At 51.2% G+C, this 142,536-nt stretch overlaps 1 protein-coding gene and 1 non-coding gene across 4 annotated transcripts; one reads left to right on the forward strand and one right to left on the reverse strand.

The window, feature by feature from the left end:
• Nucleotides 1-2,369: 2,369 nt before the first annotated feature.
• Nucleotides 2,370-92,008, forward strand: ACTN1 (actinin alpha 1). 3 transcript variants are annotated; one of them, XM_029065593.1, is made up of 22 exons: nt 2,370-2,477; nt 56,814-56,928; nt 58,881-59,000; nt 63,378-63,464; nt 64,687-64,774; nt 64,988-65,066; nt 66,334-66,415; nt 68,615-68,700; nt 78,773-78,865; nt 79,218-79,448; nt 79,554-79,701; nt 80,452-80,602; nt 81,042-81,150; nt 81,729-81,869; nt 82,537-82,719; nt 82,808-82,942; nt 84,087-84,266; nt 86,196-86,342; nt 87,815-87,895; nt 88,449-88,514; nt 89,328-89,486; nt 90,992-92,008. In XM_029065593.1, exons 1-22 carry the CDS (start codon nt 2,370-2,372, stop codon nt 91,148-91,150), a joined length of 2,748 nt encoding a protein of 915 aa, XP_028921426.1. In that variant the 3' UTR covers nt 91,151-92,008. The 3 variants fall into 3 exon arrangements, with proteins under 3 accessions (XP_028921426.1, XP_028921436.1, XP_028921446.1); XM_029065603.1 differs by lacking the exon at nt 88,449-88,514 and having other exon boundaries at nt 90,992-91,150; XM_029065613.1 differs by lacking the exon at nt 87,815-87,895 and having other exon boundaries at nt 90,992-91,150.
• LOC114817296 lies at nt 85,550-85,687 on the reverse strand. The gene has a single exon (XR_003765156.1). It is a non-coding gene; the product is annotated as a small nucleolar RNA SNORA7 (small nucleolar RNA).
• Nucleotides 92,009-142,536: the final 50,528 nt, after the last annotated feature.

Raw genomic sequence — 142,536 nt, forward strand, 5'->3', positions numbered from 1 at the left:
CTTAATCAGAGTGTCTCCTGGAGGAGGTAGGATTTGAGAAGGATTTTGAAGATGGGGAGGGCTGTGTGTGTGATCGGTGGAGTTGAAGAGGGAGGGTGAGAGGGAGGCCTGGGCAGGACGAAGGGCACGTGCAAGGGGTTGGAGGCGGGAGACCCTGGAAGGAGGTGCAGGGAGTAAGTTATCTTGAGAGGAATGAAGAGTGGGAGCTGAGATATAATGGGAGAAGAAAGAGGATAAATCAGAGGGAAAGAACAGGTGGAGTGCCTAAAAGCGGATGGTCAGGAGTTTCTGCTTGAAGTAGATGGTAATGTGTAGCCTGGCCTAATGGGTTAGGGGCCTGGGAGTCAGAAGGTCCTGGGTTCTAATCTCAGCTCTGCCCCTTCTCTTCTGTGTGACCTAAGGCAAGTCCCTTTACTTCTCTGTGTCTCAGGTCCCTCATCTGCAAAACGGGGATTAGGACTGTGAGCCCCATGTGGGACAGGGATTGTGTCCAACCCGATTTGCTTGTATACCCTCCTCCCCGCAGAACTTAGTTCAGTGCCTGGCACATAGTGTATGCTTAACAAATACCACAGTTATTATTATTATTGTTAATGGGTAGCCATGGGAAGTTTTCCAAGCATGGAGAGAGCCTGAATAGAGAAACTCCAAATTTTGAGGGCTCCTGGAGGAGTGGATAGAGCATGGGGCTGGGAAACAGTTGGTCATAGGTTCTAATCCCGGCTCTGCCACTTGTCTGCTGTGTGACCTCGGGCAAGTCACTTCCCTTCCCTGGGCCTCAGTTCCCTCATCTGTAAAATAGGGACGGAGACCATGAACCCCACAAGGGAGGGACTGTGTCCAACCCGATTTTCTCCAATTCATTCATTCATTCATTCGATCGTATTGATTAAGCGCTGACTGTGTACAGAGCACTGTACTAAGGGCTTGGGAAAGTACAATACAGCAATCCACCCCAGCTCTTAGAACAGTGCCTGACACATAGCAAGTGCCCCAGCTCTTAGGACAGCGACTGGCACATAGTATGTGCTTAACAAGTATCATCATTACTGACAAATACCATAATAATCATGATGATGATGATGATGATGATGATTATACCCTCGTGGCTGGTGGTCCACCCTCGACGGCCCTGGGCGAGCAGGCTTCTGGTCACTTTTCCGAGGACATTCGGTGGACGGGCGAAGGTCCCCGGAGGAGGATTTAGAGGCAGCGTGGCATAATGGCTAGAGCCCGGGCGTGGGAATCAGAAGGTCATGGGTTCTCGTCCCGGCCCTGCCACTTTGCCGTTTGACCTTGGGCAAGTCACTTCTCTTCTCTGGGCCTCAGTTCCCTCATCTGTCAAACGGGGATTGAGACTGTGAGCCCCACGTGGGACAGGGACGGTGTCCAACCAGCTCAGCTCGTTATCCACCCCGGCGCTTAGAACAGTGCCCGGCATACAGCACGGGCGTAACGAATGCCACAATTATTATTTATTATTAGTGGTAGTAGTCTCGGGAGGGGGAGTCACTTGGCGGGTGGTGGGAAAGGAGGGAGGGAGGAGGAGGAGGAAAGGGGGAGGGGGGCAGAAGCGGTGGGGATGTGTGTTGTGGTGGGGGGGGGCTTCCTCACCCTACTGTAGACACCGCCGCCCTCGGCCTGGCCAATGGGGAAGGTGGGGTGGGGGGGGGGCTGGGGGGCGTGTGCCTCTTTCCTTCCTATTCCTCCCCTCCTCCCTTTTCCCGTCTTCTCTCTCCCCTCCCCTTCCTCTCTCCCTCCCTCCTCCCCACTGCCTTCTCCCCTCCTCGTCTTCCTCCCCTCCTCCCCTTCTCTCTTCCTCCTTTCCCTCCCCTCCTTCTCCCCCTCCCCTCTCTTCCTCCTCCCTCTCCCTTCCTTTACCCCCTCCCCTCCTCCTGCCCCTCTCCTCCTCCTCCCCCATCTTCCTCCTCTCCCTCCCCTCCTGCTCCTCACCTCTCCTTCTCCCCCTCCCTTCCTCCTCCTCCTCCTCCCCTCCCAACTCCTCTCCCTCTCCCCTCCTCCTCCCCCAATTCTTCTCCCTCCTCCTCCCCCTCTCTTCCTCCTCCTCCTCCCTCCCCTGCTCCCCCCCCCCCTTCCTCCTCCCCCTGCCCTGCCCCTGCTCCTCCTCCTCCTCCTCCTCCTCCTCCCGGGTCCCTGCCCTGCCCCTCCTCCCGCTCCTCCTCCCGCTCCCTTTCCCGCTCCGGCTGCAGCAGGGCGGGTCATCCGGCCCCAGTCCGGTCCCAGTCGGGCCCCAGTCCGGTCCAGCCGCTGCGCGGGAAGCAGCAGCAGCAGCAGCAGCAGGAGGAGGAGGAGGAAGAGAAGGAGGAGGAGGAGGGAAAGCCCCCGGCCCTCGCCGGCCCTCGCCGGCCATGGATCATTGCTATGACGCCCAGCAGAGCAACGACTACATGCAGCCCGAGGAGGATTGGGATCGGGATCTCCTGCTCGATCCCGCCTGGGAGAAGCAGCAGAGGAAGGTTCGTGAGGTCCTCGCCCGGGCCTGGGCCCGCCCTCGTCCGGCCCGGGCCTCCTGGCCTGGTCTGGCCCTGTTCCGGGCCTGCCCTGGCCCTCATCCGGTCCTGGTCCGGTCCTGGTCCGGTCCGATCCTGGCGGTCCTGTCCGGTCCTGGTCCTGGTCCGGTCCTGGCCTGGGCCTGGCCCGATCCTGGTCCGGTCCTGTCCTCTCCGGTCCTGGTCTGGTCCGGTCCGGTCGCAGTCCGGTCCTGGCCTGGCCCTGGCCTGGTCCTAGTCCGCTCCTGGCCTGTTCCGGACCGGTCCTGGTCCGGTCCTAGCGGTCCTGTCCTGTCCGGTCCTGCCTGGTTCTGGTCTGGTCGTGGTCCGGCCCGGTCCGGTCGGTCCTGTCCGGTCCTGTTATGGTCCGGTCCTGGCCTGGTCCTAGTCCGGTCCTAGCCTATTCCGGACCTGTCTTGGTCCGGGCCTGGCCTGGTCCGGTCCTGCCTGGTTCTGGTCTGGTCCCGGTCTGATCCTAGTCCGGTCCTAGTCTATTCCGGACCAGTCCTGGTCCGGTCCTGGTCTGGCCTGGTTCGGTCCTGGCCCGGTCCGGTGTGGGGGACAGGGGGCCTTCCTGGCCCGCTTCCCGAGGTCTGGCCAGTGGCCCCCGGCGACCCGTGGCCGATTCCGAGGCCGGCTTCCCATTTGGGCTGGGGGTCGGGCAACCTCGGTCCCCCCAGTCTCGAGACCAGGGAGGTGGGTGGGGGGAGCCGGGAGAGGGGCGTCCCTGGGGATCCCCAACCGGGGGGAGGTCAGCTTCCATCCTCCCCCGCGCCCCCCCAGCTCCTACCTCCTCCCCCAGGACCCCGGAGTCCAGAGCTCCCGGCTCCATCCTGGAGCCGAGGAGCTGGACACATGTCCGGGGGGGAGGGGAGCGGTGGGCATCCTTTGATAGCCACAGGACCTTGTCCCCCCACCCCGGGGGCTGGGAAACCACCCGTCGGGGGAATTGTGGGGGGCTGGCTGCAGGATCTCTGAGCCCTGGCTTCTCTGGAGTGTCCCCCGTGGGGGGGGGGGGGCGGTGAGAAAGCTAATCGAGGAAAGAGCCCCCCTCCCCTCCCAAAAGAAAACCGTCACCATCTATTGATGTCTGTCCCCCCGCCAGCCCCAGACTGTGAGCTCGTTGTTGGGCAGGGATTGTCACTCTTTATTGCTGTATTGTACTTTCCCAAGCGCTTAATACAGTGCCCTGCACACAGGAAGCTCTGAAGAAATACGACTTAATGAATTGAATCTATAGAGGCCGAAGGCCTACGGGAAAGGGAGAGGGGTCTAAGTCTGTCCGGGATCCCCCCAAGCCCTGTTTAATGAGCGAAGCTAGGCAAATCCAACACTGCCATCTCCTCCTTTTCCTCCCCTCCTCCTCCTCTTCTTCCTCCCCCTTTCCACTCCTCCACTTTCCATTCCCCCCACCAAATCCAGGGGTAACCAGGAGGGGTGGTGGAGAGAGGCCGAACACTCTCTCCTTCCTCTGTCCCTCTCCCTCTCCATCTCTCCCTCTCTCTCTCTTTCCCTCTATCTCTCCCTCTCTCTGTCTCTCCCTATCTCTCTTTTTTCTCTCCCTCTCTCTCCCTTTCCCTCTCCCTTTCCCTCTCTCTTCCTCTCTCCTTCCCTCTCCCTCTCTTCCTCTCTCCCTCTTTTTCCCTCTCTCCCCCTCTCTCTCCCTCTCCTTCTCTCTCCCTTTCCCTCTCTCCCTCTCTTTCCCTCTCTCCCCCTCTCTCTCCCTCTTCCCTCTGGATAGTGCGGTTTAGGGTTGGGCTTGTAAGAGCACTCATGTCCAAAAATGGTAACGTTCATTCCCTTTTAAACCTAAGGCTAGGGGGGTGGGTGGGTTTAGGGAGCTGTCCGAAGGATTTTTTTTTTTTTCCCCTTCAGTCAAAGGCATCCTGTATTAGATCACTCTGGAATCTTGGGCCCTGAAACATTTCCCTTTTAGTCACTTCATCAGACAAAGGTAATTTAAAACACACACTCATAAAGGCATGGCTGAGCACTTCCCAAAAATGTAGCCACCTCAGCTCGGGCAGTGGTGGGTGGAGGGAGTAGGCAGGGAATGGGCCTTACTCCTGCCTCATCACCCATCTCCCACCTCCCGCTTGCAAGCTCACTAAGGGCAGGGAAAGTGTCTAACACCTCTATTGTACTGTAATAATAATAACATAATAATCATGATGGTATTTGCTAAGCGCTTACTATGTGCTAAGCACTGTTCTAAGCGCTGGGGTAGATACTGGGTAATCAGGTATTCCCACGTGGAGCTCACGGCCTTAATCCCTATTAATCCATTAATCCCTGAATCATGAGGTAACTGAGGCCCAGAGAAGTCAAGTGACTTGCCCAAGGTCACACAGCAGACAAGTGGCAGAGCCGGGATTAGAACCCATGTCCTCTGACTCCCAAACCCCGGCTCTTTCCACTAAGCCACGCTTACTGTACTCTCCCAAACGCTTAGTACAGTGCTCTGCACCCGGTGCTCAATAAGTCATTGATTGATTACAGTGCCAGGCATACGGTGCTCAATAAATAACATCGATTGATCGATTACAGTGTTGTGCACATAGTAAGCACTCAATACATAGCAATGATTGATTACTGTGCTGTGCACGCAGTAAGTGCTCAATAAATAAGAGTGATCGATTACAGTATTGCAGACACCAGTGCTCAGTAAATTCTATTGATCGATTACAGCGCTCTGCACAAAGTAAGCACTCAAGAAATACCGGTGATTGATGGCGAGTTGAGGATTGGGTTGGGTGTCTTCTTCAAGTAGGCATCTGTGATTGTGGTGACTTTCCTTGAGCTACTTGGGAGCTTCCACTTGCGGCTACATCATCTAGTGGATAGAACACGGGCCTGGGAGTCAGAAGGAACTGGGTTCTAATTCCGCCTCCACCACTCGTCTGCTGGGGGAGCTTGGAAAAGTCGCTTCTCTGTGCCCCAGTTACGTCATCTGTAAAATGGGGACTAAGACTGTGAGCCCCAGGTGAGACAGGGACTGCTTCCAACCTGATTTGCTTGGACCCACCCCAGAGCTTTGTACGGTTCCTGGCACGTAGTAAGTGCTTAACAAATACCACAGTTATTATCGTTATTATTATTGTTATTATCTGGGGGCTGGCAGGAATGATCAGAAGCCGGTGGGAAGAAAAAGGGTGGAGGGAGATTTGGGGGGATAGGACTCGGAGGGGGGTGATGGTGTGGAGCAGGGATAGCTGAGGTTTGGGTAGGAGGATCTCCCCAACCTGCCTAGAAGATGTCCGTAGGAACCAGGCTCCACCTGGCCCGGAGCGTTGTTGTCAAGTGGGTGGGTAGACCGTCCCATTTTTTAGAGGCAAGCAGCATGGTCTAGTGGTTAGAGCCCGGGCCTGGGAGTCAGAGGACCCGGGTTCTCATCCCGACTCTGCCACTTGTCTGCCGGGAGAACTCAGACAAATCATTTCACTCCTCTGGGTTTCGGTTTCTTCATCTGTAAAATGGAGATTCGCTACCTAACTCGTAGGGAGGGAATGTGTCTACCAACTCTGCTCTACTGGACTCTCCCAAGTGCTTAGTACGGTGTTCTGCACACGGTAAGCTCTCAGTAAATACGACTGACCCAGTGAGCGATCAGTAAATATGATCGATGATTTTGATCTTCCTTTTACTTAGACTGGGAGTCCCATGAGAGACGGGGATCGGGTCTGACTCGATTAACTTGTATCTTGTATCTTGTATCCGGCACTTAGAACAGTGCTTGGCACATAGTGCTGAACAAATAATGTAATTTATCAAAGGGAAAGACAGCTCCAGTGGGGAGTTTCCTGACTCTCACACGGTCCAGAACAGTGTTCAGAATTCATGGGAGGTTGCGTAGGGTGGGAGAGGACTGGTTTAAATGCTACGGAGTGTTCGGGCCTCCATCCTTGTCCGTCCTTGCCGGCGGGAGGCGAATCGGGGTGGCCGATCACAGGAGAGCCAGGGTCACCTAGGAGCAAAACAAGGAAAGCAAAACTCCTTCTTCTAGATTGGGCCTGGGAGTCAGATGGACCTGGGTTCTACTCCCGACTCCTGCACTTGTCTGCTGTGTGATCTCGGGCCAGTCACTTCACTTCTCTGGGCCTCAGTGACCTCATCTGCAAAATGGGGATGAAGACTGTGGTGTGCCCCAGGAGGGGACATGGATTGGGTCCAAACTAATAGCGTGTCCATCCTATTGTACTCTCCTAAGTGCTTCGTACAATGCTCTGCGCACAGTAAATGCTCAATACATATGGTTGACTGACTGAACGACTGACCGTCGGATTAGCTTGTATCTACCCCAGCATTTAGTATAGTCCCTGGTATATAGTAAGCACTTAACAAATGCCATAAAAGCCAAGCAAACAAATAAAAAGTAGCCTATGGACATGTGGTTGGTTGCTGGACTTTCCTTTCAGTCAATCAATCAGTGATAGAGAAGCAGCGTGGCTCAGTGGAAAGAGCCCGGGCTTGGGAGTCAGAAGTCATGGGTTCGAATACCGGTTCTGCCATTTGTCAGCTGTGTGACTGTGGGCAAGTCACTTAACTTCTCTGTGCCTCAGTTACCTCATCTGTAAAATGGGGAGTAACTGTGAGCTTCATGTGGGACAACCTGATTACCCTGTATCTCCCCCAGAGCTTAGAACAGTGCTCTGCTCATAGTAAGCACTTAACAAATACCAACATTATTATATTTCATGAGCTCTCCCTGAGGGAAGAGCACAGTACTAAACCCTTGGGATGATCCCTGTACGTGAGGACCTTACAGTCTGGTGGAGGTGGGCTGGAGAGAGAGGGGGTCTGTTCCCACTAAACTCAAGCTTGATAGGCCACGATTTATAGCTGCGAGCCTTTCCCATTGCTGCAGAGAGCTGCAAATCACTCCATCAGTGATACTTACATATAATAAATTACTTATTCATATTAATGTCTGTTTCCCCCTGTAGACTGTAGGCCGTTATGTGCAGGGAACATGTCTGCTAATTCTGTGGTATTGTCCCCTTCCAAGCACTTAGCATAGTGCTCTGCGCATACTAAACACTCAGTCAGTTCCACTGATTGACCGATTAATTGGTTGAGAGCTTACTGTTTTCAGAGCACCCCGAGGAACCCGTTTATCAGATATCTTTCCCTCCCCTAGGTCAGCGTATTGCCATTTTATATGTGAATAATAATAATTCTGGTATTTGTGAAGCTCATACTATGGGCACCAGGCACTGTACTAAGCGCTGGGATAGATACAAATAAATTGGGTGTGACACAAACCTGTCCCACATGGGGCTCACAGTCTCAATCCCCATTTTGCAGAAGAGGTGACCAAGGCCCAGAGAAGTGAAGTGACTTGCCCAGAGTCACACAGCAGACAGGTGGCAGAGCTGGGATTGGAACTCGTGACCTTCCGACTCCCTTCTGACTTTGGTGAAGGCTTAGAGGGAGGTGAAGCTGCTTGGGTTATTCAGCAGGCCCGTGGCAGACAGTGGTTTCTGGAAGAGAATTCCGCATCGATTTTGCTCTCGCAGCTTCCAAGGTGCCCTAGCGCATAAAAGGAGAGAACCACCTGTTGCTTGGAGCAGAGATCCATAGGGCCTTGATGCAGGACAATGGAGGATTCTATTTATTCTTGATATTCCTTATTTCTTGATTCTATTTATTGCTCTTGATTCTATTTATTGCTCTTGATTCTATTTATTGCTATTGTTCTTGTCTGTCCATCTCCCCCGATTAGACTGTAAGCCCATCAAAGGGCAGGGTCTGTCTCTATCTGTTACCGCTTTGTACATTCCAGGCGCTTAGTACAGTGCTCTGCACGTAGTAAGCGCTCAATAAATGCTATTGAATGAATGAAAGATGCCAGCTGACCCTAGGGGGTGTTACCAGAAGCAGCATGGCCTAGTGGATACAGCACGGGCCTGGGAGTCAGAAGGTCCTGAGTTCTAATCCCGGCTCTGCCGCATGTCTGCTACGTGACCTGGGACAAATCACTTCTCTGAGCCTCAGTTTCCTCCTCTATAAAATGGGAATGAAGACTGTGAGCCCCATGTGGGACAGGGACTGCGTCCAACCTGATTAGCTTATAGCTACCAGAGTTTAGAACAGTCCTTGGCACAAAGTAAGCGCTTAACAAGTACCCAACTAATCCTAATTATTATTACCAGGATGCTCTGTAGTCAAAACTAGGGCCCTTCTAGACTATAAGCCCAGTGTGGGCAGGGATTGTCTTGTACTTTTTTTAAAAATGGTATTTATTAAGTGCTTACTATGTGTGAGGCACTACACTTCCAAGAGCTTAGTACAGTGCTCTGCACACATTAAGCACTCAATAAATACGATTGAAAGATTGAATGAATAGGAAGTCGGGACTGGGTGATCAGGTCGGAACAGGTCTAGATAATAATAATAATTATAGTATTTGTTAAGTGCTTACTATGTGCCAGGCACTGTACTAAGCGCTGGGGTGGACAAGCAAATCGGGTTGGACCCAATCCCTGTTCCCCGCGGGGCTCACAGTCTCAATCCTCATTTTACAGAGGAGGGAACCGAGGCTCAGAGAAGTGAAGTGACATGCCCAAGATCATCCATAGACAGGTAGGGGGTCGGGATTAGAACCCAGGTCCTTCTGAGGCCCTCGATAATGAGGAGAGGTCTCGTCTCCGATCCTCTCTTCCCTCTCCCGGCCCCTACCTCCTTAGGCGTGACAAGAAGCCCTTAGACAGAAAGAAGAGCTGAAGTCACGGTCCCTGCTCAGCCGTTAAAAGCCACCGCACCATTTGCCTGGTGTGAAATGTATTGGACGATGGAAGTGGGGGTGGCGCCACTCTGATCGGCGGCCCAGTGGAAAGAGCACGGGCCTGGGAGGCAGGGGATCTGGGTTCTGGGTTCTCATCCTGGCTCTGCCAGTTGCCTGCTGAGTGACCCAGCCAAGTCATTTCACTTCTCTGGGCCTCAGTCGCCTCCTCTGTAAAATGGGGATTCAAAACGTGGGACAGGGACTGTGTCCGTCCTGATTAACTTGCATCTACCCCAGCCCTTAGAACAGTACTTGGCACCAAGTGGATAGAGCCCGGGCCTGGGAGTTAGAAGATCCTGGTTTCTAATCCTGGCTCCACCACTTCTCTCCTGTATGGCCTTGGGCAAGTCACATCACATCTCTGTGCCTCTGTTACCTCATCTGTAAAATGGGGATTAAGATTGTGAGCCCTGTGGGACAGGGACTGTGTCCAACCAGGGTTGCTAGTATTCATTCAGTCGTGTTTAACTGAGCGCTTACTGTGTGCAAGCACTGAACTAAGCACTGGGAAAGTACAATTCAGCCACAGAGAGAGACAATCCCTGCCTGCAACAGACTCACATTGTAGAAGACGGGCTCACAGTCTAGGAGATGGGCTCAACTCTTAGTACAGTGCCTTGCACGTAGTAAGTGCTTAACAAATAGCATAATTATTATAATTATTAGCAAGTGCTTAACAAACACCGTAAGAAAACCTCACCTTCTCAAAAATCCCTTTGAGGGAAGCAGGGCAGAGCCCAAGGCCGTGTTGGGGCTAGAGATTGGCATCCCAGCATGTCTTGCCGGGGGGGACCGCTCCTCATTGGGGTTCATCAGCTCCGATATCGGTCTTCCCCAGTGTCCCACCACCCTCCAAGGGACAGACCCCTCAAGCAAGGGTGGATTGGGATGGGATGTTCTTCTCTCCGTATCTTCTAGTGAGTCCCCCTGCATTTTGTTTAAATTGTCTCTTCTGAATCGGCAGGGTAAGGAAGTTTCATTATGGGTTTCTGCTCATTCTCCTGTACTCTTCCAAGCATTTAGAATAGTGCTCTACAGATAGTAATCAATGATTGATTGTTTGATAAGTGATGTGGGGAGCAGGGTCTAGGCAGGTCTTGACCCTAGTGAGTTTTTTTTGGGTGGTATTTAAGTGCTTACGATGTGTCAAGCACTGTTCTAAGCACTGGGCTTGATACAAGTTAATAATCATAATCGTGGTATTTGTTAAGCACTTACTACCCGCCAAGCACTGTACTAAGCAATGGGGTGGATACAAGCAAATCATGTTAGACACAGTCCCTGTTCCATGTGGGGCTCACAGTCTCAGTCCCCATTTTACAGTTGACATAACTGAGGCACAGAGAAGTGAAGTGACTTGCTCAAGATCCCAGAGCAGACAAGTGGAGGAGTCGGAATTAGAACTCATGACCTTGTGACTCCCAGACCCTTGCTCTGTCCACTACACTGTGCTGCTTCTCCAGTAGGCCTAGTTCAAGGGCCTCCCTCTCTAGAATTTGATCCCATTGTGGACAGGGAATATATCTGTTCAATGTTATATTGTACTCTCCCAAGCGCTTAGTACAGTGCTGTGCACACAGTAAGCACTCAGTAAATACGATTGACTGGCAGACTGATAGACTGATTGACTAACTTGCTCCCAGCCGAGGGCGAAAGACGCCAGAGGGTTGGGAGCAGAGCGGTTGGAAAGTAGAGAAGCGGCATGGTCTAGTGGATAGGATACAGGCCTGTGAGCCAGAGAGACCTGGGATCTAATCCAGGCTCTGTCACTTGTCTGCTGTGAGACCTTGGGCAAGTCGATTCACTTCTCTGTGCCTTAGTTCCCTCATCAGTAAAATGGGGATTAAGACTGTGAGCCCCACATGGGACGACCTGATTACCTTGTATCTACCCCGGTGCTTAAAACAGTGCTTGACACGCAGTAAGCATTTAGCAAATGCCAACATTATTATTATTATTATTATTATTAATAATAAAAAACTCTGTGCCTTAGTTCCCTTATCTGTAAAATAGGGATGAAGACTGTAAGCCCAGCGCTTAGTACAGTGCCTGGAACATGGTAAATGCTTATTGGACACTACGATGATTATTTTACTATTATTATTATGGTTGAGTGGCCTTCGTTTGGAATCTTTGCTGCTCTAGTGGGAGTGATGAGCTATTTGGTGCCCAGACAGTGGTGGGATTGGGGCTGCGGGGGGGAGGGGGTTGGAGCCCCAGCCCAGAGTGGGAAGAGGGATGAAAGCCTGGGAAAAACCCGATTTTCCGGTTCGTGTGAATGACCATAAGAGGCTTTTTGGCTCCCGGGACGCCCAGTGACAGGCTTGAAAGAGGCTTAGCAACGCTCATTCAGTCCTAATAGGCCGCTTAATCTGCAAAAAGAGAGTGGAAGGGCCTAATTTTGCTAAATCTGGCTTTTTTGCCGGAAGAGTTTGGGAGTGGCCTCCTCTCTCTCGCCTAGGGAGGAGACCAATCAGTTGTATTTTTCGAGTGCTTACTGTGTGCTGAGTGCTGTACTAAGTGCTTGGGAGAGTCCATTAGAACAGAGTTGGGCAGACACGTCCCCTGCCCACTACGAGCTCCCAGTCCAGAGGGGGGAGACGGTGGAGTCTTGCCTGGCAAGATGGACTTGGCAGCCCATGGCTCTGGTCCCGGGCCCCCACGAGGACGCCCCGATGCCCTGGGTCCGGCTGCTTCTCAAGAGCCATTCGCCCCACGAGGCCTGGGTGATCTCGGAGTACGGGAGGAGGTGGAAGCCGGAGATCTTCCGGAGAGCCCATCTAGTCGGTGAAGTGAAAACTCTGAGCACGGGTGAAGCCACGTGTGACCAGGGGGATGAGTAACCTATGCAGGAGCAGAAGCCTTCTGTCACATACTGCTCTTTTCTCTCCTCCTCCTCCTCTCTGCCTGCAGAGACTGGGTGGTCTGCTGGCTGCTGAAGCCCTATCGATCAGTGATATTTCCTGAACGCTTACTGTGTGCAGAGTACTGTATTTAGAGCTTAGGAGAGGACAGTATTAGAGAGCTAGTAGACACATTCCCTTGCCCACAAGGAGCCTACAGTTTAGAGGAAGAGAATAATAATAATGGTTAATAATAATTATGGTATTTGTTAAGCTCTTACAATGTGCCAAGCACTGTACTAAATGCGGGATGAATACGAACAAATCAGGATGGACACAGTCCCTCTCCCATGGGGACTCACAGTCTCAATCAAGAGCACCCATCGCTCTTCATGGTCTCCGGACCCCTCTTTAGGGCTCACCTCTCTGGTCAGCCTGGGCCCTGTGCAGGTCATTATTGTTAATATTCTAATGATAATAATAACATGGTGTTCGTTAAGTGCTTTTTATTTATGCAGTCATATTTAATGAGTGCTTACTGTGTGCAGAACACTGTACTAAGCGCTTGGGAGAGTACAACACAACAAAAAACAGTGACATTCCCTGCCTCCGGTGAGCTTGCCGACTAGAACTGGGGAGACAGACATCAATACAAATAAATAAAATGACAGAGATGTACCTAAGTGCTGTGAGGCTAAAAGAGGGGAAGAACAAAGAGAGCAAGTCAGAGCGACGCAGAAGGGAGTGGGAGAAGAGGGAAGGGGAGGCTTAGTCAGGGAAGGCCTCTTGGAGGAGATGTGCCTTCAATAAGGTTTTGAATGGAGGGGGAGTCATTGTCTGGGGGATTTGAGGAGGGAGGGCGTTCCAGCCCAGAGGCAGGATGTGGGCGAGGGACAGGTGAGATGGAGGCAAGGTGAGAAGGTTAGCACTAGAGCAGCCAAGTGTGCAGGCTGGCTTGTAGAAGGAGAGAAGCGAGGTGAGGATGGAGGGGGCAAGGCTTTGTATGAAATACTGGAGTCTATACAAACTCATCGGATTGGACACAGTCCATGTCCTGCACTAAATGCTGGAGTAGATACAAACTAATCCAGTTGGACCACAGTCCCTGTCCCCCATGGCGTTCACAGTGTTAATCCCCATTTTACAGATGAGGGAACAGAGGCCCAGAGAAGTGAAGTGACTTGCCCAAGTTTGCTCGGCAGACACGTAGTTAGAGCTGGGATTAGAACCCAGGTCCTTCTGACTCCCAGACGGGTGCTCTATCCACTAGGCAATGCCGCTTAAGCGCTTACTATGTGCCAGGCTCTGTACTAAGCACTGGTAGATATAAGATAATTGGGTTGGACACAGTCCCTGTCCCACATAGGGCTCCCCATCTTAATCCCCATTTTCCAGATGAGGAAACTGAGGCACAGAGAAGTGAAGTGACTTGCCCAAGTTCACAAAGAAGACAGACGGCAGAGACTGGATTAGAACGCGGGTCCTTCTGACTCCCAGGCCCGTGCTCTAGCCACTAGGCTTTGCTGCTTCAGCGTCAGCGGCCATGTTGGGACACCTCCCCTCTTCCAGTTGCTTTATACTTCTGATGATGTTGATAAGTATCACTACAGTGTTTGTTCAGGGCTTGCTTTGTATCAAGCACTGTGCTGATCACTGGGATAGGTAATCAGGTCAGATACAGCCCCTGTCCCACACGTTGAATCCCCATTTTAGAGATGAGGAAACCGAGGCGCAGAGACGGGAAGCAGCCGGCTCAAGGTCACCCGGCAGGCTTGTCCTCGAGCTCCCTTACTCCTCTCCCCGGCTCAAACTCCCGGTCAGTCCCCCTGGTCTCCTCCCCGCTGTGAACTTGGGAGCCAAGGTTATTTCTATCTTTAAAGTTACCAGTCCCAAAGGACGTGAGGCTGCAGGAAATATCCTGGAGAGGTTCTCGAGAGGCTTGGGGAACCCGGACTTCACCGTCCGGGAGGGACCTGGGGTCTCAAATCTAGGCCTTCCCTCCCTCTCCTCATGGCCAGCACCACCTTGTCCCCGTCACTGCCATGCCAATGCTGCCAGGAGCCTGGGAGAGAGCAGGTAGTGGGATTTTCTAAGCCCGGTCTCGCCTCTTCCTTATTTCTTTGTTAGGTTTCCATGGGAACCGGGGTAGGTGGGAAACTCTGGATGGTTTGGTTCTAAACAGATGCTTTTTTTTTTTTTTAACCTCGTAGCTGGGCGATTTAGGGGGACAAGAGGAAAAGGGGGGATGGAACGGCCAGAGAGAGGTGGTTTGTGAAACCAACCAGGGTGAGAATCAATCGATCAATCAATGGTATTTGTTGAGGACTTACCTTGTGTGGAGCGGCACTGTACTATTCATTCATTCAGTCGTATTTATTGAGCACTTACTGTGTGCAGAGCACTGTACTCAGCGCTTGGGTGAAGACAATGCAACAATAAACTGACACATTCGCTGCCCTCAATGAGCTTACAATCTAGAGGGGGAGACAGACATTAACAGAAATAAACAGATTACAGATCCCACATGGTCTCTCAGTCTTACATAGGAGGGGGAACCGGGATCGGATCCCTAATTTACAGAGAAGGAAACTGAGGCACAGAGAGTTAAGTGACTTGCCCAAGGTCCCACGGCAGACAAGTGGTGGAGCTGGGATGAGAACCCAGGTCCTCTGACTCCCAAGCCCGGGCTCTGTCCACTGGGCCACCCTGTTTCTTCTCTCCTCTGTGTTTCGGGAGCCAGACATCAATATAAATAAATAAAATGACAGATATTGACATAAGTGCCATGGGGCTGGGAGGGGGGAAGATCAAAGGGGAGGGAGCATCTTGAAAGGTGTGGAGATCTGTGTGTCCAAGTCACCTGCAAAGCAGTCCTGGACAACTGGAAGAATGTGGCGGCACGGTCAAGGCATCCTGTTTCTGGGTGGCTTTGATTTTTCAGCCGTGCCCACATCTCTGAGGGGAATTTCACTCTCCCCCTGCATGGCATCGTGTTCTAGTAGGCGGAAATGACTCTTTTGTGTAGTCCAACTGTGTCCAATCCGATTAGCTTGTATCGGCCCCAGCACTTAGCACAGTGCCTGGTGCAATTATAGGTGTTTAACACATGCCATGTCTTTTATTTTTTTAAAAGCCCAGGCACCAATCTATCCCCGCTCTCTGCAGCGGGCCCTGGGTGGGTAGTCAGAGTTGGGGGAGGACGGACGTGGGGGCTGGCTTTGAGTACGGATGGCACCCAGGTCTCCGTGAAAAATGCCGGCATTTCCTCAGTCCGCCGATCCCCGATGAATGTTGGTCTTCTTCCGACCCGGTGGTAAAAGCCACCTGGGCATGGAATCTAGAGGACATTCCTCAAGACAACATCAGAGGCAGAGCAGTCATGAGCGTCAGGCCTCTGTGTTGTGAGGTTGGGCCCCGGGATGGTGCTCGCTGAGCTCTGAGTAGCCCGGATTCCACCCCCAGGTCAGTGCTCGCTGAGCTCAGAGCAGCCAGGATTCGACCCCCTGGGATAGTGCTCTCTGAGCAGCCAGGATTCGACCCTCTGGGATAGTGCTCTCTAAGAAGCTCGGATTCCACCCCCTGAAACAGTGCTCGCTGAGCAATGAGCAGCCAGGATTCTCCCCCCATCCCCTGAGAACTCGAGTGGCTTGGTCGAGCCCAGAGCTGGTCGCACAGGGCTTGGAGTCAGGGATCCAGCTTTGTAGACACCTGCTTTCCAGCCTCCTTACCTGCCGCCTCCCTGCCTCCCTGTCTGGCTTATCCCTACTCTCTCTAAACCACGAGAAGCAGCTTGGCTTAGTGGCTAGAGCACGGGCCTGGGAGTCAAAATGCCATGGGTTCTAATTCTGGCTCTGCCGTATGTCTGCTGTGTCACCCTGGGCGAGACACATCTGTAAAATGGGGACGAAGACTGTGAGCCCTCCTTGGGACAGGGACTGTGTCCAACTTGATTTGCTTGTATCCATTCCAACGCTTAGCATAGTGCCTGGAACATAGTAAGCGCTTAACAAATACCATAATTATAATTATTATGAAAAATGGCATGGCACAGTGGATAGACCCCGGGCCTGAGAGTCAGAAGGTAATGGGTTTTAATCCTGGCTCCACTGCATGTCTGCTGTGTGACTTTGGGCAAGTCGCTTCACTTCTCTGTGCCGCAGTTATCTCATCTGTAAAATGGGGATTAAGACTGAGCCCCAGGTGGGACAACCTGATTTGCTTGTATCCACCCTAGCACTTAGGACAGTGCCTGGCACACAGTAAGCACTTAACAAATACCACAATTAATGGCATTATTACCTGTGCCTTCCCAATTGTATAGTGAGTGTGTATTCATTCATTCAGTCATATTTATTGAGCGCTTACTGTGTGCACAGCACGATACTAAGTGCTTGGAACGTACAATTCGGCAACAGAGACAATCCCTGCCCAACAACGGGCGTGTATGTGTGTGCTATTTGAGTCTGCCGCCTCTCCCTTTAGATTATCAGCATCCAAGTGGTCCAGAATGGTGCTCTGCACTTGGTGGACACCCAGCTCAGAGCTCTACATACAGAATTCTACGGGCACCCAGCAGATACTGACGCTACCGTCTGGGGCAGCGATAGTAATCATGGTACTTATTCTGCACTTTCTGTGTACTAAGTGTGACACTGGAGAAGATACACAAGGTAATCAGATCGGACATGGTAGGCTCCTACTACAACCCAGCCCACACATGTCGCTCCTCTAATGGTAACTTTCTCACTGTACCTCGATCTTGTCTATCTCTCTGTCGACCTCTCGCCCACGTCCTGCCTCCGGCCTAGAATGCCATCCCTCCTCAGATCCGACAGACAGTAACTCTCCCCCACCTCTTCAAGGCCTTATTGAAGGGACATCTCCTCCAAGAGGGCTTCCCTGATTAAGCCCTCCTTTCCTCTTCTCCCAGTCCCTTCTGCGTCACCCAGACTTGCTGTCTTTATTCATCCCCCCCACATCCAGCTCCACAGCATTTATGTGCATATCTGTCATTTATTTATGTCTATTAATGCCTGTCTCCCCCTCTAGACTGTAAGCTAGTCGTGGGCAGGGATCATGTTTGTTATACTGTTAAATTGTACTCTCCCGAGAACTTAATACAGGGCTCGGCACAGAGTAAGCGCTCAAGAAATATTTTTGATTGAATGGATGAATGTCTGTTAAACTGTTTTACTGTACTCTCCCAAGCGCTTAGTACAGTGCTCTGCATACAGAAAGTGGTCAATAAGCATGTTTGACCAATGACAGATTGACATGGTCCCTGTCCCTAATGGAGCTTACAGTGGAGAACAAGTACTGAATCCCCATTTTACAGGTGAGGTAATTGAGGCACGGAGAAGTGAAGTGACTGATCCAAAGTCCCAAAGCAGGCAAGTGGCAGAGCCGGGATTAGCACCACTCCCAGACCCGGACTCTTGCCATATAGTCTCTTGCCGGTTAATAACAGCAGAAGAGTCCCACTCCACTCCACTCCACTTCCTCCCGCCTACCTTGCCCCCTGGGCTTGTGGAGGGCCAAGATTTCTTGGCTGGGGCAAGTGGCCGGTCCGGTTAGGCCTAGGAGGATCCTTGACTTGCATATCTGAAGGCTGATAGGGATCAAAAATGCCCCTGGCTGTTGCCATCTTGGTCAATAACAATAGCCCTTCAGTACCCTGATCGGCTGCATTTTGAGGGGGGCTTCCTACCCTGTCCCCTCCCCCCTAATGTCCTTCTTTAGGGGGCTGGGGCGAGTTGGGAAGAGGAGACAGGGCAGCCTCCACCTTTCCTCCGAGAAAAGCCCGATATACTCTCCGACTGAGGCAGATATTTATTCACCTAGCCCTCTTCCCTGGCTCTTTTTCCTCCTCTCTGTAAATCAATTGTATGTCTGCCTCCCCCATGGGATTGTAAGATCTGGTGTTCAATGCCTCCATTGTGCTTTTCCAAGCCCTTCAGACAGTGCTCTGCACGCCTCGCCTTGTAGAGGCTTATAAAACAACACCGTGTGATTCATTCATTCAGTCGTATTTATTGAGCGCTTACTGTGTGCAGAGCACTGTACTAAGCGCTTGGAAAATACAATTCAGCAGCAACAGATAGAGACAATTCCTACCCAACCATGGGCTCACAGTCTAGAAGCGGGGAGACAGACCACAAAACAAAACAAGTAGGCATCACTACCATCAAAACAGATCAATAGAACCATAGGTAAATGCACATCATTAATAAAATAGAGCAATAAATACAATACATAAAATAATAAAGTAAATATAAATAGAACGCTGCACATTTTGGGTTTTGAAGGCTGTTTGAATGTTTTCCCACAACATGTCTTCATCTGGGTAGAACACAGTGCGGTGTGGGAAGCAGTTAGGCCAATGGAAAAAGCATGGGCCTGGAAGTCAGAGGACCTGGGCTCTCCCACTTGTCTGCTGTGTGACCTTGGGGAGTCTCGAAGGTGTTCCCGAGTTTGGGGAATGAGGTTTCCTGCCCCTCTCCCCTTCCTCCTTAGCCCCCATGGCTGGAGCAACCAGTTTCTTTTTCTATGGTATTTGTTAAGTGTGTATTATGTGCCAAACATGGCATTATAATCGCGGGGATAGATACAAGCCAGTTGGGTTAGAAGCAGTCCATGTCCCACATGGGGCTCACGGTCCTAATCCCCATTTTAGAGATGAAGGAACTGAGACCCAGGGAAGTGAAGCGATCTGCCCAAGGTCACATAGCGGATGAGTGCTGGAGCCGGGATTAGAACCCAGTTCCTTCTGACTCCCAGGATTGTGCTCCGTACGCTAGGCCACACTGCTTCTGTTGACACCTCCTTTAGGTTGCCAGTGGAGGAAGTTGTTCTTTGGTTGGATGGGGCTGGGGAGAAAGGTTTGGCAGCAGGAGAGAAGGGCAGCTTTTGACTAATGGGAGGATTTGCCATGCGTATCTGGCGACTACCCAATGTGTCTCGCCACCCCTCTGTCTCATTACCTGGTTTGGGCTGTAGAGAGAACTCAGGACACTGTCCAACTTTTGTCAGCCAGTCAGTTGTATTTATTGAGCAATTACTGTGTGCCAAGCACTGTTCTAAGCACCGGGAGAGGACAATATAACAGAGCTGGTAGACACATTCCCTGCCCACAATGAGCTGACAGTCTAATATAGAGGCCTGCAGGCTGGGTTTATCATTCAGGGCCTGTGCTCCGGATTCTGAGCCCTCTCGCGGGTTTGGAGAGGATCCTAGGCCCTTGAGGATAGCATGGAAGAGAACAGAGGTGGGAGGCGGGATGGAGAAGCAGGGAGTGGATCTTTGAAGCGGTTTAGCCTGAAAACTCCTCTCCATGTTTGTCCCCCATCCAGAAGATATGTCCTCCCTCCTCAATTCCACCAGACAGTGACTCCCCCCTTCAAAGCCTTATTGAAGGCATATCTCCTCCAAGAGGCCTTCCCAGACTAAACCCTACTTTTTCTCATCTCCCACTCCCTTCTGCACTGCCCTGATTTGCTCTGTTTGCTCTTCTCCCCTCTCCCTGCTCCATAGCACTTATGTATATATCTGTCATTTTATTTATTGATTGATGTCTATTTGTATTGATGTCTCTCTCCCCCCTCTAGAGTGGGAGCTCTTTGTGGGTAGGGATTGTCAATCTTTATTGTTGTGTTTTACTTTCCCAAGTGCTTAGTTCAGTGCTCTGCACACAGTAAGCGCTTAATGAATACGATTGAATGAATGAAAGAATAAAAGTTAGGAGGAGGAGGGAGGAGGTTTGGGCCTGGGGCTGGGAGGAGAGAGGGGAGAGAGGGGAAGGAGTGAGAGGATCTTCTTCCCGGAAGTCACCGCCAGTGGCGGAAAGGGGAGAGCCAGCTTTTCCTGGACCGGGAGAATCAGGGAATCTCCAGGTTGGGGTTTCTGGGGTGTATCCGTCCGGGCCTCCCGCCTCCCTGGTAGACAGCAAAGCTGCATTCTTTTCCCTCCGCATCTGTTTCCCCTCTCCACATTCCTCCCTTGCTAGGGGGGTGGCCCTCCACCTCACCAAACCCGCTCATCAGCAGGGTGGGCTGTTGCAAGGACTTGTGAAAGTTTTCCTCCCACCCAGAGGGTGCCGGTTGTGTTTTGTGTGTGTGTGTGTCTAGGATTAAAAGGAATCCCATGTTATGATCCCGCCCTGTTCTCTCACTATTCTACCCAAGGAAGCAGCGGCCTGGCCTTGGCCACCCACCCCAGCCTCCCTCCCACACCCCCCAGCCTCGTCAGCTGGCCTACTCGCTCCACACACTGTATCACATTCAGCGTGCGGGTCCCTCCGGGAAGCCAGACTTCCCGCTCAGCTCCGCCTGCCTTTCCCAGGCTTCCCGCCTTCGGCTTTCCTTTTTGGAGTCGGTCGGTCGTATTTATCCAGCGCTTGCTGTGTGCAGAGCACTGTACTAAGCACTTGGGAGAGCACACCATACAATAATGCTGATACATTTTCCCTGTCCACAAGCTTACATAAAGCTTCCCTCCCTGCTCGTCTACCCAAGGCACCTAGGCTGATCTGAGCTAGGGGCCCCGACTCACCCTTGGCCCCCCAGGACTCAGAAATTAGGATAATAATAATGATAATTGTTGAATTTGCTAAGTGCTTACTATGTGCCAGGCAGTGTTCTAAGCACTGAAGTAGATACAAGATAATGGGGTTGGACACAGTTTGGAGGGCAGTCTCTTATTTTGATTGCATTCTCCCAAGCCCTCATACAGTGTTTAGCTCACAGTAGGACCCGATTATGACATGCTGAAGTGAGGAGGAGGTAGAGGAGGAAGAGGAAGAGTCAGTCAGATGTATTTATTGAGTGCTTATTGTGTGCAGAGCATTCTTGGGAGAGTACAACATAATATCATAGACACATTCCCTTCCCACAGGGAGCTTACAGTCTAGAAAAAGAAGAGAAGGAGGTGGAGGATGAGGAGAATGGAGGAAGTGGAGGAGGAGAAGGTGAAAGAGGAGGTGGAGGAGGAGAAAGAGGAGGTGGAGAAAGAGGACATGGAGACGGAGAAGGAGGAGGAGGAGGAGAGGGAGGAAGTGAAAGAGCTGGAGGAGGAGGTGGAGGAAGAGAAGGAGGTGGGAGGGAGGAGGAGGAAAAGGTCCCTTCTAGCCCTCACTGGAATTATGTGGTAATTATAATTTCACTAGAGCCATAATTCCTCAAAGGGCACTTAGTGGCAGTACTAATTCCCACACCAGTAAAGACCGGCAGGCTTCTGGAAGTGGTGACAGGAAGTTTTACGGCAAGGCAGTCAGATGTAAGTGCAGATTCCTTCTAAAATTCCCCGACCACACGGACTCAGTGATCACAGTGGTATTTGTTAAGCGCTTACTTAAGTACTTAAGTACTGTGCAAAATGCCGGGAGCAAGTACAAGATAATCAGGTCAGACACAATTCCTGTCCCAGAGTGGGACTGGCTAAAAGTCTGAGAAAGAAGAACAGGCATGGAATCCCCCTTTCTCAGATGAAGAAACTGAGGCCCAGAGAAGTGAAGTGACTTGCCCGGGGCCACACAGCAGGCAAGTGGCAGAGCGGAATTAGAACCCAGGTCCGCTGACTCCCAGGCCTGTGCTCTTTCTACTAGGCCACACTGCTCCTCATGAGGTATAGGAAGGGGGAGGGGGCACAGGTCCTTGCCCCATCCCTCAACCCACTGCTGCTCCTTCGACCTGCTGTTTTTCCCCACTCACCCCGAGCATGGGGTGCAGGCAGTCGAGATCCAAGAGGAGCGAAGAGGAGGAGACGGAGAAGGCAGCGAAGTCTAATGGTTAGAACTCGGGTCTGGGAGTCAAAAGGACCTGGGTTTATTCATTCATCCATTCAGTCATATTTATTGAACACTTACTGTGTGCAGAACACTGTACTATGTACTTGGGAAAGTACAATACAGCTACAGACATAATCTCGGCTCTGCCACCTGTCTGCTGTGTGACCTTGGGCAAATCACTTCACTTCTCTGTGCCTGTTAACTAATCTGCAAAGTAGGGATTAAGGCTCTGAGCCCTGAATGGGACAGGGATTGTGCTAACCTCATTAGTTTATATCTATCCCAGTGCTTAATGCAGTTCCTGGAACGTAATAAGTGCTTAACAAATACCATAAGCAGTATGGCCTAATGTATAGAGCACGGGCCTGGGTATTAGAAGGACCTGCGTTCTAATCCCAGCTCGGACATTTGTTTGCTGGGGGACTTCTGGCAAGTCATTTCACTTCTCCATGCCTCACTTACCTCATCTGTAAAATGGGGATTAAATGCTATGAGCCTATATGGGACAGGGACTGTGTCCAACCTAATTAACTTGTATCTACCCCGGTGCTTAGTACAGTGCCTGGCACATAGTGAGCATTCATCAAATACCATTCAAAAAAAAAGAAAAAGGAGGAAGAGGAGGAGTCTTTAGAGCAGGGTCATAGGAGATGCTAAACCAAGCCCCAGGCTTCAGTAAGGTCATAGAGGCTGTAATCCCACCCACTTGCTCTGACTCAAATCCCTAATGCCCCAAGCGCCCCCAGGCTGACTCCCATTTGGGCGGAAAGTCCCTGGCTCCCCAGAGCCCACCAGCCGTCATTCATTCATTCATTCAATCGTATTTATTAAGTGCTTACTGTGTGCAGAACACGGTACTAAGCTCTTGGGAGAGTACAATAAAACAACAACAGACACATTCCCAGCCCACAACGAGCCTTTAGCATAGAGGGGGTGACAGACATCAATAGAAATAAATTACAAATATTGTCTTAAGTGCGGTGGGGTTGGAAGAGGGGAAAGAACTGGGCCTCAGTTCCCTCATCGGAAAATGGGGACTAAGACTGTGACTCCCACTTGGGACAATCTGAGTACCTTGTATTATTAATGTTGGTATTTGTTAAGCGCTTACTATGTGCAGAGCACTGTTCTAAGCGCTGGGGTAGACACAGGGCAATCAGGTTGTCCCACATGGGGCTCACAGTCTTAATCCCCATTTTACAGATGAGGTAACTGAGGCCCAGAGAAGTTAAGTGACTTGCCCACAGTCTCACAGCTGCCAAGTGGCAGAGCCGGGATTCGAACTCATGACCTCTGACTCCAAAGCCCGTGCGCTTTCCACTGAGCCACACTGCTTCCTACCTCAGTGCTTAGAACAGTGCTTAGTACATACCTCTTAACACAGGTACCATCGTCGTTATTATTACCTTGCACAGAGTGAGTGTTCAGTAAATACCATTGATTGGTTGAAGGGAAATTGAGTTTACATTAAAAGAGGATTTGGGAAGTAGGGCGAGTAGGAAGCAGAAAGAGTTTGGGTTCAATCAGTTTGTTTTAATACTAGTCTTCCCCTTGTAGACTCTAGTTCATTCATTTATTCATTCAATCATATTTATTAAGTGCTTACTGTGTGCAGAGCACTATACTAAGCTCTTGGGAAAGGACAGTACAACAATAAACAGTAACATTCGCTGCCCACAACGAGCTCACGGTCTGGGGGGAAGGAGACAGACATTAATACCAATAAATAAAATTACTGAGTTCCTTGTAGACTCCCCCTGTAACTCCTTGTACCTAATAAAGCTCTTATATTTTTCTTTCCCAAGTGCTTAATATGGTGCTCTGTCCTTTCCCTGATCTTAAAAGAGAATAATTTAAGGATCCCACTGGATTGTAACTACTTTGATTTTTACTCTTATTCTCTGCTCTCTAACACTCAGTACAATGCTCCGCCCTCAACAGGAATCCCAAACAGTGCTCTGTCCACATCTTATCTTCATAGCATCTCCAGAATCTATCCTCTCCTCTCCATCCCACCGCTAGCCCAGGCATTTGTCATAGCCCGTCTTAACTACTGCATCAACCTCCTCGCTGGCCTCCCATCCTTCAGCCTCTCCCATCATCTCTAGTCATTTTTCTAAAAAAAAAAAAGTACAGTCCATTTCTCCCCACTTCTCAAGAACCCGCAGTGGTTTCCCACCCACCTCTTCATCAGACAAAAACTCCTCATTGATCAGCTATCCACCTCCTACCTCTCCTCTCTGGTTTCCTAGTATAACACTAATCAGCACATCGTACCTCGATCTCTCTCTCGCCACAGACCCTTTGCTCACCTCCTCCTCCTTGCCTGTGACTCCTTCCGCCTCTACCTCTGACAGACCCCCACTCTCCTCATTTTCAAAGACCTAATAAAGATAAAACTCCTCCAGGAAGCCTTCCATAATGAATCTCTCATTTCCCCAACTTAATCTCATTCCCTTCTGCTTCACAAATGCACTTAGGTCCACACCCCATGAGTACTTTACTCCCCTTTCTCTGTCCACCCCCAGCACTTTATGTATGTATTTTTATACTCTGTTGCTTCCCATACTTCTGTGCCTCAGTTTCCTCATCTGTAAAATGGGGATTAAGACTGAGAGCCCCATGTGGGACATGGACTGTGTCCAACCTGATTAGCTTCTGTCTATCCCAGGGCTTAGTACAGTGCCCGACATGCAGTAAGTGCTTAACAAATACCATAAAAAAGGAATAATATCTACTAATTCTAATAAACTCTCCTAAACTCTGCCCATAATATTCTATATGTAGATGGCTTTCAGTTGATCCAACTGATTAATCGTAGGCTCCCAGTAAATACTATTGATCTGAAATAAGCCTCTTTTTTTCCCCTTTTCCTTGCTGTAAGCCTTGAAACTAGTGGGAGGAGAGCAGAAGTGTCCTTGCAGAGAGATGGAGGTGGGGAGACCTGCGTCATCAGCGTGGATTTTGTTGTACTAGGCCTGGGATCTACCCTAGATGCCAAAACTCATGCTCAGCTGGGAGGCATGCTGGGAGCCAGGCTCTGGATTTCTGGCCCTGTCACTGGTTTCTGTGTGATTTTTGGACAGGTGGCTTTACCTCTCTGAGCTTCAGTTTCTCCCGCTGTCTCATAAGCCCCTTTGAGGCAGGGAATGAGTCTTCCTGTGCTTAGAACAGTGCTTGGCACATAGTAAGCGCTTAACCAATACCATCATTATTATTGTACATCTGCTGTGCTTTCCCAAGCACTTGAATATGCTCAGTAGATATCGTTATCACTACTACCAGGGAAGAATGATTCAAAGTGACTGTTGAGAGGCAGTGTGGCTTAGTGGAAAGACCATGGAACTGGGAGTCAGGGGACCTGGGTTCTAATCTCAGCTCTGACACTTGCCTCTTGGGTCACCTAGGGCAAGTCGCTTATCATCTCTGTGTCTGTTTCCTCATCTTTAAATGGGGATTCGATGCCCGTTCTCCCTTCCCATTAGATTTTGAGCTCCATGTGGGACAGGAACTGTGCCTGACCAGATTATCCTGTCTCTTAACCCGCCACCTAGTACAGTGCTTGGCTTGTGTTAAGCACGTAACAAATATTATTATTAATATTATTATTATATGCCCCAAAGAAGCTCTTCATGTTCTTTAGGGAGGGAATGTATCTGTTTATTGCACATTGTCTTCTTCCAAGTGCTCAGTACATTGCTTTGCACAGAGTAAGTGCTCAATAAATATGATTGAATGAATGAATTATCTTGAGCCCCTGGGGTTGCCAGATAATCCCTCAAATGACAATTTAGGACCAAAACAGGAGTCTCCTCAGACTTCTGCTTCCCTGGAGCCAGACAGCGTAGTGGGGATGAATGAACAGGAAACCCAGGGCTCCCTGAATCTTTAAAGTTAGGCGCCCTTAGGAGGTGGCAGAGAGCCGCTCTCAAGGGTCTGGAGAACAGGACGTCAGAGGTAATGCGTTCACTCCCACTGGGCCTGGTGTGGGTGTGTACTGAGGTTGGATCTGCCTCAGTTTCCCCTCCCAGTCTTCCCAGGGCACTGTCTCCCCGCCTGGTCATTGCTAGAGTCAGCAGAGATTGGAATGCCTCTGTTGCCGTAGGGAATCGGTCCGGGCCAGGGCCACCTGAGGTGTGATGGCCAGTGGCTCTCCCAAGCACTTAGTACATTGCCCTGCACACAGTAAGCACTCAATAAATACGACAGAATAAAAGAATGGCTCTGGTGACCCTTGGCCTGAGCCTCTGAGTCACTTCCCTTGACTTTATCCATGTCCACTTCAGTTTTTCCTGTTTTGGTTTTGGAGCGCTGCGGCTGCTTCCTGGTCACTCTCGTGAACCTCAGTGGAGAGTGGGGGTGGGGGAATGGTCCGCCCTGTTCTGAAGTGGCTAGTGAGGGAGAGGTCAGCGGGGAGATAGACGAGATGGAGATACAGGGAGAAGGTTAGCACTAGAGGACCAAAGTGTGCGGTCCGGGTTGTAGTAGGAGAGTAGCGAGGTGAGATAGGAGGAGGCGAGGTGATTGACTGCTTTAAAGCCGATGATAGGGAGTTTCTTTTTGATGCGGAGTTGGATGGGCAACCACTGGAGGTTCTTGAGGAGTGGGGAAACATGGCTTGAACTCTTCTGGAGAAAAATGATCCTGGCAGCAGAGTGAAGTATGGACTGGAGTGGAGAGAAACAAGAGGCAGGGAGGTCAGCAAGTAGGCTGATACAGTAATCAATGTGGGATAGGAAAAGTGCTTAGATTGGTTGCAGTAAGCACTTAGAGGACAATACAACAGAGCTGGTAGACTTGTTTCCTGCCTACAAGGAGCTCACAGTTCAGAGGGGAAGACAGACCTTAAAATAATTATGGCTGTATGGAAGAGTGTATCAATCAATCCATCAATCACTGGTATTTATCGAGCACTTCCATAGAGCCTTAATCAATCAATGGTATTTATTCAGTGGTTACTATGGTCAGAGCACTGTAGTAAGTGCTTGGGAGAGCACAATATAATAGAATTAGCAGGCACTTTCACTGCCCTTATTTACAGTCTAGAGGGGGAGACTGACATTAGTAGGAATAAATAGAGAATTTAGAATATAGAATCGAAAGATAAGTACTATAAGGGCTGCGGGTTTAGGGGTGGGGCGAAGATCAAATGTCCAAAGGGCATGGATCCAAATGCAGAGATGACACAGAAGAGAGAGCGAGCTAGGGAATCTTGGGTCTTCTTGCTCGTGCTCTGTCCTGGAACAGGGGAGCTGTGAGATGACTTTATGTCTTCGTCTCCTGGCAGGGGTTTCTCTGGGCCGGAGGTTTTGCTGGTGACCAGACTGACCCACCCCGAGAATCAGAGGACGGAAGTGTTAGGAAACGGCCCGTTGACGATGAGTGAGCCGCGGTTTCGGTGGCCGCCCCTCCAGCTGTGGGCTTGGATTCCAGATTTCTCTCCCTCCACCTCCCTCGGGCCAGAAGACCCTGGCCGGTAGCTGCCCAGCGCAGCTGGTCTCACAGGGGAGGTTCAGAGTGACTTGGGGTCACCGGGGGAAGGTCGGATGGCCGTTCCCTTGGAAACTCTGAGCATCGAAGGCGGTGTGAGTCGGCGTCAGGTGTCCTGTCACTTCCTATGTCGGCTCGACCTCAGGATGACAGTTAGTGCGGTTGGCATCTGTGGCGTGCGGACTGGAGTCCAAGTTATCGAGGTGACAGACAGCAGGGGGGTGGGGCTGGAACTTTCCAACTCAGGCTTTCCGGTCCCTGAACCAGCCTCCTTGCCCTCTCCCATTCCAGCCCTCGACTTATTCTCTGTGTGGAGCTCTCGGGCTCTCCTCGCCAGGGCGCTCACTCCGCAGGGTGACCTGGTGAGGTAAGGGGCAGATGTTGGCCTGTTTTGCAGATAGGAACACTGAGGCACAGAGATGTGAAACAGCTGATCCCCAACTACACGGGTTCCACTGCCAATTTCCTGCTTCTCCCATAGCCTGGACCCACTCTGTTATTTGGTGACTTTCACAGGGACATAAACTCTTTAATCCCTTTGGCATTCAACCTGGACTTGCAAGAGTTAATGCGTGGCGTAGTGGATAGAGCAAGGGCCTGGGAGTCAGAAGGTCATGGATCCTAATCCCAGCACCCTCACTTGTCTGCTCTGTGTCCTTGGGCAAGGCACTTCACTTCTCTGTGCCTCAGTTACCTCATCTGTAAAATGGGGATTAAGACCCTGAGCCCTATAAGGGACAGGGACTCTGTCTAACCCAATTTGCTTCTATCTACCCCAGTGCTTAGTACAGTGCCTGGCACATAGTGCTTAACCAATGCCATAATTATTATTATTACTCTTTCTACTCCTCCTTCTCCTTCCCCCTCTTTTTCTTCCTCTTCCTCCTCCTCCTCCTCCTTCTCCTTCCCCTCTTTCTCCTTTTCCTTCTCTTCCCCTTCTTTCTCCTTCTCCTTCTCTTCCTTCTCTTCTTCCTCCTCCTTCTTGGGAATATTCCAAGGAGGAAAAAGACAGAATCCCTGCCCCCCAGGAGTTTGGAGCCTATTCCCAACTGTCCGGGCAGGAGTAGGGCTTTGGGCTGTGAGGAGAAAGGGCATGTCCTCTTTCCTCCCTTCACTTCCCCTTCTATCCCTTCATCCTCTTCCTCTCCATTTGATCTTCTTGGTTTTTCCTCCATCCTGTCTCCCTTCAGGCCCATGGCGGGGACTGTGCAGAAGGAACACCCACATCTGCCCTCCCTGCCCAAAAGCTGATAGGAAATGTGAAGTGAAAGCCCTCTGGGGCTGCATCTAGACATCTGCTATGTGTATTGACACAGGAGCCCTTGTCTATTTATTGAGTGCTTACTGTGTACAGGGCACTTGGGAGACTATAATAGAGTCAGTAGCCACCACCCCTGCTCTCAAGGATCTCGCAGTCTACTATTTGCAGGGCACTGTACTAGCTGCTGGGGAGAGTTCAGTAGAATTAGTAAACATGATCCCCGCCTTCAAGGATCTTGCAAATTGGTGGGGCGGCAAGGGAAGAGCAATAAATTATATTACAGGTAGGAGGAAGTAATGGAGTATAAAGATGTATACATAATAAAGATAATAATAAAGATATAAAGATGTCAATATGTACAGTCTTTCCCTCTAGACTGTGAGCTCGTTGGTGGGTAGGGAATGAATCTGTTTATTGTAATATTTTACTCTCCCAAGTGTTTGTTGCAGTGCTCTGTACATATTGAGCGCTCAATAAATACAAATGAATGAATAAGCGCTACAAGGGGTTGTGAGTACTTAAGTGTAGGTGATGAGTAAGTGCTGAATTGTCAACTGGGGATAGAAGGTGGCAAGATTAAAAGTCAAATGGGGAGGGCCTCTTGGAAGAAGTGTGAGTTCAGAGTGCTGTGGTCTGTCAGATGTGAAGCACGGGAGGGAGCTTCAGGAAGGAAGAAGGGCTTGAGCAAGAGGGTACCACCAAGAGAGATGCGAACAAGGACCGGGGAGTAAAATAGCTTGAGAAGAATGCAGATTATGAGCTGGGGTGGAGTGGGAGAAGAGAGTGGATAAGATGGAGAGAGAGAGAGAGAGAGAGAGAGAGAGAGAGCTATTTAAATGGTTTAGAGCCTACAATCAGGAGTGTTTCTTCTTGATGGGGACAGAAATGGGCAATCGTTGGAGGTTTTTGAGGTGAGAGCAGGCATGGGCAGAGCAGTATTTTAGAAAAATGATCCGGTCAGCCGAGTGAAGTTGAGATTGGAGGCAGAGATGCAAGCGAGGAGGCTGATGCAGTAGTGTAGCCAGAGTGTGACAAGTTCCAGGATCATTGGTGGCAGTTAGTATGGAAAGGAAAGGGGTGGCTTCTGAAGATATTGAGGAGGAAGAATTAATAGGATTTGGGGACAGACTGAAGTTGGAGGTTGAAAGAGAGGAAGAAATCAGGATGATGCTAAGGTCGCCAGCATGATGGAGAGGATGGTGGAGTTTTCTACTGTGTTGAGAGAGCAAGGTCTGGGGAGAGGATTTGGGAAGGAAAAAGAGTTTCGTTTTGGACTTGTTGAGCTTGAAATGCTGGTGAGACATCCAGAGGCAGACAGGAGGAAATACAGAGAAAGAGAGAGACGAGGCTAGCGGAGAGATGATATTTGAAGCCGTGGGAGATGATGAGTTCCCCGAGGGAGTGGATGTAGACTGAGAAGAGAAGGGGACCCAGTACCGAGCCTTGAGGGACACCATGATTAGGGGACAGGAGGCCAAGGCTGAAGAGGAGCAGCCAGAGAATGAGAACTAGACTGTAAGCTCGTTGTGAGCAGGATCGTGTCCATTTGTTGTTATACTGTACTCTTCCAAGTGCTTAGTACAGTGCCTTACACATAGTAAGCACTCAATAAATGTACTTTGTCAGAAAAGCCAAGGTTGGCTGGTGTCTTCTGAGTAATAATGTGGTCCTCAGGGTCAAAGATGAAGGAGAGGTAGGGAAGGAAGAAGCAGCGTGGCTTAGTGGAAAGAGCACAGGCTTGAGAGTGAGAAGTCATGGGTCCTAATCCTGGCTCTGCTACTTGTCAGTTCTGTGACTTTGGGCAAGTCACTTAACTTCTGTGCCTCTTTTACCTCATCTGTAAAATGGGGGTCCCATGTGGGACAACCTGATAACCTTGTATCTATCCCAGTGCTTAGAACAATGCTCGGCACGTAGTAAGCGCTGAACAAATACCATCATTATTAAGGGCGACGGCAGAATCCATAGATACAGCAAGAAGACAGCGGGCTAAAGGACCCATTAGGAGAATCCAGACAGGGATTCATTCATTCATTCAATTGTAATTATTGAGCACTTACTGTGTGCAGAGTACTGTACTAAGCTCTTTGAAGGGTACGATACAACAATAAACAGACACATACCCTGCCCACAATGAAGGTATGGGAGGAGGCAGATGGGGTGATGGGTGGGTGAAGTAGTGGAGAAGGTGTTTTTTAAATTGGGGAGAGTGAACATGTTTGAATGCTGAGAGAAAGGTGCCATCAGAGTGTGTGGTTTGAAGATGGCATTCAGGAAAGGAAGAAGAGCAGACACCAGAGTTTTTAGAAGGTGAAAAGGGGTGGCGATAGAGGTGCAGGGGGAGAGGGAAGAATTTGGAAACAGAGTGGGAGGGGAGACATCTGGGAAGAAAGGGAGAATGTAGAGGTGGGAAAGGTCTGGAGAAGAGAGGGGGAACTTTTGAGGAGACTCCTGCTTACTCACTTTGATTTTATTGACTAATTTAAGCACCTACTGGGAAGCAGTGAGGCAGGATGGCCTAGAGGAAAGAACCCAGGCCTGGGAGCCAGAGGATTCTACTCCTGGTTTCCCCACATGTCTGCTGGGTGACCTTGGGCAATTCAGTCAATCATATTTATTGAGCACTTACCATGTACAGAGCACTGTACTAAGCACTTAGGAGAGTACAATACAACAATATAACAGACACACCGACTTAACTTCTCTGTGCCTCAGTTCCCTGACCTGCAAAATGGGGATTTAGTACCCTTTCTCCCTTCAACTAAGACTTTGAGCCTCAAGCGGGACCTATCTTGTTTCTACCCCAGAGCTTAGCACAGTGCTTGCCTTTTAGTAAAAGCTTAACAAATGTACAGTTTTCATCTACTCTGTGGAGGCCATGGATTTGGCACTGTTGGAGTGCTGTCATTAACTTCACCCTCACAGTTTACTGGGCAGAGAGAGTAGTGTGGCTAGCTCCTTTCCAACTGATCTGGTTGCCATGGGCAGTGGGCAAGGGCTGTGGTGTTTGCAGAGTGAACGGAGCCGGGGTTTCCATGGCACAAATGAGGGTCTCTGTGGAGTGAATGGGGTCTTTGTGGCTCGTGTGTGGGCTTGAGTCCTTATGGTGCAAATTGGGGTCTCCTCTGCCTGAGTGAGAACTGGCATGGGCTGTTTGGTAGCACAAGCAGGGACTGGGTGGGGGCTAATGTTCTCTGGAAATATTGGGGCTGGGGTCTCCTCTCCCCAAAGGAGAGCTGACACAGCCTGGGGTCTTAGTGGCATGAGAAGGAGCTGGGAGTGACCTCAGGGCCATCCCAGAACAAATTGAGGCTGGGGTGGGGGGGTCTCTGCTGCCTGAATGAGAGCTTGCATGAATTGGGGTCTCAGCTGCGTGAGTGAGGACTGGGCTGCAATTTGACCCTTCCCTCCCCTCCTTCACCAAAGCAGGTGAAAGTAGGGATGGGGTGCCCTAGACTTAGGGGTTTTTTTTAGGGGTATTTGTTAAGCGCTTACTATGTAGCAACTCTGGAGTAGCTTCGAGATAGTCAGATTGGACACAGTCCCAAGGTCAAAAAGGGTCCCAAGGTAGCGGAGCCGGGATTAGAACCCAGATCCTCTGACTCCCCGGCCCTTGCTCTTTCCACTAGGTGACACTGCTTCCATGCTGGTGGGTGTATACGGTGCCTTCCTGCCTTCCTGGAGATACATGCCAAAGTAGTGAAGTTCGGGTGATCTCTCAGAGAAGCAGTGTGGCCTAGTGGAAAGAACACAGGCCTGGGGATCAGAGGACCTGGGTTCTATTTCTGGCCCCGCTACGTGCCTGCTATGTGACCTTGGGACAAGTCACTTAACTTATCTGTGCTTCAGTTCCCTCATCTCTAAAATGGGAATTCAGTACCTCTTCTCCCTCCCACTTAAGCTGTGAACCCCATGTGGGACCTGCTTAACTTGTATCTTCCCCAGCCCTTATTGGCACGCAGTAAGTGCTTAACAAATGCCACAGGTATTATTATTATCGCTCCAATCCCTGTCCTCAAGGAGTCTACAGTCAAACGGAGGAGGGTCCGGTAGACCCGAATGGAAGAATGCATCAAATAAGCAGGTCATTTTTCAATTTAAAAGAAAGGTTTGAGCATTTTACAAAGACTAGAGGTTAAATTACGGAACAACGGGATGGTGGAAAGAGAATACAGCATCGAACAGATGCAACATTGCAGGAGTCCAGTGAACCCCGGTACAGGGTCCCACAGAGCAGAAAATGTAACCCAGTTACAAAACAATTATTCCATGCTGTAGATTTAATCCCAAGATAGAGTTTAACGGTCTTGGAATTCCAGAAGACTTTCCAGAGACCCCTTTCCAGATGCTCTCCCAATTTCTCTGTCTGGATGGATCAAGGCATTCCATTCCCATGTGCTTCCTGCACCTTCTCCGCCCTCCGCCTCCAGCTCCCACCCCATCCCTTCACCTCTGTGTGCTACGTCACTTTGCCGTCTGGCCCTCCGTCTTACCCTCTGTCCAGTACTGGCCCCAAAGGCAATTCCACATCCGGTTCCAGATGTGGAATCTGGAATCTCTTTTGCCCCCTTTGGGCGTCTGCCTGAATTCCGGCTAGTTCTTGGAAACAGGTAGTGGTTGTGGAGCCTGCGAAATTGGACGTTACCTTTAATAATCACGGTAGGATCAGCCGGCGATTCAGAGAAAACCTTTCCCGGACTGTTTCATTAGACGAACCCAAATTGGACGGTGCAGACTGTTCTTTGAGAAGCAGCTGGTGGTCTAGTGGAAAGAGCAGAGGCCTGGAAATCAGGAGACCCGGGTCTAAATCCCAGCTTGGCCATTTGCCTCCTGGTGACCTTGGGCAAATACTTTAGTTTTCTGGACTTCAGTTCCCTCTTTGGTAAAATGGGGATACAATACTTGTTTTTCCTTCTCTCTTTAGACTATGAGCCAGAGACTGTGTCTGAACTGAATTTTTTTTATTGTATTTGTTAAGCGTTTACTATGGGCCAGGCACTGTGGATAGAGCACAGGCCTAGGAGTCAGAGGGTTATGGGTTCTAATCCCGGGTCTGCAACTTTTCGGGTGGGTGACCTAGTTAGTGTAAATCATTTTATTTCTCTGTGCCTCAGTACCTCTTCTGTAAATTGAGGATTGAAACTGTGAGCCCCATGTGGGACAGAGACTGTGTCCAACCCCCTTTGCTTGTATCCACCCCAGTGCTTAGAACGGTGCCTCGCACATAGTAAGTGTTTAACAAATACCATCATTATTAAGCGCTGTAGTAGATACAAATTAGTCAAATCGGACACAGCTCGTGTCCCACGGAGGGCTCACAGTTTTAATCTCCATTTTACAGATAAGGAAACTGAGGCACAGAGAAGTGAAATGAAAGTGAAAAAAGTGAAAACCCAAGGTCAATCAGCAGCCAAGTGGCGGAGCTGAGATTAGAACCCAGGTCCTTCTGACTGCCGGGCTCAAACTAGTGCTCCTAGCTTTACTTGCTGCTTACTGTGTGCCGAGCACTGTACTAAGCACGTAGGAGAGTACTTCACAACAAAGTTGGTAGACACATTCCCTGCCCACGATGAGTTCACAGTCAAGTGGGCAGCAGTGTGCCCGAGTGGAAAGAGCCCAGGCCTGGGAGTCAGAAGATCTTGGCTACGCTCTCTCTCGGTCGGCCACTTGCCTGCTGTATGACCTCGGGCGAGTCACTTCATTGTTGGTCCCTGAGTTTCCTCATCTGTAAAATGGGGATTCAATACCAGTTCTCCCACCCTATGTGTCTCACACAGGTGTGCCTGACCTATCATTCATTCATTCAATCGTATTTATTGAGCGCTTACTGTGTGCAGAGCACTGTACTAAGTGCTTGGAAAGTACAATTAAGCAACAGAGACAATCCCTGCCCACAGTGGGCTCACGGTCTAGAACGGGGGAGACGGGCATCAAAACAAGTAAACAGGCATCATGTGGAATATAGCACTGCGCACATAGTAACCCTTTAACAAATGCCACAATTCTTCTGATTAGAAGTCTTATCTCTAGAGCTTTTTCTTTTTTCTTTAGCGATAGCCTTGGCCCATCGGTCCCAGGCAGCCCCCAGAGCCGCAGGACTCCAGATGGCTCCGTCCCTCGGGAAGAGCAGTGGATTTTTATATCTCCTCCTGGGGGTGGGTGGGCCACCCACTCTCTTTTTCAGAGTCTCCTGCCACTTATGCCCGTGAAATCCCAGGCAGGGTATCCCGAGTGGTGGGTTCCTGCCCTCCTCCCTCCCCGCCCCGACACCCGTTTCTCGGGGCCGGCTTGGGATAGCCTGGACAGCACACTGGGATAAATGCTGAGTCCCCATAAATCCAGGAGGAGAATTCCCCAAGCTGGGAGGGATCGAGTGTTTGCCTCCTCTTCTCCCAGCCTTCCCCCTCCAGGTGAACAGACAGCTGGTCCGGGATTGGCCGTGGGAGGAGATGAGAATACAAGATGGCTTTTGTTCCTGTCTCAGCTCTCCTCAGGGCCCCCGTGACGCCTCCTGATTGGAAGAAGGTGTCCGGGCTGGGGCGGAGGAGATGTGCTGAGGGAAGGCTGGTGGTGACATCAATCAGTCAATCAAGACTGATTGACGAGAAGCAGCCTGGCATAGTGAGAAGCAATGTGGCCTAGTGGAGAGAGCATGGGCCTGGAGTCAGAAGGACCTGGGTTCTGATCCCAGCCCTTTCATTCATTCATTCAGTCATATTTATTGAGCACTTTCTGTGTGCAAAGCACTGTACTAAGTGCTTGGGAAAGGACAGTATAACAATAGACACATTCCCTGCCTACAACAAGCTTACAGTCTAGAGGGGGAGACAGATATCAATACAAATAATTGTGACAGATACGTCATTTGCTTTGTGATCTCGGGCAAGTCATTTCACTTCTCTGTGCCTCAGTTTCCTCAACCGGAAAGTGGGGATACCCATTCTCCCTCCTACTTAGATTGTGAGCCCCTTGTGGGACTGGGACTGTGTTTGACCTAATTAACTTGTGCCTACCTCAATGCTTAGAACGGGCACATAGTAAGCGCTTACGAAATACCATAAAAAAATCAAGCTATGGTATTAAATTGAGGGCAGGACACTTGGGAGAGTACAGTACAGTTGAGGTAGATAGACAAGTCCTCTTTTTCCTTTTCTTCAACTCCCTTCTGCATCGCCCTGCTTTGCTCACCTTATTCATCCCCCTTTCCAAGCCCCACAGCATTTATGTACAGCTCTGTAATTTATTTATTTCTATTGATGTCTGTCTCCCCCTTTGGATTGGAAGCTCATTGTGTGCAGGGAATGTGTTAAATTGTTATACCGTATTCTCTCCTAAGTGCTTAGTCCAATGCTCTGCACGCTGTAAGAGCTCAATAAGTACAACCGACTGACCTCAAGGTGCTTACAGTCCAGCGAGGAAGACCGACCCTAAAATAAATTACAAGAAGGGGAAGCAACTGAGCCATCTCCTGAGAGGATTTCATTGGAAATAGAAAGCATAGGGAAATGAGAAAGGATTCATGGAAAGTGGCAGAGGTTGGTCCCCTTTGACAGGCTGAAAACTGGAAGAGATTATTCCTCCCACCCTCGGTCGATGGATGGTATTTATTGGAGTGCTTACAGCGGGCAGAGCACTGAACTAAGCACTTGGGAGAGTAAAATACAACATGCGTATCCTGTCCATGGAGAGCTTATAGTCTACATGGGGAGACTTAGAGACTCATTCCTCCCTACCTTCCAGCTCCATATCTGTCCTTATTTATTAATATCTGTCTCCCCCGCTAGACTGTAAGCTTGTTGTAGGCAGGGAATGTGTCTATTGTTATATTGTACTCTCCCAAATGCTTAGTAAAGTGCTGTGCACACAGTAAGTGCTCAAAAATACGACTCACTGAATGAACGAATGAATGAGTGAAAGGACATGGAGCTAAGTGAGGAAAGGAGATGGAGGCCTGGAGCAGATTTTATTTATTCATTTTTGAATGGTAGCGCTGACTATGTGTCAAGCATTGTTCTAAGCACTGGGGTAGGTACAAGTTAATTAGGTCAGACACAGGTTATGTGGAGGTAGATGAAATGACTTATGATTCAAATATCTCCCAGCTATTTCCACTTAATCAATCAATCAATCTTAATGAACAGAACTTTGCTGTCCACATTCCAGTCAGCCCCTCCTCTCAGGCTCCTGTTCTTAAGCAACATGCTGTAGTGGATAGAGCACAGGCCTGGGAGTTAGAAAGTCATGGGCGTTCTAATCCCGGTTCCACCCCTTGTCTGCTGTGTGGCCTTGGGCCAGTCACTTCACTTCTCTAGGCCTCAGTTACCTCATCTGTGAAATGAGGATTAAGATCGTGAGCCCTCTGCGGCACAGGGACTGTGTCCAACCTGATTTGCACGTATCCACCCAGAGCTTATTACAGTGCCTCGCATGTAGTAAGCACTTAACAAATACTGTAATTATTATTAGAAGTAATATTATTATTCTAAGCCTGAGTCAGCCTCTCCAGCAAACTAGAGGGCCCGGTGGATTCTTTCTCTGCCCCGGCATCCTCTCTCTTCCATTCCAGTCGAATCGATGTTCGTAACTGTCCAGTACTTTAACGTGCTGGGAAGAGGCTCTTAAGTGCATTAGAGGAGGGTTTTATTCTCTGTTGAATTTGGATGCAAGAATTCTACTGCCCACCTCTTCATCTGCTTCTCCATGTGAATTCCTCAAACAGCTAAATGAATAAGGTCGTGATTTGGGGTGCGGGCACACAGCTATCTGCAAAGCTGCTGTATGCATTAGCATGTGGAGACCTGCCCCCAGCCCAAATCCACTTCAGCTTCCTTCTCTTAGTAGCTGTTTTTGGAAATTCTGAAAGGCTGCCTGCATCTGTCATGAACTTCCCGGCAGTAGCCAGGTTTAAATAATGCCAAATCTTGGCATTTCAAATTCATTCTTGTGGATCTGGTTCTTTTTTTGGGGAATTAGACTGCATTCCCTTGGCTGGTCCCAGAATAATAATAATAATATTTGCAAAGCACCTACTATGCACCAGGCAGTGTACTAAGCACTGGAGTAGATACAAGGTAATTGGATGGAGAGGAACCCATTTTCCCTGGAGCGGGTTAAGACCGTCGAAGTAAATGGTCAAACGATCTAAAGGATGGTCAAATGATCGTTTCTGCTGCTGAATCTCTGAGCAGCAGCAGCTACAAATTCTTTGTAATAATAATAAAATAATAATAAATATTAACAAGTAATAATGGTATTTTTAAAGTGCTTACTATGTGCCAAGTACTGTTCTTAGTGCTGGGGTAGATAGAAGGTAATCATTTAGGACACAGTCCCAGTCCCACATGGGGCTCACAATCTTAATTCCCATTTTACAGATGAGATAACTGAGGCACAGAAAAGTGAAATGATTTGTCCAATGTCACACAGTATCCACGTCCTCTGACTCTTAAGCCCCTGCTCTTGCGACTAGTCAATGCTGCTTCCTAATAATGATGATGATAATATAATGGTATTTAACAATTACCGTATTTATTAAGCACTTACAATGTGTCAAGCACTGTTCTAAGTGCTGGTGTACGTACGAGATAAGCAGGTCAAACAGAGTGCTAAGTCTAGGAAGAAGGGAGGACAGGTGCTAAGGGCTTAGTACAGTGCTAAGCGCTAAGTATAGTGCTTTGCACAGAGTAAGTGCTCAATAAATACAATTGAATGTACCAAATTCCTATTGTACAGAGGAAGAAACTGAAGCCCAGAGAAGTTAAGTGACTGGCCCAAGGTCACACAGCAGAGCTCGTGGAAGCTGCCAAAAGTCCCCACATTCAGACAGCCCATGGGGCCTACTTGGTTTTGGCCTCTACCTCCCCTGTCAGTAGACTAACCCTCTAATTTCCACAGGCCAAGCCCAAACTCACCTGTGTCCTCCAGTGACCTGTCCACGTTTTGCTCCAGCCTGTCTCCTTTCATTGGTACAGTCCTCTAGACCTTAAGTTGGTTGAGGGCAGGTATCCTGTCTACCAAAACTTGTCGTCTCCCAAATGCCTAGTAAAGTGCTGGTTACACAGTAGCGGTATTTCCACAGTAGCAGCGTGGATTAAGACTATGAGCCCCGTGTAGGACATGGACTGTGTCTAACCTGATTTGCTTGTATCCACCCCAGCGCTTAGGACGATGCCTGGCATATAGTAAGCACTTTACAAATGCCATAAAAACAACACAACAGAAAACAATTCAGGAGGAAGGTCAAGGCACTGAAGTTTCTCACCTCTTCGTCCCCTGCCTCACCTCTCCCTTCATTCATTCATTCAATCGATCGTATTTATTGAGCGCTTACTGCGTGCAGAGCACTACTAAACTCTTGGGAGAGGACAATAGAACAATAAACAGACAACGAGAGGTCAACTCCTGGATGCAGAAGTTGCCCCCTTTTTTAGCCTTGGGTGGCGAGTCTGTCTTTCCCCGTTCCAACCTCCATTCCGGCCCCCGGCCTGCTGGAGGAGAGAGTGCATGGCTGACCCTTGACTCACTGGAGTCAAGTGGCCAGGAGAGTGGAGACGTGTGATAAGAGAGGATGATGGTGCCTGGCACCTTCAACAGTGGGTTGCCTCAAAGCGGGGGTGGGCGGAGGGACCTTCTTTGCACTGGTGTGTGTGTTGTGTGTGTGTGTGTTTAAACTTTAGTATTTTGGGAGGAGCTGAGGGCCAACCTGAGGTGTGTCAAGGGAAAACCATGATGCTTACCCAGGTGGGGAGAGGCCAGAGGGAGTACAGTCCTGTGGTAGACATGTCTTGGGCAAGTCCCTTCACTTCTCTGGGCCTCAGTTCCCCCATCTGTAAAATGGGGATGAAGACTGTGAGCCCCAAGGGAGACAGGGACCCAATTTGCTTGGATCCACCCCACAGTTAATACAGTGCTTGGCGCATAGTACTTGCTTAACAAATACCACTGTTATTGTTATGTCTGATGGGTCCCTTCCGAGAGGGTGGACACGGGGGACCCAGTTTGGAACTTGTGACGCGGGGTAGCTCTGAGTGGAGTGTGGTCAGTCCTCAGGGGCGGGAGACCGACGGACTCAGCTACTCAAGGACTCTCAGCCCGACAGTGGTCATCCCAATTTCAGTCTCCTTTCTGGTCCAACAATCCACTCACTTCTGGGGCAAATACCAAAGGGTGAGAAGGAGCATTGACCCCTCCATCCCAGGAGGAGCCTGTCGGGTGTTCACCGCCCCCTCCCAGCCCCACAGCACTTATCTCCATATCCATCTTGTCTTGTTATATCCTGTCGAGTCGTCTCTGACCCATAGCGATACCATGGACACATTTCTTCCAGAACGCCCCATCTCCATCTGCAATCATTCTGGTAGTGGATCCAGAGAGTTTTCTTGGTAAAAATCTGGAAGTGGGTTGCCATCGCCTCCTTCTGCACAGTAAACTTGAGTTTCCACCCTCGACTCTCTTCCATGCTGCTACTGCCCAGCATGGGTGAGTTCTGACTCGAAGCACATTGCCTTCCCCTACGAGCCACTGCCCAAGCTAGGAATGGAAAGGACAGGCCTCTATCTGACTCTCCCTACCGTAGCCGAGACTGGTAGAGCTCTGGAAACTCTCCAGGTGTGACCGTGAGAGGGGCCATATCTTTAATTTTATTTATTTTTATTCATGTCCCTCCCTCTAGACTGTAAGCTCATTGTAGGCAGGAAATGCGTCTGTTTATTTTTCTGTTGTACTCTCCCAAGCGCTTAGTACAGTGCTCTACACACAGTAAGTGCTCGAAAAATCCGATCGAATGAATGAGTATTCCCTGGAGGTTGATGGGTGGGGTAGACTCTGAGGTGGGCCTGTGGGCTTCCAATGAAAGACTTCCAAGGGGAGAGGGCGAGAGAGGGCACTTTAAGATCCGGGAACCTAAAGAGTTTGGGCTGCAAGGTTGCTCCTGTTTTAAATTTAGAGCAGACAGACAAAGGGGTGGGGAGGGATTCCCTTCAGCATCTGGTTTGTGTTAGAGTTTTTCCCTTCAGAAAAGGACTGTGTTTACAGTTTAGATCCTCAGGCCTTACCGAGGGAGAGAGGAATAATGTCATTCCCTCTTATGGGTGGTAAGGCCCAGGCGGTGAGCTTCAAAACCTCTTTGATGTCCCTCCACTCATTGTGAAGAAAAAAAAAGTCCCTGCCTTGTTTGAGGAAGAACATATAATAATAATAATAATAATAATGGTATTTGTTAAGCGCTGATTGTGTGCCAAGCACTGTTCTAAGCTCTGGGGTAGATACGAGGTAATTAGGTTGTCCCACGTGGGGTTCACAGTCTTCATCCTCATTTTCCAGATGAGGTAACTGAGGCACAGAGAAGTTAAGTGACTTACCCAAAGTCTCACAGCTGACAAGTGGTAGAGTCGGGATTAGAACCCTCAACCTCTGACTCCCAAGCCCGGGCTCTTTCCACTAAACCCAGCTGCTTCTAAGCTCTCTGAGCTTGTAAGCTCCCCAAGGTCAGGGATTGGGTCTTCTCAGTCTGCCGTCCTTACCCAGGAGTTTAGTACAGTGCTCTGGATGCAGGAAGCTTTTGATAAACCCCACGGCTTGGCGGACCCTCACTTTGGGGCCTAGGCTCAACCGATCACGAGCGGGCCTATACCCGGCCCTGTTTTCTGAACCCTCCAGAGCCCCGCGGGCTTGACTGCTGCCAGGGGGTTCCGGGCTAGGAGGGCATCACCGACAAGGGACAGCCTGCTGAAGGGTTGGCACTGAAAGGACTCGGGGGCAATCTGGGGCCCAGCCGGGCAAGGACGCAGGTGAACAGGGGCTCACTCTGAGCCGGAGTGGAGATAACAAGGGGCTACCACAACCTGAGAGAGGGGCAGCCTCCTGTGTCCCAAGGGGACACATATCAATCAGTGGGATTGATCGAGTGCTTACTGTTCCAAGTGCTTGGGAGAGTCCTCTGTAACAGAATTAGAGGACGTGATACCTGTCCAGAGTGAGCTTACGGTCTAGAGGATGAACAAATTCAGAGCTCTAAATTTCCTCCCATTCCAGACCAGACCACCTCTCTCTCTACCTTCAAAATATTATTAAGGTCACCCGGTCTGTTTATTGTTATATTGTATGCTCCCAAGCACTTAGTACATGGCTTTGAACACAGTGAGCACTCAATAAATGCGATTGAATAAATGAATGCATGAATGAATGAATGAATCCCCTCCAAGAGACCTTCCCTGATTAAGTTCTCTTTTCCCCAGCTCACTCTCCCTTCTGCCTCATCTATGCACTTGGATCTGTGACCTTTGGATATTTGATATTCACTCCAGCGCCAACCCCTCAGTACTTATGTACATATCTTTAAATTATATAATATAAATGACCTATTTATTTATATTAATGTTTCTCTCCCCCTCCAGACTAAGCTCATTATGGGCAGGGAATGTACCTGCTAATTCTGTTGTATTATACTCTCCCAAGTGCTTAATACAATGCTCTGCACATAGTAAGTGCTCAATAAATAGCATTGATTGATTGATTGAGGGTAAAGGTGGAGTCATCCATCCTCTAGATCCCTGGACATGGCAAGATGGGACCTAGTTGTCTCCTTCCCACAGTCCCACTTCTGCCCCGCGGCGGCCTCTGTCTACTGAGCTGTGGTGGCGACTCTTCGGAGACACAGCTGAGGGAGCGGTGGTGAGGGAGGGGTTTGCCCTGCTTTTGGGGGCCTGGCTTCGCTTCTCTTGGGCCTCTCTCGGGCCTCTCAGCCTCCTGAGCAGGTGAGAGGCTCTGATCCCTGCTAGAAGAATTCCCTGAGTCACATCTATGGCCTGTGGCCTTGTCCCCAGTCAGACACCCCTCCAAGTTTCTCTTCCATCTTTCTTCCTCTTTCCCACATGGTCTCCCTGTCAGCCTGACCCTCTCCCAGGTGGTTGGTTCTGCCTCCTCAGCTGGATGGATTCAGTAGCTATGGGTGGTGGAGCTGGGCTGGGTCCGACCCAGTAGCTGCGTTCATTCATTCATTCAGTTGTATTTATTGTGTGCAAAGCACTGTACTAAGCGTTTGGGAGAGTACATGAAGGGAAACCAGGTCTAGCTGGACCCTCTAGCTGCGTGAGGGGCAGACAGGCCGGTCCCAGGGGCTGCCAAAGAGGTCAGGCGGGGTCGAGCCGGTGACATTCGCCAGAACGGCTAACCTCTCTCTCTAGGGGCCTGCGGCCTTTCCGTGAATGGCCTATTTTGGCACGGTCTTCCCCCTTCCTCTCCCCTTCCCGCTCGAGCAGACTCCCGGCCTGCAGCCCCCGGGCTCTGAGGTGGGACTGGCCAGCGTTTCCTGTCGAGCAGAGAAGCTGATGGATCGTTTCCCTTTCCCCCCAGTTTCTCAGTTCTTTCTGCTTCACATCCATCCCGCCCTCTTCGGTCCCTAAAGTTTTACTGTGCAAGGACTGAGGGAGGGTGTTTGGAATGGCTGGATCTCCTTGAAGAGTCCCCGGCTTCCTTAGCCAGTCTTTGGCAAAAGCCTCTTTTCTCCTTAGTTTGCCCAATGCAGCATTTTGAAATGGTATTTGTTAAGTGCTTAGGACGAAGCTCTGTGGTAAGTACAAGCTAAGCCGATTGGAAACAGTCCATGTCCCATGTGGGCCTAAGTCTTAATCCCCATTTTTCAGATCGATCAATCAGTCAGTGGTATTTGTTGAGTGCTTACTATGTGCAGAGCCTAAGCACTTGGGAGAATACAATCCAGCAGAATTAGACATGTTCCCTGCCCCTAATCAGTTTACAGTCTAGAGATGATCAGAGGCTGCAAGAATAGTCAATCAGAGCTGTGGAAATGCAGTTTGGTATTTAATAAGAACAATAATTGTAATATTTACTGAGTGCTTACTTCATGCCAAGCACTCTGGTAGATACAGGAAAATCAGATCAGGCCACAGTCCCTTGTCCCAAACGGGGCTCACCGCCTAATCAATCAATAGTATTTATTGAGTGCTTACTATGTACAAAGCACTATACTACGCACTTGGGAGAGTACAGTACAATAGAGTGGGCAGAAACGTTCCCTGCCCATAATTAGTTTATAGTCTAGAGGGGGAGACAGGCATTATTATGAATAATTATTTATAATATATCATTTCAAGATGTGACTTTTTGCCCGTGTTCTGCCTCTGGCCTGGAACTCTCCCTCCTCATATCCAACAGACAATTCCTCTCCTTTTCTTCAAAGCCTGATTGAAGGCACATCTCCTCCAAGAGGGCTTCCCTGACTAGCCTCCTTTCCTCTTCTCCCGCTCCCTTCTTCATTGCCCTGACTTGCTCCCTTTATTGGACTCCCCACCCAGCCCCACAGCACCTACGTACATATCTAATTTATTTTAATGTCTGTCTCCCCTTCCAGGGTATAAGCTCACTTTAGACAGGGAATGTGTACTCTCCCCAGCATTTAGTACAGTGCTCTGCCCTCAATAAGCGCTCAGTAAGTATTCTTGACTGACTGACGGCCCGGAGCTCTGCAGTCCAGGCTCAGCTCCCCAGGCGGCTTGGTTTCTGGGAAAGCCATGATGTTTGCCAGCCTTTCTCCCTTGCCAGATCCTACCTCCCCCTCCTCCCAACCCGGGGCAGGGAGTTCTGTTTTGCTGTCTGGCCCGACTTCCCCTTCAGAAGGAAACTGCTTCTGCCCTAGGGACTTTCTAGCCTGGGAACACTGGCCCCAGGCCTCTTGCAGGATGGCTCTTTCCCTCCCAGAAATGGAAAGTGGGATGATGATGATGACTATGGTGTTTTTAAGCATACTTACTTTGGGCCAAGCACTGTTCTAAGCCCTGAGGTAGGTACAAGTTAATCAGATCGGATCCACTCCCTGTCTCACATGGGGCTCCCAGTCTTAAGTAGGAAGAAGAACAGGTATTGAATCTCCATTTTACAGTTGAGGGAACTGAGGCACAGAGAAGTGAAGTGACTTGTCCAAGGGCACACAGCAGACAAGGGGCAGAGCCGGGATTAGAATTGGTGTTGTAGTAGGGTCCCACTGGGCAAGGGAGGGGTGTGGGGAGAGGGTGGGAAGGGGTCTCAGTGTATCCAGGGGCCAAGGAGGGGGCAGCACGCAGCCAGATCCAAGCAGACAGGTCAGTCCTGGTACTAGAGTAAGAAGGTAATTAGAATTAGTTCTAGAGGTGGAGAGAATGCTTCACCTGAGGAAGAGTGGGATTATGCTAATCAATCAATTCAGTGGGATATATTGAGCGCTTACTGTGTGTAGAGACTGTACTAAGAGCTTGGGAGGGTACAATATAACAGAGCTGGTAGAGACGTTCCTGGCCCACCCAGAGCTTACAGACTACAAGGGGAGACAGACGTGAAAATAAATCATGGATCTGTACATAAGTGCTGTGGGGCTGAGAGTGAGGTGAATATCAAATGCTTGAAGGGAACAGATCCTAGCGAAAGGGTGTTGCAGAAGAGAGAAGGATTAGGGGAAATGAGGGTTTAATCGGGGAAGGCCTCCTGGAGGAAATTCATTCAATCGTATTTCTTGAGCGCTTCTTGTGTGCAGAGCTCTTGGGAGAGTGCAACATAGCAATTAACAGAAATGTTCCCTGTCCACGACAAGAGATGTAATAATAATGTTGGTATTTGTTAAGCGCTTACTATGTGCCGAGCACTGTTCTAAGCGCTGGGGTAGACATAGGGGAATCAGGTTGTCCCACGTGGGGCTCACAATCTTAATCCCCATTTTACAGATGAGGGAACTGAGGCACGGAGAAGTTAAGTGACTTGCCCACAGTCACACAGCCGACAAGTGGCAGAGCTGGGATTCGAACTCATGAGCCCTGACTCCAAAGCCCGTGCTCTTTCCACTGAGCCACGCTGCTTCACGTGTGTGTGTGACCGCTGTTAGTAGAAAGACCCTAGGGTTGGGAGTCAGGAATCCTGGTTCTAGGCCCAGCATGCTGTGTGACCTTAGTTAAATCACCCGACCTCTCTGGTCCTCGGTTCCTCACCTGTAAAATGGGGGTGATTCCTGCTGTCTCGCCGCCTCAGAAAAAGACTGTGAAGATAAAATGAGTTAGGGGTTAGAGAAGCAGCATGGCATAATGGATAGAGCATGGGCCTGGGAGTCAGAAGGTCACGGTTTCTAATCCTGGTTCCGTCACTTGTCTGCTGTGTGGCCTTGGGCAAGACATTTCACTTCTCTGGGCCTCATTTACTCCACCCCAGTGCTTAGCACAGTGCCTGGCAGATAGTAAGCGCTTACCAAATACCATCACTATCATTATTATGAGGTAACTATTGTGAAAGCTCTGTGGAAAAACCACAGTTGCTATGCAAATTCCAGGGTTTGTTAGGAGGAAGAGTTTGGGGAAGTTTTAGGGTGTAGAGGGTGGGTTCTAGAAAGCAGGGCAGTGGAGCATTACTTTGAGGCATCCACACTCAAGTTTTAGCCTTGCCTCAGAAGTAGTATCCTACTATCTATGAAGCGTCTATGCTGTGCAGAGCAATGTACTAACGATGGGGAAAAACACACGGGAGACGATTAGATCCGGCCCCTGGGGGCTCACAGTCTGAGATTGAGGAGGCTGACGTCAGATGAGTGAAAAATAATAGAAGGCCCCAAAAAGCGTAAATGACGGAACTTAGGCTGGCTCCACAGGTTCAGTTGGCAGGGGATTCGTGGTGTTAACACCTCACGTTTTTGCCCTCCCCAAGGAACTCCAGTGGTTGCCCATCCACCTCCGCATCAAACAAAACCTCCTCACCATTGTCTTTAAAGCAGTCCATCACCTTGCCCTCTCCTACCTCACCTTGCTACTCTCCTCCTACAACCCAGCCCGCACACTTTGCCCCTCTAATGCCACCCTTCTCACTGTTCCTCAATCTAGTCTATCTTGCCATCAGCCCCTGGCCCACTACCTGCCTCTGGCCTGGATTGCCCTCCCTCCTCAAGTCCAACAGACAATTACTCTCTCCCTCTTCAAAGCCTTATTGAAGGCACACCTCTCCAAGAGGCCTTCCCTAGGCCCTCCTTTCTTCTTTTCCCTTCTGCGTCACCCTGACTTGCTTCTTTTATTCACCTCCCGTCCCAGCCCCACAGCACTTATGTCCATATCTGTCATTTATTTCTATTAATGTCTGTCTCCCCCTCTAGACTGTAAGTTCGTGTGGGCAGGGAGTGTGTCTAGCGATACTCTCCCGAACGCTTAGTACAGTGCTCTGCAAACAGTAAGAGCTTAATTAATATGACTGACTGATAGTGAACGAACGGTCATCCAGAGTCAAATCTCCCAGCGTTCTTGGATCGGTGGAGGCCTCTGGTGCCGACCCACAGCCATTTTGGGGTGCGAGGACCCTGGATGGGATGGAGCGGGTGGTGGCAGGAGTCCCCCTTGATCTTGGCCGGGGTGGGAAGCCTGGGGTGGCATCCTCACCCCTCTTTTTAGCAGCCTCTGCGCTAAGCCTCCTGAAGCCCAAACCCCCTAAACCAGTTGTTTCTTTTAGTCTGGGCCTCGGTTTACCCAGGTGCAGGTGGAGTGCTGATTCTCTTCCCAAACCTCAGGGGCCGGGAATAAATGGGAGCGCCAGGTCCCCGTCACAGATATGACTGAGTAAACAGGAGAGGGGAGGGGAAGAGGCCCATCTTGGCCGGGAGAGGGGAGAGAACAATGTGGGCATTCTGCGGCCTGGAGTCAGCAAGGGCTGGGTCCAAGGCTGGAAGCCTGCAGCAGGGGAAGGGAAATCCCAAACCAGCTGTGAAAAAATCCCTCAGGCCACAGGCTGCCAGGGGGTTGTCATTGGGTGAGGGATCCGGGTAGGCAGAGTCTTCCCCCGGGGTCACTTAATAATAATTTATTTACATTAATGCCTGTCTCCCCCCACAGTCTGTAAACTCGTGGGCTGGGAATATGTCTATTTATTGTTATACTGTACTCTCCCAAGCACTTAGCAGAGTACTCTGCACACCGTAGCACTCAATAAATACCATTGAATGAATAATTATAATAATTGTGGTATTTGTTAAGCACTTAAGAGCTTAGTACAGTGCTCTGCGCACAGTAAGCGCACAAGAAATACGATTAATGCAATTAATAATACTATATGCCAAGCACTGTACTAAGTACTGGGGTAGATACAAGATAATCAGGTCCCACGTGGGACTCACAGTCTAATTAGGAGGGAGAACAGGGATTGAATCTCTATATAACAGTTGAGGAAATTGAGACAGTGAGAAGTGAAGTGATCTGCCCAAAGTTAAGCAGCAGTAAGTGAAGGAGATGGGATAGTAATAATAATGATGGCATTTGTTAACTGCTTACTATGTGCCAAGCACTGTTCTAAGCACTAGGGTAGATACACGTGGGGCTCGCAGTCTTAATCCCCATTTGCAGATGAGGTCACTGACGCACAACGAAGTTAAGTGACTTGCCCAAAGTCACACAGCTGATAAGTGGTGGAACCCGGATTAGAACCCATGACTTCTGACTCCCAGACCCAGGCTCTTTCCTCTAGGCCACACCGCTCTCCTGCCGCTCCTTGCCAGGACTGAACAGTGGCTGCTCAGATGGGGAAGCAGCTTGGGACTGCGGATGGACCACGGCCCTGGGAGTCAGAAGGTCACGGTTCTAATCCCGCCTCTGCCACTCGTCTGCTGTGTGGCCTTGGGCAAGTCATTTATTATCTCCGTGCCTCGGTTACCTCATCTCTAAAATGAGGGCGTTCCACACCAGAGGCAGGACGTGGGCGAGTGGTTGGGACAGTTAGGCCTCAGTGCTCTGGTTTTCCCCATGGAGGGGAGGGGGTAGAATGAATATAATGTGGGAGTTCTTTGGCTCTGATGGGGAGGAGGAGTAAGTTTATTGTGCGCAGGGAATGCATCTGTTAGACTATTATATTGTACTCTCCCAAGCACATTGTACAGTTCTCTGCTCATTAAGTACAGTAAGTGCTCATTAAATACAATTGATTGATTGATTGACAGAAAGTTCCCTGCCCACAAGGAGCTTCCAATCTAGAGAAGAGCCTCCACTTTAGAATCCTCCTCCTCTTGCTCTTTTTTTTTCTTAATGGTATTTGTTAAGTGCTTACTATGTATCGAGCTCTGTTCTAAGCACTGGGATAGATACAAGTTAATCAGGTGGGACACAGTCTCTGACCCATGTGCGGCTCACAGCCAAGTAGGAGGGAGAACAGGTATCGAATCCCCATTTTACTGTTGAGGAAACTGAGGTACAGAGAAGTAAAGTGACTTGTCCGAGGTCATGTAGCAGGCAAGTGGAGGAGCTGGGATTAGAACCCAGGTCTCTGACTCTCAGGTCACTAGGCCATGCTCCTCCTCTTCCTCCATTCCGTCCTCCTCCTCCTCTCCCCTCTGCCCCCTCCAGCTCAGCTGGGATGGGGTCCAGATCAGACTGAGGGTGAGTGTGTATCGAAGCGTATACTCTCCCAAGCGCTTAGTACAGTGCCCGGCACACAGTAAGTGTTCAATAAATACCACTGAATGAATGAATGAATGAGGATTCCTGGAGCTGATCTGTTGTCAGTGGGCCTTGCCTGCCAAAACCTTTCCCTCAGCTCAGCCCTCCCGCCCCTTCTTGCCAGCCGCCTTCCTTTGGGACTGTATGGAATGTGCTGCAGGGGTGGAGGCAGGAAAACCTGGAGCAGGAAATTCCCTGCCTCCCCCATCCCACCTCCCATCCTTCCCCACAGTCCCCAAATTCCAAGCTGGTGTAACAGGGCCAGGAGGGTGAGCAGTGTCCATCCTTGGAGGTCAGTTCTGATGGCTTTGAGCAACGGCCGCCCGTGGGAGTCTTTGGCTAGGTGGCTGCTCTGGGTGGAGCACTTTGCCAGGTGTCTGCTGAGTGTGGAGCACTGTGCCAGGTCTGTATTGTGTGCAGAGCATTGTGCCAGGTGTCTGCTGTGGGTGGAACACTTTGCCAGGTGTCTGCTGAGTTTGGAGCACTGTGCCAGGTCCTTATTGTGGTACTTCTTAAGCGCTTTCTATGTGCCAGGCACTTTAATAATAATTATGATATTTGTTAAGCGTTCACTATGTGCTGAACACTGTTCTAAGCCCTGGGGTAAATAGAAGGTAATCAGGTCATCCCACGTGGGGCTCACAGTCTTAACCCCCATTTTACAGATGAAGTAACTGAGACCCAGAGAAGTGAAGCGACTTGCCCAAGATCACACAGCAGACAAGTGGCAGAGCCGGAATTAGAACCCATAACCTTCTGACATCCAGGCCCTTGTTTTAACCTTGTTCGCCATGTTGCTGCTGGGGTGGATACAAGCAAACCGGGTTGGACACAGTCCCTGGCCCCCATGGGGCTCACAGTCCCAATCCCCATTTTACAGATGAGGTAACTGGGGCCCAGAGAATTGAATAGACTTGCCCAAAGTCACGCGGCAGACGAGTGGCAGAGCAGGGATTAGAACCTGTGACCGTCTGACTCCCATGTCCGCTAGGCCATGCCGCTTCTTGTATTCATACCAGTGTGCCAGTACCTTCTTGTGTGCGGAGCACCTTGCCAGTTGTCTGGTGGGTGTGGAGCACCGTGCCAGGTGTGTGCTGTTTTTGGAGCACTGTGCCCATTTACCCGAGACACGGAGAAATTAAGTGACCGGCCCAGGGTTGCACACCAGAGAAGTGGCAGGGACAAATTGCATCAGACTGTGAGATCCGAGACTGGTCGGATTGGATTGGATTTACCCCAGCGCTTAGCACATAGTGAACCCTTAACAAACGCCGTGGTGACTACCATGAGAAGTATTCAAATTCTTCTTAAACCTACTGATATTTTCAGTGAACCCAACTTCCTGTGGTAATGAACCAGGTACCAGCCTCTGCGTCAGAAAGCGTGTGCTTGGGTTTGGGCTGAGGCCGCCTTCTTCAAGAATTAGTGGGTGCCGCTCGCTTAGCCCACGACTGAGGGAAGGGGTGAAAGATCCGTTCATTAATTCAGTCATATTTATTGAGCGCTAACTGTGTGCAAAGCACCTTTCCAAGCGCTTGGGAGAGTTCAGGGTAATAACAAACAGACCCATTCCTGCCTGCAATGAGCTCACAGTCTTGAGGGCGAGACAAATCCACGTCCTCCCTGTCCACAGCCTTTGGGATTTTTGAAGTCTTGGTCCCCGCTGAACCTGCATCTTTCTAGACTGACTTTTGGATTCCAGTCACGCTTTTCCTGGGTGGGGTCTGTGTGTGGAAGGAGAAAATTTGCATGCTGGGCGTGGGGTTGTGGTTTATCATCTTTATTTTAGAGAGACAACTCCCAGGCAGGTAAGCACCGGAACAGAGAGAGGTGGAGGCATTTCGAAGCTTTTCCCCGAAAACCATTCTGGTATAACAGTTTCCTTTTAAAAACAGACCGCACTAAGTTTCCCAGAAAGCTGTGTGTTTACTAAACTCCCTGCCACGATAGAGCTCAGGCCTCTGCTTCCACTGGTGGGACTGAAGTCCATGAAAAGATGGTCACCCGGACGTCTAAGATTTAGCGAGGAAGGAGGATGGTCCGTCCTAAGAAAATCTGCCTCTCCAGGTGAATTGAGGATCAGGCTCGCAGAGAGTTCCTCGTCCGCGGGCCTGAGTCAGTAGCCGGGTGAAACAACATACGGCTTTTCTTTCATTTCTTAGCTTTCTAAGACAGAATGTGGAGCCTTGGGTAGATCCTTTCTTTCCAGATCTGAGGAATTTATCAGGTATTTTCTTATCGTCAGGGCAAGCCTAAACCTACCTTACAGGGGCTGAAGAAAAGGCCATTTGAGCATAGAAAGAATGGGATGCACTAATCTTCTCCACAGTCAGTCGCCAGAGTCATCTGGCTTTGTTTCTTTACCCTGAGCGTCGCATTGTTAAGCGTTTACTATGTGCCAAGCACTGTTCTAAGCACTGGGGTAGATACGAGGTAATCAGGTTGTCCCACAGTGGGCTCACAGTCTTAATCCCCATTTTACAGATGAGCAACGCATAGTGGATGGAGCACGGGCCTGGGAGTCAGAGGGTCATGGGTTCTAAACCCAGCTCTCCCACTTGTCTGCTGTGTGGCCTTAGGTAAATCACTTAATTGCTCTGTGCCTCGATTACCTCATCTGTAAAATGGGGATTAAGACCGTGAGGCCCATGCAAGACAGGGACTGTGTCCAACCTGATTTGCTGGAATCCACCCCAGCGCTTAGTATAGGTAGTGTCTGGCACATAGTAAGCGCTTAACATGGTGGAATGGATAGAGCACAGGCCTGGGAGTCAGAAGGTTATGTGTTCTAATCCCAGCTCTGCCACTTGTCTGTGTGACCATGGGCACGTCACCTCCCGTCTCTGTGCCTCAGTTATCTCATCTGTAAAATGGGGATTGAGACAGGGAGGCTTATGTCGGACAGGGCTGTGTCCAACCCGATTTCCTTGTATCCAACCCAGCGCTTATCATTGTTGTATCACCCCAACAAATATCGTTATTATTATTAATAATAAGAACAAACACCACAGTTATTATTATTATTTATCAAGTGGAATCCACTCCAGAGTCTGGGAGGCTTCTAATCCCAGTTTTGCCACTTGCCCGTGGTGTGACCATGGGCAAGTCACTTCACTTTTCTAAATGGTAGCAGTAATATCTGGGGAAACATTGATTAGTAGCTATAGCCATGGGGTTGGGAGGGGTAGGGGGAGGAGGGGGGAACACCTATATAAACACCTCCGCACTCCCCCACCCTTCCAGGGGAGATCAGCAGCTGTTACTGGCCTGGACTTTGGCTGCTTGTACTTTCTTGGAAGGGAATAAACATTGGAAAGAAGGGAAGACCTAGGCTAGGGCCGGGGTGGGGCTTTCCTGAAGAGACCCCTCTCCTCCACCCCCCAAGCAATCCTTGGAGTTGGGGATGGACACTGTTGATATTGGTAGCCCCCGAGGTCCTCGCTCACTGTGCATAGGGAATATATGTCTGTTTATATTGTTATAATGTTCTCTCCCAAGGGCTTAGTACAGTGCTCTACACACAGTAAGCACTCAATAAATGCAATTGAATGAATCACATCTGGGGGAGAGTAAGGCCTGCCGCTGCCTGTCGAGGGGTCCAGGAAAGATGGGCCTGTGCTTCCGAGACGCAGCTCCTAATAATTATAACAATGGTATTTGTTAAGTGCTTACTACGTATCAAGCACCGTATTAAGCGCTGGGGTAGATCAGGTTGAACACAGTCCCTGTCTCACAAGGGGCTCAAAGTCTTTATCCCCATTTTACAGACGAGGTAACTGAGGCCCAGAGAAGTGAAGTGACTTGCCCTAGGTCACACAGCAGACAAGTGGAGGAGCTGGGATTAGAATCCAGGTCCTCCGACTCCCAGGCCCGTGATCTTTCCATTAGACCACACTGCCTCCCCAATGATACTGAGCTCCCAGTTTCCGGTGCCTCTGGCCCTCTGCTTCTGGAGCCCATCTTTCTCGCTGAGCAGGTCACGCCAGGGACCGGGTCGGGGAGCCTTCCTGTGCCAAGAAGTAGCGGGGACCGGGGACCGGGACTGCCAGTGCCAGCCCGTCAGGGCCACTGTGGGCCCAGGGGAGGATTTTGTAACCTCTGGACTGGCCAGATAAAGCGGGACTTTTGAGGTCAGAGTGGCGGCGGGCAGCTGGTGAGGGAGCCACCAGCCTGATTTTATTTTTGGTACTGGCAGGATGGGGGTTTTGTCATCAGAGAGCTGATGACATGGGCAGAGGATGTGCAGGCAGCAGTGGCAGGAAGCGGCAGAACCGCCAGGCGTGAGGCTGGGGTATCGCCCACCGATGGGGTCTCCGTCGGAGGGGTCGTGGCGGGACGGCTGCCTTCCATCCCCGGCCCCCGGCCCACCCGGGCTGCCCGTGAGGCAAGGAGGCTGGGAGCTTTTGTGGGGAACCCACACAGCGACCGTGGTCTTTGCCAGCCAAGACTGATACCTGTGGTATTTAAGTTCTTACTATGTGCCAGAAGATACCAGGTCCCTGTTCCATACAGGGCTCAGTCTTAATCCCCATTTTACACATGAGGTAACTGAGGCACAGAGAAGTGAAGTAACTTGGTCAAGGTTAGCCAGGAGACAACAATAATAATAATAATGGTATTTGTTAAGTGCTTAGTAAGTGTCAAGCACTGTTCTAAGCACTGGGGTTGATATAAGCTAACCAGGTTAGACACAGTCCCTGTTCCACATGGGGTTCACAGCCTGAATCTCCATTTTACAGATGAGGTAACTGAGACATAGAGAAGTGAAGTAACTTGGCCAAGGTTAGCCAGCAGACAATAATGAAGAATAATAATGGTATTGGTTAAGCACTTAGTATTTGTAAAGCACCGTTCTAAGCACTGGGGTAGATACAAGCTAATCAGTCCCTGTACCACGTGGGGCTCCCGATCTGAATTTCCATTTTACAGATGAGTTAACTGAGGCACAGAGAAGTGAAGTAACTTGCCCAGTGTCACACAGGAGATGTGGCAGAGCCGGGATTAGAACCCAGGTCCTTTTGACTCCCAGGCCGATGCCAAGGGGCCATACGAGAGGCCACGGGCATGGGTCCTGCCCGCAGACAACCAGGAAGAGGAGCCGTGGGTTGGTGTTCATGGCTGGAGGAAACCTGGTGTTTCTCGGCTGCTCCAGGAAATGAGGCAGGTTGCTGCAGTGGTATTTTCTCTTTCATCAGCGCCTTCCTTTCTTGTCCTCTATCCTGCTCCCGCCCCTACCTCTCCCGACAGGCCCCCACCAGGCTCTCCAGCTGTTTGGCGGGCACCCCCGAAGCTGGGTCAGCACTTATTGACAGGTGACATCTGGCAAAGCAGCCTCAGGCCCGGCGACCGGGCCAGTAGTAACCTGCAAGCCAGTTAGTCATCGCGTAATAAATCTCATCACGGACTAGGAGCCCAGCACTGTGCTAAACTCTGAGGGAGATATGAGATCATCAGATTAGACAAGAGATCAGCAGGTCAGACAAGGAGCATGGCCTAGTGGATAAAGCCCAGGACCAGGAGTCAGAGGGACCTTGGTTCTAATCTTGACTCTGCCACTTGTCTGCTGGGTGACTTGGGGCAAGTCACTTCACTTCTCTGTTGTCTCAGCTATCTTATCTGTAAAATGGGGATTAAGACTGTGAGCTTCCATATAGGACAGGGATTGTGTTCAACCTTATTACCTTGTATCTGCCCCAGTGTTTAGAATAGTGCTTGGTGCATAGTAAGTATGAAACAAATACCATTAAAAAAAGGCCCCACCTTTTGTACTCTCCCAAGCGCTTAGTACAGTGCTCTAACAGGGAGTGGCGCCCTGTTGGTAGTCTGATTTAAACTTGGAGACCACCCAGGCTCCCCGTCCCCATTTCCTCCTACCCCGCAACCAGCTCTGGGGCCTCTTCTCCCCTTCCTGACTTCCTCCGGGACACTTCCTCCAGGCCCCGGCACTTAGTACAGTACCTGGCACATAGTAAGCGCTTAGCAAACACCGTTAACAAAAACAACGAGCTCATCACATCAGACAACATCCCCACCTGCCACAGGTTCTCAGATTAAGTAGGAGGGAGAACAACGTTCTCATCCCCCTTTTACAGAGGAGGAAAGGGAGGCCCAGAGAGGTGGAGTGACCTGCCCAAAGTCACCCAAGAGCCGAGCTGGGATTAGAACCCAGATCTCCTGACTCCCGGTTCTGTACTCAAAGTCCAGGAGACCCAGGAATCCTGGAGCACCGCAGCCTGGCCCTAGGACTGGCTAGTCAGTCAGTCAATGGCATTTATTGAGCACTTGCTGGGTACAGAGCACTGTATTAAGCACTTGGGACAGTATGATACAACAATAAAAAAAATATGGACACTTCACGAATTTGCATGTCATCCTTGTGCACTCCTATTGGGAGTGATGACTTGCTGGTGATCTGATTTAAGTTTAGGGAGCAGACCAGAACCCGCCCCCTGTTTCTGGTCCTCCGCCCCCAATCAGCTCTGCAGTCTCCCCTCCCCTTCCTGTATGACCTTGGGCAAGCCACTTAACTTGTCTGTGCCTCAGTTACCTCACCTGTAAAATGGGGATGAAGACTGTGAGCCCCACGTGGGACAACCTGATTACCTTGTTTCTACGCCAGTGTTAGAAAGGGCTTGGCACATATCAAGTGATTAGCAAACACCATAATTATTATTATTATTATTGTTATTATTATTCCTGTCTTCCTTCAGGCCACTTTGGGGTATGGTTGGTCCCTTCCCCTAGGTGGAGGGATGGGGAAGCTGCTGCTATCTGTGGGATGCGTGGGTAGAGAGATCCAGGTTGGTCCCCCAGGGCTAGGGCTGGGGCAGGGGGCTGGAGCTGCTGAGGGGTTGGGAGGACAGGCAAACCAGCCCCGATTCCCCCAGTGGAGGTTCAGCATCCTCTCAACTGCCTGCCTCCTTTTTTTTTTTAAATGGTATTTGTTAAGCGCTTAGTATATGCCAGGCATTGTACTAAGCACTGGGGTAGATACACATTAATCAGGTGGGGCATTGTCCTTGTTGCACATAGGACTCACAGCCTTAATCCCCATTTTACAGATGAGGTCCCCAAGGCACAGAGGCTTGTCTGAGGTCACACACGGCAGATACGTGGAGGAGCCGGGATTAGAACCCTGGTTCTAAAGACTCCCAGGCCCATGCTCTAACCACTAGGCAATGCTACTTCTTTCTCTCCAGCCCAACCTGGTGATCTGGGCTGCCCCCACCCTCGTGCCCTCAGAGAATCTCTCCTTACCTGCGGCTTTACTGGGCATCATTCCCAGTGAGGAATGCAGGCAGAGGATGGGCCAAGCAGGCATTTCTTTTCTCTTAGCCCTATCTACCCCTCCATCCTCCCCTTGAGCAGAATCATTATGTAGGTCAAACCTCATCCTGTGAACCTGAAGCCTGTTGAGGTCACTGAACTGAAATTTCGGTGTATTGAGTGGTGTCCAGGTAGCGTGAGCGTGCAGATACTCACATATCAGTGATTCTCAGTTAGTTGTGTAATTTGGGGTAGAGGAGCCAGATGGAAAAATCTTGGGCCATCCACCCATCCGGGACACACGGTAAAATGGCAAGGTGCCAGCCTTGGGAGCCTCCAGATTGAAAGTGGGTCCAGTGGCCCTTGACTCAAGGGTGCTGAAGACGGCCAGATTCCCTGACCCCACACTGACCACGGCCCCTCTCTTCCTTCCCCAGACGTTTACAGCCTGGTGCAACTCTCACCTACGCAAGGCCGGCACGCAGATCGAGAACATCGAGGAAGATTTCCGGGATGGGTTGAAGCTGATGCTGCTGCTGGAAGTCATTTCAGGTGGGTTGAGCCGACCGGGTCGGGGAAAACAACCTCGACATCTCCCCCGGCAGGGGTGTTTGGGGGTCCCACAGCCAAGGGGGCGGCGGAGGAGAGTGGTTGGAGCTTGTTGATGCTTGAAAGGCAATGCTGGGACTCCTGTATCCACTCTTGTCTCTCCCACTCAGTAGGGAGGACCTCCCTCGGTGTCCACCGGTGTCCGATCAAACAGAACCCAACTTGGGCTCTGGAGGGGCCGAGCCTGCCCTTTCCCTTCTCTGACTCTGCCTCCTGGAGCTGAGGTCTGGGAGATTTCTGGAGCTGGGGGGTGGGAGGCCCAGCCGGCCTGTGGTCACCCCAGCCTCAGTGTCCCCCCCGCCCCCTTGGCTGAACAGAAGTCACATCTAAGAGGAGAGCTGCCATTGGCCAATAGCCTGAATGCAGAAGGGGCCTTCTGGGGAGTGATAGCTGCTGATGCTGGCGAGGGGGAGGGTCTGGTTGGGCCCCCAGCATGTCCTAATGGATAGAGCATGGGCCTGGGAGTCAGAAGGACCTGGATTCTAACCCCAGCTCTGCCACGCGTCAGCTGTGTGACCTCGGACAGGTCACTTCACTTCTCTGTGCCTCGGTTACCTCATCTGTAAAATGGACTTTGAGACGGTGAGCCCTATGTGGGACAGGGACTGTGTCCAAACCCGTTTACTTGTATCCACCTCAGCACTTAGTGCCTGGCACATAGTAAGCACTTAACAAGTACCATAAGGGAATGGATTGGATTGCCGGAGGCAGAAAGTCAAATGGAGAGTATCTGTGGCCACAGCATGGCCAAGGACTGGGGGTCAAAGGAGCCCATGGAGACCCTCATGGTCCCCACAGACAGGAGAGAAAGAGCCCGCCCAGACTGGGTTTGTCTGTTCTCCCTGGTCCTCAAGGGGACCAAGGCAGGTCAGGTTTGGAAGGGGAGGAGAACTGGGATGAGGCTGAAGGGGGTCCACTGTCTGGGAGGGGCACGTTGACGGCAGGCAGCCAGAGCTAAGATCGGGTGGAAGGGATTCAATTCGATTCGATTCAATTCAATTCACTTACTGTGTGCAAATCACTGCACAAAGCATGTGGGAGAGTATAATATAACAAAAAATAGACACATTCCTGCCCACAACAAGCTCACGGTCTAGAGGGGGAGACAGGCATTAATGTAAATGAATTAATTACAGATACGTACATATGTGCTGTGGGGATGGGAGTGAGGATGGATGAAGGAGCAAGTAAGAACGGCACAGAAGGGAGTGGGAGAAGAGAATGGGGGGCTTAGTCAGGGAAGGCTTCTTGGAAGAGATAGGCCTTCAATATGGTTTTGAAGTGGGGGAGAGCAATTATCTGTCTGATATGAGGAGGGAGGGTGATATGAGCAGGAAGGATGGAAGTCATCTCATTTTTGAGCTCCTTTGCCCCTTCATGCAAAGTCTGGGGTCCCAAACCAAACAACCCTCATCCGTAATGGTCAGACCGGAGCTGGCCAGGGGAGGGGCGGGGGCAGGCAGGGTGTGCTCCTCTCTGGACTGAGGGAACCAGTTTCTTTTTAGAAGAGTCAGTGTTTTGTCCTCTGCAGAACCTCAGAGTGCCTGGCCCCCATCCAGTCCCACAGTCCCCTGGCTGCCAGTGGGGTCCAGGCTGGAGCCTCTTGCACCGTCTCTTGAGGCCGACGGCCTCCAGGTGGTCCCGGGCCCTGAGTCCTGGGGCTAGGGCAGGGACCACCATGGGCGGCTTTGACCGGCCACCCTAGGAGAGGTCATGTGGCGCCGGAGCAGTCGGCAGGAGCCCCGGTGGCCTGGAGACAGACCGGTCATTTGACTCTTGTTTTGGCTCCATCAAATTTCTAGTACAGTGCACTGCCCCAAGTTGGCGCTCAGTAATCGGTACGATGCCTGCGATGGCAACTTCTGCCCTGATTTCTCTTTCTCTCTGCCCTCTAGGTGAACGCCTAGCCAAGCCAGAGAGAGGCAAGATGCGAGTGCACAAGATCTCCAATGTGAACAAGGCCTTGGACTTCATCGCCAGCAAAGGGGTCAAGCTGGTGTCCATTGGAGCCGAAGGTAAGGACCATTGGTCCCCTTAGACAACCAGCTAGGGTGAGCCTCTCTAGGCTTTCATTATTATTATTATTAAATTTGTTTAGCTCTTACTGTGTGCCAGCCACTGTATTAAGTGTTGGGGTGGATACAAGCAAATCGGGTTGGACACAGTCCCTGTTCCACATGGGACTCAAATCCCCATTTTACAGATGAGGTCACTGAGGCCCAGAGAAGTGAAGTGACTTGCCCAAGGTCACACAGATAAGTGGCAGAGATTGAGAAAGTGGAAATGGGGAGCAGGGTAGGAACGGATTCTCATTAGTGATCGAGACCCCGAAGCTGATTCTAGCATCTCAAGCACTTAGTCCAGTGCTCTGTACACAGTAAGTGCTCAGTAAGCACCATTAATGATCTCAGGGGGTTGAGGTCGTTGACTCTGCTTCCCCACCATCCTGTGAAGGAGATGGCACCATCTTCATTTCACAGATTAGAGAGAGGGAGGAGGAGGAAGGACGTGTCCAGCGTCGCCGAGACAACCCGGGCGGGGAGGACCAGGATGGAACGGAACACTCTGACCCTGGGTCGGTCATTCCCGCCCTGCTCATCCAGCATGACTTCCTGCCTCCAAAAAGATGGGGCCTGCGTAGGAGGTTAGAGTAGGGGATGGGCTTTCTCCCACTCGGGTCAGGCGAAGGGGTTCAAATAAAGGAGGAGATATCGGTGACAGTGGGAAGAAGATGGAATTGAGAGTTGGATTTGAAGGGTGTATATTATTGGGGATTGAGTTGAAAACATAAAACGGGAGGAAGAAAACACACTATCGAGTTGCCCCAAATAGCCTGTCCAAATGAGGCAGAGGAGGCCAAGAGAAACATCGATGAAGGCTACATTCCTGATATCCCTAGGCCTCCGCTTGGTCAGTCAGGCAATTGTATTTATTGAGTGCTTACCATGTGCAGAGCACTGTACTAAGCGCTTGGGAGATTCCGATACAACAAGAAACAGACACATTCTCTACCCACAACGGCTTACAGTCTAGAACAGCTGGGCCTACGCTCTCATAGTAGGGTATACATATGCAGTTGGGTAGGGTTTTAATAAGCAATCTGACTACTCCTAAACTCATGCGGGGGAGAAGTGGAAGAAGGGTTAGGGACTATGGTAGAGGTGGCCTGGGGGATGGGAGGAGACCAAGAGCTCAGAGAGATTGGCTGCTTTTGGGCCAGGAACTTGGAGAGATTGACTGGCTTCTGGGCTAGGAACTTGGAGAGGTTAGCAGCGTTTGGGTCAATCAATAAATCCATCAGTGGTATTTAGGGAGTGCTTACTATGTGCAGAAAGAACACTGTACTAAGGACTTGGGAGAGTACCTTCACTACTCTCCTATATCAACCCAGCACGCACACTTAGCTCCTTTAATGCCAACCTACTTACCATACTCCAATCTCATCTATCTATCCACCGATCTCTTGCCCACATCCGCCCTCTGACCTGGAACACCCGCCCTCTTCCACCAATAATTGGTAATTATTCGACCAGTAATTACTTTCCCCACCTTCAAAGCCTTATTGAAAGCCACATCTCCAAGAGGCCTTCCCTGACTGAGCCCTAATTTCCTCTTCATCCATGCCCTTCCGTGTGGCCCTGATTTGCATCCTTTTTCACTCCTCCCTCAACCCCACGGCACTTAGGTACATATTTGTAATTTATTTATATTAACGTCTTTCTCCCCCTCTAGACTGGAAACTTATTGTAGGCAGGGAATGTGTCCACCAACTCTGTTATATTGTACACTCCCAAGAGCTTAGTACAATGCTCTAAACACAGGAAGCGCTCAATAAATACAATTGGATTGACTATCCCTGCCCCGCCCCCCCATTTAGACTGTGAGCCCATCGTTGGGCAGGGATTGTCTCTATCTGTTGCCTAATTGTACATTCCAAGTGCTTAGTACAGTGCTCTGCACACAGTAGCGCTCAATAAATATGATTGAATAAATGAAAGTGAACAACTTGGGGAGGTTGTCTGGCTACTTGGGCTTAGGAAATCATGCTATGAGTGAAGGATTGTGGAAAGGTTGCCCTATCTCCCTGGCAGGGGCAGCAAAGCTCCCAGGAACAAGGAGAACCCCAGGAGCCCCTGCTGCCCACCACTTCCTGGAGAAGAAGATGTTTCCGGGGCTGAGGCCCAGTTGACCTTTCATCCCAAACAAAGGGATTGGAATTCCTTGGTCTTTAGGCACCTTATGGGCTAGGCTAGATCAAAGGTGTGGGCATCCTAGAGCCATTTTAGGGAGCAGCCCTCAGAGCCAGACCAAGAGAACTCAGGAAAAGACCGGATAACAGGGTTGGAGGTGGTGGAATTTCCTTGACGTTTAGAAGCAATGTGGCTTAGTGGATACAGCGCGGACCTGGGAGTCAGAAAGACCTGGGTTCTAATATCGGCTCGGCCACTTGCCTGCTGTGTGACCTTGGGCAAGTCATTTCATTTCTCTGGGCCTCTGTCACCTCATCTGCAAAATGGAGGCTAAGACTGAGTCTTTTGTGGGACAGGGACTGTGTCCAACTTGATTAGCTTGTATCTACCAGAGCACTTACAGCAGTGCTTGACACATAGTAAGCGCTTAAAAATACCATTATTATTATTATTGTTATTATCCCTGCTCCGGGGCTCAGAGTCAGGGAGAGCAATGTTGGGGTAGGGTGGTGCGATGCAGGGGGAGAGAGCAGTGCGGGCAATGGGCGGGAAAACCTGGTGAATACTCTAGCCTTTCTCTCACCTGCGCTGACACCCTAGAAAAGGCTCAGCTAGGGCTTCTTTGCACCACGTCGGTGGCCACCTGAGGGAGGGGCTCAGGATGGTTGGGCATCCAGCTGGCAAGCCCACAGCTGGCATCTTGGCTGGTTTGGGCCACTCGCTGACCTGCTCTCTTCTTCTCTGGTCCTCTCCCTTTCGAGTCCCTGACCTAACCGAGTTGGAAACAGTGCTCCCTCCTGTCAGAATCTCCTTAAGGCACTGGGTTGACCAGGCCCGGCGGTCAGCCCGAGCCGGCCACCACCAAACACAGCTGGCCTCCCGGCTCCAGCAGGGAGTGGAGGCAAGATCTCAGCGTGACTTAATGGCCAGAACACGGGTTTGGGAGTCAGAGGATATGGCTTCTAATCCCAGCTCCACCACTTGTCCGCTCTCTGACCTTGGGCAAGTCACCTAACTTCTCTGGCCCTTAGTTCCCTCATCTGCAAAATGGAGATTAAGGCTGTGAGCCCCTTGTGGGACAGGGATTGTGGTCCAACCCGATTAGTGTGTATCTATCCCAGGACATAGCACGGTGCCAGGCACACAGTAAGTACTTTACATATACCATAAAAAACAAAAAAAAGCCAAAAAGGGTGGCAGGCCCAATCAGGCCCACCCCCGCAGCACGCAGTCCGGCCTGCTCTCCGAGGGGCCACACATCTCCAGGAAAAGGGTTTATTGCTTGCTCTGTCTCCCACCCAACTTTTCTCTGGATAGAGTTGAGATTGGCTTTCTCCCCGTCCTTCCGGCCCTTCCTTTCCTCCATCCTGTTCCCGGCCCGGTAACTGGTAGTGTGTGCTGACCTTAGAGCAGGTGAGAGAGGAGCTTGTATCTGGGCTGGAGAGAAGAGGGCCCTCTAGCCCCGGCCCCCATCAAGCGAGGTATCCAGCAGCACAGCAGCAACTGCCACCCTAGTCTTGGTGGCTGGTCACTAACTAGATGCCGCTTGGTTTAGTGAATAGAACGTGGGCCTGGGAGTCAGAAGGACATGGGTTTTAATCCCGGCTGCACCACAATTCACTTCATTCTCTATGCCTCGGTTATCTCCTCTGTAAAATGGAGATTGACTGTGAGTCCCATGTGGGACAGGGACTGTGTCCAACCAGATTAATTTGTATCTATCCCAGTGCTTAGAACAATGCTTGGCACATGATAAGCACTTAACAAATATGATAATAGTAATTATTATTATTAATAATAATAATGACCGCAGAGGATGGCCAGCCCACTTCTGGTCACCCCCACTAGAGTGTCATTGACTTGAGGGCAGAATCGGGCCTATCTGCTCAACTGTATTGGACTTTCCCAAGCAACTAGTACGGTGCTGTGCACACACTAAGTGCTCTATGAATCCTACTGATGGATCAATTGATCATCCTCAGAAGACAGGACAGGAAGAACCTGGGTGGGTGGTGGCTGTCGGACCCCCGCTTACCCCCCCAGAGCAGCTCTGTGGGGTGGGAGGGAGAGAGCCAGAGAGCTCCAAATGCCACAGATGTCAGCAGGACAGGCCCATGGGGGGCCCTAAGCAGGGCCGGGCCTGGTTTTCCTCTCCCAGGTAGATGGGCCTGGGCCAACCCACCCCTGATCTTGTTTCCACAGAAATTGTGGACGGGAATGCCAAAATGACCCTGGGGATGATCTGGACCATCATCCTTCGCTTTGCCATCCAGGATATCTCAGTGGAAGGTAAGATCTGGGTGGTGGGCCCACTCAGCCCCCTCAGCCTCACTCCGGGCTCAGCCTCCTCAGCCCCTTCAGCCTCTGAGCTCCCAACAATCTTGCTCAGCGCTCAAATCTCCGCACACTCCCTCAGCACCCCCGACAGCCCCAATCATTTCCCCACACCTCCCACCCCCCTCAACCCCTCTCAGTTCCCCCATAGCTCCTTCAGCCTCCTCAGCCCCACTCGTTCTCTCTCACCCTCCACCCCTCTCAACCCTCCATATTTCCCTCACCCTCCTCAGCGCCCCCACGGCTCCTTCAGTCCCCTCGGGTTTTCACAGCCTCCTGAGTCCTCTCAGCCCACCCCGAGTCTTGAGCTCATTGTGAGCAGGGATTGCTACTCTTTATTGCTGTATTGTACTGTCCCAAGTGCTTAGTACAGTGCTCTGCTCATAATTAGCACTTAGTAAATACGATTGAATGAATGAATAAATGTTCCAACCCCCTCAGTTCGGCTCAGCCTGACTCAGTGCTCCACGCCCTCAGCTTCCTCAGCCCCTTCTGCCCCCCTCAGTTCGGCTCAGTGCTCAGCCTGCCTCAGTGCTCGGCCCTCTCAGCCCCCTCAATGCCCCCTCAATCCGGCTCAGTGCTCAACCTGGCTCAGTGCTCAGCCCCCTCAGTCTCCTTAGCCCCTTCTACGCCCCTCAGTTTGGCTCAGTTCTCAGTCCCCTTAGCCCGGCTCAGTCCTAACCCCCCTAGGTCCCTTCGGCCCCCCTCAATCCCTCACAGTGCTCAACCACCTGCTCCAGACCAGCTGGAGAACATTAGGGAGGGTGAGGGCGCTGGGGGCCCGTGCCAGCCGGGCCCAGCCTGGGGAGGCCCCAGGGCCATTGATCTTCCTTTCCCGCCTCTTTTCCACCAGCAGACCCTGGGAAATACTGGATTATCCGCTAGGGCAGACCATCCTGCTCTTAGAGCTCCCCCTTCCGGCCCTTGGCCAGCTCGTCTTGTGGCCGGGCAAGGGGAAAGGGAGCGAGATGCCCAAGGTGCCCCCCAATCCGTGGGCTATCAGCCCCCATCCCTTAGGGGGGGCCTTCCTTTCTCCGATGAGTGATGGGCGACCTCAGCTGAGACGCCAAGGAAGGCCCCCCGCTCCCGACCAGAGAGACGTCTCCCCGCTCTGTTGAGTCCGACCGGCCTCCCCCGGCCCCGCCCTCATCGCTCCCTCTCTCCGCTCACCCCGCAGAGACATCTGCCAAGGAAGGGTTGCTGTTGTGGTGTCAGAGGAAGACGGCCCCCTACAAAAACGTGAACATCCAGAACTTCCACATCAGGTGTGTCCCGGAAGCGAGGCCTCCGTCCGCGGGCCCACTTGGACAGCGAGATTCCCCGGCCAGAGGCCCTTCCTCCGCATGCTGGGGGCAGCGGGGCGGAGTGGGCCGAGGGTCCTTCCTGGGTTGGGGCGGGGGCGGGGGGAACGCGAGGAGACGGAGCCCAGAGTTGGTGAGGCCTGCTCTGACCCTCTGGGCGGTCCTCTGTCTCCACAGTTGGAAGGACGGCCTGGGATTCTGCGCCCTGATCCACCGTCACCGCCCGGAACTGATCGATTACGGGAAGCTGAGGAAGGTACATTAATGGACCCCGGCGGCTGGGCCGGCTGGGCGGGGGGCTCTGAAAGGCCGTTGGGACTGGGGCGTGTGAGACTTTTTGGGGGAGTCTGGGTGTCCTGGGGAGCCAGGTGGTGAGGGAGGGCCTAGTGGAGTAGGCCAGGGGATCCAGGAGAAGGGGGATCCGGGGGTGCCGGAGGGGCCAGAAGTTCAACGTCTTCTCCCTCTCATGAAAAGAAGGTGGCAGTACATGGTCCTGGCTGAGGGGAGGCAGAGGGACAGAAGATGCTTGATGTCCGGCTGTGGACTGGGAGGGACAGCGTTCTCCATCTCCATCTCCGTCCCTGGCCTGGGGTCAGGATACTTAGCCTTTGTCGGATTCCTCAGTTTCCCTAGGTCCTCACTGGGCCGGATTGGATTCTCTCAGATCTGGGCGTCGAGGGCCCTGCTGATTGACGTGGCCGCCCTAAGGTGTGGGAGTGTGGACCCGGTCCCATTGTCCCTGTCCCACATGGAATTTACAGTCTTAATCCCCATTTTACAGATGAGATAACTAAGACCTAGAGAAGCCAAGTGATTTGCCCAAGGTCACCCAGCAGAAAAATGGCAGGGAGGGATTAGAACCCAGGTCCTTCTGTCTCCCAGGCCCGTGCAGGGCATTGCTTTGGGTATCTATTGGGCACAGGTTCCTACTCGGGGTAGAGCACTGTATTGAGTCCCTACGTGGGGCAGGGCCCACTGTGTTGAGTCCCTACTGGGAGCAGAGGGCTGCATTGTACACCTACTGGGGTAGTATGCCGTACTGGATGCCTCCTTGAGGTGGAGCACTATTAGATGCCTAGTAGGGGCAGAGCACTCTTTGGGGCACCAATTTGGGGCAAAGCACTGGTTTGGGTACCTACTGGAGGCAGAACACTGTTTTGGGCAACTTCTTTGGGCAGAATGCTGTTTGGGGAGCCTAGTTGGGGCAGAACTCTGTAGTGGGTGCCTCCTGGGGGTAGAGCACTGTATTGGGTGTATTGAAGGCAAAGCCCTATTCCGTGCAGTTCTTGGGTGCAGGGGCTATACTGAGCACCTACTGGGTATAGATCAGTGTAAGGGATGCCTCTTAGCCACAAAACATCGTTCTGAGCAGAGCACTGTACTGAACACCACCTGGGCATGTAGAATGCAATACTGGGCATTTGTGAACAACTTGTGAACAGAAATGAACAGTCTAGTCCTGGTCTTCAGGGAGCCTGCAATCTAACCTGCAACTCACAGTTTTCCTCTTTCTCCTTCTCCAGGATGACCCGCTCACGAACCTGAACACAGCATTTGATGTGGCAGAAAAATACCTGGACATCCCAAAGATGTTAGATGCTGAAGGTAAAAGAGTTCAGTTTTTTGGGGGTTTTTAATGATATTTGTTAAGCACTTACTTTGTGCCAGGCACTGTATAAGCACTGGGGTGGATGCAAGCAAATCAGGTTGGACACGGTCCCTGTCCCACGTGGGACTCACAGTCTCAATCCCCATTTTACAGAGGAGGTAACTGAGGCCCAGAGAAGTGAAGTGAATTGCCCAAGGTCACATAGCAGAAAAGCGGCAGAGCCGGGATTAGACCCATGACTTTCTGACTCTCAGGTCCGGGCTCTATCCACTAGGCCACACTGCCTCTCCCTGCTTCTCCTCGCGCCCTCAGGGAGTTAGGGTGCTCAATGGGGCATCCAAAGGTGTGAAGCCGGGCACAAGGGCAGAAGGCAGAGTTAAACAATTGTTACAACCAGGCCATGTCCCCTCCCTCCTCCCTTTCCTTCCCCTACCCCCTCGAAGGCTGTGGGAAATCCCATGGTCTAGTGGAAAGAGCCCATGCTTAGGAGTCAGAGGTTCTAATCCTGACTGTGCCCCCTGACTGCTGTGGGACCTTGGGCAAATCACTTCACTTCTCTGGGCCTTAGTTTTTTCATCTCTTAAATGGGGATTCCATACCTGTTCTCCCTCCCCATTAGACTCCCACAGCTCCATGTTTGTCTGACTTGATGACCTGGTATCTACCCCAGTGCTTAACACACAGTAAACGCTTAACAAATGCCACTGTTATTATAATAATGATTTTTAAAAATTATTAAAACAGATGACTCAGGGCAAAGAAGGCAATCAATCAGGGATATTTATTGAGGGCTTACTATGTTGTTATTCTCCCCAACTCCCCAACATTTATGTACAAATCTTTAAATTATGTAGTATAAATTGCTTATTTATTCATTTTAATGTCTGGCTCCCCCTCTACACTCTGAATTTGTAATGGACAGGGAACATTTCTGCTAATTCTGTGTTTTTGTACTCTCCCAAGCACTGAGGACAGTGCTCTGTTTACAGTTAGTGCTCAATAAATACAGTTGAATGAATGAAGGAATGAAGTGGCCGAACAAGTGGCCCGTGCGCTTGTTACCAGACCAAGCTACTTCTCCCTGCTTCTCACCTGCTCTGATTGGGGGCCTTGGACCTTGGGGGTTAAGGACCTCAGTGGGACATCCCCAGTTGTGAGTCCAGGCATGGAGGTAGAAGGCAGAGACATTGTGGATTAGGTGGTCATGAAACTCACGGGCAGGTTGGCCGGCAACTTGGTGGTCCTCCCAGCCGCCCACTCCTGCTCCTCCTCTCCTCCCCCCGGAGTGTCCCACCTCCTCCCATACCCGACTCAGCCCAGTCATCCCCACCGTTCCGCCAGAGGCCCCAGGATAGCAGGCTACCAGTCAGCCGATCAATCAATCCATCGATCGAGGGCATTTCCTGAGTGAGTGCCAAGCATCTAACTCAGGGCTTGGGATATTGCAACAGAAGTGGGAGGCACAGACCCTGCCCTCGCGGGGCTGACAGTTGACGAGAACCCACCACTCCCGATCACTTAATAATAATAAGTGATAATAATAATCTCCCCTCTAGACTTCGAGCTTACTGTGAGTTGGGGTTGTCACTCTTTATTGTTCCATTGTACTTTCCCAAGCACTTAGTACAGTATCTGAACACAGTGAGTGCTTAATAGAATTGAATGAATAATAATAATTATTAATAATAATTATGGCATTTGTTAAGTGCCTACTATATGCCAAGCACTGTTCTAAACACTGGGGTATATACAAGCTAATAATAATAATAATGGTATTTGTTAAGCACTTACTATGTGCCAAGCTCTATTCTAACTGCTGGAATCAGTTTGGACATGGTCCCTGTCCCACTGGGGCTTACAGTCTCAATCCCCATTTGACAGATAAGGAAAGTGAGGCCCAGAGAAGTGAAGTGACCTGCCCATGGTCACCCAGCAGATAAGTGGCAGAGAAGGGATTAGAACCCACGTCCTCTGACTCCCAGGCCTGGGCTCTTGCCATTAGGCCACACAGCTCTCCCAGTCCCACACACTTCCTTCCCTTTCCATGTTGTGAAACTCCCCGGGGGATGTGGGGGGCCCGGGGGAGACATGGCGGTTGAGGGGGTTCCCGGTGCCAGGCCGACTGTGACCCGGCCTCCCCTCTGGTCTCCCCAGCCTCCACCTCTCCCCTCCTGATGCCAGATTTTTCTCCGCAGACATTGTCGGCACGGCCCGGCCCGACGAGAAAGCCATCATGACCTACGTGTCTAGCTTCTACCACGCCTTCTCGGGAGCCCAGAAGGTATCTCTCGGCAGGCTTCGAGCTTCCTCCACCAGCCGCACCCCTGGCCCCTCGCTCATGCCCGGTCACGCCCCCCTATTCACCCCCATTCCGCTCCTCTCTTGAGTCCCTCTCTCCCCGAACCTCATCTCTGGCCTCCATGGATTTGCGAGTTTGGCCGGCTTAGGTGATGGGTCTGGTTGATTGGTGTCCTTTTCTCCCTGCCCATTCCCGCCCATCTCACCGGGAGAGTTGGGGAACAGGACCCTTCCAGCTAGGGTGCGCCCCAGCATCAGGCTCGGGTCCGAGTCACTGAGGTTTTGAGGCCCATCCCCCTAATCCAGCCCAGCTGGACACCCCCATCACCCCTGAACATCATTTCTCTTCTTGGCTACAGAGAGGGTGTCCCCATCCCAATCGCTGTTGTATAATCTGCAGGAGGAGCTCTAATTTCGAGGCCTCATGGCTCTACCCCCAAAATTTGACAGTTCCCCCAACCCTTGAACCTCACACTGTCTTTCGGTAAAGGCTTCCAAATTCCATTCCGTTGTTCTGCGTCTTCTCCAGCCAAAGAGCCCACAGGGCTGGTTCTGAGCTCCCCTCAACCGCGGGGACGTCCCCCCGCAATCCCACCTCGCCCCAACACCCACCCCTCTTCAGCCACCTACGCTCATCGAGCCCTCGGTGGGAGTCCCGGATGGGGGCCGGCGCGGGGGAGGAGGCCGCGGGAGGGGATGGAGGCTGGGGTAGAAGGGGAGCCCATGAGCTTCAAGCAGGCGCACCCCACGCGCCATACCGCATCACGGCGAGCCAGCTTGTGCCTTCCTCGGACCTCCTGGGGTCGGCTGGGTCGGGGCTGGCGGCAGTGGAGGCCGCCTGGACTCCCCTCGGGGACCTCTGGAATTCTTCGGGGAGGCGGGGAGGTTTTCCGGCAAAGCTGGAGTCTTCAGCCAGGAGGAGGACGGACAGCCAGTCAGCAGCCAGGACACCCAAGCCCGGCGGCAGCGGGCCTGGGGTGGGAGCCCACAGGGGTGAATCCGAGCCTCCGATGTTCACGTCCACGTCCGAATCCCAGCTCTCCCCGTCTAGCTCGATGCGGCCGCTGTCCTCAGGGCCCGAGCCTGACCCCCTCCCTCTGTGATCCTTGTCGTCTTCTCTCTGTCTCTGTGTCTCTCTCCCACCCTGGTGTCCTCTCCCTCCCTCCGTCTCGCCATCCATGACTGTTTATTTTATTCCGTGTGCTGCTGCCATCGCCGCCGCCGCTGCTTCTTTCTCCTTTCAACCTCTTTTCCTTCTTTGTGCAGATGTTGTAGGCCCGCTAAGGCCGGAGAGCAGGCCATTATGACCTATGTTTCATGTTACTACCACGCCTTCTCTGGTGCACGGAAGGTGAGAGACCCTACCCCTAACCGACCCCCCCGCCCACCTGCCGTCCTTCCCCTGGGTCCCGCCCTGTCCCCACCCAGACCTGGGCTCTCCCTTCAGCGGAGGCTTCCCGGGACAGTCTTCCCCAGCCGACAGGCCAGTTCAGAGTAGCCAGAAGGCCGGGGGGATGGTGCCAAGAAGCCGCCCCTTGCTGGGCTAGAAATGCTCGGCTGGGGACGGGATGGGGAAGTGGTTTGGGGGCTTCAGCGAGTCAAGCGCTGTGAGGAGCTGAGGGGGGGCCCTGGCCCTGCCTCCTCTCCGCCGGCCCTGCCACCCCCTGCCACCCCTGCCCTGCCCACCCCTGCCTTGGGGGAAGAGAGGCAATAATGATTATAATTGTCATATTTATTAGGCACTTATTTGCCAGGCACTGTACTAAGCGCCAGGGTGGATACAAGGAAATAGGGTTGAACACAGTCCCTGTCCCACTTGGGGCTCGTAGTCTCAATCCCCGTTTTACAGACGAGGGAACTGAGGCCCAGAGAAGTGACTTGCCCAAGGTGACCCAGCAGAAGAGTGGCAGAGCCGGGATTGGAACCCTTGACCTTCCAACTCCAAGGCCCGTGCTCTATCCACTAGGTCACACTGCTTCTCATAATGTGGTTTTCTATAGTACTTCAATCAGTTTAATCACATTATTCAGTTCATTTCAGCCCACACAACAACCCTGTGAGGTAGGGAGACAAGACAGGTAGTATTAGCCTGTGGGCCCCTGTTCTGGTTGCCACCTGGTGCTGCTGTTTGCCGGGAGGGCTAGGCAGTCAGCCCCCACCACTCCCAAGTAGACCGGACAGTGAAGCCCCTCAACTTTCCCAACCCTCCCTGAGGTGGTCCCTTTGCCCGCTGAGGCTGAGGCGGGCATGGGGGGGTGGTCTTACACTCAGCCCGGGCTCTGCCAACCTCTCCCGAGGACACCCCCAGTCTCAGATCTCCGCCCTCTTCCCTCTGGGCCCTGCTGGTGATAACAAACTGAGCCTTTGTAGTCTTGGCACAGCTGTGCACCCCACCCCCACCCCCCAGCTGTGAAACCTTTCCCCAGAACCCAGGCCAGGCAGAGGCACTGCTTGGGGGTGGGGAAGCGGGGGAGAGCTCCAGCTCCCTTCCTCCCCGACAGACTGAACCTTTGCATTCAGCCGCCCTCCAACTACCCCTCTGCCACCCGCTTCTCAACCCCTTTCCTCGCAACTGCTTCCTGTTTCTCTGCAACCCATCTCTCCCCGTCGTCTCCTGCCCGTCTTCTGCCTCTGCCATTCCTGCCCCTGCCTTCCTGCCCCTATCTCCAGCACTGTGCTTCCTTCTCCCCAACTTCCTTGGCGAACCCCGGGGGCACTCCGAAGGGCAGGTGCTTCTGGGGCTGCCGCATGTGCCCAGTGCTTCTCAGGACCTTTGCAAGTTCCCTCCCGCTCTTCCTCTTCCTCCATCCTCTCTGTTACCTCTCACCTCCCCCCCGACCCTTCCGTCTCCCTGCATTTTGTCCTCCCTTGCTTCCTCTTGCTCTTCCCTCCCATCATCTCCCTGCATCCTACCCTCTCCTATTTCCTCTCTGTCTCCCCTCCCTCCATTTTCCTATGATCCATCCTCCCATGCCTCCTCTTGCCTCCCATCCTTCAATCTTCCTGCATCTTGTCCTCCCCACTTCCTCTCTCCTCCCCCTCCTGTCATTCCTTGCATCCCATTCTCTTCTTTTTCCTCTTGGTCTCCCCTCCTTGCATCTCCCAGTGTTTTGCCCTCCCCTGCTTCCTCTCTGTCTTCTCATTCTGCCCCATCCTGTCATGCTTCTTCTTGCTCTCTCCCTCCCGCCATGTCCCTGTTCCTCTGCCTTCCTCTGTCTTCCCACCTCCCTCCACCTCCCTGCATCCTCTTCTCCCCTGCTTCCTCCTGCCCTCCCTCATCCTCCATCTCCCTGCACCCCATCTTCCCCTGCTTCCTCTTGCCCCCTGCACCAACCCTCCATCTCCTCACATCTTGTCCTCCCCTCCTTCTCACTCTCTCCTTCACACCATCTCCCTGCACCCCTTCCTCTCCCATTTCCTCTTGGTCTCCCCTCCCTCTGTCTCTCTGTGTCTTGTCCTACCTTGCCTACCTCTCCCTCCCCTCTTCCTGCCATCTCCCTCAGTCCAGTCATTTTCTCGGTCTTGCTTTCCTTCTCTTTCCCTATATCTTCCGCATTCTCTCCCTCTATTGCCTTATTTCTTCCTCTCTCCTCTTTTCTCCCCTTTTCTTCCTTCAGTTGCCCCCCTCCAGCTTCTCCACCTCCAAGTCTGCTATTGCTCTCAGATTTTCCGTCTCTCTCCATCTGTCTCTGTCTTTCTCTGTCTCTGTCCATCTCCATCCCTCTCCCTCTCTGCCTCCCTTCTGTCTCTCTCCATCTCTATTTCCATGTCTGTCTCTCCATCTGTCTCTGTCTCTCAATTTCTGTCTTTCTCTGCCTCTCTTCCCCTCTGTCCCTCTCCATCCCTGCTTCTCTCCCCCTCTGTTTCTCTCCCCGTCCGTCTCTCTCTTTGTCTCTGTATGTCTGTCTGGAGCCTTATAGGTCTGAGGCAGAGCGGGGGGTGGGGTGATAGTTCCTGTGTGACTCCTTGGTTCCTACCCCAGCCTGGGTAGTTTTCCTCCCCGGCTCCTGGAGGCCTTTCCGTGCTGTTTGTGTGACCGGTCACAGCAAGGAGCCCCGGGTGGAATGAGGGCACTCGGCCTCCTCCGTCTCTACCGGCTACAGAAGGCCACACCCTGGGGGCAAGAGAGCAGCCATGAGGCCTCAGAGCGTCCTGCTGGTGAGACCCCCACCCAGGGTCTCTGCTTGCCCACCTCCCCTGGCTCCCTCCCCCTGCTCGGTTCAGAGGGGTCCAACCACCATTCTGACTTGCGTTTCCCCTGGCCATTTTAGATGGATAGATAAGCTAGCGGACACAGCTGGACCCCCGCTGGCATCAGTCCAAGATGAGTGTGCCAGGCGATGAGGGTAAACCTTGAGGCAGGAAACGTGTCTCCAAGGACTTTAATAGAATTCCCTTTGTTTGCCTCGTGATGATAATAATAATATTTGCTAAGAGCTTACTATGAACCAAGCACTATTCTAAGCACTAGGGTAAATACAAAGTACAAGGTATTCAGGTTGGACACAGTACCTGTCCCACATGGAGCTTACAGTCTAATGATGAGTGAGAACAGGTGCTGAATCCCCATTTTATAGTTAAGGAAACCGAACCACAGAGCAGGTAAGTGACTCACTTAAGGTCACACAGCCAACAAGTGGTGGAACTAGAACCCAGGGCTTCTGGCTCCCAGGCCTGAGTTTTTTCCACTAGTCCAAGCTGCTTCTCACATCTCACACCTGCCTAGCCAGAGGTGGGTTTCCCAGTCCTCCTTTGTACTTCCAATCGATCAGTCACCCCATTGATGGTATTTAGTGAGTGCTTACATTGTGCAGAGTACTGCGCTGAGCACTGTGGAACTTTGGTCAAGCCAAAGTATTTATTTACCTTGACCAACATTTGCCTCAGTTCCCTCATCTGCGAAATGGGGATTCAATCCCTGTTCTCCTTCCCATTTAGACTGTGAGCCCCAGCTGGGACCTAATGATCTCCTATCTACCCTAATGCTTAGTACAGAGCTTAACACATAGTAAGCACTTAACAAATACCACAGTTATGACCATTATTCCTGGGGACAACTCCATAGGGAATATCGACGTGATCCCAGGTCACCTAGCCCATGTGAAGAATGTGGTGTCCCTGCTCATCTCCAGGTCATTCATTCATTCACTCAATCTTATTTACTGAGCACTTACCATGTGCAGAGCACTGTACTAAGCGCTTGGGAAAGTACAATACAACACTAAATAGTGACATTCCCCGCCCACAACAAGCTCACAGTCTGGGGAAGGGGGGGCCTGGGCCCCGCCACATTTTGGAGAGCCCTCTGCCCCAAGGTCGGAAGTGACCACGACTTCTTGCTTCCTGGGCCTGCTCCACATCCATAATCCCTAGCCGAGCTAAACTCTGGGGCTTCGAAGGGTCCCTGCATAGGAGAGGGCATGGTCCCTGTCCATCGAGGGGAAGGATAGGTTTGCTTAGGGCTATTTAGACCCTCTTCTGTGCCAGGGAGAGGAGCCCGGCCCACCTGGCTCTAAACTGGAAGCCCCCTGCACTCCTTGTGGCGTGGGTTTTCATGGAAAGTCACTGGGCAAGGCAAATTTGGGAGGCCACTCACTAGCTGACTCTTCTCCTCTCTTCTTTAACGTTGGTATTTGTTAAGCGCTTACTATGTGCCGAGCACTGTTCTAAGTGCTCGGGTAGACACAGGGGAATCCAGTTGTCCCACGTGGGGCTCACAGTCTTAATCCTCATTTTACAGATGAGGTAACTGAGGCACCGAGAAGTTAAGTGACTTGCCCAAAGTCACACAGCTGACAAGTGGCTGAGCCGGGATTCGAACCCATGCCCTCCGACTTCTTTGCCTCTGCCTGCCCCTCTGGACACAAACCCATCCTATCTGGCCACACATGCACCCCTCCTAGCATTGCTTTCCCCCTCAGATCCCAAATCTTTCCGCTTCTCCAAATTCCCATGCCACTGGATTCTTGCTGCCCTTGGCCTCGTGTCCCTACGGGCCCCCAGCCAAACATCGGATTCCAGTAAAACAGCATTGGAGGCTGGGAGGGTGGGATGGAGACCCTCCTCAGTGGTCCAGAGCGGGACCCCGGACTGACCTTGAAGCATCAAGTTGGGCACAAGTGTTGGGCCGGACTTGAAATCTCAGGGCTGGCTGCCGCGGATCAGAACGGGTGGACCATTCTGGCCCCCAGTCAGTCTGCATCGGCTTCCCAAGACCACCTCCAGATTGAGCCGGACCTCAGAGAGTCCCCCCCCAACCCCCCAACTTTCACTTGTATGTTGGCTTTAGTCCTCAGCCTTGCCACCTACCTCCACTGCCGGGGAGTTTCCCGATTCTCCCCACTCAAATGTCCTTCCTCACCCCTGGCCCCATGAGTGCTCCGTCGAGGCCCGCCTCAGTGCTCCTGCCGCTTTCTGGGCCTTGATTCCCATGGACATTTGATCGGAGGTCCAACCCTGAGCTTGACCGCCTCTCCCGTTGAGGTGGGATGGGGGTGGTCTTCCCCTCAATCCCCCGGACCCCACTTCAGTCAGGAGTTGCAGGAAGAGGGGTCTCACTCACAGGACTCTCCAGGTCATCCAATCATATTTATCGAGCGCTTACGAGCGCTTACTCTGTGCAGAGCAGTGAACTAATCGCTTATGTGTCAACTCTCTTCTTTTCCACCCCTTAATAGTAATTATGGAACTTGCTAATCACTTGCTACCTGCCAAGCACTGTTCTGAGCACTTGAGTAGATACAAGTTAAGCAGGTTGGACACAGTCCCTCTCCTACAGGAGGCTTACAGTGTTAATCCCCATTTTACAGATGAGGGAACTGAGGCCCAGAGAAGTTAAATGACTTGCCCATGGTCACACAGCAGGCATGTAGCAAAGACAGGATTAGATCCTTCTGTCTCCCAGGCCATGCTCTATCCACTAGGCCATGCTGCTTCTCTTCTCCACCCCCTTCTCCATCCCCTATGGCCTCCACATTGCCTCTACTCTTAACTGTGCTCAGGAGGAATCTTAATAATAATAGTGGTATTAATTAAGCGCTTACTATGTTCCAGGAACTATACTCTGTGCTGGGGTGGGTACAAGCAAATCGGGTTGGACACAGTCCCTGTCCCACATGGTACTCATAACCTCAATCCCCGTTTTACAGATGAGGTAACTGAAGCACAAGGAAATGAAGTGACTATCCCAAAGTCACACAGCAGATCACACAAGTTGGGATTAGAACCCATGACCTTCTGAGTCTCAAGCCAGTGCTCTATCCTTAACTTCTCTGTGCCTCAGTTACCTCATCTGTAAAATGGGGATCAAGACTATGGGCCCCATGTGGGACAACCCAATTACCTTGTATCTGCCCCGGTGCTTAGATAGTGCTTGGCGCATAGTAAGCACTTAACAAATACCATCATCATCATCATCACTATGCCATGCTGCTGACCATGGCGGGGAAAGTCTTGGCTAGGGGCTGGAGTGACCGGCTCAACCCTCCCAAGGCATGCGTGGTTGTTTCTGTGGGTACACCCACCTGCACTCAGACTGTTTTGGTTTTTGTTCCAGCGGCTGGGTCCTCGGCCCTGCACTTGCCATGGGGCTGCAGAGGCGGGGACGCTGGGGAGATGCTAAATGCAGGCAGGAGGGTGGGAGTTTGATAGACGCACACATGTCAGCCGGATGGGGTTTCCGACCAAGTCTGCTCTCTCCAAAAAGCAAGCCGGTCTTGCCTGCAGGCTTCCTGAGGACCGTTGGGCCGCACTAGAGTGTTTTAAAATCCGGAGCAAGCTGGGCCAGTGAAGTTATGTGGCATTAGAAGTCAGGGAATAATAATAATAATAATTACTGTGGTATTTGTTAAGCACCTACTATGTGCCAAGCACTGTACTAAGCACTGGGGATGGATACAAGCAAATTGGGTTGGACACAGTCCTTGTCCCACGTAGGGATCGCAGTCTCAATCCCCATTTTCTAGATGAGGTAACTGAGGCCCAGAGAAGTGAAGTGACTTGCTCAAGATCACACAGCAGACACGTGGCAGAACTGGGATTAGAACTTCGTGACCTTCTGACTCCCAGGCCCGTGCTCTATCCACTACGCCACCCTGCTTCCCCTCTCCTTTCTCTCGGCGGCTGTTCTGTCCCATGGCCCGCAGTGCTCTGAGCACTGCCACTAATGAGGTCCTGGGGTCGGCTGGAACTGCCCCAGTTGAGCTTGGCCCCGGGGCCGGGGGCAGGGGAGGGTTCGTGCAGGGTGTGAGAGGGAAGGGAGCCTCCTCCCTCATACCCCACCCCTTGGGTGACTCGACTCCTTCCTGACACAAGAACCCAGGACGTCTCAAGAGGGTCAGACCATTGTTTCATCCGGCCCAGGACTTGCCCCCTGGCTAAAGGATGCTTTGAGTTGGACAAGGTCCCTGTCCCACATCGGGCTCACAGTCTCAATACCCATTTCTCAGTTTCCTTTGTGGTTTGGCTGTTCCATCCCCTAGGCCCGACTTCCCCTCTCACAACCCACCACCTGGGCGTCCAGTCAACTCTGCTCGAATGGCCTGCCGGCCCTAGCTTCTCCTGGCAGCCTCCCGCTGGTTCCGGCCTTTTTTCCTGGGGGTCTCCAGTCAATCAGTAGCATTTATTGAGCTCTTACTACGTGCAGAGCATTGGACTAAGCTCCTGGGAGAGGACAGTATAATAAACAGACAAATTCCCTGCCCGCAGTGAGCTTACAGTCTAGAGGGGGAGACAGACATTAATAGAAATAAATAAATTACGGATACGTACATAGGTGCTGTGGGACTGGGAGTTGGGGGGACGGTGAATAAAAGGAGCAAGTCAGGGCGACGGAGAGGGAGTGGGCGAAGAGGAAAGGAAAGGAGGGCTTAGGGAAGGCCTCTTGTAGGAGATGTGCCTTCAATAAGGCTTTGAAGAGGGAGAGAGTAATTGTCTGTCAGGTATGAGGAGGGAGGGCGTTCCAGGCCAGAGACAGGATGTGGGTGAGAGGTTGATGGCAAGATACACAAGATCGAGGCACAGTGAAAAGGTTAAAGCAAAGCATGCAGCTGGGTGGTAGTAGGAGAGTACCGAGGTGAGGTAGGAGGGGGCGAGGTGAATGACTGCTTTAAAGCCGATGGTGAGGAGTTTCTATTTGATGTGGAGATCTCCAGGTCTGCCCCGGCCTCTCCAGCTCTTTTCCCCATCCCCTCGTCCCCCTGTTCCATCGTGGTGGAAAAACCTGAGGGCAGTGGGATCCCACGTTGTAGCTCCTGGCCTCTGACAGGCTGAATGGTTCAGAGAAATCACGCCCGCCCCGGGCAGCTGTTGACCTGCTTCCCTGTTCCTGGGCCCTACTTGGAATGGGCGATTCTCCCCCACATCACGGGGGCAGGGTGAACCGGCCCGCCCTCGGCCATTGCGGCACCCTCCAGTGCAACTTTCAGTGTCCTTGAGGGCCCAGTGAAAGAACACAGCGGAAGTCACTAAGATGACCCAGAAATGGTCTTCCCACCTCTTGAGAGGACCAGAAGGGGCCCGGAGGGGCCACCTAGATTGACTAGCTGGGTACATGAGGTGGAAGCCCATCGCTAGGCTCACTAGGCTGCCCAGGGGCCTTCCTGCCCCCAGCCCAGCCCCTAGGGACAAGGTTCTGTGACCGAGGGTAGTTCTTAGTACATAGAGAGCAAACCCAGCAACCCGGCCTCTGCCTCTGAGTCTCCTGCAGTTCAATTCAGTCGGTGCCACCTTACGTTCTGCTGCCCTGACGTTCTCCACCTGAGCTGTTTCCGGGCCCAGTGCCGGGAAGCCCTACCACGTCCGGAAGACCATACACCTGAAGCCCACCTGCGGAGATGAGGGTCTGGGGGGAGAGCCCGTGCCAGCCCAGATTTGGGCCACCTTCCCCATGGCTATCATCTCGTTTGGCCTGGGCTCTGGCCTTTGACCACGGGCATGTTCGAGAGGCAAGGTCCGGGCGAGACCGGGCGAGGGGCAGGATGGGCCGGGGGTGGGGCAGTGGTATCACCCCTCTTCAGGCCAGCAGCAATGTCCCACCCTCCACCTCTTCTCAACAGGCAGAGACGGCGGCCAATCGCATCTGCAAGGTGCTGGCGGTGAACCAGGAGAACGAGCAGCTGATGGAGGACTACGAGAAGCTGGCCAGTGATGTAGGTCCTGCCTGGGGCTTCTACCCCGAGTCGAGCCGAGCCCTGGTGGGCCGTGCTCCTGCCCCCAGGGGGCTCGGCTTGTGGACCGCTCTTGGCCCCGAGGAAGGTGACCCATATCTGGAGAGGACTTGGGTCTCGGTGGTGCCAGGGCCCTTTTCAGGGGAGGGGGCCGTGGCGATGCCGGAAACGGAGAGCTGCGTTTTGGTGTGGCAAGTGGACCCTTGGGTGGAGGGCTGCCAACGGCCAGGCCAAAAGGTGGGACGAGGGGGCCAGTGGCGGGGCATAGGGCGAGGGAGTAAGGATGGAGAGTGGACTCTGGAGGCCCCCGGTGAGGTTCCCCGCTGTCCGGCAGCTTCTGGAGTGGATCCGGCGGACGATCCCGTGGCTGGAGAACCGGGCCCCGGAGAACACCATGCAGGCCATGCAGCAGAAGCTGGAGGACTTCCGGGATTATCGCCGTCTGCACAAGCCCCCCAAGGTGCAGGAGAAGTGCCAGCTGGAGATCAACTTCAACACACTGCAGACCAAGCTGAGGCTCAGCAACCGGCCCGCCTTCATGCCCTCTGAGGGCAAGATGGTTTCTGTGAGTGCGGACTGGGGACGGGGTGTCCGGGGGAGGGCCGGGCTGGGGAGTGAGGGTGACCCGGGCCCGGTCCAACCCCACCCTGTTCTCCGGGTGCCTCCGTAGGACATCAGCACGGCCTGGGGCGGGCTGGAGCAGGCCGAGAAGGGCTACGAGGAGTGGCTGCTGAATGAGATCCGCAGGCTGGAGCGGCTGGACCACCTGGCGGAGAAGTTCCGGCAGAAGGCCTCCATCCACGAGGCCTGGACTGACGGTATGGCTGGGCCTGGTGGCCTCCAACATTTCCCAAGAGCCCCGAGCATCTCTGCCTAGTGGCAGGGGGTGGCGGGGTCTGGGCCACTCCGACATAACCAACCGTGTCCAGGGCTGGTGCTGACAGTTTCAAAAAGAAACTCCTCTCCTTTGGCTTTAAAGCCCTCCATCACCTCGCCCACTCCTATCTCACCTCTCTACTCTCCTAATACGACCCAGCCCACGCGCTTCGCTTCTCTAAACCTCTCACTGTACCTCGATCTCGTCCATCTCGCCTCCGACCTCTCGCCCATGTCCTGCCTCTGTCCTGGAATTCCCCCTTCCCATATCTGACAGACACTGATTCTCCCCCCATTCAAAGCTTTATTGAAGGCATATTTCCTCCAAGAGGCCTCTCCTAAGTCTTCTTTTCCTATTCTCCCACTCCCCTCTCTGTTGCCCTGACTTACTCCCTTTATTCATCCTCCCTCCCAGCCCCACAGAACTTATGTCCATATCTGCCATTGATTTATCGCTATTAATATTTGTCTCCCCCTCTAGACTGTGAGATCACTGAAGGTAGGGAATGTGTCTGTTTATTGTTGTATTGTACTCTCCCAAGTGCTTAGTCCAGTACTCTGCACATAGTAAGCGCTCAGTAAATACAGTTGATGCCTGACTGGTGGGAGGAGGGTGAGGCTCTCATGGTGGGGTAGGTGGTGGTTCTCACAGGGCTTCAAACCCCACCCCCTTGGTTTACTGCCCACTCTAGGCAAAGAGGCCATGCTGCAGCAGAAGGACTATGAGACAGCCACCCTGTCAGAGATCAAAGCTCTGCTGAAGAAGCACGAGGCCTTTGAGAGCGACCTGGCCGCCCATCAGGACCGGGTGGAGCAGATCGCCGCCATCGCCCAGGAGTTAAAGTACGGGCCCCCTACCTCCTCTGCCCGCTGTGTTTTCCCCCATCCCTCTCCACTCTCCTCCCTCAGCGCCCTTCCTCCCAACTGCCATGAGTCTCCTGTGTGACCTTGGGCAAGTCTCTGGGCCTCAGCTAGCTCACCTGTAAAATGGAGATTAAGAGTGTGAGCCCCATGCGGGACAGGAACTATGTCCGACCTGATAACTTGTATCTGCCCCAGCACTTAGAATAGCGCTTGGCACTTAGTAAGCACTTTACAAGCACAACAATTAATTCATTAATTAATGTGCTCAGTGCTCCAAGGCTGTGCTGTTTGGGACGTGGTGGGAGAGGCAGGCGAGTGGTGTGGCCTATGCCCCAGTGGAGGGAGGACTGGGGAGACCAGGAAGGAGTGACCGCCCCCCAGTTGATACATTGTTTCTCCCTCCCTGGGCTGTCTCCAGCGAGCTGGACTACTACGACTCTCCCAACGTGAATGCCCGCTGCCAGAAGATCTGCGACCAGTGGGATAGCCTGGGGGCTCTGACCCAGAAGCGGAGGGAAGCCTTGGAGGTGAGATGACATCTCCGGCTTTGGGAGACAGGTCCCCCTTCCCTACCCTCCTTCCTTTCCTTCCTGACCACTGCGTACCTGGTGCTGGAGCCCCGGGCATCTCTCTGCCCTTCTACGAGGAGGGGAAAGGATGACCAGGGTCCACTCAGACCACCCTCCCCTAGGCTCTAGGGAAGTGATGGCCCCTGCCGCCTTGCATCTTCCTGCTCATGTATGTGTGCCCTACCTACTGCTCCCAAAGGCAGAGGTCCTACTAGCCGCCGCTGGGGCCCATAGAGGCCACTGAGAGGACACCGACCTTAGCAGCTCCAGCCCCTCATGGTCCTCCACTTTTTGTCTTTCCCTCTTGCCTCCTGCCCTGAGGCACCAGAAGAATGGCAGCAGCGGCTGAGAAGCCTGAGCCGCCCCCCTCCGGGATGCCCCCTCCCCCCTCAAGCGATGTTCAGCCTAAAATCGGGCTCAGGCTCTTGGCCCTGGTCTGGCCCGGCCTGCCGGGCTTCCTGTGGCAGCCAAGAAGGTGTGGAGCCTCACTGGATGTGAATTTTTCCTCTCACTTTCTGTCCCACCCCCGCTGCCAGCGGACAGAGAAGCTTCTGGAGACCATAGACCAACTGTACCTGGAGTATGCCAAACGAGCTGCCCCCTTCAACAACTGGATGGAGGGGGCCATGGAGGACCTGCAGGACACCTTCATAGTGCACACCATCGAGGAGATCCAGGTGCCCACCCCGCTGTGCTCTCATGGGGTATCCGGGTAACACAGCTTAGGGAACGATGGGCTGATGGCTGCCATGAGTTGGGCATGCCAGGCCACGACAGCTCCCTTCTGCCTTAGAACCAGATGGTGTTGGGGGTCCAGGCAAGGAGGACAAGCTGGGAGAGGTCTGGGAATTGGGCCACATGTGGGCTAGACTGAGCTCTTGTTTTCCAGGGACAGCTTGCACAGCTCTCCAAAGGGCATCCTTTGCCTTCTTCTTCCCCGGCCCTTCCTTCCCCTGCTCCCTGCTTTTGGGCTATTTGGTGACCCGTGAGCCAGTCAACCCTCCGGTGGCTGGAGGGAAGGAGCAGAAACTCAGATCTGCCTGCCAGTGCCTCTGTAAAAGATGTCTGGGGAAAGTTGGAAGTCTTGCTTCTTGTGGGGATTGGGGATGTCCTTGGACCCTTAGCAAAGATAGTCAGGGACAGGGAGAAAAACCTCTGACAGCTCAATGAGTAGACTCAGAGCCGACTGCTGTGTCCAAGCACCTTTCCAGGTTGACCAAGAACCGTCTCCGGTTGTGTCCAGGAAGCTCTTCTCAGCTGGGGAGGGGAATTCATGGACCCCTCCAGTGAACCCCCACTTCTCTCCTCTTGCTTTCTGCCTCTCCCTGCCATTCCGGTGCCCAGGGGCTGACCACTGCCCACGAGCAGTTCAAGGCCACCCTCCCCGATGCTGACAAGGAACGGCAGGCCATCCTGGGCATCCACAACGAGGTGACCAAGATCGTCCAGACCTACCACGTCAACATGGCGGGGACCAACCCCTACACCACCATCACCCCTCAGGAGATCAACGGCAAATGGGACCACGTGAGTTGGCATCCAGGGAGGGGACGGAGTGGGCGGAACTTCAGCTGGAGGAGGCAGCAGTTGACCCGTCCCTTCGGTCCTCCCCCAGGTGCGGCAGCTGGTGCCCCGGCGGGACGAGGCCCTTATGGAGGAACACGCCCGCCAGCAGCAGAACGAGCGGCTGCGGAAGCAGTTCGGTGCCCAGGCCAACGTCATCGGGCCCTGGATCCAGACCAAGATGGAGGTAGCGTCGGAGCCTAACTTGCCTTCCCGCCCCCCCCGGCCATTCTCCAGCTTTCCTACCCTTGCACACAGACCCCCTTCCCAAAGGGAAGACTCCTGTCACCTTCCGGCCGAGACTGATCCTTGGGTAATCTGGGTTGGAGGTGGGTTCCTGGGCTTCCAGATCCTTCCCCCTGCCAGTCACGGGGGACATCGATGCCGCTCAGACCCCGCTTTTCTCTCAGAGGTGGGCCAGGGTCGGGGCCTGCTCTTGAGCCCTACTGATAGAGGAGTAGAAAATGGCCCTCGCTGTCATTGAGCAGTAATTAGGGCGTCCTCCTCTACAGGGTGTTGCCTCAGTCCTGGACACGGTTTGGGGCTCAAGACCTCTGCCCTTCCCATCCTGCTGGGTCCCTAACAACAACAGTAATAATAATAATTGCAGTACTTAAAAGGCGCTAGTGTGCCGAAAGCCGAGGTAGATAAAAGATAATCGATCATATTCAGTCAATCATATTTATTGAGCGCTTACTGTGCAGAGCAATGGACCAAGCATGAGAGAGCATACAGTATGACAATATAACAGACACATGCCCTGCCCACAACAAGCTTGTAGTCTAGGAGGGGAGACAGACATTAATATAAATAATTTGTAGAGATGAGCACCCATAAGTGCTGTGGGGCTGGGAGGGGGGGATGAATAGAGGGAGCAAGTCAGGGTGATGGAGAGAGGAGAGGGAGAAGAGGAAAGGAGGGCTTAGTCAGGGAAGGCCTCTTGGAGGAGGTGTCCACTACAAACCTTTGAAGTAGGTGAGTCCGGGCCACAGGGGCCTCCTAGTCTGAGAGGGAGGGAGAACGGGTTTTGAATCCCAATTTTACAGGTGAGAAAACAGGCACAGAGAAATTTAGTGACTTGCCCAAGGTCATCCAGCAGGCGAGTGGCAGAGCTGGGATTAGATCCCCGATTCCCAGACCTACGTCCCATCCTCCCTTTCCCCACAGCTCCCTCCTTCTGTACCAGGATCCCTGGGGGTGGTGAGACCCAGGGAGGACCAGAATGAGGAATGGTGGCAGTGCTGAGCGTGGAACACTGCCCGGGCAGGGAGTGAGTGTGGGAGCCCTGGTCCCGCAACCCCCCGCGGACTCCCCTCTCGCTCCATCCTCAGGAGATCGGCCGCATCTCCATCGAGATGCACGGCACTCTGGAAGACCAGCTAAACCACCTGCGGCAGTACGAGCAGAGCATCGTCAACTACAAGCCCAAGATTGACCAGTTGGAGGGCAACCACCAGCAGATCCAGGAGGCCCTCATCTTCGACAACAAGCACACCAACTACACCATGGAGGTACCGTTCCCCTCGCCAACAGCTTCCGGGTGCCCTCAGAGCCTGGCTCTCAAGCAGGGGAGCAGGGAGACTCCGCCGGGGGGGAGCCTCTTCGCTCCTTCGGGGACCCCCTCTGCCCTTGGGTTGCCTTGGTAACAGGAGAAACGTGGTTTTCAAGGGCCATCCGGGCCCAAGAAGGCCATCATTCACTTCCGGCAGATGCCGTCGAAGCTCTTCCCGGGACCTTGTTGCTTGTCTAGACGTCTCTGTCTTGACGTTTGGATGAGCGCTGGAGGGAGTGCCAGGGTGATAAAGTTCATTTCTGGAGGGGAACTGGCCGCCTCTCCCTCTTTGCCTCTTGAAATTACCTGGGGTTCGACGACTCATCTATCAGTCAATTAGGGTATTCACGGATCCCTCTTTGCATGCAGAGCACTGTACTAAGCCCTTGGGAGAGTCCAGCAGAATTAGTAGACACAATCTCTACCTTGTACTAGGCTATGTTGCTTCTCTGATGGAGTTTACAATCTCATAGAATGTACAGTCTAGTGGGTTTTTACAGTTTAGTGAAGCTTACTATCTCGGGGATCATATAATCTAATGGAATTTACAATACAGTGAATCTTCCGGAGAATTTACTTCTAGGGAAGTCTAGGGAAGTTTACAATCTTGTGAGGTTTACAATCCAGTGGAGTTTGCTCTCCTAGGGAGTTTACAGCCTAGTGGATCTTACAGTCTTGCGGAGTTTACAGTCTCATGGAGTTTAGGTTCTTGTGGAGTTTACTATTTAATAATGTTGGTATTTGTTAAGCGCTTACTACGTGCAGAGCACTGTTCTAAGCGCTGGGGTAGATACAGGGGAATGAGGTTGTCCCACAAGAGACTCACAGTCTTCATCCCCATTTTACAGATGAGGGAACTGAGGCACAGAGAAGTGAAGTGACTTGCCCACAGTCACACAACTGACAAGGGGCAGGAGTTTACAGTCTAGAGGATCGTACGATGTAGTGGAATTTACAAGCTAGTGGATCTTAAAGTCTAGTCAAATTTCCAGTCTAGTGGATCTTACAACATCGTGTGTTGTCTTATGCCGTCGAGTCGTTTCCGACCCATAACGACACCAGGGACACATCTCTCCCAGAATGCCCCCCTTTCCATCTGCAATCGTTCTAGTAGTGGATCCATAGAGTTCTCTTGGTAAAAATACGGAAGCGGTTTACCATCGCTGCCTTCCATGCAGTAAACTTGAGTCTCTGCCCTCGATTCTCTCCCCTACCAATGCTGCCCAGCATGGGTGAGTTTTGACTTGTAGCAGATTGCCTGCCATTCACTAGCCACTGCCCAAGCTAGTAATGGAATGGACAGGACTCTGCTTGACTCTCCCTCTCGTAGTCAAGACTGGTAGAGTAATGGAAACTCTCCAGGTGCGACCCTGAGAGGGTTCTTACAGTGTAGTGAAGTTTAAAAAGTAGTGGAGTTTACAATCTCATGGAGTTCAGAGTCTAGTGGGCCTTATAATATGTAGTGAATCTTGTAATCTAGTGGCTTGATAGGTGACCCACCCATCCTTGGGTCTGCCAGTCCCCCTGAGAGCGTGGACTCTTCAGAATGGGGTCCTGGGTGGGTCTGTCCACGCTGACCCGGTCTGAGCCATCCGAGTCAGGCAGCCTCAAGGCTGGTCCTGACTCAGTTCTCGGTGGTCCCGAGGGGCTTTGGGGTTTCAGCTGCTTGGGCCCGAGGCTGGGCCCCTCGTGGTGGCTTCTGACCTCGGGGCACCGCTGAGTGGGACATCTTCCCATCCTGGCCTCTATGGAGCAAACCAGGTGGGAGCGGAGAGCTGCTTTCCTCTCATCGGTGGATTGCTGGGAGCACTAGTTTCTGGGCCACCGGGGCCTGGGATCGGGGGGCGTGCGTCGGGACGTCCCGACTGACTAGTGTCCCCGATTCCAGCACATCCGGGTGGGCTGGGAGCAGCTCTTGACCACCATCGCCAGAACCATCAACGAGGTGGAGAACCAGATCCTGACCCGCGACGCCAAGGGCATCAGCCAGGAGCAGATGAATGAGTTCCGGGCCTCGTTCAATCACTTTGACAGGGTGAGAGTTCACCGCGCCTGCACGCCCACAGCGCCCCTGCATCCCCTCTCCTCTCTCCTGTCCCAGCCCCCAACCTCCTCCGAAAACCCCCAAATTTGGGCTAGCGCTGGGGGACCAAGGGTCCATCCTTTCAGGGTCCCCTTCCCCTCACGCCTCCGAGCCAAGTTCATGGACAACCTTGGGCCACCCGTGTGAGCCTGCTTGACAAACACCTGGGACTGATCCTCCTGAATAATTACTGTGGTGTTTGTTAAGTGCCTACTATGTGCCAAACACTGTGCTAAGCTCTAGGGTAGATAATCAGGTCAGATTCAGTCCCTATCCCCACATGGGATTCCCAGGCTCAGTAGGAGTGTGAACAGGTATGGAATCCTTATTTTCAGAGAAGGAAACTGAGGCCCAGAGAATTAAAGTGACTTACCCAAGGTCCCACAGCAGGCAAGAGGTGGAGCTAGGATTAGAACCCTCTGACTCCCAGGCCTTTGCACTACCCATTAGGCCACACTTTATCCTTGGGGGGCTTTGATGCCAACCCACCCACTCCTTGCAGGGGCCTCCGACCTGGGGCATTGATGCCAGGCTGGGGCTGGAGAGAAAGGACCCTGCCGTGAATACCCTTCCTTCCCAGCTACCCTAGAACTCCTAGGCTACTGGGTGCCTTTGGGGACCACCTAATCCAACCCCCTGCCTCTGGAAAGAGTTGCCCACTCCTGTCTGCCTTAATACCACTGCCCTTCCCTGCCGGAGGCTTGTCCACCCTCTCCTAGTAACCTCGGATGTTTCACGGCCCTCTGGAGAAAAAGTTCTTCACAAGCCTGCGAGCTTAGAGAGTTAGTGCCCAGCTAGTGCTTGCTCCCCTGCCAGATGAACCCCAGCAGCGAGGAAGGGGTTCCGGCCCTGAAATCTACCCGGGGACCCGTCCCCGTCTCCACCGGCCACCCTGTTTGCTTCCTGGAGAACGACAGTGGTACTAGATGGGACCCTTGCTCACGGGGACCCTTGCCCCTTGGTTCCCCATCTCGTCCCGGTCCACCAGTCCAGGGAACCCCAAGAACCCTGAATTAGCCCCGGCAGAGGTGGGAGGAAGAAGAGGCCCGGCTGCCCCGACTACCCTCCACCACCGCCCTCTGTCTCTGCCTGCCGCACCGCACTCTGGGTGGCCCGTGGTCCGGGGACTCCAAGGGCCTGGGAGAAAGACCAGGGCTGGGGGACGGGGGAGGTGGGGAAGCCTTCTCACAGAGAGGCACCCCCGGCGGTCCTCCCCGGGGCCACGGTCAGCGGGGCGTCTAACCTTGTGCGTTTTTATCTTCTCCGCCTCCTTCCTCCATCTGCATGGATCGTGTGTGTACCTCCCTTCCCCACCTTTCCTCCCACCTACCCGGCACGGCACCCCCCCCCCACCCCACCATCCTTTCTCACCGCCCCCCACTCCCGCCTCACCGCTCCCCCCTGGCACCGCACGGCTGCCCCAGGATCACTCCGGCACGCTGGGTCCCGAGGAGTTCAAAGCCTGCCTCATCAGCTTGGGTTACGATATTGGCAACGACCCCCAGGTACTGAAAGCCTTTAAGGACCTCGGTTCAGGGGGGAGTTGGGTGAGAAATAACAGGCCTTTCTCTCCTGTCGTTTGTCTCTCTCTTTCTGTTTGCCTCTCCCTTCCTGCCTACCACGCTGGCTGTTCTCTGTCTGTCCATCTATTTGACTGGGTCTCTGGGCTCCCCCTGCTCGGTTCCTGCATCCCTACTTCTTTCGCCCGAGGGGACCCCCTCCATGTCTTCTCATCTCTCTTTCCTGCTGCTTTCCATCACTTCCTCCCTCCCTGATTTTCCCCTTCTCCTCTCCCACCTCTCGGGCATCTCCATTGAACCCCTGGGCTTCTCCCCTGTGACAACTCTCCATTTCCAACTCCTCTGATTTTGGTTTCTTTTCCTCTCTCCTGCGTTTCTTTTTCCCTCTTCCTGGCCTGCCTCTCCCCCTTCCTGGCTTGGTGGCCTCTGACCCTCCTCTTCCTGGCCTCCCTTCCTTCCTTCCTGGCCTTCCCCTCTCCTTTCCTCTTTCCCTCCCTTCCTTGCTTCCTTCCTTCTGTCTGCGTCACTCCCTGTGCAGAAGAAGACGGGCATGATGGACACGGAGGACTTCCGGGCTTGCCTTATCTCCATGGGTTACAACATGGTAACGTGAAGCCAGGGTCCGATGCCGGCCCGAGGGTCGATCTGGCTGCCTGTACCCCTCTTGGCCCCCACCGGCGTTCCTGGCGAGGGGGTCCCGTCCCCTCTGAAAGGAGAGCAGACCACGATCCAGAGTCGTCATTTGTTGGTTCCTGTATCTCCGCTCTGGATCCGGGCGGGGAAAGCGGGCAACGATGTTGACTGAGTGCCTACTGTGTGCAAAGCACTGGACAGGGTCCTTTCTGGGTGCAGAGCGTTGTACTGGGTGACTGTGCTGTGCGGAGCTCTGTAATGAGCAACCACTGTGTGCAGAATGTGGCACGGTGACTGTGCAGATGTCCCCATCGTGTTTAGGCTGGTGCAGGGTCTCTAGAACCTGACAACAGCTTCCTCCTGGAGCCCCCTCCTCCTGGAGCTTCCAGGAATGATCTCCGGAGCTGGGGCCCTGCTCACAACTTAGCCGTGGATGTGGCCCTGATGGTCCTTAGTGGTCCCTGATGAGCTAGTGCACCCAGGGCATCCTCACAAGTTTTAAAGCAAGTGCTCCCAGGGCACTGACATGGGCATTACCATCTCCCCCTACTGGGCCCACACCGGAGTCGGGCTGGGGGAGGCCCCGGGATCCCAGAATCTCCCGTCTCGGCTGTTGGGGAGAGGGCAGGGCCTCCATCAGTGAGGAAGCACTGAGCCCTCCCGGGGCCGGGGCTGAGCGAGGGCTCCGTGCCCGGCAGGCTGGGGGCCGTGGGCTGGCCCGTCCCGGCCCGGCCTGACCCCCGCCCTGCCCTGCCCGGGGTCTCCTCCCTCTCGGGTCCCACAGGGAGAGGCTGAGTTCGCCCGGATCATGAGCATCGTGGACCCGAACCGCCTGGGCGTGGTGACCTTCCAGGCCTTCATCGACTTCATGTCCCGGGAGACGGCCGACACCGACACAGCCGACCAGGTCATGGCCTCCTTTAAGATCCTGGCCGGCGACAAGGTGAGGGCCCCCAGTGGGCTGACTCTTGGCCCCGACTCGCTCTATGGGACCAGTCGGGCCAAAGGGCGGGCTGGGCAGAGCCTCAGTAAAGACCCATTTACCTGTCTGCACCCTCCTGGTCAGGGGATTGACGGACCTGGCATGGCCAAGGAGGCGGAGGGAGTCTGGTAGCAGCCTCCCCACAGCCCGAGCACACTCTTCCTGGGCCCAACCCAGTCAGCCCCCAGTCCTGGAACCCAAGCCTCCCCCTGGGCCTGGCCCCATCTCTGAGTTCCTGGACCCCCACCTTCTCCCAGCCAACTTGGTCTACTGTTCAGTCTGCCCCGCCCCCAGCTCTGAGCCCGTTTTTGGACCCACCCCCCCCCACAAGAAGCAGGGAGTGAGCAGCTGGCCCTCTGGGCTGGGCAGGGCAGGACTCCTGGCTCCCATCTGGGGCAGATCACGTTCAGATCACCTTCTTCCTGTGCCTCCTTCTGTGGAGTGGAGAGTGTGGCCCTGACCCATCCCCCCCTCGGGCTGTGCTGAGATGGCTGGAGCCGAGGGATGAGCTCTGGGCTCACTGGGGATGACCAGCAGTGGGATCAGAGTGGTTTACCTGACATGGAGATTTAACTTCCTCCTCCTTCCCCTGTTCCTCCTTCACCTCCTCTTCCCCTGTTTCTCCTCTTCTTTCTTTTCCTCCTCTTCCTCTTCCCCCATTCCTTCTCCTCCTCTCCCCCTTTCCTCCTCTTCCCTCTTTTCCTCCTCTTCCTCTTCCCTCCATTCCTCCTCTTGCCCCATTTCCCCTCTTCCCTCTTTTCCTCCTCTCCCTCCTCTTCCCCCTGTTCTTCCTCTTCCCCTGTTTCCCCTCTTCCCTCTTTTCCTCCTCCTCCTCTTCCCCCATTCCTCCTCTTCCCCTGTTTCCCCTCTTCCTTCTTTTCCTTCTCTTCCCCCATTCCTTCTCCTCCTCTCCCCCATTCCTCCTCTTCCCCCGTTCCTCCTCTTCCCCCGTTTCCCCTCTTCCCTCCTCTTCCTCCTGTTTCCCCCTTCCCTCTTTTCCTCCTCTTCCTCTTTCCCCTGTTCCTCCTCTTCCCCCGTTTCCCCTCTTCCCTCTTTTCCTCCTCCTCCTCCTCTTTCCCATTCCTTCTCCTCTCCTCTCTGTTCCTCCTCTTCCCTCTTTTCCTCCTCCTCTTCCCTCTGTTTCTCCTCTCCCCTGTTCCTGCTTTTCCTTCTTTTCTTCCTCCTCCTCTCCCCTCTCTTCCTCCACCTCTTCTTCCCCCGTTCCTCCCCCGTTCCTCCTCTCCCCTTTACACTCTGTTCCTCCTCCTTTTCCTCCTCTCCCCTACCTCCTCGCCCTGTTCCTCCTCCTCCTCCTCTTCCCCCGTTTCTCCTCTTCCCTCATTTCCTCCTCCCCTTCCTCCTCCTCTTCCCCGTTCCTCTTCTTTCCCCCATTCTTCCTCCTTCTCCTCCTCCTCCTCTCCTCCCACTGCTCCTCCTACTCCCCGATGCTGTGCTCATCTCTGCAGAACTACATCACCGTGGACGAGCTGCGCCGGGAGCTGCCACCTGACCAGGCCGAGTACTGCATTGCTCGGATGGCGCCTTACTCGGGCCCCGATGCCGTGCCCGGCGCCCTAGACTACATGTCCTTCTCCACAGCGCTCTATGGCGAGAGTGACCTTTAACCCCCCTACCCTCTCCCACCCCATCCCCTCTCCTCCAGATGCACCTTTCTTTCTGTATGCAATGCAAGCCCCCCGCTCCGCCTCCTCTGCGGCCCCCCGCCCCCTGGTTCCCTCACCCCCGGTCCCCCCCAGCACCCCCACCCACCCCGGGCCCAATGTTCGTGTCAGGCTGGGATGCCCTCCAGAGCCTCCTCTGCCCTCTGAAGTGACAGTTTACAAAATTATTTTCTGCAAAAAAGAAAAAAAAAATTACGTTGAAAAAAACACATATTTTATTATAAAAGATAAAGGTATTTTTCTCTGCCAGACTGATAACGAAGACGAGAGGAAAATTCAGCTATTTGCACCCAAATGTCTTGTTTGTCGCAGTTTGGGAAATCCCCGAAAAGGCCTGTCGTACATTACATTCCGTCCTGGTGTCCGCTGCAGCCTCTTTCTTCTGTCATGTCCATCTCTTTTTCTCGCGTGGCATCCATCTGGGGGACGGGTCTGGGGGCGGGGGGAGGGTGGAGGGTTCGATGGTGGGGAAGGGGAAGCCTTTTCATTGACACACCGGGTGCATTGTGTTCGCTAGCTCACTTGTTTCCTGAACTATTTTATGATATAAAAAAAAAAACCACAAACTTTTGAAATGGCTGTTTTTTAGGAAAGGGAAATAGTTTGGCTCGTCTTTTCATATTTAATTCCTGAGGTGTGACGATCGGCTGGCTTCCTTATCAGTGCACAAAATGTTTTTTTAATTATTTTAACGTAACCTATTATTCCAAATGGTTGTGGTTCCAAGATATGGAACTTTGAGAGTGGAAGACTTTGATATTGCTTGTCACAAATCATATTAAAGAGACGTTCTTGTGATAACTCTGTGTCGCGTCTCGTTGGGGTGAGAAGCTGGTGCCGTCCACAGCTGCGGTTGGGGGGTTGGTAGGGCTGAGGCCCCGGAAGAAGCTAAATTTGTCTTCCTTGGGTGGCGTTTTCTATGTGCCAGGCATTGTGCTAAAGGCTGGGGTAGATGCGAGTTAATCAGGTTAGACACGGTCCATGTCCCAAATGGGACTCACAGTCTTCATCCCCATTTTACAGATGAGGTAACCGAGGCACTGAAGCGCTGGGGTAACACAAGTCACTTCACTGTCCTTTCCTCATCTCTAAAATGGGGATGAAGACTGTGAGCCCCTTATGGGACAGGAACTATGTCCAACCTGATTAGCTCGTATTTTCCCCCAGCGCTTAGAACAGAGCTTGACAAAACCCTACTGAAGGCGCACCTCCTCCAAGAGGCCTTCCCAGAGTAAGCCCCACTTTTCCTCTTCTCCCACTGCCTGTCATCACCCTGACTCTCCTCCTTTGCTCTTCCGTCCATTCCCGCCCCACAGCACTTTTGTATATATATATCTATAATTTTATTTATATTTTATTTATATTGATGCCTGCTTACTTATATTGATGTCTGTCTCCCCCACTCTAGACTGTGAGCCCGTTGATGGCAGGGATTGTCTCTCTTCATTGCTCTATTGTACTTTCCAAGTGCTTAGTACAGTGCTCTTCACACAGGAAGCACTCAATAAATACGATTGAATGAATGAATGAACCCTCTGTGGGATCTGGGCCAGAACCAGTCGTTGCCACACTGCAGGTGTACTCCATATTAGGGCACCCCAAAAGCCAAATGGGGGAGGTCCCTGGGGCTGGCTTACTTCCCCCCCTTAATCCCCACAAAGCCGGGACTGCCTCTGAAGCAATGAGTGACCAGTCACTCCAATGGACAATCAGTCAGACGGTCAATCAAATTTATTGAGTGCTTACCATATGCAGAGCACTATACTAATCACTTGGGAGAGTACGATATAACAGACACATTCCTTGCCCTCAGTGAGTTTACAGTTTAGAGGGCGAGAGAGAGAGGAGAGGGGCAGTCACCCTCCTGGTCACCCCAGGTTCTGCCTCTGGTCCAAGCTATGGATTCCTGGGAGATTAACTGGGGGTGGAGGGGCCACTGGATGGGAGGTCGAAGTTGCATATTTTGCTTGGCATCTGGGTTCGAGACCTACCCCGGACCTACCCACCAGCCCCTCCTGGCTAACACTGGGTGCCAGTGCCCATAATAATAATGAATAATGCTCAGTGTTCTAAGCACTGAGATAGATGCGAGTTAATCAGGTTGGACACAATGCCTGTCCCACATGGGACTCACAGTCTTAATCCCCATTTTACCGAAGAGGTGACTGAGGCATAGAGGACTTAAGTGACCTACGCAAGGTAACACGGCAGACATGTGGTGGAGCAGGATTAGAACCCAGGTCCTCCTGACTCCCAGGCCTGTACTTTATCGGGTGAAAAGTGAGCTGAGATTAGAATCCGGTTCCTTTTGACTTCCAGACCCGTGCTCTATCGGATGAGAAGTGAGCTGGCGAAGCAATGGGTCCGTGGGTGTGGATCAGCCGGGCATCGCTGTTTGACTCCCACTGACCCTGCCTCAGGTTGCTGGAAGCCAGGCGCTCCCCCAGCCTCCCTATCTCCAGCCTCTACCCCAGTCTCCCTGCTTCCAGCCTCTCCCATATCCAGCTTATACTTCATTCTGCTGCGCGGTTCATTTTTTTAAAACATAATTCATGCCCACCTCTCTTGAAATCCTTCCAGCGGCTGCTCATCCATCAGCTCCGCCACTGCAGCACCAGGAAGGAGATAGAGCACCAGGGCTAAAACGTTCGAGCCACGTTTTCCCAGTCCTCAAGAAACTCCAGGGGTTGCCCACCCACCTCTGCATCAGACAGAAATTCCTCACCATTGGCTTTAAAACACTCGGTTACCTTGCCCCCTCCTACTTCACGTCGCTACTTCCTTCCGCAACCCAGTCCACACACTGCGCTTCTCTAATGCCAACCTTCCCACTGTACCCCCATCTCATCTATCTCGCCACTGACCTCTCACCCATGTCTGGCCTGGAACACCCTCCTAATATCCGGTAAACAATCCCTCCCCCCCCCTTCAAAGTCTCATTGAAGGCCCATCTCCTCCAAGAGGCCTTCCCTAAGTCCTCCTTTCCACTTCTCCCACTCCCTTCTGTGTCACCCCGAGTTGCTCCCTGTATTCATCCCCCCCACAACACACCTACCCACAGCACTTATGTCCATATCTGTAATTTCTATTAATGTCAGCCTCCCCCTCTAGCCTGTAAGCCCGTAGTGGGCAGGGAATGTGTCTGTTGATTGTTACATTGCACTCTTGGAGAAGCAGTGTGGTTCAGTGAAAAGAGCGTGGTCTTAGGAATCAGAGGTCATGGGTTCGACTCCCGGCTCTGCCACTTGTCAGCTGTGTGACTGTGGGCAAGTCACTTCACTTCTCTGTGCCTCAGTTACTTCATCTGTAAAATGGGGATTATCTGTGAGCCTCACGTGGGACAAACTGATTACCCTGTATCTGCCCCAGCACTTAGGACAGTGCTCTGCACATAGTAAGCGCTTAACAAATACCAACTCTTCCAAGCGCTTAGTACAGTGCATAGCACACAGTAAGTGCTCAGTAAATACAATTGACTGACCCACGGGGGGCTCTCGTGCCCTTCTATTTTCCAGCATCCTGCTCATAAAGAGTTCCGACAGCGCTTTCCTCTCTCCTGCTCCTCTTTGGAGCAAGTACAGACCTCGAGTGGAGGATGCAGGGAGAAAGGTAGTCTGGGCTGTAAACCCACCATCAATCAAATGCACAGCATGGCCTAGTGGAATGAGCCCGGGCCTGGGAGTCAGAGGACCTGGGTTCTAATCCAGGCTTTGCCACTTGTCTTGTGTGCGACCTGTGGACAAGTCACTTCACTTCTCTGTGACTCAGTTCCCTCATCTGTAAAATAAGGATTAAGATTGTGAGCCCCAAGTGGGGCAGGGACTGTGTCCAACCTGGTTAGCTTGTACCTACCCCAGCACTTAGTTCAGTGCCTGGCACTTAGTAAGTGCTTAAAAAACACCATAAAAAAGGTCGAATTTATTGAGCATTTGCTGTGTGCAAAGCACTGTACTAAGCTCTTGGGAGAAGTACACCAACTCTTCTCGCCCTTCCACAGAGAAGTAAGTTCCTTGAGGAAAGGGATCCTATCTGCCAACTCTATTGCATTGTACTCCCCCAAACACTTAGTTCAGTGCTCTGTAATAATAATAACAACGAATAATAATGATGGTATTTGTTAAACACTTACTATGTGCCAGGCACTGTTCCAGGCACTGGGGCGGATACAAGCAAATCGGGTCGGACACAGTCCCTGTCCCGTTTAGGGCTTGCAATCTCAATTCCCCATTTTACAAATGAGGTAACTGAGGCCCAGAGGAGTGAAGTGATCTGCCCAAGGTCACCCAGCAGAGAAATGGCAGAGTCAGGATTCAGTCATTCATTCATTTAATCGTATTGAGCGCTTACTATGTGCAGAGCACTGTACTAAGCACTTGGAATGTACCTCATTACCTTCTGACTTCCAGGCCAGTGCTCTAGACACTACACCATGCTGCTTCTCACCTACTTCTCCCTTACTGCACAGTAAGTGCCCAAGAAATAGCATGGATTGTCCGACTGAGGGATCCAGAGTCCCTCTCTATCTCTCCCTGATTCTTCCTCAAGGATCAGGTCCGGCAGTATTTACCTCTAGACTGTGAGCTCATTGTGGGCAGGGATTGTCAGTCTTTATTGCTATACTGTACTTTCCCAAACGCTTAGCACAGTGATCTGCACACAGGAAGCGCTCAATAAATACGATTGAATGAATTTACCGATTGCCTGCCTTCTGTACTAGACTCTGGTGGGAGAGAGGGAGGGCACTGTGAGCTTGTGGGCAGGAATGTTTCAGTTCTTATACTGCGAGCTCGTTGTGGGCCGGGATTGTCTCTCTTTATCGCTGGATTGCACGTTCCCAAGCACTTAGTGCAGTGCTTCGCACACAGTAAGCGCTCAATAAATACGATTGAATGAATGAATGGATAACTGGGATCCCACGGCTCCCCTAGAGGGCAGCCTATGCACGCCTCTGGGAGACTGAATGGCCCAGGGTGACCAGTAAGAAGAGTTGGTGGTGGATGGGGGGAGATTTTCGAAGCTTCCCCTTGCCCCGTCGCCTTCTACCCCAACAGGACAGGGCTGACCCTTGGGAGCAAGCAGTGCCCAGGCTGAGGTCTTGTTCTTCAGCGTGGCTCAGTGGAAAGAGCACGGGCTTTGGAGTCAGGGGTCATGAGTTCGAATCCCAGCTCTGCCACTTGTCGGCTGTGTGACTGTGGGCGAGTCACTTCACTTCTCTGGGCCTCAGTTCCCTCATCTGTAAAATGGGGATGAAGACCGTGAGCCCCACGTGGGACAACCTGATTCCCCTATGTCTACCCCAGCGCTTAGAACAGTGCTCGGCACATAGTAAGCGCTTAACAAATACCAACATTATTATTCTTATGTCTACCCCAGCGCTTAGAACAGTGCTCAGCACGTAGTAAGCACTTAACAAATACCAACATTATTATTATTATTATTATTATGTCTACCCCAGCGCTTAGAACAGTGCTCAGCACATAGTAAGCACTTAACAAATACCAACATTATTATTATTATTATTATTCTTGTCTGTCCGTCTCCCCCGATTAGACGGTAAGCCGGTCAAAGGGCAGGGACTGTCTCTATCTGTTACCGATTTGTACATTCCAAGCGCTTAGTCCAGTGCTCTGTACATAGTAAGCGCTCAATAAAGACTATTGAATAAATTGAATGAATGACCCCACCCAAATGCAGGTTGAAAGGCGCGGAGGGCATCTGGGTGCTACTGGTTGAGAACTTTCCATGTGCAGAGCACTGTACTGAGCTCTTTGGAGAACACAAAGCAATAGAATTGGTAGACGTGATCCCGGCCCCAAGTAATAATCATAATTATGGGACTTGGTAAGCGCTTACCATGTGCCAAGCACTGTTCTAAGCACTGGGATAGATACAAGTTAATCAGGTTGGACACGGTCCCTGTCCCACATGGGGCTCGCACTCTTAGAAGCAGCATGGCCTAGTGGAAAGACCACACGACTGGGAGTTAGAGATCCCGGGTTCTAATCCTAGCTTTGCCATTTGTCTGCTGTGTGACCCTGGGCAAATCAGAGTTACCTCATCCAGAAAATGGGATTAAGACCGTGAGGCCCCGTGGAACAGGTATTGTGTCCAACTTGATTAGCATGTATCTATTCCAGTGCTTGGCACATAGTAAGTGCTTAGCAAGTACCATAATTATTATTATTATCATTGGGATTAATAGGAGCTGATTGACTGGCTTCCCTTTAGGTGGTGACCCCGTTTAGGACAGGGAATGTGACTGAACTGATTACCTGGTGTCTGCTGCCCTCACTGAACTATTGCTAAAATCTGCTCTTTCTTCTCCATCCAAACTGCTACCACAATCAGTAAATCGTATTTCCTGAGCGTTTACAGTATGCAGAGCACTGTACTAAGCGCTTGAGAGAGTACAAGAAAACGGACACATTCCCTGTCCACAACAAGCTTACGGCCTAGAGAGGGAGGAAAGGTATCGAATCCCCATTTTACAAATGAGGAAACTGAGGCCAGAGAAGTGAAGTGACTTGCCCAAAGGTCACAGACCAGACAAGTGGCAGAGCCGGGATTAGGACCCCTGACCTTCCAACTCCTGGGCTCGTGCTCTAGCCATTCGACCATACTGCTTCTCTAGTTGCCTCTGTTTCTTGACCCGAAGAAGAATGTGTTTATGAACAGAGGCCACCCAGACAAGAAGAATTATTTTTATATCCATTCCAGGAGAGCAGGCTGGGAAGGATGGAGTCCGTGGGGTCTGGTTAGCTTAGGGAATGTCATCTGGCAGCTCTCAGCCTCTCAACAATTCTCTGCAGCCCTCTCCACCTCCCTTCTCCTCCACCTCCTCCTCCCTCTCCTCAGCAGCGTGGCTCAGTGGAAAAAGCACGGGCTTTGGAGTCAGAGGTCATGAGTTCGAATCCCGGCTCTGCCATTTGTCGGCTGTGTGACTGTGGGCAAGTCACTTAACTTCTCTATGCCTCAGTTCCCTCATCTGTAAAATGGGGATGAAGACTGTGAGCCCCACGTGGGACAACCTGATTCCCCTGTGTCTACCCCAGCGCTTAGAACAGTGCTCTGCACATAGTAAGCGCTTAACAAATACCAACATTATTCTTTCCCTCTTCCTCCTTCTCCTCTTCCTTCCCTTGCATAGCGGATAGAGCACGAGCATGGGAGTCAGAAGGTCATGGGTTTTAATCCCGGCTCCGCCACCACTTGTCTGCTGTGGCCTTGGGCAAGTCACTTCTCTTTTCTGGGCCTCTGTTCCCTCATCTGCAAAATGGGGTGTGAACTCCATGAGGGACAGGGACTGTGTCCAACCTGATTTGCTTGTATCCACTCCAGCGCTTAGCACAGTGCTTGTCACATAGGAAATGCTGAACAAATGCCACAATTATTATTATTATCTCCCCCCCGCCCCCCGCTCTCCTACCAGCTGGTTCTGGCCTCTGGGGCAATATTCCTGATAGAAAAATAGCCCTCTGGGTGACACTTCCTGCATAATAAATGGGTGGAGAATCATGGTCACTATAAGTCCATTTGCCCTGCACCTTTCTTCTGACAAGCTGGGGCTATGTCTATGTCCCCATGGGTTTCCAGAGGGTTTTGGGGTCACTCATTAAACCTCTCTAGACCCCTCCTGCCCTGCCCTCTCTCCGCCCCACCCCCCAAGACCCTTCTGTCTGGGCCAGGCGCAGCACAGAATTCTTTCATTTGCAGATTGGGGAGGGGAAATGGGAGGGGGGCAGGGAAGACTTTGAGAAGCACAATAGTCTGAGTCTATATTGGGTAAACAAGGCAATTGGAAGGGAGGGGTTGTGTATGTGTGCGTATAAAAATATAAAATATATATTATATAAAAATAGTTCTTGTCTGGGTGGTCTCTATTCATAAACACATTCTTCTTAGGGTCAAGAAAGAGAGGAAACTCTACTTTGTCATTCAGATCACTGACTAGCCCAGTTGCTAGCCATATCTTGAGATCCCAAACAGACCCCAGTAAACCCACCCATACCCAAAGGGAGCTCCATCTGTCATCTTCGCTCGCCCAGCACAGTGCTTCGCACATAGTAATAATGATAATGATGATGGTATTTGTTAAGCACTTACTATGTTCCAGACACTGTTCTAAGTGCTGGGGTAGATACAAGTAAATCAAGTTGGACACAGTCCCTGTCCCACATGGGGCTCACAGTTTTAATCCCCATTTTACAGATGAGGGAACCGAGGCACAGAAAAGTTAAGTGACTTGCCCAAGAATATAATAATAATGATGGTATTTGTTAAGTGCTTGCTGTGTGCCAGGCACAGTAGTAAGCGCTGGGGTGGATACAAGCAAATGGAGTTAAATACAGTCCCTGTCTCATGTGGGACAATCCCCAACTTAATCCTTAATCCCCATTTTCAATCCCCATTCTCAATCCCCATTTTACAGATGGGGAAACAGAGGCACAGAGAAGTGAAGTGATTTGCCCAAGGTCACACAGCAGACAAGTGGTGGAGCCGGGATTGGAATCCATGACCTTCCGGCTCCCAGGCCCGTGCTCTAGTCACTAGGCTGTGCTGCTTCCTTTTAGACTCCACAAGGCCATCTGGTCCATTCTCCTGCTCTGGGCAAGTAAATGATCAAAACATTCAGACATTGGATGACCTGACCTTCCCTAAACTTATCTAGAGACACAGATTCTATGTTTCGTGACTTTAAATTCTTCCACACCACTTACATTAATAATTATGGTTCTCTTGTCCTCTCCCAAGAGCTTAATAACAACAGTAATAATAATTGTGGTATTTGTTAAGTGCTTAATATATGTCAGGCACTGTTCTAACCTCTGGGGTAGATACAAGCTTATCAGGTTGGACACAGTCCCTGTCCACATGGGGCTTACAGTCTTCATCCCCATTTTCCAATTGAGGAGACTGAGGCCCAGAGAAGTGCAGTGACTTTGCCCATGGTGACACAGCAGGCAAGTAGCAGAGCTGGGATTAGAACCCATGACCTTCTGACTCCTAGGCCCATGCTCTATCCATTAAGCCATTCTGCTTCCAGTAGTACAGTACTATGCACAGAGTAAGTGCCCAGTGAATGCCAGTGATTGATTGACTGATTGGTTGTTAAACGCTTACCTTATGCCAAGCACTGCTTATATCGGAATGTTGTAAGGGCCAGAAATCGGGGGTCCAGCTGGCCCCAGTCCCCAGTCCCAGCTCCTGCCCTGCCCAGAACTATCTGCTGCTTCGGTAAGCATCCGCTGGCCAGATCTGAAGGAGGAATTATTATTATATTTATTCATAGTGACGCCTGCCTCCTCTTCTAGACTGTAAACTCTTTTTGGGCATGGAAAATGTCCACCAACTCTGTTATACTGTATTCTCCCAACCTCTGTAGAATGCTCTGCACAGAAGCATGGACCTCAGAGTCAGAAGGTCCCCGCTCTGTCACTCGTCTTGCTGTGTGACTTTGGGTAAGTCATTTCACTTCTCTGTGCCTCAGTTACAATGGAAAGAGCACGGGCTTTGGAGTCAGAGGTCATGAGTTCGAATCCCAGCTCTGCCACTTGTCAGCTGTGTGACTGTGGGCAAGTCACTTAACTTCTCTGGGCCTCAGTTCCCTCATCTGTAAAATGGGGATTAAGACTGTGAGCCCCATGTGGGGCAACCTGATTCCCCTATGTCTACCCCAGCGCTTAGAACAGTGCTCTGCACATAGTAAGCGCTTAATACCAACATTATTATTATTATTTGTAAAATGAGGATTAAGGCTATGAGCCCACTGTGGGACAGGGATGGTGTCCACCTGATTATTTTGTGTATACCCCAGCGCTTAGTACAGTGCCTGGCACATAGTAGGTGCTTAACAGACATCATTTAAAAAAATGAGGGGAGGGTAGTGCTGCTGGATTTGGCCATCTGGGTTTGGCCTGGACCTCAGGGCCTGGCAGTAGGGTCCCTACCTTCATTCAATCATTCATTCATTCAATCATATTTATTTTCCCTCTCTTCTTTTCTCCCAGTAAGTCAGTCAGTCACATTTATTGAGCATTTGCTGTGTGTAGAACACTGTACTAAGCATTTGGAAGAGTACGACAGAACAATAAACAGTCACATTCCCTGCCCACAGTGAGCTGACAGACTAGAGGGGGAGACAGACATCAGTACGAATAAATAAATTTCAGATACCTCCGTAAGTGCAGTGGGGCTGGAAGAGGGAAGAACAAAGAGAGCAAGTCAGGGTGATGCAGAAGGGAGTGGGAGAAGAGAAAACAGGGATAGCTTCCTGGAGGAGCTGGGCCTTCAATAAGGCTTTGAAGGGGGGAAGATAATTGTCTGTCAGATTAGAGGAGGGAGGGCATTCCAGGCCAGAAACAGGACTTGGGCTAGGGGTCGACGGCGAAACAGGCGAGATCGGGGCACAGCGAGAAGGTTGGCATTAGAGGAGTGAAGTGTGTGGACTTGGTGGTAGAAGAAGAGTAGCGAGGTGAGGTAGAAGGGGGCAAGCAGGTGGACTGCTTTAAAGTCAAAGGTGAGGAGTTTTTGTTTGAGGCAGATGTGGGTGGACAACCAGTGGAGTTTTTTGAAGAGCGGGATGTTATGTCCTGAATGTTTTTGTAGAACAATGATCTGGGCAGCAGAATGAAGTATGGACTGGAGTGGGGAAAGACAGGAGGTTGCGAGGTCAGCAAGGAAGCTGATGCAGTAATCCAGGTGGGAGAGGATGAGTGATTGGATTAATGTGGTAGCTGTTTGGATGGAGAAGAAAGAGCAGATTTGAGCAATGCTGTGAAAATGGGACTGACAGGCATTAGTGATGGATTGAATGTGTGGGTTGAATGAGAGGCGTCGAGAATAACGCCGAGGTTACGGGCTTGCGAGGTAGGAAAGATGACGGTGCCGTCTACAGTGACGGGAAAGTCACGGGGAGGACAGGGTTTGGGTGAGAGGATAAGAAGTTCAGTTTTAGACATATTAAGTTTGAGGTGACGAGAAGACATCCGAGTAGAGACGTCTTGAAGACAGGAGGAAATGCAAGACTGCAGAGAGGGAGAGAGATCAGGGCTGGAGATGGAGATTTGGGGATCAAGTTCACTCTGGGGGCAGGGGGACCAGTGAACATTTTGCTGCGTAGAAAGGCATGAAACTTCTCTGGCCCCTAGGAACCATCCTGCTTAGCCCGAGGCTGGAAGAGGATCAGGGATCCTGGGCAAGGAGGGAGATCTGCCAGGCTGGGATTGCTTCCCCACCCCCCAGGCCAGCTCCTCAGGGAGCCCCAGTTTATGAAGTAGGGGAGAACTGGGCCCAGGGGTCTTGAATCCCAGTGGACTCCAGAGTCACCAGCACCGCAGACAGGATTCGCAGACTGAACTGAGCAGCAGCATGGCGTAGTGGATACAGCAAGGGCCTGGGGGTCCAAAGGACCTGGGTCCTGATCCCAACTCTGCTACTTGTCTGCTGTGTGGCCCTGGGCAAGTCACTTCACTACTCTGTGCTTCAGTTACCTCATCTGTAAAATGGGGATTAAGACTGTGAACTCTGTGTCGGATATGGACTGTGAACAACTCCATTATCTTCTATCCATCCAGGGCTTAGTGCAGTGTCCGGCACATAGAAAGCACTTAACAAATGCTACAGTTATTTGTTAACTAGGCTCCCCTCTGCTTCGGGGAGGGGGAGGGGAGCTTTGGGGCGACCAGAAGGAAGCCTGCCATTAAAGAGGGGGTGGGGTGAGGGGCAGGGTCCTGGAAGAGGGGGAAGGGAGGGGGAGAAATCCAGGCCGGGCTGGGGGAACAATGACTCTCCCCTCCTTCGAAGCCTTATTGAAGGCAAATCTCCAAGAGGCCTTCCTTTCATTCATTCATTCAAACGAATTTATTGAGTGCTTACTGTGTGCAGGGGCACTGTACTAACCGCTTGGGAGAGTACAATATAACAATAAATAGATACATTCCCTTCCCATAAAGAGCTTACAATCTACAGTCTTCCCCAAATAAGCCCTCCTTTTCTCTTTTCCCACTCCCTTTTGTGTCACCCTGACTTGCCCCCTTTATTCAGCCCCCCTTCCAGCCCCACAGCACTTATGTCCAATATCCGTAATTCATTTATCTCTATTAATGTCTATATCCCCCTCTAGCTTGTAAGTTCGTTGTGAGCAGGCAATGTGTCTGTTTGATCTTCTATTGTACTCTCCCAAGTGCTTAGTACAGTGTTCTGCACAGGGCAAGTGCTCAATGAATGCGATTGACTGACTTATTGGTAGAAAAGAGGGGTGGGGAAAAAGGACAGAGCCCCGGACAGGCAGAAGGGAGATGGGGAGAGGTGAGGGGCGTGAAATAATTTGCAGGCGCAGAGCTGCAAATGCTGGAGTCCAGAAAAGGGGAGTCAGGGTGTCCCCCATCTACATAGCAAAGAGAAAGCACCCGAGGCCCTAGTCCTGTGTGAATAGGCCGGAGAGGAAACAGAAATCCGGGCGCCCGAGAGGGAGAATTTTCATGCAAATGGAAAGTTGAAGAGCAGGAGTACCCTGAGACAATTAGGAGGAAGTGCAGAGAACCACCTAAATCTGTCAGTCAGTCAACTGTATTTATTGAGCTCTTACTGTGTGCAGAGCACTGGTCTAACTGCTTGGGAGAGTGCAATATCGCAGACGTATTTGGAGACAGAGAGTTGTTTTGGTCCCACTGCAACCAGACTCTAACCAGGCTGCAGTCAGTTTGTAAACACTCAACTACCAGGCTGCAGCTAGTGTCAATCAATCGATCATATTTATTGAACGCTTTCAGGGTGCAGAGCACTGGACTAAGCACTTGGGAGAGCATAACAGAACAATAACAGCATTTCCTGCCCACGATGAGCTTGCAGTCTATAGGGGGGACAGACATTGGCAGAAATAAATAAATGACAGACATGGACATTAATGTTGTGGGGCTGGGAGGGGGATGAATAAAGGGAGCAAGTCAGGATGATGCAGAAGGGAACGGGAGAAGAGGAAAGGAGGGCTTAGTTAGGGAAGGCCTCTTGGAGGAGGCGAGTCTTCAATAAGGCTAAGAAGGAGGGGAGAGTCATTGTCAGATATGAAGAGGGAGAATGTTCAAGGCCAGAGGCAGGATGTGAATGAGAGGTCACTGTAGGAGAGATAGATGAGATCGAAGTACAGGGAGTACTTGGACCTGTAGAGGAGTGAAGTATTCGGGCTGGGTTATAGGAAGAAGGTAGAAAGGTGAGGTAGGAAGGGGCCAGGTGAATGCCTGCTTTAAGCCGTTGGTGAGAAATTTCTGTTTGACGCTGAGGTGGATGGGCCAAACCACTGGAAGTTCTTGAGGAGTGGGGAAACATGGACTGAATGTTTTTGTAGGAAAATTATTCGGGCAGCGGAGTGAAGTATGGACTAGAGTGGGGAGAAACATGAGTCAGGGAGATTATGGCATTTGTTAAGTGCTTACTATGTACCGGCCACTGTACTAAGCGCTGGGGTAGGTAAAAGCTAATCAGGTGGGACACAGTCCCTGTCCCACATAGGCTTTACAGTCTTAATCCCCATTTTACAGATGAGGTAACTGAGCCACAGAGAAGTAAAGTGACTGTGTCGACCCGATTACCTTGTATCTATACCAGCACTTAGATCAGTATCTGGCACATAGTATTCATTCAATAGTATTTATTGAGAGCTTACTATGTGCAGAGCACTGTACTAAGCGCTTGGAATGTCCAAATCGGTAACAGATAGAGACGGTCCCTGCCCTTTGACGGGCTTACAGTCTAATTGGGGACGCTTAAACAACACCTAATAGTAAATAGTAAACGCTTAACAAATACCTTAGGAAAGAAAGATGACACAGAGCCCAGGCCAGGTTCACGCTCGATCTACTAGCCCACATTGCTTCTCCTTGCTTCTCCTTGGGGGTCTTTCCCCAGTGGTGTTCCCTTCCTCCTCGGTGGGACACTCCCGCTTCAAGGAAAAGGGGAGACAGGGTAGGGGGACCTGGTGGTCTATACAGGGGGACCTTTCTCACTTGCGAAGGCTCGAACTTGTTCTCTTTCAAGATTTGGGTGGCACAGGTAACCCAGCTGCGGGAGGGGTTGGATGTGCGTGTGTGGGTGGGCACACGTGCCTTCTTCCCCGGGGTTACCCTCCTCCTTGTTGCATCACCCCTTGAGCTGTTAAATCACCCACCACCCACTCACCCCTTGTTTGGGTGTTTTGGGGCCTACTGGGGTGCTGGAAGCCGGCTCCTTTTGACCACGAGATGGAGCCTCAGCACCGCGGGAAGAGCGTGGGTCTCAGGGCCGGCCCACTGGCGGTGACCGATGAGCGATGACCAGGAGGCCGTCCTGACCCTTCCCCTCCACCGCCTGGCCGAAAGGCCCGAGCAGGAGTGATGACCGGGAGGCCGGCCTGACCCTCCCACCCCAACGACTGGCCGCCGGATGTCGGCCAGCTCCTCCCATGCCACCGACCGTCCGGAGCGGAGTGATGACCGGGAGGCCGGCGTGACCCTCCCACCCCACCGGCTGTCCTACTGGCCGGAGCGGAGTGATGACCGGGGTGGGGGGGGATTGGCCTGCCACTCCCACCTCACCGCAGGGAAAGCCTCTGAGGGTTTCCTTCTGGGAAGAGCCATGATTTTTGCCGCCTCTGGGGAGGAGGGCAGGCAGGCCTGGGCCTGGGAACCGGCCAACCGGAGCTGCCCCGGCTGGTGAGAGAAGCCGTCCACCGAGCTGACTGCCCTCCTCTTGGGGCGGCAGCTGGGCTCTGCCCTAAACCTGCACGGCCCAGGTGAACACCGGGCCCGCAGCTGGACTTCCAGTGGGAAACATCTCTAACCTCGGGAGCGGGATCCCTTTGGATTCAAACTTTTCTGAGCCTAGTTGCTTTCTGTCCCTTTGTTGGGAGAAGCGGGGGGTGGTAAATTGAGGCAGGGAGACTTTTTGTTTTCCCCTATCAGCCTGATTTCCTTTTCCCAGCTCCCCCAGGCAGGGCTGGAAGCACCCATTAATAATAATAATGGTAATAATAATAATAATAGTGGTATTTGTTAAGCGCTTACTATGTACCAGACACTATTCTAAGCATTGAGGTAGATACAAGGTAATTGGGTTGGACACAGTCCCCGTCTCACATGGGGCTCATAGTCTTGATCCCCGTTTTACAGAGAAGGGAACTGAGACCCAGAGAAGTGAACTGACTTGCCCAAGGTCACACAGTGGACATGCGGCAGAGTTGGGATTAGAACCCAGCTCCTTCTGACTCCCAGGCTTATGTTCTATCCATTCGGCCACACTGTCTCCCCGTCATTCCACGAGCCGGGGTTGCTCCTGAGGTGGCCTCAGCGCTGGGCAAGGGACTATCCCAAGGGAAGCAGGCCCAGCCCCGGGAGCCGGGTGCAGGAGGCTCAGGGTCCTCCCTGACGTCTGCTTGGCCCTGCCCTGGAGGGGGGTGGGGGCCCGGAGCCTCGATATATTCCCCCACATTCAGCGGGGGCCTCTCTGGGGCAGCAAAGAGCACCCCTCAACCCAAGGCCCGGACTGGGAACTGGGTTCTTCCCTCCTGCTTCCCTCCACGCTGGCCTAGACCTTGCGTAGATGCTAATTCGAGGTGAGCTGAAGTCTGGAGGGGCAGCCCAGATAAGACTCCCACAAAGGCCAAGATGGGTTTTCAGATCAGACTTCCTCACGTTGCACTGTGGCCTAGTGGAAAGAGCCCAGGCCTGGGAATCAGAGGACCTGAGTTCTAATTCCGACTCTTCCGCTTACTGCCGTGTGGCCTTGGGCCAGCCATTTAACTTCTCTGTGCCTCAGCTTCCTCATCTGTAGAGAAGCAGTGTGGTTTGGTGGAAAGATAAGAGGAAGTGGGTCCTAATCCCGGCTCCCCCACTTGTCTGCTGTGTGATCTTGGGCAAACTGCTCTGTGCCTCAGTTGCCTCATCTGTAAAATGGGGGGCCCCACGTGGGACAAGCTGATTACCTTGTACCTACCCCAGCACTTAGGATAGTGATTGGCACTTAGTAAATGCTTAATAAATACCATCATTATTATTAATAAAGTGGGGTTCAGCACCTCTTCTCCATCCTACTTGGCCTGCAAGCTCCAGATGGGCCAGGGATTGTGTCTGACCTGGTTAGCTTGCCTCTGCCCCAGTGCTTGGCACATAGTAAGAGCTTAACAAATGCTATTATTATTGCAGGGCCTGGCTCTCCCGCCAATCCCTCCAGAACCCTGGCACGGCCTCATGGGGGTGACTCAGATCCAGACATCTCGGGACCGGGGAGCCCAAGGTAGGTGCACTGGCGGCCAGGGAGAATAATAAAAATGCCAAGGGCATTGATTTATGACGACTGATGAAAGATGCCAAACAAGAATGGCTGGCAGGGGCCAGAAAGACCCAGGCAGGGATAGGAAAGTCTTGGGGAGGGCCGGCAGGTCCACCAGCCACCACACTTGAGAGAGGGAGGAGGAGAGTTTCGCTGCAGATGCGTTCAGAGGGATGGCGTGCTCATTGCGGAGGGGAGGAGACTGTAAGCTTCTTGAAACCAGGTCCTCTGTGGGCAGTTTGGTCAACTTTAACCAACAATGTAGGCCGGGTGAGCCTGAATTAAAAGTCTTCCAGGGAGGCAGGATGGAGCTTAAATGCCACCCCCAGGGCTCTTCTAACATACGGAGAAGCAGCTTGGCCTAGTGGATCTAGCATGGACTGGGGAGTCAGAAGGACCGGGTTCTAATCTCAACTCTACCACTTGTCTGCTGTGTGACCTAGGGCCGGTCACTTCGCTTCTCTGTCCCTCAGTTCCCTCAACTGGAAAACAGGAATGAGGATTGGGAGCCCCATGTGGGACAAGGATTGGGTCCAACCTGCTAAGCTTGTGTCTACTCCAGTGCTTAGAACAACAGTGTCTGGCATAAAATAACCACTTAACCAATACTAGAATTGTTATTACATGGAGGTTGGGACCAAGCAAAGGCCTCTGGAACTTTGTGTCAGTGTCAGTGACAGTGACAGTGACATTGTCAGTGGAAGAAGTGTCAGTGGTGGGAGGGTCTGAGATTCTCCTACGTGCTCTGCTCTCCTCTCCGCTCTCCAAATGTCCTCACAGCTGCTGGGAAATGGACACCGGGGTGTGGATGTGGCCGAAGACACCATCCCAGGGGTCCACGGTCCTGACTATACCATGCCACAAAGCAGGGGAGGGAGGATCCAGGTGGCAGGGATTGAGCGGACACCATGCAGATCTGGTGGGCTCAGCGCTATAGAGCGCAGGCCTGAGAGTCAGAAGTTCATGGGTTCTAATCCCGGCTCTGCCACTTGTCCACTGTGTGATCTCGGGCAAGTCATTTTGCTTCTCTGTGCCTCGGTTCCCTCATCTGTAGAATGGGTAATGAGACTGTGAACCCTACGTTGGACAAGGATTGTGTCCAACCCAATTTGCTCGTATCCACCCTAGCACTTAGTACAGTGCCTGACATAGTAAGTTCTCAACAAATACCACAATTATTATTATTATCCTTCTCCCAGTCTGTCTACAATACCCACCCCTCCCCTTTGTTGTTGGACAAGAGGAGTTAAGGTTACCCCCGCAAACCCTGGCACCACCCAGCCCTCGATATCATATCGGCCACTCGCTGCTCTTCCCCTCAGCACCCTCCGCTCCCGGGCCCAGGGCCCCGTCTCCCTTCCCAGCCGGGCCCAGCCGCCAGAGGCTCTGGGAATGGGGGAGAGCAGAGCACTGGAGGGAGGAGAATCTGCCAGACCGCAGTCGGAGCCTAAATAAAGAAAGGACAAAAACAAACAGATGTTTTTATTTCAGGAGGCAGCGGGAGGCAGGAGGCGGGAAGAGGAACACTGAAAAAAATTAAAACGAGATGGCCGCCGCTCATGTGCAGTGACAGAGAGAGCCAGAACTCTGTACCCTACATGATGGCCATTTTTTTAAGGTCACCGTCTTGTCAGTGTCCTAGGTGGGGGCCATCCTGAGTGGATCAGGAGGCCCCCTGCCACCACCGCTGTCCTGAGGGGTTCTGAATCTTGCTAAGCGTGGCATGATGGGACGACCTAATACCGACACCATTTTTGCGGAAATCTGCTTGAGTCGACCCAAAACTGGGACATTTCTTTGGGCTACACTGACCCCCTCCCTTGGCTCCAAAGCCCACCTGGGACTGCTCAGACTTGATCCAGATCGACTGGAAACTGGCTGGCCCAGGCTAAAACTACTTGAAGAACTATGCTAGCAGTGGGAATGAGCTGGGGTCAGTAGACCAGGATGCCAACCGTCCCTCTTCCAATAATGAATCAATTAATGAATCAATCAATGGTTTTATTGAGTGCTTACTAGGCACAGAGCACATAAGCCTTCTAGGAAAGGCTTCATCTCCCAACCCGACTCCCAGCCAACTGGCCCAGCTGCTGATCCCCCGTCCACGATCTTGGGCATAGGGTGCCTCATCCATGTGGGGGTGTCTGGGTGCCCACGTGTGCCCTGGGGCCATCATGCCGGACCGTCATCTCTGCTGGTGATGCCACAAACGTGAGAGACTCCCCAAGGTCTGGAAGTGAGGGTGGGGTTAGCTAGGAGAGCAGTGAATTGGGCCAGGCCTGGAAATTGGGGTTCTCTTTTCCCATAGATCCCTGACCCATGCCCCGAAGAAGAGGGGACATCCGAAAGACATCGAGTGTGACCACTACAGGGTGCCGGCTGCATTATTCATTCAATTGTATTTATTGAGGGTTTACTGTGAGCAGAGCACTGTACTAAGTGTAATTATGGTATTTGTTAGGCGCTTACTATGTGCCAAGCACCAATCTAAAGCTCTCGGGTAGATAATTAGGTTGTCCCAGTTAGGGCTCACAGTCTTTAATCCCCATTTTACAGATGAGGTATCTGAGGCACAGGGAAGTGAAGCGACTTGCCCAAAGTCACACAGCCGATACGTGGCATAGGATGTGCTTGGATGGCCATCTCTAGGACCAGGGTGGACCAGGGAAAGCTTCCTGGAAGGGACAGGCCGGGAGGAAAAGAGCTGGAAGTGGCAGGGACTCCAGGCCCCCAGCCAAACCTGGACCTCCGTGGGGGTCGGGGCCTGTCAACGTCGGCCCCGAAGTTGGAGAGAGGGACACATTTGGGATTACAGCCATCGTGAGGCTGCTGGCACAGCTCTTCTTGGATAATAATGGTATTTGTTAAGCGCTTACTATGTGCCAAACACGGCCCTAAGTGCTGAGGTAGATACAAGATCATCAGGTGGCCTCAGAGCTCCCACTCAGGAAGGGATTGTGTCAAATGATTCTGTTATAGCATATAATAATAATGATAATGGCATTTGTTAAGTGCTTATTATGTGTCAGGCACTGTACTGAGCGCCTGTGTGGACGCAAGCAAATCGGGTTGGACAATGTCCCTGTCCTACGTCAGACTCACGGTCTCAATCCCCATTTTACAGAGGAGGTATCTGAAGCCCAGAGAAGTAAAGTGACTTGCCCAGGGTCACACAGCAGACAAGGGCCAGAGCCGGGATAAGAACCTATGACCTTCTGACTCACAGGCCCGGGCTCTAATAATAACAATAATAATTATTATGGTATTTGTTAGACACTTACTATGTGCCAACCACTGTTCTAAGAGCTAGGAAAGATACAAGGAAATCAGGTTGGACACAGCCCCTGTCCCATATAAGGCTCACATTCTTAATCCCCATTTTACAGATGAGGTAACTGAGGTTCAGAGAAGTGAAGAGTCTTGCCCTAGATCACACAGCAGACAAGTAGAGGAGTCTGGATTAGAACCCAGGTCTTTCTGACTCCCAGGCCCATGGGAATCTATCTACCAGGCCACGTTGCTTCTCTTTGCTGTCCCTGGCCTTTGCCAGTTAGGTGAATGGAAGGGCAAAACTGCCTCTTCCCAAGCCAGATTTGTGTGGGTGTGTGAGTGTGAGTTTTTAGTTGTCCCCGTCCCACATAGGGCTCACAGTCTAAGCAGGAGGAAGAGCAGTTATTGTTTCCCATTTTACAGATGAGGCGAAGCCCAGACAAGTGAAGTGTTTTGCCCAAGGTCACACAGGAAATGAGTGACGGAGCTGGGCTTAATCTCAGGTCCTCTGACTGCTCTATCCACTAGGCCATGCTGCTCCCCAGAGATCCACAGTGAGAATCTTGCAGCTGAGGTAGGAGGCGGGATCGGGAAGAGGACCCTACACTTGTCCCCAGAGGCACCGAAGTTAGCATTTCCCCAGAAAGCTCCTCCCGCTGAATTCATTCAATCATTCAATTGTATTTATTGAGCACCTACTGTGTGCAGAGCACTGTACTAAGGTCTTGGGAGAGTACAGTACAACAACAGACACATTCCCTGCCCTCAACGAGCTTCAAGGAATCAATCAATCAATAAATCGATCATATCTATTGAGGGCTTACTCTGTGCAGACCACTGTGCTAAGCTCTGGGGAAAGTACAACGGAGTTCATGGACATGATCCTTATCAAGGAGCTTAAAATCTAGTGGGGAGACCGACACTAACGAGAACTTCAGTCTGTGAAGCAACCGAGTTTAACGATATGTACATAATAGCTACTAGGAGCGTGGGGGGTCATGAGTGTTTAAGCAATCTAAAATCAATCAGTAGTATTTATTGAACACCTACTGTGTGCAGAGCACTGTACTAAGCACTTGGGAGAGTACAATCAACAGTTAATAGGATGGGGAGAAGAGAGATTAATCCAGGATGGCTTCCTGAAGGAGATGTGATTTCAGAAAGGGGAACAAGTGAAAAATAATAATAATAATAATGGCATCTGTTAAGTGCTTACTATGTGCCAAGCACTGTACTAAGCTCTGGGGTGGATACAAGCAAACCGGGTTGAACACAGTCCCTGTCCCACGTGGGGCTCACAGTCTCAATCTCCCATTTTACAGATGAAGGAACTGAGGCCCGTAGAAGTGAAGTAACTTGCCCAAGGTCACATAACAGATTAGTCGCGGAGCCAGGATTGGAACTCATGACCTTCTGACTCCCAGGCCTGTGCTCTAATTGCTGAGATGGGGAGAATGGCGGTCTGACGGATGCGCTGGGGGGAGAGAGATACAGGCGTGAGCAAGAGGTTGGTGGTGAGAAAGTCAAGCATGAGAAGAGGGAAGTGTGAGAGATAAGGTGTAGTGAGAGAGAGAGAAGTGAGGAAAAGTGAGGGGCAGAGATTGAGTCTCTTAAAGCGGATGGTGAGGCATTTCTGCTTGATGAGAAAATGGAGGCTTTTGAGGAGTAGGGAGATATGGGCAGAACGATGTTTTAAGAAAATGATCTATATGGGTTGGAGCGGGGGAAAGGTTGGAGGCAGGGAACTCAGCAAGGAGGCCGATGCAATAGTCATGAAAGGAATCAAGGATGATGCCTTATTTGGGGCCATGATTGACAGGAAGAATAGTGATATTGACAGGACTGGGAAAATCCCGGGGAGAAGAGGATTGAGGAAACAGGAGGGATGAGGAATTTGGTTTTAGGCACGTTGAGCTAGCGGTTCCGATGAGACACATCTACGTAGAGGTGTCCTGGAGGCAAGAGGAAATGTGAGACTGCTGAGAAGGAGAGAGGTAGGGGCCGGAGAGGTAGATTTGGGAATCAACCACACTGGGATAATAATAATAACAATAAGAAGAAGAACGATAACAATAATAGAGAAGCAGTATGGCTTAGTGGAAAAAGTACAAGTCCATGAACCCGAAGGACCTGGGTCCTAATCCTGGTTCCGTCACTTCTCTGTTTTCTTGGGCAAGTCATTTCACTTCTCTGGGCCTCAGTTATCTCATCTGTAAAATGGGGATTAATGATTTGACTGTGAGCCCCATGAGGGACATGGACTGTGTCCAGCCTGATTTGTTTGTATCTACCCCAGCACTCAGAACAGTGCCTGGAACATAGTAAGCACTTGACAAATACCATTAAACAATACTAATGACAATGATAATAATTGCGGAATTTTTTAAGCACTTGGTACATGCTAAGCACTCTACTAAATTCAAATCAGAGTCCTCATCGCTCGTGGAGATAGTCAAAACCGGGATGCGGCAATGGGTATTTAATCTCCATTTTAGAGATGAGAAAACCTAGGCACGGAGAAGGTAAGTGACTCTCCCAAGGTCACACAAGGGGCAGAGCTGGGATCGGAAATCGGGTTTCCTGATTTTCAGGCCTGTGCTCTTTCCACTAGGCCACACCGCTTCTAACCGCACTGAACTTGAAGCTTCCAGGGAAAGACATGGACATTTCTATTTCACCTATCTCAAATCTATTTTATTATCTGTCACCCCTTGTGGACTCTGGATCTCCCCCCATAGACTGTAAGCTCCTTGCTAGTTGTACGGTTTCTACTGATTCTGTTGTTTTGTAATGATAATAGTCATAATGATGGTATTTGTTAAGTGCTTACTATGTGCCAAGCACTGTTCTAAGTGCTGGGGCGGTTACAAGGTAATCAGGTTGTCCTACGTGGCGCTCACAGCCTTCATCCCCACTTTCCAGATGAGGTAACTGAGGCACAGAAAAAAGTGAAGTGACTTGCCCAAAGTCACACAGCCGATAAGCTGATAAGTGGCGGAGCCGGGATTAGAACCCACGACCTCCGACTATCAAGCCCGTGCTCGTTCCACTAAGCCAATTCTGTTATTCTCCCAAGCACTTAGTCTAGTGCTCTACACACATGTCCCATCCACATGACCAATCAATCAATCCTATTTATTGAACGCTTACTGGTTGCAGAGTACTGTACTAAGCACTCAGAAAGTACAATTCAGCAATAAAGAGAGACAATCCCTGCCCACACCAGGCTTACAGTCTAGAAGAGGGGAGACGGACATCAAAACAAGAAAACAGGCATCAGTGGCATCAATGTAAATACATAGAATTCTAGATATATACACATCAAAATGAGTAAACAGGCATTAATATGAATAAATAGAATTATAGATATGTACGTACAAACACAAGTGCCGTGGGGCGGGGGATGGCCCTCTCTGGTGGAAATGAAGTCACGGACTTCGGAAGACAGTCACAGGTTTTGATGCCTACGAATCATGCTGTGAATTTCTGCAGCTGCCACTGGGCTGGAGAGGGAATCCCTCAGGATAAGTCTGAGTAAGCCATCAGGAATCGAATCTGCCCTATCCTAGTGACTCAGTTTCCAGAGGAAGTGAACTGTGTCCAGCAAAAAGTCTCGGTATCTGTGGAATTTTGGAGCAGAGGCTGTGAGCTCATCTCTAGACTGTGGGTCAGGTGGACAGGGAACATATCTAACACCTGGGGAACATGTCTATCAACTGTGTTATATTGTCCTCTCCCAATGGCTTCGTACAGTGCTCTGCACACAATACGCACGACTGATCGATGGATTGATTGATGCGGCCACTCCTGAGGAAAGATGGAGGTCCCGGAACATCATGTCGAAGGAAGAGATGGCCTTCCCAGTTCCCTCCTAGGTGTGGTTGGGCCAAGGAAGCCGGGAGAAAGAAGAGCAGCGTTCAAGACGACAAGATGGTCTTGACCCACTTTGAGGTTCTAAGACAGCGACCCTCCTCATGCTGGTCTTGTGCAGGGGGAAGGGAAGATGCTGGATTTCTCCCTCTTCTCGGTGAGTCGTCACTGGCCCCTCCCCGGAGCAGCAGGCCGGCCCTTCATTCCACTCCTGAGTCAGTGGGTCGATCTTATTTACCGAGCGCTTATTGAATGCGGAGCACCGAACTAAATGCTTGGGGGAATGCAATAGGACAATGCAACAGACACTTTCCCTACCCGCATCGAGCTTGCAGTCTAGTGGGGGAGACAGACATTAATAGAAATAAACTACAGATATGGACGTAAGTGCTGTGGGACTGTGAGGGGAGATGAATAAAGGGATGAAGAAGGGAGATGAGGAAAAAGAAAAGAGGGCTTAGTCAGGGAAGGCCTCTTGGAGGAGGGTGGGCGGAGGGCAGCCTGTTGGCAGAGTGACGGACCCCACTCAGCCCCACGGCCAATGCGGCTCCTCCATTTGTCTGCTCTGTGACCTTGGCCAAGTTACTTCACTGCTCTGTGCCTCAGTTACTTCATTTGTAAAATGGGGATTGAGACTTGAACCCCACACAGGACAGGGACCGTGTCCAGCTCGATTTGCTTGTATCCATCCTAGCGCTTAGTAGAGTGCCTGGCACATAGGAAGCGCTTAACCAATGCCATCATCATTATTATTATTATTCTTGGCCCGTCGCCCGGGGAAGGGCAGTGGCCGGCCCGGGGCACAGTGCCCTGGGGGGGGTGACGTCACTGCTCCACCCGGCCCCCGCCTCCTTCGGCAAACACGCGGGTGGGAGCACTGGTCCGAGGATGATGGGGGGGTCAGGCTCTTTGCCCAGCCCCGCTCTCCCCCCGGGAACCATCCCCATCTGAACCCCACGGCCCGCCAGCTCCTCCGGCCGCCTCCCTCTCCTCTCCCAACCCCTGCCTTCCTGGGTTCACCAGTAGGCCAACCGGAGGCAGCTGCTCGGCCTCTCCCATGACCACGTGCCCGGGTGGACAAACAAGGCCCCAACTGGACTGGTTAATGTTTGACCGTGGCCGGCGGAGGAGTCTTCTTGGCTCTTCTTTGCTCCCCCAGGTGAAGGGGCAGACAGGAGCAGCCCCGCTCACCCGGCCCTCTCACCCTCCGGGCACCCTCTCCCCCGTCCCCGCCGGGGAGAGGCGGTGGGTGGGATGACCCGGCGCCCAGGCTGTGATTCCATCCTCTCTCTCCCCCCGTGTCCAGTTAGCTTGACGCTCCTGCCTCAGGTTACCGCCTGAGGGAGTGGGGTTGGTCACGTTCTACCCGGCATGCCCCGTTATGGGCAGGGAACGTGCTTCCTGATTCTGTTGTATTTTATTCCTCCAAATGTTTAGTACGGTACTCTGTGCTCTAGAACGCAAGCTTGTTGTGGGCAGGGATGTATCTGTTGTACTGTTCCATTGAACTCTCCCAAGTGCTTAGTACAGTGCTCTGCACATAGTAAGCACTCAAAAAATATGACTGACTGTCTCATTTCAGTACTCATCACACAATAAGTGCTCAATTGAAATCGATTGTTTGATTGGACTCACTAGCCTGGCTTAGTGGGTAGAGCATGGTCTTGGGAGTCGGAAGGGCCTGGGTTCTAATTCCATCTCTACCACCTGTCTGCTGCGTGATCTTAGCCAAGTCACTTCACCTCTCTGGACCTCATTTGCCTCGTCTGTAAAACGGGGATTAAGGCTGCCAGCCCCATGTGAGATGGACTTTGTCTAACCTGATTAACTTGTATCTACCTCAGTGCTTAAAACGGTGCTTGACACATAGTAAGGGCTTAGCAAGTACCATTATTATTATTATTATTATTATTCTCCCAGCCCGGGAAGATGGGGGAGGTGAGGAAGAGAGGGGAAGAGGGCCAAAGGCTTGGGGAAGATCCCTTTATGTGGACCTACCAGTGGCTAGGATCTTCCGTCTGGGTAGCCCCCAAAACAGTCTCAGGTCCCCAAAATCTACCCTCCTGTTCTGGGTTAGGGTGGACATGTGTGCCGGGGAAGGGACCGGGGTCTTGCCTCCGCCTGGAACTTTTTCTCACGGTCTCTGGGAATGCCACTGTCGGGCCTGAGAACTTCCGTCATAAAGTAGAGTCGGGCCCCCCCCCGCCCGCCCGGCCCGTCTGGCCGGTCCAGCTCCCTCCGTGCCCGAGGAAACCAGCGTAATTAGAAAGGCCTCATCACCTTTTGCACGTCTGTAAAGACTCTTTCATCTGAGCAGCTCCTGCTCTTCCAAGAGGCTAATTAGGATGAGTGCAAAGCTGGCAATCTGGTGCCTGGCTTGCAGATTCTGACACCTGGCTGGCAGGGAAGGGGGTTGGGCTTTCTTCTCCTCTTCCTCCTCTAGACTGCGAGCTCTTTGTGGGCAGGGAATTTGCCTGTTTGTTGTCGTAGTGCACTCTCCCAAGCGCTTAGACCAGTGCTCTGCACACAATGAGCACTCGATAAATACAGTTGATTGACTGACCCACTGACTCTTCCTTCTCTTCTTCCTCCTCTAGACAGTAAGCTCCTTGTAGGCAGGGAACGTGTCTATTGTTGTACTGTGCTCTCCCAAGAGCTTAGTTCAGTGCTCTGCTCACACTAGGCGCTCTGTATTAAGCGCTTGGGAGAGTACAATGGAACAATGTAACAGACCGATTCCCTGCCCACGGTGAGCTTACAGTGAAGAGGGAGAGGCAGACATTAATAGAAATAAATAAATTACGGATATGGACGTAAGTGCTGTGGGACTGCAAGTGGGGATGAATGAACAAGTCGGGGCGATGCAGAAGGTCACACAGCAGACAAGTGCCGGAGCCAGCATTAGAACCCAGGTCCTTCTGACTCCCAGGTTCGGGCTCTACCAACTAGGCCACGCTGCTTCTCCGGAGTGAGGCCAATGGTGTATTTCAGGGGTTTTGAAAAAGGGGTCCCCTCACAAGAGATAATTCTGAGTCCCTAAGTCTTATTCCTAGTTTCTCCGAGCTCCCTTTCCTCCCCTAATCGTGCCTCCAGTGATGCCACCCTCGGGGGGCAAGGGAGGGGGACCCCCACCCGTCTGGTGAGCCTAGGGGCGGGGGGTGGGGGTGCCCATGCCAGTGCAGGGGCCTAGCAGAGCTAGGATCTGTCACGGGGCCCACCGGAGGCGTGCACGGATGCCGGAGGGACCTTTCCCAGCTCACAAGTAGCAGACACGTCACGTGTGTTGTGCCGGTTAAGCATGGTAGCAAAACAGCATATGGCATCCTTTACCCAAATCCAAAGTCCTACGCTAACTGCGATCCCCACGTGGGACTGGGACTGTGCTACCTGATTATCTTACATCCACTCCAGTGCTTAGTACAGTGCTTAGTACAGAGTAAGTGCTTAATAAATACAAGCAAAATGGCATATGACACCCTTTATTAAAATCCACAGTCCTTCTTAAACTGTGATCCCCATGCGAGATAGGGACTGTGTCCTACCTGATTATCTTATATCTACCCCAGTGCTTATTACAGTATTTAGCACATACTAAGTGCTTAATAAATTTGAGCAAAATGGTGTATGTCACCCTATATCGAAATCCACAGTTCTCCTTAGACTGTGATCCCCATGTGGAGAAGCAACATGGCTTAGTGGAAAGAGCACAGCTTGGGAGTCAAAGGATGTGGGTTCTAATACCGGCTTTGCCACTTGTCTGCTGTGTGAGTTTGGGCAAGCCACTTATCTTCTCTGAGCCTCAATTACCTCATCTGTAAAATGGGAATTAAGACTGTGAGCCCCACGTGGGACAATCTGATTACCTCGTATCCACCCCAGCACTTAGAACAGTGCTTGGCGCACAGTAAGCTCTTAACAAATACCATAATTATTATTATTATGTGGGACAGGGCCTGTGTCCAATGCAATTATCTTATATCTACCCCAGGGCTCACTACAGGGTTAGGACATAGTGAGTGTTTAATAAATTCGAGCAAAATGGCATATGACACCCTATCCTGAAATCCACAGTCCTGCTTAGACTGTGAGCCCCATGTGGGACAGAAACTTCGTCCAACAGTGACTATCTTATATCTACCCCATTGCTTAGTACAGTGCTTGGCACATAGTACTTAATGAAAATCATCATTATTAATTAACTGGGGGCCTGTCACCGGGGGAAGCTTAATGTTCCCCTGGAACTTCCCCTCTGGGTCACGGTGAAAGTAGACATGGCTTCGGGGTCAAGGCAGTCGGCTGCAGGAGCTGAGGCAGAGGGAGAATGGGGACTGAACATAAACTTACTGGGAATAAAGGTGTCCGGACCAGATAGAACGGACAGAGGACTGGAGAGTGGGAAACTGGACTGCCCATATAAAACTCGATGTCTGGCCATCTTCCACCAGCCCTATCTGGGGCTGAAGGTTGATTTGGGGCTACTAGGGGCCAGTAACTCCTCCTCTTGGAGCAGCAGGAGGGGGAAGACTAGCTACCAGCGGTAGAAATAATAATTAATAATAATTATGGTATTTTAAATCTCTTACTATGTTCCGAGCACTGTTAGAGAAGCAGCTTGGCTTAGTTGAAAGAGCACGGACTTTGGAGCCAGAGGACATGGGTTCTAATCCCCCCTCCATCACTTGTCAGCTGGGTGACTTTGGGCAAGTCACTTCCCTGTGCCTCAGTTCCCTCATCTGAAAAATGGGGATTAAGACTGCGAGCCCCACGTGCGACAACCTGATTGCCTCGTATCCAGCCCAGCGCTTAGAATAGTGCTTGGCACCTAGTAAGCGCTTAACAAATACTGTTATTATGTTCTAAGCAACTGACCTTACTGCCTGCAAGGTAAAGCCCAGGTTTTAAAGGCAAATTTTGGTGGCTGGGAAATGTTTCTGCTTCTGCTCTGGCCGGAGGGTGTCCACCTGAGGGCACTATAATAGCACCGCATGCCCAGCATGCTCACCACCCCGTGGGGACCCATCGAGGTACAGTGCCACTTTAGGGTGAGTTAAACCGGTGCCAGCTTTAAAAAAGACCGGCAAGGTCTTTTCTTTCTTTCTTTTAAAATGGTATCTGTTAAGTGCTTCTTATGTGCCAGGCACCGTACTAAACGCTGGTGTAGATAACAGCTAATCGGGTTGGCCGCAGTCCACGTTCCACATGGGCTCACGAGCTTAATCCCCGTTTTTCAGATGAGGTAACTGAGGCACAGAAGAGTGACTCCCCCAAAGTCTCATAGCAGGCAGGATTAGAACCCGGGTCTTCTGACTCTCGGGCCCAGCACGCTGAACCATACCAGTGGAGAGCCAGTGAGGGAAAATGCCCTTTAGGGTGAGGTGGAGCAGCACAGCAGCAAGAAAACCAGCAAGGTCTCATTTTTCTTTTTAAAAAATGGTGTCTGTTCATTCATTCATTCATTCAATCATATTTATTGAGCACTTACTGTGTGCAGAGCACTGTACTAAGCACACAGTACTTACTGTATGCCAGGCACTGTACTAAGCACTGGTATAGATACAAGCTAATCAGGTTGGACCCAGTCCATATCCCACTTGGGGCTCACAGTCTTAATCCTCATCCAATTAGACTGTAAACCCGTCAATGGGCAGGGACTGTCTCTATCTGTTGCCGATTTGTACATTCCAATCGCTTAGTACAGTGCTCTGCACATAGTAATCGGTCATTAAATACTATTGAATGAATTTTACAGATGTGGGAACTGAGGCACGGAGAAGTGAAGAGACTTGCCCAAGGTCACATAGCAGGTAAGTGGTGGAACCAGGATTAGAACCTAGATCCTCTGACTCCCATGCCAGTGCTCTTTCCACTAGGCAATGGTGCTCCTCTATTTCAAAGTGATCCTTCCACAGCTTCCTTTCCATGGCCTCTCTTTCCTCCAGCAGTCTTCCCTTGCCTTAATGCGGAAGTTCAATAATAATAATAATGTTGGTATTTGTTAAGCGCTTACTACGTGCAGAACACTGTTCTAAGCGCTGGGGTAGATACAGGGTGATCAGGTTGTCCCACGTGAGGCTCACAGTTAATCCCCATTTTACAGATGAGGGAACTGAGGCACAGAGAAGTGAAGTGATTTGCCCACACTCACACAGCTGACAAGTGGTAGAGCCGGGATTCGATCCCATGACCTCTGGCTCCCAAGCCCGGGCTCTTTCCACTGAGCCACGCTGCTTCTCCAACGTGGTCTAGTGGATAGAGCACGGGTCTGGGAGGGACAGAACTTGGGTTCTCATCCCGGTTCTGCCCTTTTCCTGCTGTGTGATCTTGGGCGAGTCTTTTGACTTCTCTTTCAATCAATCAGTCAATCAATCAGTGGTATTTATTGCGTGCTTACTGGGTGCATGCCCCCTCCCTCTACTCTCCCCCCTGCCCCAACTACAATTACTGCTGTCATCTCCTACTTGTAGCCTGGCCTGTTAGAAGCAGTGTGGCCTAGTGGATAGAGCACAGGCCTGGGAGTCAGAAGGATCTAGGTTCCAATCCTGGATCTGCTACTTGGGCAAGGCACTTCACTTTTCTGTGCCTCAATTGCCCCCTCTGTAAAATGGGGATTAAGACTATGAGCCCTATGTGGGACAGGGACTGTGTCCAACCTGATTCATTTGTACCTACTCCAGCGTGTAGTACAGTGCCCGGATACATAATAATTAATGTTAATTAATGTTGGTATTTGTTAAGCGCTTACTATGTGCCGAGCACTGTTCTAAGCGCTGGGGTAGACATAGGGGAATCAGGTTGTCCCACGTGGGGCTCACAGTCTTCATCCCCATTTTACAGATGAGGGAACTGAGGCACAGAGAAGTTAAGTGACTTGCCCACAGTCACACAGCCGACAAGTGGCAGAGCTGGGATTCGAACTCATGAGCCCTGACTCCAAAGCCCGTAATAAGCGCTTAACAGATACCATAAAAAGCAAGAAAATCCACTGAAACTTTGATTCTGGGACTGTTAACCCATCCCTTCCACCGCTCCGCCTCCCCATTTCCTCCACCTACATTTACAAACACACACTTTCACTGCCACCAAAGGTTTCCCTTCATTTGAGCTCCCCAGGAAACTGTCTACTGTTACATTGTTCTGTCCCAAGTGCTTAGTAAAATGCTTTGCACACAGTAAGCACTCAATAAATTTGATTGAATGAGTGAATGAATACTTCTGATTTACTCTCCAATCCCACAGGTCTTATATCCATATCCCTAATTCATTCATTTGTATTATTGTCTGCCTCCTCCTCTAAACTATAAGCTCTTTATGGGCAGGGAATGTGTCTGCCAACTCTGTTTTTTTGTAATATTGTACTCCCCCAAGGGCTTAGTACAGTGCTCTGCATACGATAAGCGCTCAATAAGTAGGCTTGGAGATGGACTGCCCTGCCGTTTCTGAAAGAACCTCTTTGGGTTGAAAGACTCGAGTTGATTTTCATAGACATCCTCCCTGAGATCATGTCGCCAACTTCGTTCCCCTGAAACTGGCACAGGAAACACACAGGTCACCCTGACCCTGGGGGAGGGGCGGTTGGGGTTTGAAAGAGAAACTGGAGCAGGAGAGAACAAGCAAGAAGAAAATTTAGATCGAGCACATGCGCTGGATCCTCATCTCAGAGGCGATATCTGTGATGGCACGATGATGGTCCTTTGGAAAATCAGGCAGAGAGGAGGAGACCCATGAAGCAACCTGACTAATAATAATAATAATTATGATATTTGTTAAGCGCCTAACTATGTGCCAGGCACTCTACTAAGCTTTGGGTGGATACAAGCAGGTTGGGTTGGACACTCTCCCTGTCCCACGTGGGGGTCACGGTCTCAATCCCCATTTTGCAGATGAGGGAACTGAGGTCCAGAGAAGGGAAATGACTTGCCTAAAGTCACCCAGCAGACAGGTGGCGGAGTCGGGATTAGAAACCATGACCTTCTGATTCCCAGGCCCGCGCTCTAGAGCGAGAACATTCATCATCGTAATCAGTATCTGTCACTGAGCCGTGTTCCTCTGAGAATTCAGACCTCTAGAACGTGGTTTCCAACAACCTAAAGATTATTGCTCTGTTTTTATGTATTCTCCCAAGCGTTTAGTAGACTCTGCATGCAGTAAGGGCTCAATAAACATGACTTATTGATCGAATGATCGATTGCATCCCCAAAGAGGTGATAACTGAAGCTATGGGAGTAGATGAGCTTTCCATAAGGAGTGTTGATGGAGAAAAAAAAAGGGGACCCAGAACTGAGCCTTGAGGGACACCCCTGGTTAGGAGATGGAAGGCAGAGGAAGAGCTGGAAGAATCTGAGAAGGCATAGCCAGAGAGGTTAAGAGAGAATCAGGAGAGAATTAGGCCTGAAAAATAAAGGTTAGACTAATGTTTCCAGAAGATGGGGTTGTTCAGTGTCAAAAGATGCCAAGAGGTCAAGGAGGATTAGATTGAGTAGAATCCATTCGATTTGGCAAGAAGGAGGTCTTTGGTGACCTTAGAGAGAGCAGTTTCAGTGGAGTGAAGGAGGCAGAAATTGGATTTCAAATAGTCAAGAAAGGAATTGGATAAGAGGGCTGAGAGATGGGAAGGTGGAGTATTAGGGGGGCTATCAGGAACGAGTGGAAGATCTGGAATAATTGGTGGGGGGAATGGGACAAGGGAGTCCAAGAAGAAAGAGAAGCAGTGTTCCTGAGCAGAAAAAGAGGGCGGTGCTATGCAACTAAGGACAGTCGTGAGGCCTAGCAGAAACGGCGTGGTCTAATGGAAAGAGCACGGGCCTGGGAGTCAGGGAACCTGGGTTCTAATCCTGACCCCGCTACTTGTCTGCTTTGTGACCTTGGACAAGTCATCTCACTACTCTGTGTCTCAGTTCCCTCAAAATGGGGATAAAGACTGTGAGCCCCATGTGGGACAGGGACTGTATCCAATCTGATTTGCTTGTATCCATCCAAGTGCTTAGTATCGTGCCTGCTCATGAGAAATGCTTAACAAATGCCATAGTTATTTTTAGTGGAAAGAATACGGGAATGGGAGTCAAAAAGATCTGGGTTCTAATCCTGTCTCTGCCATTTGCCTAATGTGCCTCTGTCACTTGGGCAAGTCATCTAACTTATCTGTGCCTCAGTTGCCTCATCTGCAAAATGGGGATTCAATATCTGTTCTCCCTCCTAATTAGACTGTGGAACCTGATTTTGTTATATCTACCTAAGTGCTTAGTGCAGTGCCTGGCACATAGTAAGTGCTTAAAAATATTATTATTATTACTATTGTTATGAATAGAAAGTTACTGGAATCAGTCCAGTGCTTGAATTTCTACCAACAGTGCCCCAAGATGCAGGAGATCCAGGATTTTCAATTTGTGCTGTGAGATGGATGGAGGAATTTTGGGGTGGGGGGGGATGTTGGGAAGGGCCAGTGATCTAAGCCTGGGGTTGATGGAGGAGATAACGGGGTGGATTTGTGCATCAAGAGGGGAAGGTTGTGTAGGTAATCCTTGGTGGCTTGGGATAAGTGGAGGAGTCTAGAGATAGGCTCTTCATGGAAAGAGAACAGCTTTATGGGGATGTGCTTAATTCAGCTTGGTGTAGTGAGAAGCAGCATGGCACAGTGGCTAGAGCATGGGTTTGGAAGGCAGAAAGTCCTGGGTTCTAATACTGGCTCAGCCACTTGTCTGCTGTATGACCTGGGGCAAGTCACTTCATTTCTCTGTGCCTCAGTTACCTCATCAGTGAAATGGGGATTGAGAATCTGAGCCCCATGTGGGATGGCTACTGTGTCCGCCCCAATTTGCTTATATCCACCCCAACGCTTAGTAGGGTGGCTGGCACAGAATAAGAGCTTAACAAATACCATAATGATATTAATAATTACAGTGCTCCATACAAAATTAGTGCGCAGTAAATACTATCAATTGATTGACTGATAAAGACCGCCAGGGACAAATAGGCATTGAGGAAGAATCGAAGACGATGAAAGATAAACTAAGATGAAGGCAAGACAGAACTAATGAGAGGTAAAAGAGGTTACATGTCTTCCCCTCTAAGCAGTATGCTCCCTGTGGGTAGGGAATGTTTGTTATTACCATTATTATTATTATTATCAGTAGCATTTATTAAGTGCTTACTGTATGCCAGTCACTGTACTAAGCACTATGGTGGATACAAGCAAATCATGTTGGACACAGTCCCTGTCTCGTGTGAGGCTCACAGGCTCAATCCCCATTTTATTGATGAGGTAACTGAGGAGCAGAGAAGTAAAATGACTTGCCCAAAGTCACAAAACAGACAAGTGGCGGAGCCATCATAGGAGCCCAAGTCCTTCTGATTCCCAGGCCCATGCTCTATCCACTAGACAGTGCTGCCAATTAATCATGGCTATTGGCCGCTATGTTGAAGAACAGTGTACGAAACACTTGGGAGAGTACAGTACAGCCAAGATGTTAGGCATGCTCCCTGCCTATCGAGGGCTTACAATCCAGAAGGGGAGAGAGAAATGAAAATAAATTATGGATATGTATATAAGTAATGTGGGGCTCAGTGGCGGGGGGGGTGGACAAATAAAGTTTAAGGTTTATGCAGAAGAGTGAGGAAGTAGGGGAAATGAGAGCTTGGTTGTCATTCGGTGTGGCTTAGTGGAAAGAGCACGGGCTTGGGAGTCGGAGGAAGTGGGTTCTAAACGCAGCTCCACCACTTGTGTGCTGTGTGACCTTGGGCAAGCCACTTAACTTCTCTGTGCCTCAGTTGCCTCATCTGAAAATGGGGATTAAGACTGTGAGCCCCCTGTGGGACAACCTGATTACCTTGTATCTACCCCAGCGCTTAGAACAGTGCTTGGCAGTGAAGAGTAAGCGCTTAAATACCATAATTATTATTATTTATTCATTCTTTCATTCAATCATATTTATTAGAGAAGCAGCGTGGCTCAGTGGAAAGAGCCTGGACTTGGGAGTCAGAGGTCATGGGTTCGAATCCCAGCTCAGCCACTTTTCAGCTGTGTGACTTTTCAGCTGTGAGACTGTGGGCAAGTCACTTAACTTCTCTGTGCCTCAGTGACTTCATCTGTAAAATGGGGATGAAGACTGTGAGCCTCACGTGGGACAACCTGATGACCCTGTATTTACCCCAGCGCTTAGAACAGTGCTCTGCACATAGTAACCGCTTAACAAATACCAACATTATTATTATTATTGAGTGCTTACTGTGTGCAGATCACTGTGCAGATCACTGTACAGAGTACTTGGGAGAATACAATACAATAATAAGCAGACACACTCGCTGCTCACCACAAAATTACAGTCTGTGGAAGGCCTGTTGGAGAAGAAGATGGGATTTTAATAAAGGTGGGTGAGCTGGACATCCCCCTCTCCCCGGAGTTAGGGGATTGGAGAAGTCACCCCCTCCCCGAGAAAGTACAGTGGGGAACCCGATGTCCTCTGCGGTGAGAAAACGGAGATGAGGAGGAGGAGCAGCGGGTGGGGTAGGAAGAGGCTTAAAGGGAGGTTTGCCCACAAGAGATCAGGGTTTCACAGACCACATTTCGTTGAAGAAATGTGTTGGGGGCAGGGGAGGAGGCTGTGAGAAGGTTGGATGGGCACAGGCTGATGTGGGAGGGGCGAGGCGGCCGCGGTGAGAGACGGGGTTGTGGTGAGCGTATCGACCGCTGGGGAAAGTTAGGGTAAGTACCCGGGTCTCAACGATCGCAGCTTCGTCTCTGACCCTGGTTGACCTGAGCTTCCAGGCCCCGTTCCTGAGTGACCACACCTTCCAATCCTCGGTCCTCAAGAATCTCAGCTTCGTCTCTGGTCCCGAGTGACTTCGGTTTCGTCCTTGGTCCTGAGTGACCTCAGCTTTCAGTCTCTGGGCCTGAGTGATCCCAACTTCCAAGCCGTGGTCCTGAGTAACCTCAGCTTCCGGTGTCCGGTCCTGAGTGACCTCAGCTTTCAGTCCCTGGTCCTGAGTAACCTCAGCTTCCAATCCTTGGTCCTTAAAAATCACAGCTTCATCTCTGGTCCAGAGTGACCTTAGCTTTCAGTTCTTGGTCCTGCGTGACCTCAGCTTCCAGTGTCCGGTCCTGAGTGACCTCAGCTTCCAGTCTCAGGTCCTGAGTGACCTCAGCTTTCAGTCCCTGGATCTGAGTGACCTCAACTTCCAATCCTTGGTCCTCAAGAATCGCAGCTTCATCTCTGGTTCTGAGTGACCTCAGCTTTCAGTTCTTGGTCCTGAGTGACCTCAGCTTCCAGTATCAGGTCCTGAATGACCTCAGATTTCAGTCCCTGGTCCTGAGTGACCTCAGCTTCCAAACATTGGTTCCCAAGAATTGCAGCTTCATCTCTGGTCCTGAGTGACCTCAGCTTCCAGTTTCCAGTCCTGAATGACCTCCGCTTCCAGTCTCAGATCCTGAGTGACCTCAGCTTCCAATCCCTGGTCCTGAGTGACCGCATCTTTCAATCCTTGGTCCTCAAGAAACCCAGCTTCGTCTCTGGTCCTGAGTGACCTCAACTTCCAATCCCTGGTTTTCAAGAATCCCAGCTTCATCTCTGGTCCTGAGGTTCCTCAATCCCTGGTCCTAAGGGAATGTGGCTCCAAAAATCCTCTAAAAAGAGTATTTGTATCTAGAAAAAGGCACCATTCCAAATCAGAGGCTTAGCACTCCACTAGAGATGGTCACTGGAGTGTGCCTGGAGGGTCACCGTTAGGGTCCCTCAGCAGCAGGCCACAGGGGAATGAACTGGCCTCTCCCCTCTTCCTTCCCTCTACCCCACAACTTCAGAGCAGGGAGCTGAGTTAGTTGGGGGCGAGGCAGGAAGTGCTTCTATTATTTCTTGTGCTAAGGGTTGGCATTTGCCAAACACAGCCCATTTGGATCTCTGTATAATAATAGTAGTAATAATAATAATTGTGGTATTTATAAAGCACTTCCTATGTGCCAGGCACTGTTCTAAGAGCTGGGGTAGATACAAGATAATCAGGTTGGAAAAAGTTCCTGTCCTACATGGGGCTCACAGTTTAAATCCCCATTTTACAGACGAGGAAACTGAAGCACAGAGAAGTGAACTGACTAGCTCAAGATCACACAGCAGACTAGTGGCAGAGCCGGGATTAGACTCAGGTCCTTCTGACTCCCAGGCCCGTGCTCTATCCACTAGGCCACTCTGCTTCTCATGGTGTCTTTTTGGACTCCAGTCAGAAGGGGAGACAAATGAGGATTTCTTCTTCTTAAAAGGAACCATTAGTTATCTTGTCAGGTAAAAACGAGGTTTAGCCCCTATCACACCCTTGAGGAGTTCTCAAGCAACTAGAAAAGTGGTGCTGCCTGGTAGGTAGGGAACAGGCCTTAGAGTCAGAGGACCTAGGTTCTGAATCCAGCTCTGCCAGGGGCCTGCTGTGTAACCTGGGGCAAGTCACTTCACTTCTCTGTGCCTCAGTTTACTCATTTGAAAATGGGATTTCGAAACCTGTACGCCCTTTCCCTTAGACTGCGAGTCCCACATGGGACAGGGACTGTGTTTGGTCTGATAGTCTTAGGTATAGTAAGATTTTAACAAATGTTGCTGTTCTTCTTCTTCTTCTCCTTCTTCTCTCACTTAAAAATATAAATCCCCAACTCAAAATGGCAATATTTGATTCCTGGCACTGGGCTGGATTTTGACCTATTTCTTGGTCTTGTGTGAAGCAGGGCTAAGCGTGAGTGAGGACCGAGAAAAAGGGTGGTGAGTAGCTTTGGGGCTCAGTCAATCAATCAGTCAGTCATTTGCATCTAATGAGCGCTTACTGGGTGTGGAGCACTGTACTTAGCGCTGGAGAGAGTACAGTACAGCAATAAACAGACACATTCCCTGCCCACAGTGGGCTTACAGTCTAGAGGAGGAGACAGACATTAATATAAGTACATAAATGACATATATGGACATAAGTGCTGTGGGGCCGGGAGGGGGGATGAATAAAGGGAGCAAGTCTGGGTGATACAGAAGGGAGTGGGAAAGGAGGCAAAGAGGGCTTAATCAGGGAAGGCCTCTTGGAGGAGATGTGCCTTCATTAAAGCTTTGAAGTCAGGGGAGAGTCATTGTCTGTGAGATATGAAAAGGGCGGTGTTCCAGGCTAGAAGGAGGCCGTGGACGACAGGTCGGCGGTGAGATAGACGAGGTGGAAGGAGAGTGAGAAGGTTGGCATTAGAGGAGCAAAGTGTGCAGGCTGGGTTGTAGTAGGAGAGAAGCAAGGTGATTTAGGAGAGACCCCAGATAGCTCTCGGCAAGAGGGACGTAGAGGTGGGTCTTCCTGTGGCTTCCTGCTTCCACGGTGGAAGTCCCCTGCTGGAAGTTCATCTGGTAGGTTGGAGGGGGCTTCTGGGGAGTGCAGAAGGCCGTTCCTTTACCCTCTCTGCTTCTGGGACATCAGCATTAATCTGGCTCCCTCCGGAGTGGTCGGTCCCCTAAGGCTTAACAACGTCCTGGTGGTCAAGCCTCCTGCTTCAGGGCCTTAAGGGCAGGATCTGACTGCCAGCCTGCTAGGCCACCCTCTAGGCTCCTGCAGGTAACCCTGTTGGAAAGCTCTAGACTTTAAGTTCATTGTGGACAGGGAACGTGTCTGTTTTTTGTTCTATTGTACTCTCCCAAGCGCTTAGTGCAGTGCTTTGCACACAGTAAATGGTCAATAAATATAAGTGAATGAAAATCAGGGGGCTCTTTGGTCGGGAGGGTGCCGCATCCAAGCCAGTAACCCCATGGCTCACCTCTTAAGGAAGCAGCGTGGCCTAGTAGAGCACGAGTCTGGGAGTCAGAAGGACCTGGGTTTTAATCCTGGCTCCGCCACTTGTCTGCTGCTGTGTGACTTTGGGCAAGTCGCTTCAATTCTCTGTGTCTCAGTTACCTCATCTGTAAAATGGGGATTAAGACTGCGAGCCCCATGTGGGACAGGAACTGTTTCCAACCCGATTTGCTTGTATCCACCCCAGTGCTTAGTACAGGGCCTGGCACACAGTAAGTGCTTAACAAATACTGTCATTATTATTACTGTACTGCACTCTCCCAAGGGCTTAGTACAGCACTCTGCACATAGTAAGCTCTCAATAAATACTATTGATTGATTGATTGATTAATCTTTGCCTCCCCAGAAGTGGGTGTTATGGAAGTCATCTGAGTCCCACTCTGGTTTGGCTTCATGCCGTATCCGTGGAGCCCCAAGCCTACCTAGGGCTGCGGTCCTCTGCCCCCAGGTCTTGGGGAAGGGAAGGGTGAGGAGGGCTTCATCTGGGGTGGTCGCCACCAGCGGGAGGGAGAAAGATGGAGCGCCATGGTGGCTGAGCCCCTCCCGGGACGCCCAGTGCCTCTGCAGTCTAAGTAGGAGGGAGAGTAGGTATCGAAGCCCCATTTGAGGAAATTGAGGCACAGTGAAGTGACTTGTCCAAAGTCACACCACAGACAAGTTCTGGAGCCGAGATTAGAACCCAGGTCCTCTAACTTCCAGGTCAGTGCTCTTCTCTTTAGGACATATTGCTTTGATGTTCCCCCTTCACATCTGACAGACTACTGCCCTCCCCTGTCTTCAAAGCTCTTCTCAAATCGCATCTCCTCCAGGAGGCCTCTAGACTGTGAGCTCATTGTGGGCAGGGAACGTGACTGTTTATTGTTGTATTGTCCTCTCCCAAGCGCTTAGTACGATGCTCTACACACAGTAAGCACCCAGTAAATACGATTGAATGAATGAATGAGGCCTTCCTGCTTCATTTCTCATCTCCCCCTACCTTTTTATATTTCCCCAGCTGCCACTTCAACATTTCCACACCACCTAAGCACTTCAGTCCTCGCAACCCCCATACCATTTATGTACATATTTTTATACTCGATGACTTCCTCTTATCAGTAATTTATTTTAATGTCTGTCTCCCCTGTTGGATCATAAGCTCCTTGAGGGCCTCAATCATGTGCATTAATTATCTTGAGAAGAGTTTTGAGAGCCCAAGAGAAAGTTGCCAGGCTAAATTTGCCGTGGGGTTTTTCTGGGGGAAACAGTGAGGGGGCCGTAGAAAGCAGATGGTTGAATGAAATGCTCAGAAGGGGAAACAAAGAGGTGGCTCTATTTATTTAGGAGGAAACTAAATGAACTGTGACAAAACAAGTTGAACAGGGCCCTGGGATCTGGGCTCTTTCACTTCCTTTAAGGGACACAAACAGAGAAGCAAATAACCCCCCCTTGCAATAGTGAGGTTAATGATCAGACATCTCTTGCTGCTGGCCACATCCTGTATGCTCTGCCATCACGGCGTGCTGTTAAGAACGGGTGAGAGTCTCTAGAACCCACAGTGCTCGCCGCCCACCTGGAGTCTCTCGTGGGCCTGGTACTGACCCCCGAAGTCCCTCGTGGGTTGGGCATCATCGACCTGTAGCCTCTTGTGGGCTGGGTGCCAAGCACCCCTAGCTTCTTGCGGGCTGGGCACCTCCCACCTGTAGTTCCTCAAGGGTCGGCCACTGGCCCCCTGCAGCCCCTTGTTGTCTGGGCATCACAAAACTAGCCTCTTGAGGGCCAGGCGCCTCCCACCTGTAGTCTCCCTCGGGCTGGGCACTGCCCACCTGTAGCCCCTCCCCGCCTGGGCACCTGTAGGAGAAGCAGCATGGCATAGTGGATAGAGCACGGGCTTGGGAGGCAGACAATCATAGGTTCTAATCTCAGCTTTGTCACTTGCCTGCTATGTGACCTTGGGTGAATCACTTCACTTCTCTGTGCCTCAGTTACCTCATCTGTAAAATGGGGATTAAGACTGTGAGCCCCACGTGGGACAGGGACTGTGTCCAATCCAATTTGTTTGTATCCACCCCAGTGCTTAGTGTAGGGCCTGACAGAGAACTCCTCATCATCCCAGGCAAATCCTGTCCTCCCCTTGACTTTCCTATAACTGTAGACAACACCTCTATCCCCCCCCCCCCCCCGTCTAACAAACCCGTAACCTTGACGTTATCCTCTTTTTTTAATGGTATTTGTTAATGGCACTGAGCCTGCCATTTAACCAGTACCACAGCTATAATTACTTTTGAGGAGTGTGGAGAGATGAACTGAACTTTTTTTAGAAAAATCATCTGGACCGAGAGGTCAGCGAGGAGACTGATAATTGAAAGTCAAGGAGATCTTCTGATAGAGTTTCTTCACTCTCACCGTTGAGGAAGATGGAAGTGACAGGGGACCCAATGGAGTGGAGGAGGACAGCTTTTTTCCCACTTAATTTCAAGGAAAGATGGACGTGTGAATTGAGAGAATCATCCTCAAGTGGCGCTCTTCTAGTCCTTTGAGGCTTACAAAATAAGTTTGACTCCTTCCTTTCCTTCCTTCCTGTCTTCATTCCTTCCTTCCTGTCTTCATTCCATCCTTCCTTCTGTCCTACCTTCTTCCCTCCTTTTTTTTAAAAAGTATTTGTTAAGTGCTATGTGTCAAACTATTCTTAGCACTGGAGTAGATACAAGTTAATAGGGTTGGACACAGTCCCTGTCCCACGTGGGGCTCACAATCTAAGTAGGAGGGAGAACGGGGAATCTCCATTTTACAGGTGAGGAAACTAAATCACAGAGAAATTAAAAGTGACTTTCCCAAGGTTGCACAGCAAGCAATTAATAATAATAATAATGTTGGTATTTGTTAAGCGCTTACTATGTGCCGAGCACTGTTCTAAGCGCTGGGGTAGACACAGGGGAATCAGGATGTCCCACGTGGGGCTCACAGTCTTAATCCCCATTTTACAGATGAGGTAACTGAGGCACAGAGAAGTTAAGTGACTTGCCCACAGTCACACAGCTGACAAGTGGCAGAGCTGGGATTCGAACCCATGACCTCTGACTCCAAAGCCCGTGCTCTTTCCACTGAGCCACGCTGCTTCTCTGAGCCACGCTGCTTCTCTTGTCAGCAGTCAAGATTAGAACCCAGCTCCTTCTGACTCCCAGACCCATGATCTCTCCGGTAGGCTATTCTGCTTCTCCCTCCCCTCTCCCTTTCCCTTTTTTCTTTCCACCAGGTAATGGAACACTGACCAAAATGCTGCACATTTGCACTTCACCTTTCCACAAACCTTTAGTTGGAGAGGAGAGGACAAAAATTCATCCAGACTCATTGTCAGGGGAAGGAAAGCCTCCCTGTGGGTTCATGGGCGTTGGCGTTTTTTTATGGGGAGTCTGAATCCAGCTGTGTACAATACGGTAAGAAGTGGAGCACCGTAAAAACTGAGTTTCCTTTGTTTGAATTTCAAACAAGATAAAAATGGGGAGAAATGCAGGTGCAGTTGGTTGAAATTTGGCTGACCTTCCTAAAATTGCTTCTTTAAACTTGGGCACGTCTCTCTCTCTCTTTTTATGGTATTTGTTAAGTGCTTACTATATGTACAGTGCTTTGTACACAGTAAGTGCTCAATAAATGTGAATGATAATGTGCCAGGCACTGTTCTAAGCGCTTGGGTAGATACAAGTGAATCAGGTTGGACACAGTCCCTGCCCCACATGGATTTCACAGTCTTAATCCCCATGTTACAGATGAGGTAACTGAGGCGCAGGGAAGTGAAGTGATTTGCTCAAGGTCACCCACCAGACCAGTGGTGGTGGTGGGATTAGAACCCAGTTTCTTCTGACTTCCAGTACCGGTCTCTATATATGCTGCTTCCCCTGAACTTCCTAAGATGGCTCTTTTTAACTTGGCTAAGTATCTCTCCTAATTAAATAATCTAGGCAGGACTGAAGAGATAGCTCAGGCATTAATCGACCAGTTAGTCGATCAATCAAATTTATTGAGCACTCACTGTGTGCAGAGCACTGTACTAAGCACTTGGGAGAGTACAATAGAACAATAAACAAACACATTCCCTGACCATAATGCACTTGCAATCTGGAGGGAGCAATGACATGGTGTTTCCAGTGACTTTGAATGAAATTACTAAAGGAAACCAAGACCCTGTTCTTACTTGGGTCAGCACCCTGTCATTAAAAATAGGGGCCTAGTGGAACAGTGCTCTGCACATAGTAAGTGCTCAGTAAATACCATTGATTGACTGATTGATTCATGCTTGGTTACTTCCAGTAATGTCTGTCTCCCCTGCTTGACTGTAAATTTCTTGAGTTCTGTTTTACTCTCCTAAACTCTCAATACAATGCTCTGCACAGATTAAGCACTCGATAAATATGGTCAATTTTTTTATGGTATTTATTAAGTGTTTACTATGTGCCAGACACTGTTCTATGCTCTGGGATAGATACAGGGTATCAGGTTGGACATAGTCCAGGTCCACCATGGGGCTCACAGTCTTAATTCCCGTTTTACAGGTGAGGTAATTGAGGCCCAGGGAAGTGAAGTGACTTGCCCAGGGTCACCTAGCAGACAAGTGGTAGAGCTAGGACTAGAACTCAGGTCCTTCTGGCTCCCAGGCCTGTGCTCTATCTATGAGGCCACACTCCTCCTCAAATGATAGATTGATTCCCAAATGGTAAGGGTGGGTGTTTGCCTGATGCCGGGATGTCGTGAATTAACCCAGGAGGGCTTCCTGGATGAGATAAACGGCCATGTCCTTGCCCTTACCTCCCTCTTTATCTTGGCTACATGGCCAGAGGAGACAAGGAGACGTTTTAGAATAGTGCCCGGCACAGAGTAAGCGCTTAACAAATACCATAATTATTATTACTACCAAGATGGGAAGCTCCAGGCCACTTTGGGCCTGAGTTACAGCCACTTGAGCTGACCTGCAGCTGTCCACCTGGAGGGCGGCAGGACCAAGTCTGTGGGAAGGTTTTGGTGTCAAGGGACCCTGCCTGTCATCTTTCCCAGCTTTCTGCACACTGCCCTGCCTCATATGTGTAGTCTTCTTCCCCTCCTCCCCTCCCCTACCTACCCTTAGTTTCAGATGTGACCTTGTCCCTGCACGAAGAGATCGGATATATGACACAAACATGGAGCCACTTGCCGTTCTTCCCTCACCGAGAGCAAGATCCGACTTTTTATTCTGAGTTTGGGGCTGGGAAGACAGGGGACTGAGGCTCCGGGGTAGGGGGGAAGTGGTGAGGGTGGCTGGGAGGAGACGGGGTTCAGAAGCAGTGTGGCCTAGTGGAAAGAGAACCTGAGTTCATGGGTTCTAATGGGTTCTAATCCCAGCACCAATACTTGTTTCCTGGGTGACTATCTGATAGTAATCAAATACCACAATTATGATTATCTGATAGTAATAGTAATTGTGGTATTTGTTAAGCACTTACTATGTTCCAGGGACTGTATTAAGCACTGGGGTGGATCCAAGCAAATTGGGTTGGACACAGTCCCAGACTCAATCCCCAGTTTGCAGATGAGGGAACGGTGGCACAGAGAAGTGAAGTGATTTATCCAAGGTTGCACAGCAGACACATGCAGAACAGGGATTAGAACACATGACTTTCTGACTCCCAGGCCCGTGTTCTCACGACTACGCCATGCTGCTATTGGGGTAGAGACTGTGTCCTGTCTGTTCACCTCATAACTTATCCCAGCGCTTGGCTCAAGGCTTGGCACCTAATGAGCGTCTAATAAAGATGACAATTATTATTCTGTGTTGCCCCCTAGTGGCTTTTGGAGACTTTATCCACCCAGAGAAAATGAGAAACTCTTCAACCTGCGAAATGGGGCTCCTTCCCTTTTTTCTCTCTCTCCCAAGAAGAGCAGGATAATAATAATAATAACAATAATAATGGTGATTTTTAAGTGATTACTATGTGACGAGCACTGTTCTAAGTGCTGGGGAGATACAAGCTAATCAGGTTGGACACAGTCCCTGTCCCGCTCCCTTTTTCTCTCTCTCCCAAGAAGAGCAGGATAATAATTATAATAATAATAATGGTGATTTTTAAGTGACTACTATGTGACAAGCACTGTTCTAAGTGCTGGGAGATACAAGCTAATCAGGTTGGACACAGTCCCTGTCCTGCCTGGAGCTCACAGTCTCAATCTCCATTTTCCAGATGAGGTAACTGAGACACGGAGAAGTTAAGTGACTTGCCTAAGGTCACACAACAGACATGTGGCAGATTAGATTAGGATTGGAACTCACGTCCTCTAAAATCTCTGTTACCTTGGTCCACCTTCCCCTGGGGCTCCTGGCAGGGAGAGAGACGTCAGCATCGACACCCTGACCTCTATTTCTCTGTTCTCCAAGGAGAGAGGTCACCGAAAGCTTGGTCTCCGTCCTCCTTCCCCAAGCCCACAGACAAAATCTACTGACTACCTTAAAGGAGATTCATTCAATCGTATTTATTGAGCACTTACTTTGTGCAGAGCACTGTACTAAGCACTTGGAAAGTACAATTCAGCAACAAATAGAGACAATTCCTACCCAACAACAGGTTCACAGTCTAGAAGGGGGGAGACAGACATCAAAACAAGTAAATAGGCATCAATAGCATCAATATAAATATATAGAATTATAGATATATACACAACATTAAAAAAAGACTAATAAATATGTGCATATATACACAAATGCTGTGGGGTGGGGAGGGGGCTTAGTCTGGGAAGGCCTCCTGGATGGAGGAGGTGAGCTTTCAGTAAGGCTTTGAAGGGGGGAAGTGTACTAGTTTAGCAGATGGAGATGATGGGGATCAGCCCATTCCCAAGGGACAAAGAGGTTGAAAGAATAGTTAGCAGATGGAGCCTGGGAGTTAGAAAGACCTGGGTTTTAATCATGGCTCTGCCATTTGCCTGCTGTGTGACTTTGGGCAAATCACTGAGCCTCAATGAGCTCATCTGTAAAACGGGGATTAAGACTGTGAGCTCCAGGTAGGACATGGACTATAGTCATTCATTCAATCATATTTATTGAGTGCTTACTAGGTACAGAGCACTGTACTAAGCGCTTATCCAACGTGATTAGCTTGTATTTCTTCCAGTGCTTAGTAAGGTGCCTGACACATAGTAAGCATTTAAGAAATACCATAATAAAACAAAAAAAGGAATGGGGTACAGGCCTCGAGAAGTGCTACCGTGGGTGGTCCCTGTGGGAATAACCTACCTCATTCATTCAGTCGAATTTTTGGGGCGCTTACTGTGTGCAGAGCACTGTTCTAAGCACTTGGGAGAGTACAGTGTAATGATAAAAAGACATATTCACTGTCAAGGCCCTCCAGGCAGAGGGTGTGGATCTCCGGGCCACAGAGCCCAAAGACTCGACTGCTTCATCCGTAGTTGTGCTCAGGACACCTTCTCCCTGAGCCAGCCAGCCAGTCCCGTGAGCTTCCGAAGCAAAACTCCCACCTTGCCAGCAGCCGTGTTATAGCAGACTTCGAATCCAACCGCGGATCGGCAGAGGGGCAGGGAGGGGCTGATGAATGATGGATGTGTGACTCCCTCCTTAGGGGTGGGAGGTTAGTATGATGGTCGGAGAACCTGGGGAAAAGGGAAGGTGGGAGACAGGGAAAAAGTGAAAGAAGAAGAGGGAGAGGGAGAAAAAGAGGGAGAGAGAGGAAGGGAGAGAGAGAGAGAAGGAAAGGGAGAGGAAGGGAGAAAGAAGAAGGGGGAAAAAGGAGAGTGTGAAATAGGTGAGAGAAGAGAGAAGGAAGGAGAGGGAGAGAGAAAGAAGAGGGAGAGAGAAGGAGAGGGGGAGAGAGAGGAGAGATAATAATAATAATTATGGTATTTGTTAAGCACTTACTATATGCCAGGCACTGTCCTAAGCACTGGGCTGGGTACAAGCAAATCGGGTTAGATTCAGTCCCTGTCCCACAGGGACAGACACGTGAACTCACAGCCCCAATCCCCACTTCACAGATGAGGTAACTGAGGCCCAGAGAAGTGAAGTGCCTTGGCCAAGGTCACCCGGTAGACAAGTGACAGAGTCAGGATTAGAACCCATTACCTTCTGACTCCCAGGCCCATACAATATCCACTACACCATGCTGCCTCTCTGGGAGAGGGAAAGAGAGAAAGGAGAGGAGGAGAAAGATAGGAGAGGGAGAGAGAAAGAACAAGAGAGGAACCTAGAGAGAGGGGGAGAGAGAGAAAGAGAGGGAGACAGGAGAGGAGAGAGAGACCAGTGCAGGAAGTGGTGACAAACACAAACACAGACGTTCGGCGTGGAATCCTCTCTGCCTAGGGTTTCCTGTACATTTGGTTTGCTGTCTTGTCTCCTGCCTTCTCTGCCCGCCCCTCTTCCCCTTTCCCTTCCCCTTGCTAGAGTAAGGACCCTGACACAGAGAGGGCAGCAGGAAGGGTCAGCGGCGTGGCAGTTGGCTTCACCTTTGTGTTCCCCCCGGCCCCGACATCGGCAGGAGGGCTGTTCTAAGAGAGAATGCACCTAAAGCGCTTGAGCCGGGGCTCCCTTTGGCACCCGTTGGCCAAATGCACGGGGGCCAATCAATCAATCAATCAATCCGGTCGTATTTATTGAGCGTTTCCTGGGTGCAGAGCACTGTACTAAGTTCTTGGGAGTGTACGATGTAACAGAGTTAGTAGCCATAATAATAATAATAATGATAGTATTTGTTAAACACTTACTACGTGCCAGGCACTGTACTAAGCACTGGGGTTGATACAAGCCAGTCAGGTTGGACACTGTCCCCGTCCCATGTGGGGTTCACAGCCTCAATCCCCATTTTATAGATGAGGTAAGTGAGGCACAGAGAAGTGAAGCGACTTACCCAAGGTCACACGGCAGACAAGGTCCCCTACCCGCAACAAGCTCACGGTCTCGAGGACCCGATCCTAAACAGGACTGTGGGTGTCCGGCCGCCTGGCCACGGGTCATCCTTGGGCAGGGGGCATGAAGGGGGGGACCCTCCCCACTTTGAAGCTCCTCACCCATCAACTGCACTGGGCACCCAATCCCAAATTCCAGTGTTCTGACCAGTCTGTCCAGCTGGCAAGCCCTAGCTCCTGGGCTCCTGGAAGGTGGGGTTGGGGGTTGTGTGTGTGCATGTTTTGGGTTTTGCCAAGAGACACTGCCTCAGGGGCTCGATGGAAACACACCAAGCTCCTCCGGTGCTGTGGGAATCCTTGACATAGAAGTGGTCTACACTATAAGTTCAATGGGGGCAGCGAATAATAATAATGATTATAATACTTGTTAAGCGCTTACTAAGTGTCAAGCACTGTTCTAAGTGCTGGAGTAGATCCAAGTCAATCAGGTTGGACAACGTCCTTGTCCCACATGGGGTCACACTCGTAAACCCCATTTTACAGATGAGGTGACTGAAGCCCAGAGAAGTGAAGTGACTCGCCCAGGGTGACAGAGGAGACATGTGGCAGAGCTGGGATTAGAACCCAGGTCCTTCTGACTCCTAGGCCCGGGCTCTATCCATGAAGCCTCGCTGCTTCTCTGGTGTGTCTGCCAACTCTGTGGCATTGTACTCATCCAAGCGCTTAGTACAGTGCTCTGCATACAGTGAGCACTCAATAAATACCATCGATGATAATGATAAGCTACCTACCCATTTAATGAATGTCCAGGAAAAGACACCCAGCAAATAGTAATAATTGTGGTATTTGTTAAATGCTTATTTTTTTACCAAAGGTATAGCTACAAGATAATCAGATAAGGCACAATCTCCGTCCCACACAAGGCGCATAGTCTAAGAGGGGGTGAAAACAGATATTTTATTCCCATTTTACAGACGAGGTAACTGAGTCACAGAGAAGTTAATTGATCTGTCCAAGGTCGCACAGAAGACAAGTGGTAGAGGCAAGATTAGAACCCAGGGTTCCTGACTCCCAGTTCTATGCTCCTTCCACTAGGCCAAACAACACCCCCTACCCAGGCCACGGTTTGCCTCCTATCCAGCCTCGGTGTTCTCTTTAACGTGAGGAAGTTATAACCATGGGGTTACTAAATACAATAATAATAACTGTGGTACTTGTTAAGCGCATGCTATGTGCCAAGCACTGTATTAAGCACTGGGGTAGATGCAGACGATCTTACCAGACACAGTTCTTGTCCCACATGGAGCTCACAGGCAACAGCATGGCATAGTGGATAGAGCGCGGGCCTGGGAGGTGGAAGGCCGTGGGTTCTAATCCCAGCTCCGCCACCTGTCTGCTACATGACCTTGGGCAAGTCACTTCACTTCTCTGAGCCTCAGTCCTCATAATAATAATGAAGGTTTTTGTTAAGTGCTGACTATGTGCCCAGCACTTTTCTAAGGGCTGGGGTAGATACAAGGTTATCAGGTTGTCCCATGTGGGGCTCACGATCTTAGTCCCTATTTTATCGATGAGGTAACTGAGGCACAGAGAAGTGAAGTGACTTGCCCAAAGTCACACAGCTGACAAGTGGTAGAGCTGGGATTCGAACCCATGACCTCGGACTCCCAAGACAGCGCTCTTTCCACTAAGCCACACTGATTGAGACTGTGAGCCTCATATGGGACAGTGACTGTGTCCAACCCAATTTGCTTGCATCCATCCCAGCGCTTAGTACGGTGCCTGGCACATAGTAAGCGCTTCACAAACACCACAGTGATTGGCGTTATTACCGTGGCCCTAACACAATTGGTTGTGCTGTATATAGATTGCTCAGCACCAGGCTCACTGGCCTTTATTTCTTCTGAATTTCAACCCCCGACTGCCTTCTGCCCATTGGGCTTTCAAAGACGGCCAGTCCAAGAGCTGGGTAACTGAGAAAGAGGTGGGAATGGTTAAGGGTGAATTCCTGGGCCAGGTGCATCAGCTATGCCAAGGCCCAGGATACTGTGGGTCAGGGGTGGGGGTACCCTTGCACCCTCTGGACTCAGAGTGACCCAAAGAGTGGACACTTCCGATATCTAGACACGAAACAGCACGGAAGCTCCTCTGGTCCACGTTCTCCCGCTGTCCTGGAACGCCCTCCCTCCTCACCTCTGCCAAACTCACTCTCTTCCCCTCTTCAAAGCCCTACTGAGAGCTCACCTCCTCCAAGAGGCCTTCCCAGACTGAGCTGCCCCCTTTTCCCTCTGCTCCCTCTTCTCCCCTTTCCCTCCTTTACCTCCCCTCAGCTAAACCCCCTTTCCCCTCTTTTCCCTCCGCTCCCCCTCCCTCCCTTCCCCTCCCCTCAACACCGTGCTCATTTGTCTATAGTTTTATTACCCTGTTTATTTTGTTAATGAGGTGTACATCCCCTTGATTCTATTTATCGTGATTATGTGGTCTTGTTTTTGTCCGTCTGTCTCCCCCGATTAGACCGTGAGCCCGTCATGGGGCAGGGATGGTCTCTATCTGTTGCCGAATTGTCCATTCCAAGCGCTTAGGACAGTGCTCTGTACTGAATGAATGAATGTGCACATCGACTCTATCGTACTGTACCCTTCCAAGTGGGTAGTACAGTGCTCAGCCCTCAATAAACGCTCAATAAATACCCTGATCGATGGAGTTGCTCTGGGAGGTTTGGCAGCTCCAAGGGGAGTCACCTGAGGAAGGGGGTGAGGGTCTCAGGGTCCCAGGATCCTCCAGCAGACTGTGCCCAGGTCTTGGAAGGTCAGAAGGGCATCCACTCGCCCCACAGCACTTATGTCTACATCTGTAATTTATTTATTTATATTTATGTCTGTCTCCCCCTCTAGACTATAAGCTTGTTGTGGGCGGGGAATGTGCCTGATAAAATGTTATATCGTACTCTTCCAAGTGCTTAGTATAGTTCTCCGCGCAAAGTAAGCGCTCAATAAATAGAATTTGACTGACTTCCACTCAACCACTCACTGGCTGCCAGGGTCTAAGCTTCTTGAGGGCGGGGATTTTGTCTACATACTCTATTGTTCCAAGTGCTTAGTTCAATGCTCAGGACATAGTAAGCACTCAATTAATCAATTCATTCATTCATTCAATAGTATTTATTGAGCGCTGGCTATGTGCAGACCACTGTAGTAAGCGCTTGGAATGTACAATTCGGCAACAGATAGAGACAATCCCTGCCCATTGACGGGCTTACGATCTAATCGGGGGAGACAGACAGACAAAAACATGACCACTTAGTAGCCAATATAAATGAAAATTAAATATTTTAATAGGGAGGTAAGTGGTAAATATGATTCTTAATTAATGTCACTGATTGATTGGCTTCATGACCCTGAGCACTTCACGTAATAGTAAGAGTAATAATAATAAATGATTATATATGTGCCAAGCGTTGTTCTAAACTCTGCAATAGATTCAAGATAATCACGTCGGAAACGGTCCCCGGTCTACACAGGGCTCACAGTCTCAGTAGAAGGGAGAACAGAATTGAATCCCCATTTTGCAGATGAGGAAACTGAGGCCCAGGGAAGTTAAGTGACTTTTCCAAGGTCACACAGCAGGCAGATGGCAGACCCGGGATTAGAACCCAAGTCCTCTGACTCTCATGCCCCTGCTCTTTCCATTAGGCTATCCTACTTCAGTTCATCACTCAAGGTCTCAGTTTGTTCTAGCTGTAAAATGGGGGCACAGTAAATACATATAGTAAATACATTATAAATATAATGTCTGATGGACAGATAAATGCAGCGTGGCCTAGTGTATAGAGCACGGGCCTGAGAGTCAGAAGGACCTGGGTTCTAACCTGTCTGCTGTGTGACCATGGGCAAGTCACTTAACTTCTCTGGACCTCAGTGACCTCATCTGTGAGCCCAGTATGGGACATGGACTGTTTCCAACCTGATTAGCCTGCATCTACCCCAGCATTTAAAACGGCCCTGGCACAAAGTAAGTACTTAACAAATAACATAAAAAAGTATAAAAAATGTTTTAAAGCCCTGAGCCAGGAAGCCTAAGTAGGAGGCTGTATCAGGGACAAGAATTGCATCACGGCATAGTGGCTAGAACATGGGCCTGAGAGTGAGAAAGTCATGGCTTCTAATCCCGGCTCCACCACTTCTCCGCTGTGTGACCTCAGGCAAGTCGCTTCACTTCTCTGGGCCTCAGTCGCCTCAGCTGTAAAATGG

Source organism: Ornithorhynchus anatinus, chromosome 1 (genome assembly GCF_004115215.2).
Source record: "Ornithorhynchus anatinus isolate Pmale09 chromosome 1, mOrnAna1.pri.v4, whole genome shotgun sequence".
Taxonomy (NCBI): Eukaryota; Metazoa; Chordata; class Mammalia; order Monotremata; family Ornithorhynchidae; genus Ornithorhynchus; species Ornithorhynchus anatinus.

Bases quoted from the DNA above. Each gene is read 5' to 3' on its own strand.
- ACTN1 (XM_029065593.1), top strand. From the start codon at position 2,370: ATGGATCATTGCTATGACGCCCAGCAGAGCAACGACTACATGCAGCCC. The intron at 65,067-66,333 runs GTACATTAATGG...CTCCTTCTCCAG, and splicing joins ATTACGGGAAGCTGAGGAAG to GATGACCCGCTCACGAACCT. The intron at 78,866-79,217 runs GTAGGTCCTGCC...GCTGTCCGGCAG, and splicing joins ACGAGAAGCTGGCCAGTGAT to CTTCTGGAGTGGATCCGGCG.